This window comes from Callorhinchus milii, unplaced genomic scaffold (assembly GCF_018977255.1).
Source record: "Callorhinchus milii isolate IMCB2004 unplaced genomic scaffold, IMCB_Cmil_1.0 Scaffold20, whole genome shotgun sequence".
Classification (NCBI taxonomy): Eukaryota; Metazoa; Chordata; class Chondrichthyes; order Chimaeriformes; family Callorhinchidae; genus Callorhinchus; species Callorhinchus milii.
In genome coordinates, this window is record NW_024704761.1 from 5,826,958 (window position 1) to 5,967,586 (window position 140,629).

Sequence of the window (140,629 nt, forward strand, 5' to 3'; positions counted from 1 at the left end):
ACGGTTTCTGTACTGAGTGTTGTACATTGCTCGATAGCAAATATCTGTGAAGCACCTTGCGATGTTTTAACATTGTTGGCGCTATATCAAATGCAAGTTTTTTTTATTATTGATTTAAATCAGTTTTCAAAACAAAATATTTTTAACAAGCCTCATTGAACATCATCTGAGATAGCAATGTCCTTCCATAGTTCAAATTTCTAACTGAATTGATGCAGTAGTTACCCAAAATTCAGTCATAATATTTAAAGAGAATAATAGTTCCTCTGCTTGCCACCTTCTGTTAAATCTCAATTTTGTAGCAGTACATTCAGAGGCAGGATTTCTAACTAGCCTCGCTACATCAACTAACTAGACATTGCCATATTCTCCTGCTGGTCTGAAGAGATAGGTATGAAATACCTGGGATTACTCATGAGTAAAAGCATGTCATCAGCATATAAGCAAACATTGTTTTCCCTCTAACCACCAGCCTTAAATGCTCTCATCTGTGCTAATGGTCATCTCCAGAGAATACTCCAGGGAACAGTGCAAATAGCAATGGAGACAGCAGACATTGCTGTCTAGTCCTCCTCCTTAATGTACATACAGCGCACAGAGTCCTGATTCATTTAATTAAATTAGGTCTGAAACCAAGCTTATGTAAAGTCAGAAACAGGAAATCCCATGCTACCATGTCAAATACCTTTGCTACATCGATAGATAAACCTTTCTGCTTAGATTGCTGTGCAGCATGGAATGGATTTTATGCTCACCCAACTTTATTTGCCATTAACAAAATAGACCTACCTAGCATCCTTTATTAATTCTGCTAATGTGCTTTCTAAATGTGTGGCTGCAAATGCGACTAAATTGTATGATCACTTCAACAAGAGAATTATGTATGTTTGTGTGTCAGGTGGGTGGTAGAGGGGGTATGGGGTTTGTGCTTCCTCATGATTATTAGGGTACAAAAAGTCTTGTTCGATGCACAATTCATTTTGATAAACTGTGGGCTGCGCTTGGTTTATCAGTGGCATGATTACACGCAGCCTTTCTTCACATGCCACATACACATGTGGAGTCTTGTTGGTTAGAGCGCTCACCTCGCAAGCGTGAGAATCCGGATTCGATTCCCAGGCAGGGCGAAGTGTTAGGCAAGTTTCTTTACTCCACACGCCTATACTTACCTCGCAGTAAGTAGGAACCAAGGTGTTAGTTGATTGACAGATTGCTTTTCTGTGGCTAATAATCCCTTCAAAAAAACTACTAATAATTTTTCACTCAATCAATGACTGTTTATGGGACACTGATGTGTGCAATTGGCTGCTGCATTTCACCCACAAAATATCAAATGCAAGGATTATTATTATTATTATTATCCTGTCATCAATTGGGGAAGTGACAAAATGTCCAATTTCAAGGTTTCAGGCCATTTGACTTTAATACAGAAGAAGACCTCAAAGATACAATCAACAACTCAGTGTAAAATATTTTGGTGGCATCTATGCTCTCTATTTTCCACCAGATAAGTACTGCAGGTGATAAGGGCCTAATTGATTATTGACTTTGAGGCATTTAATTAAGTAGACCCTGAACTTGCGGATTTTTAGCTTACTTTTAGTAGGTATTAATTTCCACAAAAATTTTATCAATTAATTTGACAACACTTCGAGGCATTACCCTGCATGAAGGGCACTATATAAATGCAAGTTGTTGTTATTACACAATAATAGTATATTAATAATAAGTTAACTGATGAGATTGTCTTAGTTTTCACGTGACGTCCTCCTGACGTGAAAGGCGCTTTATAAATGGAATCTTGTTGTTGTTGTTGTTGTTGTGAACACCATTTATTTTTTAAAAAATAGATATAATCTTCATTTAAAGGTAACAAATATACTAGAATGTGCATGTCCTCTTGTGTTTATTAGAATGCGATCAAAATGATCAATTAGGTTTTAAAATGGAAATCCAGCTGGTTTAATACGTTCAGCAATATATCGGGTCACCGTGTGCTCTTAGGCACTTCCAGCTTCACAGACAGCTTCATGAAAGTCAGTCCCAATGACCTGTTGAGATTTCAGGAGCAGATTTGTGAAAGAAACGATGCAGCAACACCCTGTAAAGCTGTGCTCAAAATACTCCTCTCCTGAATAAATCTGTGAATATTATTTTAAACTGAATCTGACCTCACCGCGGTATTTCCTATGAAGACGCATTCAATTATAAAACATTGCTGGGTTTTTTTTGGTTTGGGTTGCTTGACAATACAGCAATAATTTGTATCTTCTGTAGGCTAACACTGCTGGTAACACATATTCACTGACTGGCTAGGTCTAGCTCTCTTTCGAGCGTGAGCGAGTGATTTCTCTTTTCTCTGTAGTGTCACATCCTGGAAATACTGCTACCATATCCTGGTGGTCAGTCATATAATAATAATCCTTGAATTTGATATGGCACCTTATCATGTCTTCAAGATGATGTCTTCAAGCGACCGACAGAATATACTGTACAGTGAGTTGGCTGTATATTTTGTGGCAGAAACTTGGCAGCATGCCCCACAAACAGTCATGGATTCAGTGATCAAATTATTATTATTTTGTTTTTTGAAGGGATTATTAACCCCAGAAAAGCAATCCGCCAATCGATGAATAACCGGCTTCCTACTTACTTCTAGATAAACAGAGGTGTGTGCAGTAAGGAAACTAGCCTAACATTTGAATCTGCCCGGGATTCAAACCCAGGTCCTCTCGCTTGCAAGGCAAGTGCTCTAACCAGTACGCGACAGGACTTCACATATCTTCCTGAGTGTAGTGTTCCTTTCTTTCCCCTCTTTCCCCTCCCCTGCCCCCCTCACCCCCAGTCTGTGCTGTGAGCTTGCATTCCTCAGAAATCTCTCCTTGGCTCTGAAAAAGACCTCTTTAAGTTTTGAATCTCTGTTCCATATGAAGACTATTTATTTTGTTTGTAATATCCTGTCAGATCTTGTTTTGGGCCCAGGGCTCAATTTGTTCATATCCTTGCCAAATAGCTCAGACTTATTGGTTTCAACCTTCCTCTGCGGGGAAGACAAAGTTGGGCACGGTATGACTGGACCAGTAGCTATGTGTACATTGTCCTACAGTCAATTCAAAGCTGTTTTCTTTGAAATACAGAATGGCTCCTTTATAAAAATAGTGGTTTCTGCCATCAGAAAACATTTATACACAATTCTAATCAGAAACTTTGCAACTGTTTCCTCAATTTGCTTGAAACTGCCAAATTTGAAGGCAATAGAATAAATAACAAACCTTGTGTTCAATATACAGGGGAACATGCATTCGTACCAGTCGAGACCATAACATTCAATATGACTTAAGCAAGGTATGAGTTATGCATAAGCCTGATTTTATATGACTAACACACAACAAATACAAAAAGTTAAGCTTGGATCAGGAGATTTGCATCCCTGGTCATAACTTCATTACCGCACCGTGGTATTTAAAAAATAGCACTATACATGCAGCACCTCATCGATGCAATTGGTAGATATAGTTGTGGTGATACAAGTTAGGAGGTGATTTCCAATAGGATTATTTCGGATCAAGAAATTGTTACGCCTTAGCCGTTTTTCTGACTTGTAAAATCCAACTCGTGCAAAGAAATCAAAGCAGTTCTTAGCAGGAAAATAATAATAATAATCATAATAATCCTTGTATTTGATATAGGACCTCATCACTTCACTGAGATGTCTCAAAGTGCTTAAGAGGATATATTGTAAAGACTGTGTATTTTGTGAGTGATTGAATGGGACTTGGTTGTGTGTGTGATTTGGACTGTTATATGACTTTTGCAAGTTCACCTGTAGTGCTTCTAACGTTGCAGTGTGTCAAACTGCTTCACAATAATTACTGTTAAGTACAGAGACTGGGAATTTGTAGATGAACATGACAGCCAATTTATGCACAGCAAGGTCCCACAAACAGATAGGAGGTGAATGGCCAATGTTTGATCATCAACATGGTTGAGGAAAATGCAGTCTATTGAAAACCACCCAGTAGCATTTAATCGAGTGACAAAAAAAGACAGATGATGCAGTTTGAAAGACAGATGAACAGGCTTCAACTTGCCCTTCAATTTCCATTTGTTTTCCAAACATGTTACCATACTTGTAAATGTTACTTATTTCACATGCAGCTCACCATAAATTTAACTTTGACTTATATTTGACTTCCCACAAATGCACATCATGTGCAAAATGTGTCTTGGGTCTTTCCAGATATTATAAAAAGCCAGGGCAGTTTCCAAATAGAATTTCTTATTTGAACGTGTTGTAATTGGTTTATCTGGAAAACGAAGCAAAGCATCCCAGCGAATGAATAACATGTAATTATCACTAATAGGTGAAAATTATTTTGGATCTCAGCAGAATTGCCTGTCATTGTCAATCCTGTGGGATTTGAGCTGTAATTTATGTACATTTTAAATGAAAATAAAAAGCAGTGGCTGAAAGGACTATTATACTAATGAAAACCTAGTACTATACTAACCAGTTTATGAATATGAATGTGTGCGTGCCACATCTCAGACAGTCTTCTTGCACATTTGGGGAAAGAGTGCGGGATAAATCAATGCACCCAATAAATGGCAATTCAAAGGAATAAAAAGCTCCTCTTTCAGCAATAAAATATATATATATATAAAAAAATAAACGTTGAATATTCAAATCACACCTAGTTCATACCAAGTAAGTTTGTTGAAATAGCAGTCTTTCCCTTTCTTGGTAATTTACAAACATTTGTCTGGAAAATATTTAAATTAAAATATTTCCTCCTTTTCTTTGAATTTGCATTTGATTTGTGCCCTATCTTTATTAACAAAAAATATTTACTTTCTATTTTGTTAAAAGCATGATGGAGGATTTTGTTCAATTGTTAACAAAACCCTCCAATTATACAGAGGTCAACAGTTGCATCATTTTAAGCTTTCAGCATTAACTGAGAATGTGGGAGGCAATATTGTAACTTTGTTTTTGTTTTTTGCCAATGTTGTAGTTTTGCTATATTGTATACCAGTCACTATTCAAGCAATAACAGATCGCCTATTCCCACATCTCTGGCTCTGGCAATGTCATTAGGAAGTGTAGGAAAGTGGCTTAGCCTGTGGTTTGTGTGCCTTTGTGCACAACTTGGCTGTCGTCTTCACCTACAAAATAGACAGTCACTACACTTTACAGTAAATCCTGTAAAGTACTTGGAGCCATTTATTCATAATAATAGTAACTAATAATCATAATGGTAGCATTTGATATAACTCCTTATTACGTTGTTAAAATGTCTCAAAGCACATTGTACATTGCAAAGTGGATTGACTGTATTTTGTGGGCGTAACACAGATAAGGCATTATTATTATTACTACTATTAATAATAATATTATCCTATTCAATATGATGAGGCACGATATTGAATGTAAAGTTTATCATAAATATTTTTGTGGTAAAGACTTTTCTACAATGGCCCTATGATGACTGAAACAGAAAACATTGACTTTACAGACAGAAGCTTTTGTAATCCAGCTTCAAGTCTTTACATTCATTCATAGAATTCAACGAGTCTCGTTTTTATATTTTTTAAAAAAAGCTCTTAACAGCTAAAAATCTAATTTGTTGTGTTTATTCAGGTGGTTACTTTGTGACCCCATCTTATCGCAGTCACCGAGGAAATCATTTTGATTAATTTCTTTGATTTTCTTGCAGTGTCCTAGGGTCAAACATTTGCACTAATCATGCATTGTTAACATGATTTTATGGGCAAACCTTAGTGTCAATTAGTTTTGCAGATCATAAAATATTGTAATTACTGAAACAATAGAAGCATGACATGGATATTCCCTGTAAGCATTCAGATGTTCATTAAAATAAACCTATTCTGGTCAGTGGTGGTCGAAGTGGGGGAGGGTAACAGATGCTTGTAACAGGATAATTTGAACCAATATCTACATCATGATTAAATCTCACTATTTTATGACTCCCTGGAGCTATCCAAACCATTTGGGTTATGTTAGGTTGATTCAAAATGAATCTAGCCCTGCAGGATCCCTGTTAGATGATACACCCAGGCTGGTTTGTTCTCTACTTTAAAGGTAAATTGTAAAGAATATCTTTTTTGCAAATAAGATTCATTATCTGTTCTTCGACTGGTATCTTCATGCCCCAACCCAACTCTCTGATGGGGATCTAATTATACTATCATTGTGAGCCTCTACAGTTTGCAAATCAATACGCTAACCCCAATGAAATCCATTAGGAACTCAATTTCTAGTTGCTTGGTTCATTTCTGCAGCAAAAGGAAACAAAATCATGAAGCACCTAACCATCATTAAAAGAGCATTTTCACATATTCGACAGTAATTCTGTAACCAACTCTTAACCCATCATCTGCTAGGTTGTGAATTTATTTTAAAAATGCACACGTGAGCCTTTTTTAAAAAAAACCCAAAGGCAGATAATACCTCTTTAAAAATTATCCATTCACCGAGATATAATGTAAGCAGTTTTGTCACATTTCTGGTAGCCTAGACGTGACAACCAACTCTCGTGTTGATTTACCGAGGCAATTTGCTTGGTAAGCCAATTATATCATTATGTATATGTTGCTCAGTTGATGAGATCATCACAGACCATGTTACATGCTGCAGCTCCCTCTCTGGTGCTTTGGAAATGACACTCCTGATAGCACACTGAGAATAAAGACAAAACAATTCAAGTGTGTTCGCCCTCGAAATACACAGACAATCCACTTTACTGTATATTCTGTGAAATGCGTTGAGACATCTCAGCGACATGACAAGGTGCTATATCAAATGCAAGTGCTATTATTATATCATTAACTGCATTATTAATAAGGCAAAACTACCGACTTCAAATTATAATTTATTTAAGACCTTGGTTTAACAGTTCACCAAATATTCTCGTTGATAACTATCAACCTTGTTACACCTTGAGTGATACACAGACAGAATGGGGAGGGAGTGGGACATTTAAGCAGCCAATTTTGCCAGATCTCAGTAAACATCAGTTGGCAAATAAAATATCATTTGTCAATTGGATCATCTAAGAATTGTCTCTCTTTTCCAAAGCATTTTCATTCTCTTTGCAAAAAATCAATCAGCGTTCATCCTTTCCATTACACATAAGAGGCACTTTGTTTTAGAGCACATGTGCCAGTAAAACACATGATGTACAATTTGTCCCAAGATATTTTCTAACACCATACTCGAATGAATTAATTACAAAATACAAAATATACAGTCGATCCACTTTACAATATATTCTATGGAGTGTTTTGAGACATGTTAACGATGTGATAAGGCACTATATCAAATGCAAAGATTATTACTGCTGATTTGTGTGTATGTGTGCTTGTGTGTGCAGGGTATGCCATGTGTGGGCTGATAATAATAATAATCCTTGCATTTGATATAGCACTTTTCACGCCTTCGAGATGTCTCAAAGCGCTTCACTGAATATGCTGCAAAGTGAATTGATTGTATATTGGTGGGCGAAACCCGGCAGCCAATTGCACACAGCAGCGTCCCACAAACAGTCGTGGATTGAAAATGACCAACTTATTATTGTTTTTGTTTTTTGGAGGGATTATTATTAGGCTGTGTGTGGAGTAAGGAAACTTCCCAAAGGTTTACGCTCTGCCTGGAATTGTACCCAGGTGTTCTCGCTTGCAAGGCGAGTGCTCTAACCACTGAGCCACAGGACTCCAAGATACTTGTATATATTCCAATAAACCCAAACTATCTAATTTACAGGCTGACCCTGTCTGGCTATAGGGATACTGTGCTGCATCTTGGAATATTTGGAGTCAAATCATCACCTCTCTTTTCCATTTGAATGAAATGACACGTTGGGCACCCAATAAATCGATGATCCACTGGAGGGACGTGGTAGACGGACTGAATATGTTTATCAAACAAATAAACACGAAATGAAGCGACATTACTACAGCAACAACAGCAACAACACATTGTGATGGCGCCCTTCACGTCGGGCTGACGTCCCAATGCGCTGAGACGATTACACATAACACGCCTAATATCTCCGTGATGGAAAGGAATAAACAAGTTGAGATCAGGGGAATTTTTCGAAGGGTTTACAGTATTTCTCAGTGGTGCCTGTTATGACTGAGCGGTTGCCCACATATCCGCATGGTATGTCAATTTAGGAGTTTCCAAAAGCTTGTCAGTGTGTTGTTTGTCTCTTCCTTATCATATTCGGAGTATCTTTCGCAATATTTTCACGGGGTGACGAGAGAGAGAGGGGGGGAGAGAGAGAAGGGGAGAAGAGGTCAATCATCCAAAAATTCCCACAATAGTTCGCATATCTATCACCGCGATCGCCCGCAACATCTTTTAGCGCATTCTGTAAATCTCACCTCTCCTCCCCTTTGCAACTAACCGACCGGATTTTTCAGGGAAAGTTGACGTGAACTTTTAAGGGGTAAACTTTTTTTTAAAAAAAAATCCCAAAAAAACCCCTAAAACCTGGCTGCAAATCATTGGGAATCGAGTACGCGATCTGGCGTTGTTTGCGCGCAGTTTGCGACTGCTGCGACTTTCGTTAACGATTAAAGGGAATTGGGGGATATTTTTTTTTGAACAAAAAACACACGAACCAGGGATTACCCTCCCAAAGGGAGAATGTTCAGAATGGGTCGATTTGTGGGATTATCCGCGTTGTGTTTGTTTGGTTTAGTTTTGAGGGAAATTGCAACAACAACAACAACAACAAACAAACAAACAAAAAAAAAAACAAACACCTCTTCGCCTCTCTGGGTCGCAAAATAACATTGTCGGGGAATCGGCAAAGGTCGGATGGGATGGGATGGAACCTGTGGAAATTAATTCGCTGGGAATAAAGAGTTAATGCACTGTGTGTATATATGTGTGTGTGTGTGTGAGAGAGAGAGAGAGAGAGAGAGGTTCCCTCGGGGAGGAAGTGTGCAAACATAATGAAGGCGGAATGTTAACGTGGATGCCATAGGACTGAATTATTACAGGAAAGGGTTTGCACACACCACACACACACAGAGAGAGAGAGAGAAAAAAATAGCTGTTGTGGTCGCTGTGCAACTTTTTCTGGTCAAACGTTCCAACATTCCGTTAAACCACTGAGCAAAAGGCTCTCTGATGGTTCAGTCAAAACTGCACTTCGAAAAGAGGGGATTCAGAACTAAAAAGGTTCTTTTTTTTTACAATAGCCCTTTCTAAATAGGTGCGTGTGTGAAATAAGAGCAAATCTATTCTAAATAACAGCACTATCCGAGGTAACCAACAACTGACTGACTGCATAAATTGCTCTATAAATACAGTTTGTTATTGTTGACTGACTGACTGACTGACTGACTGATATTTACTTACTGTAAAATTCTGCTTGCCCCCTCTGCCTCTCAACCCACCAAAGCACCTATCTTACCCTGGCTGACACTTTGTTAATCGACATGACCAGACACTTTTATTTTAAAAGGAAAAGTCTCTCACTCGGGCTGGGGTGGGAGATGAAATAATTCTAATTTTGAATTCTAAAGGCTTTGATTTGATAAGTGTTGGCAAGTGTTGATGACATCAATTGGTGGGGGGGGGGGGGGAATCCGACCGCGGTGAAATGGACAAAAATGCTTCACTGAAGATTTAAAACAAAGCCCCCAAAATGCTGGGAAATCCTGGACTGGTCAACCAACATCCGAAGGAGAAAAAAATAGGTTAACATTTTAAAAAGAAACACTGATGCTGAAATAGCCTCCATACCTACATCTGAACATCTATCGCATAATGGAGGGGTGGGGGAGAGGTCTTCATGAAGGAACATAACCACTAAGCACAGTAGAGAGATTCTTCCATAAATCTCACATCAGGACATGTGTTGATGGACCATAAGAACATAAGAATTTAATAGGCGAAAGAAGACCAAGGTCCACCCAGTTTGCCTTTCACCATCCAGACAGTCGCATGATATGTCGTGTCCCAAACTATATATTCTATCCTGTGATATTGTTTCCTGACAGAAATCTATCTGATCTGTTCTTCCACTGGCTCCCTAGGAAGCCTGTTCCATACGTTTACTGTCATCAACAGATTGTGGATTTTGTTTTCTCTTTGTTGAGATACTAAGGGCAACAGTCAGTCCGCATCACATCACCAAGGCTGAAACGTGTAAGAATAACAATGAGATAATTCAAGGAGAGTGGGTAGATGGCAGCAAGATTGACTTTTAAAATCCTAGTAGTTTGTAGAATTAAGGGCATCTGAACGAGAGGAAGGAAAAGGGATTTTCATTGACGTCATGTGAAAGAATGAGTTTTTGTAGATGTATTTTGATTTGATACAGGGAGCACAAGAGGTGAAGGGAAAGAATGTGCTTTGATCTTGAGAGGAACAAGAGGGGGGATGTTGAGAGGAGCAAATACAACTAAGGAGGAGAAAGGCTGTAATGGAGACAAAAGGAAGGTCAAAACGAGAACGATATATGGAATAGAAAGAAAAAGCTTGGCTCATATATTGCTTTCCACGTTCACGTAAGTTGCCTGATTTGTTTTTATTTAGATTTTCTCATCTTTACAGCTCAACCTTTGCATGAGAACAAGGTGGGTCCAAGCTGCTGAACTCCATGACTCCCATCCATGCTGAGTCATTATTCTGATGAAAATGAGTCATCTGAAGGCATGATTCAACAGAACATTTTTCTGCTTTTCCCTTCAAAGTGGGCTTTGCCTTTTATTCAACACCTCAAGTCAGATCTGATAGAATTAATTAACAGAAAGCACTAGAGGGAAACCACGTTGGAATGATACACAGCTCTGGAACTCAAAATTCATAACTTGCTGTTTGGGGTTATGCATCTTTTCCATTTCCTCATCATAATTTTCTATAAGTTGGTTTTCCGCTGCTCATCTTGAAATAGTCTCTAGATGATGAAGTGTGTTGATGTGCATGAATTAGCATTGTCCCTCACACCCTCCGCCCCAGCATCGGAGGTCACGCATTCAATCACTTACGGCCTGAAACTCTGGAATAATCTCTCTCAATCCCTGCCTTGCCCCTTCTTTTACTTTTTCAAGTGGTGCCCGAAAACCTTCCTCTTCGACCCTGTTTATGGCCACCTCCCAACCCTCCACCCCAAACCCCCCTCCCCGGCTCGGAGTCAGGCTCCACCACTGTTAAGCACCCTGAGGCGCTACCCTTCATTGGAAGACATTATACGTGTGCAAGTTGTCGTCGTCATTCAAATTTCAATCTTGAAATGTTCCAGATGTTACTTATGTTACCTCGTAAGTGAAATAAAAGGATGATGCCTTCAATGAACAAACAAAAGATACCGAATATTTAATTCTCGATATTAACTCCTCTCGGGTGAATTTATACAGCATAAACTATCCACCATGATTAGAACAGTGACCTCCTTACTTGGAGTTTGGCTTGGATGTATTCTAAATTGAGTGGCTAGAACATAAATTGCAAGAGGTGATGCTTGACTTCTATAAATAGTTAAGAGTATTGTGTCCAAATTTGGTGTGTGTTGCCCCCGCCACCCCCAGCCTTTTAGGATGGATATCAGTCCATGAAGAGAATCCAAAGAAAATTTACAAGGATGATACCAGTGATGAGAGATCTAAGACCAGAGGCTGGGGGAACTGGGCCTATTTTCATTGGAAAGGAGAGTTGAGAGGAGATCTGATGTAGCTCTTTAAAATTGTGAGGGGTATTGATAGGCTTTGGATAAAAAGAAAATCCGACAACAGCAACTTGCATTCATATAAGTGCCTTTGTAGTGGATAGCATCTCGGAGAGTTGTAAGTGTATTGAGATTGATACCGTATTATATTGAAACTGAATTGAGATTGTCCCAATTCACTTTATTTGAGAATCACAGTTGGCCAAAGAGATTTGCCTTTCATCCATAGAACCATAGAAGACCATCATGTATGTGTTGGCTCTTTCAAAGTACAATCCATTCAGTCTCGTTTACCTGCTATTTCCCCTATAGGCCACGAGTTCCCTCTTTTAATTTCCGATCAGAGTGAGGCTTGATCTTTACTGTGTCAATTGATGGTTGTATAATGGTGCAATGTGATATCAGACGTAAAGAGGAAGATAAAAAAAATAAAAGTAAAAAGGAAACGTATGTGAAATCATATGTGTAACTTAATATGTGCTATATGTAAAATGTTTCAGCATAGGAATGAATACATGACCCACAAATAGTCTGTGAAAAAGCATATAAATTGTAATGTTAAGAGCAAGAGTTCAATGCATACACAATGGTACCCTCTGTGTTCTTTTGAGTTTGTACAGGTCAAACTTGCAAATTAACAAAATCCATTATCAAGCACGAGAATCAAGATAAAATAAGAAATCCTCTTGTTGGACCCAATACCATCAAAGAATTTGATGACAGGTGCCCAACCCAGTTATGTATAGTGTGCTATATATAGTTTAGAATCACTATTTCTCTCTTGTGTGTCTGTAAATATATGTATATTTGTCATACAATAATAATAATCTTTGCATTTGATATAACGCCTTATCATGTCTTTGAGACATCGCAAAGCTTTTCAGAGATTATACTGTAAAGTGAATTGACTGTATATTTTGTGGGTGAATTTGACTGTATATCAATGGTCAGAGGGAGACTTTAAGACCAGAAGTTGCTGATATGATGAATCAGAACTATATTTACTCTCAGAAATTAACCCTCTGGCTGACCTTAACGTAGCTGCTCCACAAGGCTTTCACCACCGCATGACCAAGTCACACAGTAAAATTATTCACTAACAAAACAATTACAACTGAAATTACTTCTGCCCTTGATCAATAGTTCTTTTGCATGGCACGAACGAGAAGCAGACTGCGTCAGCCAGAAATTGTCACTTTTTTGTGCAAATATTATAATAAACTGCTATCAGGATAAACTGCAACCTGTTATTTACCCTCTGCAAAGCAAAATATAGTAATAATAATCCTTGCATTTGATTTAGTGCCTCATCACACCTTTGAGACATCTCAAAGCACTTCACAGAATTTACTGTATACTGAATTGACTGTATATTTTGTGGGCGAGAAAATAAAATGTTTCAGCAGCTTCGGTATTTAAAACTTGCCGAAAAGTGTTGAACGTTTTAAAAGTAGACATACTAATAATAGATTAGGATAGGGAAATGACTAGAATACAGCAGCAACAACTTGCATGTATACAGTGCTCTTCATACAGGATAGCATTTCAAATTGCTGGAATATGGATATGGAAACCAGAATATTACAATTTGGAATAATTAGAGTTTGGAATCATCACTGGATGTAAAACTGCATGACTTGCTTACTCATAAAATACATTCTCGTTCTGCAATTGCATGTGATAATCCCTCCACCACTCTACAGTGTATTAAACCGAGAATAAAATATGCATTTCTGAATGGTTCAGTCAACGCCTAATAATAATCCCTCCAAAACCAAAAACAATAAATAAATTGGTCATTTTCAATCTACGACTGTTTGTGGGACATTGCTGTACGCAATTGGCTGCCGCGTTCGCCCACAAATATACAGTCAATTCACTTTACAGTGTGTTCTGTGAAGCGCTTTGGGACGTCCTCTCGACGTGAAAAGCGCTATATCAAATGCAAGGATTATTATTATTATTATTAACTCTTTCCAGGGTTCGATGAGGCTGTGCACGAGCATTGAGGTAGAAGTGACATTTGATCTGTTTGAATGCGAGACAGCAACATACATAGCTTACATGAAAAAAACTTTTATTTTTTCAATTCAGCTCCCCCCCCCCCTCCCCATAAAACATATACATATGTTAAATGTCCATTTAACATAAGTCTAACTTATGCAAGTAAAATATTTCAAAGGAATTGCACCAATTACCTGGATATACCTTCCCCCCCATCTCCTTCCTCCTACTTTACAACAAAGTAAGTGTCCAGCAATATTTATGAGCCTACATTCCAAAGACGTTTTTTTTTTCCTTGAATTTTCCAACCTGTTACCCATCTCGTATCCAATATGTCTTTTATGTACTGCCACCCACACGGGTCCAGAGCCTATCATAAATCTTCGGTTCTGTTAGTATTGCAGAGCAGTTCACTTCTGCTGTTCTGGATCCATCAATACACTCTGATCAATTGGTGGACACAGTACTGGACTCGGGTGGTGACTGACTCGACCAGAGCTGCAGTCAGTGCTCTTTATCAACAGGACAGCTTGTCAAGTGAGATATATTCAACCTCACTCCCCCACACACTACCCTCCCCCAATCACTTCCTGTGGAGCATTCAAGGTAGACTAACTACTGTACCACGAAACACAATTTTTTTTTACTTTATGTACTCTTGAGTTCCTTTCCAAACTGAACACTTTCCATAGGAATAACTATTTATTTGTAAATAGGAGACAGACTAAAACTTTAACCCACGTGCTACATGGGTTTTCTATATAACTATATATTATATATATATTTCTATATATTGGCAATGTAGTATATTCCTAAACTGTGTAAATGAACCAGATGAGGATCAGGTTTGAAACTTAAAGGTACTTGGTTGACAAATTACAACAGCAAACAAATTTACATTTATACAGTGTATAGTGCTTCTTTACTGTGCATGGTTTAAGACTATTAGATATACCAACAGGGGGAACGGCGATACTGTATATGTATGGTAACATTTCATGGGTAAATCAAATGATGTTACTTTATTGAACGTGTGCCCACAAAATGCAACAGCCAATGCACCTCCGAATATTTAGTTCGTTTCCTCAATATAAATTCTAATTTAGGTGGAAAACGCTTGGTTTGTGAGAGACGTGGAACACTGAGTGGCCAAAGGTGTGCGATGGGACTCTGTTTCTTCTATATGCCGAACAACAGATGCCATTGGATCGTAGCTGAAAACGCACAGTTGTTATGATCAGTGTTATTTTGCGTTTGATCACGAGATAAACAGCCACATTTTGTTCCCATTTATCCCTTGGAGATACAATGACCTTCAAGGGGCGCTGACCATGCGTGGAGTAGGCACTTTAACACTGCGAACCGGGCCAAATTATCTGTATCGAAAGAGAGAGAGAAAATATCACGAACCAGTAGTTCAATGTCATCCTTTGAAACAGTTAGTCAGTCAACTCTTCGAAATCGCATCAGGGGAGAATATTGCACATGAATTGAGCTGACGCACAGATCCAAACCTATATTTTTCTGCAACAAAAAAAACCCCCTATAATAATCGCAATGCAGAAGAAAGGTTATTATGCATTGCGTATTACTGAAAGTATGTACTCAAATTGGGTTTATCCGTCTCCCTTGTGCTATCTATAACATTTGCTATAAGCTCCAGATTCCCTAACAGAGGCCCAGATGGGTACTAAAGCAATCCTCTTCCCTTTACACTTCTCCAGAGCGCCTTTTTCCTCCAACATTTGCGACGCTTATTTGTGAGGATATTGGTGTGGTGTCGCGTTATCCGCACAGAGGTTCCTGGTGTAAACCATTCTGATTCAACGGTATGATCTCAGTGTTGGATGGCTCTTGGAATCAGGTCCCAAACGTTCCCACGATCGGAGGGTTTCCGATACGGGATACAGAAGAGATTAGTCGCACCAATTATTAATGCTTTCCCGATATTTGGTGGGTCATCTTTCATTGCCTAATTTCACCCACAGGCGTTAAGACGTGTTAACTAACTTAACACGTGTTAAGTTCTGGACATTTTCATTTCACGCCTCGCACTTTGATGCATCAGAGAGTTTGGAAAGCTATGTCGAGAAAGTTAAAGCGTTCTCGTGTTTTTTTTCCATTGGGTTGGGTTACAGAGTGGGCTATGAAACCGCTCAGGCAAAAAATAATGCCACGAGTTATTTCTTAAACAGTTCAGATAATTTCTGAATACACGCGTACTGGACGAGCTGAAGCGCGTGGAGTATTTAGTTGTATTTTCTCTTCAAACAGAACCCAAAACTGCTGTTATTTGTGTATGTATCGGTTTATTTAGGACTGATATGCCCTGTTAGACACTTTTCATATTATTGCTGATGCGACACTGACCTTTCTGGTTTCTAGTGCAGTAGATAGAGCTGTTCCCCCCCCCCCCAATGTCCATAGATACAATTACTAAACTGTTGGAATAAACCACACTGGGGCATTATAACTAACACATACTCTGCTCGCACTTTAACTGGTTATTGGTGTATTTGTCGATATTGTAAATAACCATATAGTAATAACCTTCCATTTGATATACCGCCTCATCACGTCGTTGAGACTCAAACAGCTTCACAGAATATGTTGTCAAGTGAATTGACTCTGTATCGTGTGGGCGAAATGGCCACAAGTAAACAGCAATTGATCAGTTGCACATAGCACATTGACTTCGGAACTAAGTAATATATATATATGTATATTGTTTTACATAACGAACAGAGACAAAAAGGCCACTGATTGTCACGTGTAATGAAATCCGGAACATTATATTATTGCCAATTCATCTTCAGAGGTAAACAACCAACAGCTTTGTGTGAAACAACCCCGAGAACAACATTTTAACCATTGGGTCGTTCAATTAAATGCATCGTTGCATATAATGAAGCGACGGATTAATTTAGGGCGACTACTTTCCAATTACACATCCCCCTGATCTCTGTCGCTCGCAACATTATTCGCTAACATGCGCCTGCTTTAAACTGCAACGAGAATCTCTCTTTTTTTCATTGTATTTTTTCCTGGGTGGGGGGGGGGGCACACTTTTATTTAAACGTTGTGCAAAATATTGCCATAACGACAACAAGTCGTTCTGTGCACATTCAGGATTCGGAGCGGATGGTATTGCACTGTTGTGTCGAGTGCGTATTAAACGATGGGGAACTGGTGTGTGTATGTGTGTGTGAGTGAGTGTGTGTGTGGGGGGGGGAGGGGGGAGGGGGTCGGGGTTTCTTTCCAACGTGAAGTCGGTGGCGATTGTCGCGATGGACATTAATAAGTTCAAAGGTTGCAAAATCCTTTTGGGTGTGTGTGTGTGTGTGTGGGGGGGGTCCATCTGCTGGATGATTAATTGCCATTTATTCACCAACTTTCCAGGACAAGTGCAAACTGCTACAAAATGGATCCTGGTGACTATTTATCTGCCTGGTTGCATCACTTCCTAGTGTGCAGTTTCCCCCCTCCCCTCTCGGTCTCTCGCCTCTGCCTTGCCTGCCAATAGGCAAGACTGCCTGTCACCATCCCTCCCTCCCTCCCTCCATCCCTCCCTCCCTGGGTCTCAGCAAGTCGGAGCTGTAGCGAGCAGCAGAGGGAGGAGGAGGGGAGTGAGTGAGAGAGAGAGAGGGGGGGAGAGAGAGAGAGAGGGTAAGGCTGACAAGTCGCAGTAAAGCGAAACGTCAGGGGCGGATTATTATGGGCTGGCGCCGGGGCATCAGCTGAAAGGCAACTGGGAGCTCGGGCAGCCACACCGCGGGGGAGACATGGAGCTCTCCGCCGTGGGGGAGAGGGTTTTCGCTGCTGAATCGCTGCTCAAGCGACGCATCAGGAAAGTAAGCGGCCGTCTCTCTCTCTCTCTCTCTCCCTCCCTCTCCCTCCCTCCCTCTTCCCCCTTCCTCCCCTCCTCCCTTCCTCCCCTCTTCCCCCATCGAGTCCAAAACTCAACTGGACCCGCACTCGGCCATTTCCAATGCAGATCGCTTGTAAATGCTACTCACACTCACTCACTCACTCACTCTCACTCTCACTCTCTCTCTCTTTCTCTCGCCCTCTCTCACACACTCTCTCTCTCTCTCTCTCTCCCTTTTCACTAGGGTCGAGTCGAATACCTGGTGAAATGGAAGGGCTGGTCTCCTAAGTAAGTGTCAGTCAGCGTCGCATCGACTCGCATTGACTCTTGCCTAGTAATCAATCGCACGTTTGCACCGACCGAGTTTCTGGTTCGTTTGTTTATTGACCGATTTGACTGATGGATGGATGGATTTTTGCCCCCCACCCCCCCCCCCCCCCCCCAAAAAAAAAACAACAAATAAAAAATAAATAAATATATATATATATATATATAACCTCTTTCCTTTTCTTTTTTTAAAAAAAAAACACAAAAAAAAGGTTCAGTACGTGGGAACCAGAAGAAAATATCTTGGATTCGCGACTGATATCAGCCTTTGACGAGAGGTGAAGGAGTCCTTTTTTTAAAGCCACGTTTTTTTTTGTAAACCAATATAGCTCTATATATCTATATATATTAGTTGTGCAAATTCGTATTTTTAGCGTTGATTTTTTTTATTTAATATATATATAAAAAAAATTAAAAAAAAAATTGTTTGGCAAAGTAAATTTTATTTCGATCCGTAACGACCACATTCCCCCCCCCACCCTCCTTTCCCCTCCCTCCCTCCCTCCCTTCCTCCCTTCCTCTCCACTCTTCTGACACACAGGGAACGAGAGAGAGAGATATATGGGCCAAAAAAGCGTGGACCCAAACCGAAAACGTTCCTATTGAGGGTAAATAAACTCCTCTCGTTGGAAATAACTTATTGGGGGGTGAGAGTGAGTGTGTGTTGAGTGAGTGAGTGAGAGTGAGTGAGTGTTTCAGTGAGTCTGAGTGTGTGAGTGTGTTTTGAGAGTGAGTGAGTGAGTCTGAGTGTGTGTGTGTGTGAGTGAGTGTGTGAGAGTGAGTCAGTGTGAGAGTGAGTGAGTGTGTGAGAGTGAGTGAGTGTGTGAGTCTGAGTGTATGTGTGAGTCTGAGTGTATGTGTGAGTCTGAGTGTGTGTGAGTGAGTGTGAGTGGATTGGGGAAGAAAATAAACAGAGTAAGGAAATGAGTGTGTGTTGTTTTTTTCCCCCTCTCTCTATCTCTCTCTATCACTCACTCTCTCTCTCTCTCTCTCTCACTCACTCACTCTCACTCTCTCTATCACTCTTATCACTCACTCACTCTCTCTCTCTATCTCAAGGCTAAAGCCAAAACCTACACCTTCCGCAGTGACCTGGTCCGGGGGCTGAGGGTCACGTACCCTCCGGGGCGGTCCCGGGAGGCCGCCTTCTCCTCCACCCGGTCCCGGGAAGGTCCGCGGAGGGACCCGGCGGGGGACCTGCCGCACGGGGGGGAGCCTTCGAGGGAGCGGGCGGACGGGACGATGGACGAGCCCCGCAGAGGGCAGCCCAAGCCCGGGCCCCCGGGCCGGCCGGTCAGGGCGGAGGGGGGGCCCGGGAGAAAGGGGGCCAAAGCCGGCCAAGCGGACGGCAAGTCCGGCCCCGGCCCGGCCCCCTCCCCGAAGAGGAGCGGCCAAGCCGAGCCGCGCCCGGCGGACCGGACCGGGACCGGGACCGGGACCGGGACTTACCCCCACTTCAAGCGGAGGAAGTCGGAGGAGTTGGACTCCGGGAGCGACGACGACTTGGACGGGAAGGCGGCGGCGGCGGCGGCGGCGGATGGACTGAGCCGCTCTGGTGGGAGGCGGGAGGCGAAGCTCAGCCACAGCGGTGGTGGAGGAGGAGGAGGAGGGGGTGGAGGGGCGATGGGTCACACCCCGTCCAGGACACCAGCAAACCGGGCCGGGCCGCTCAGCCCGGGGGAGCGGCTGAGCCCGGGCGCCGCGTACGGGGCGGCGGCGGCGGCGGCGGCGGACGCTTCGAGGCTCAAACGCGGGTCGGATCCCATCCGGAGCCAATCCCGGACTAAGCCCGGCTTCCAGAGCGCCGTGTCCAGGGGTAAGGCTGGAGGGGCGCGAGCGCCCGAACTCACGGCCAAACTGGGCTCCGGGACCGGGACCACCGCCGCCGCCGCCGTCAGCAACAACAACAACAACAACAGCAGCAGCAGCAGCACCACCAGGGGTCAGCCGCCCGGGCCGAGGGTCCCCGGGGTGGGGGTCAAGCTCCCGGGGCCCGGGTTCCTGGCCGAGCCGGAGGAGTCCTGGAGCCCCTCCTTGAACAATCTGGAGAAGGTGGTGGTCACCGATGTGACTTCCAACTTCCTGACCGTCACCATCAAAGAGAGCAGCACAGACGAAGGCTTTTTCAAAGAGAAAAGTTGAGCCCCAAACCCCCCCCCCCTCAACCCCCCCCCCCCCAAACCCCCACACACACACTTTGAGCCCAACCCCCACACATTTTAAAACAAAAAAGAGAGAAAAAAAAAGAGAAATTAAATACCTTTTTTTTCCCCCTCTCCTCCTCCTCCTCCCCTTTTTTTTCCCCCCTTCCTCCTCTCCTCCTCCTCCTCCCCTTTTTTTCCCCCCTCTCCTCCTCCTCCTCCCCTTTTTTTCCCCCCTCTCCTCCTCTCCTCCTCCCCTTTTTTTCCCCCTCCTCCTCCTCCTCCTCCCCGGTGTGGCGATGGGTGACAGGTGACAGAGGCTGTGCGGGTGGTTTCGGCCACACACACCTCTCTCTGGTGATGTGATGTGACGGACGGTAACTGACTGACCCACCGGGGACCGCGGAAGGTCTTTTCTCTCTCTTCGGGGCCTCCGCACTCGGGGGTTTGGATCGATCTCACGTTGTCCCGCGTTACAGCCGTCGCGTAAATCCGATTGATAACCCCCCGATTGGTTTTAAGTAGCCAAACGTTTTGACACTGGCTTTTTTTTTAGTCGAAGGGCGTGTGTGTTTGTGTGTGTGTGAGTCTTGTCTGTGTGTGTGTCTTGTGTGTATGTGTGTTGTCTGTGTGTGTCTTGTCTGTGTGTGTGTGTCTTGTCTGTGTATGTGTGTGTGTGTCTTGTCTGTGTATGTGTGTGCGTGTCTTGTCTGTGTGTGTGTCTTGTCTGTGTGTGTGTCTTGTCTGTGTGTGTCTTGTATGTGTGTGTGTGTGTCTTGTCTGTGTGTGTGTGTCTTGTGTGTGTGTGTGTCCTGTCTGTGTGTGTCCTGTCTGTGTGTGTGTGTCTTGTCTGTCTGTGTGTATGTGTGTGTGTCCTGTCTGTATGTGTGTCTTGTCTGTGTGTGTCTTGTCTGTGTGTATGTGTGTGTGTCCTGTCTGTCTGTGTGTGTCTTGTCTGTCTGTGTGTGTGTGTGTGTGTGTGTGTGTGGAGGGGAGAGGAGAGATAAATGTGGCTCGATGGCTCTTTTTAGCTAAACTGTCAAGTTATCTAACCCGCCAGGCATTGTGGATTGTGACCCTGAATCAGCAATGCTAACCGGTTTCATTTCATCTGCAGAGATCTTGATCACTGTAACTCGCATTAAGTTTAACTTATAAAGTCCTACTAATATTACCAGTAAAGCGTTTTTAAGAATGCTCCATGCAAGAACTGGATTGGCCTTTTAGTTCTTCTCCAGTGCCTGGGACATCTACCCTGTTAGTACTGTACTTTAAAGCTGACATAACAAACTGTTCTTTCTCTCCCTCTCTCCCCTCTCTTTCTCTCTCTCAATCTCTCTCTCTTGGCATCTATGTGGAATGTTTTTGTGTATTCAGTACAGTACTGCCGTTTGCACTTTTATTTACGCGCGTCAAAGTATTAATGGAGGCCAGCGCTCATTTCACTGCGATTGAGGTGCTGTGGTGTGTCCTCTGTTCGGAATATTAACCTACAAAAGGTGTAATATTTATCAGTACCCATACGAACTTGTGCAATGAAACTTCGTATGGGGCACGCCCATGTGTTTATATGACTATAAACATAGACACATGGGGTGGGGATATCACTGTGTTGGCCATTTGTCAAAAGGTTATACACCCACCCATCCTGGTAGTGCAAATAACGCTTGATTTGGTGATCTTTTGCATCCAGACCGTTCCACTCCCCTCTTGTGGAGACACGGTGTACACAGTGGGATAGTTTTATTATGGGGGGGCTCTTCTTGTTGCTTTAGACCCCTGAAAACTAAGAGGCTTTGGTCCATGTGTTACCTGATCTGTTAAACTGCGATTGAAAATATACCATTGCAAACAATTAGTTAACTATTAAGTATTTTGTTCAGAGATGGAATTTCCCCCCCCCACCATAATAAAGGGAAAATTGCACTCAATTGAAATTTGGGAGGTGGGGGGGGAACTATTGGCTATTGGCTTTATGTTGTTTTCAGGATCCTACTAACAAGTTCCTCACTGAATTATTGATGTAGGTTTACAGAGGTTAAGCTCTGATGACTGATGGCTGTAATAGTGTAGCATGTTCTTTAACATTCTTTTCAAACAGTCTCTGCCTTCTGTCAGACCTGCCCATTCACATTATTTTTTGTTTTCGTTTGATATTTCCTTCACCTGTTGGTTTCCATGTATTTTTAATCTCTTGGATTCCAACAATTTCTGTAGAAATGACAACAGAATGAAAGTATGTCAACAGTAGCCTCCTCCAGCCTTCCCCTCGCAAGTTAGTTAGGAATTTGATTCCCCCCCCCCCACCACTACACACACACACACACAAGTTTCCCAAATAAATAGTGTTTTTTATAAAACAAAAGGTCCAAGGAATCTCCCGCACAATGGTTGGAAAGAGAAGGTTGCACTCTGTTGCACAGAGTTCCTGTGTTCCAGAATTTATTTACCAATTGAAGAAAGATTGTGAAATCAGATGAGAATTGAAAGCAATGGGGAATTCACATCACTGCTCCTTGTGAAGCACTGTTCAGCCCTTTTCGCCAATTAATAAGACTTATTGCATGGGGCCTACAGTAGAGCTTAACCAATGAGTTATTTCAATGGGGAGAAGGAGGGGGTTGTTGGAAGCAGAAACCCTATTGGCAGAATGACATTTCATCTTTCAACTCTTGATAGTTCCTGTTGCAGACCACCAGAATTAACAACCCAATGATTGCCAAGGCCCAACTTTATGGTATCAGTATTGTTCTAAACCTTCACCAACCCTGTCAAGCATATATTCACCCCAACCCTTACAAATACTTAAATTGTTTTGAATCTGCACATGATCCTTCAAATCTTATGGCTTCAGAAGGATGGGGAGGATCGGAATATGTCTTCAGATGCCTTGGTTGTTTAAATATTGAAATACAGTCTTATGTATCTGAAAGAAATGTATATATTTGCTTTAGGCTAGTTTTGATCAGATATTGAGCTTGTCTTTGAAAATCAGTTTGGAATATTTTTTTACACAGGTGTGCATGCATTTGATAGTCATCCCTGGCATAGGCACAAGACTGTGCTATAGAGTAATGAAAGGAATACAGAAAATATGTTTGATAAGATACATACACTTTGCCAAAATAATTTACCAAAGGAAACAATTTCAATATTGTGAATAGACCTACAATTGGGATGGACCTAATGAAACAAAACCTATTCAGAACAGTCTGTTTATAGATCAGAGAATTGTTATGTACTTCATTTTTCTGTAACATTAGAAGTGTTTTTTAAAAAAAAGATAAACGTGCAGTTGTATAACACATAATGCCGTGGTGCACTTACTGAAGTAACTCAAAGGATGCTTTAACCTATTGTACTTTGAATGTTTTGGAGTATTAGCATTTGAAGATGCAGTACCTGATGGTGAATGTAATGTAATTTAGGGTGTTATGAAGCCCTATCATTGGGTTTCTGGGGACTATCAGATGTTTTGGTGCTTGTGGAAAAGGTTCCACAATATATCTTAAGTTCTCAAAGGAACTTTACCGCAAAGTTTACCACAAGAGGTTTGACTATGAAATGAAGCCAGGACTAAATGCAATTTATAGATGGTTGTTTACAGTCCTTTCTTTGAAAGAGGCTGAAAAATGTTTTTTTTTTTGAAAAGGACTGTTTTAAAACAAATCCACCTTTTCCTAAAGTTGGAATGCCCAGAATTAAATTTATCTCTCAAGAGTAAGATTTCCTTAAGTTGTGGATTTATGAAGAGTGTTTATGAAAGTTATTTTGTACAGATCAAAAAATCTAACAATTTTTTGTCAAGATTTTAAAACAAAAAAAGAATGTATATCTGGACATAACTATTTTATGTAATTTTTCTGTATAATGGCAACGTTTAAGACATTGCACTTAATAAACTATATTGTTTCAATATTACTTTGACCATAAGTTAATATACTTTGCAAATAATGGCCATTAAAATCAAATAATTACTGTTTTTAAAACATTCATAACACTCAGTTTTGTCATGCGCTGTGCAGAGATGAATATTAATACAATTGAATAAACCTGTATGCAAATCCACCTCTATACTCCATGGCTAGTTTTATATTGGTTGTTTTCTATTTCTAAAAAAGTATAAGTATATGCGCAACATTCAGAGATGTGCGTGTGCAGTGGTAGCTTTATTATTAAGTAATATTTATTGGGACAATAATAATAATTTGCATGTTGGATTTTAATAGAAACAGCAAGGTTTTTTTCCCCCTTAGCTGACGATTCTTGTTCATAAACGGCACCACCCAAAACATGGGAACTGTGTTCCCAAGACATTCAGAATCGATATGTTTGACTCAGTGCCCTGTACTAGAACATTTCCCGAAATCCAGTTTGATTTTGCTAATGTGCCCTAACTGCTAAAATCACGAAATAAATAATTGTTCATTGACCGCCTTAAGTACTTTGTTCGGGCTAACTAGGTCAATGGGTTATAGACGTTTTACTGTTGCTGAGAATTGTGTAGCCATTGCTGGTTTGGGACATTAGACATTAGGTTCTCCTTCCAATCGACCTTGTTCGGGATCTTAAGAAGTGACAAGGAGCTTTCTCTTTCCGGGTAATAACCAACGCTGTCTCCCGATGGAGCAAATTAATTTCAGTGCTTCCAACCATTAGAGGGAAGGAAATGTATGTTCGAGATGGAAAACATTCCCAACACTTTTCAAAGCCGGCTCCAGTGTACAGCTTGGAAATGCGGCATCCGCCTTTACCCATCGCAGTGCGAATGGACCCAACTTCTATGCTTATCCGTGTGTTTACCGTTAGCACGGGCTAACCATCTTTTGTTTGTCAGTTTTACGTTCTTTGAAAGTATGGTGGCCTAATTTTGGATAACACTTTGTCTAATTAGCTGGATATTTAAATTCCCACAATGTGTGCTTGGGGCATAAATGAGTAAGAGGAAGATAGTGTATGGAGATGTTTTGTACTATTTATCCAGGGATCAGCACAATATGATCTCAAAAAGGGTAAGGACATACAATACATTGATTTCGTTTTTTTCTGCTGATCGTGTCTTCCATCTGTAACAGAAGCCTACGCCCGCCTTCTACATTCTGTTTTTCTCCAGATCTGATGTCTGAAAGTTAACTCATTTGTAGATGATTACAACAGTCGATTTGCTCTGCTAAGTAACCCATTTGCATAGAGATGAGGTTTCATTCCATAATCTAAACTAGCCCGAAGGCTGGAGTAATCCCCGGGTAGAGGAGTCTCATAGGGTATAGGTTGTTCTTTAAATAGCCAATGGAGTAAATGGTAGGACAACAGAGGAAATGTGAGAGGAGGACAAAGACTTGGAAAAAATGTGGACATGATTTCCTATAGATTTAACAGGTAGTTTGATTTCACTTATGTTTGCGTTTCCTTTCACAACACTTCAATTGCCACAGAACTGCAATATTCGTGAATAGAATTCATGCGCCTTTTAATGATATATTTCTGGTTAACCTGTAAGCCTACAGAGGCGATTAATTTCTGATTAGGAAGCTGAACACTGTCTTTGGGAAACTGGTGTCAATAATGAAGTACTTCCAGGTCAAGGCAATGGCATCGGTTGGATACAAAATGAAGCCCCCTCCAAATGTGTCTTATGGTATCCGTATCTCAGACCTTCACTGACGTCTTTGCTGGACTGGCGAGATTTGTGAACCTTCCCACGCCAGCCGTTGTTATAAAAGGTTTGTGAATTCTTCAGGTTATGTTGGAGGAAGCGATGTGACATCACTTCCATTCGTAGAGCGATGGCGAATGAATAGACTTGAATTATTGGTCGTGGCCCGCAATAATAGTAATCCTTACATTCGCAAGCATTCATATCACTTATGTTTGCATAAGTATTGGTCGCGCCACTCAATGGGGGAATTGAGCCATTGAGCCTGTGCAGACCCTGACGTTGGTGTGATAATGCAAAATGCATTAAAACTCATGCATAGCTTTGTCACGCTTTCTCACATCGTTTTGATAATGCCTGACAACAGTGGAGAAGAGGACTGGGATGAGGGAGGAGAGAGAGAGATAGGAGCCCCATCGATGGTAGCAGTGATTATAGTAATACATCACCCAATGTGTGTTGATTAGATCTTGAAATCACCTCCTGCTTGTTTTCGTTAGAAACTGGGTTAAGACCGCCTGAATTTGTTGTACAAAAGAGCCTTACAACGAGAATAGGACAGATATTATGTACAATATAGAGATTGTTGGAATCTGGATTCTAATCCAAGTGTCAGAGGTGAAAGCAAACTGACTTTAATCCGCTGGCAAACTCAATCCTCTTACATTGTCTTTTTAAAAAAAACTCTCTGGATCAAATTTCAAAACAAACACATTCAGTTTATACATTTACAATCAGACAGTTCATTTTTCCAAGTCCCAAATCCACCTGCGCTGTTAATAGATTGCAATAGCTGAGGTGTTTACCAGAAGAATTGTACTTCAATCCTGTAAAATATGAACTCAACAAGAGAAGCAGCATCTTGGTAAATTAGCCCAATAATGTCACATGGATGGAGTCAGCAAGGGTTTGCAATGAGTTCAGACCATCAGAGATCACTTGGAAAACAACACATTAACGGGGCAACATAATGTCCAGGCCATTCATTCAGGAACATTCTCCAGTGTGTTTGGTTTGGTGTAAATTTCCGTTCAGGCCTCTTAAAGATTCTGTGGGATTGTTTTCATCGCTTGCAGGGCGGCTGGTACTGTGCTTTTGAATACTTTACAATCATTTTGGAGTTCTTTCCAAACATGTAAATTTCTCTCTTGAGTCGAACATAAAAACGTAAACGCACGCATTCATCCATCCATTTCCAACCTCCATGTGTGTTGATTGTATTCTGATCACGGTTTAATGGAATCCGGGTAAGATTGATATGCTGTAATGTACATCACCACTGCAGCAAAATAGGAGAAATGTTCTAATTTTATAGCTTTTTAGGTCAAATTATCTGATATTGGTCCAAAAAATAGTATTTTCTTTGGAGAACAAACCGTAGGCAGGTTAATTGGCACATAGAGTATACTGGCATGTATCTGTACAAATGTATTTGCTTGATATAGTTGCAGCCAGAATGGAAAAAATTAAACTCTGTTTGAATTTAGAAGCGTGATGCAACTTCGAATGAGCGCGCATTCTGAATCCATATGTACGTGTGAAAAATAAAATCAAAAGTCGCTTTGTTTTTTTTTAAGTGCACAAGTGAAACCAAAAGTTTCCGATTGTCATTGGCGTAGTCATACTTCAAGGCGTGTATTTTCTGGTGCAAAATAAAACGACCATTTAAGAATGACATGAGGAACAGGAAATGAATCAAAGATCTGAAAATTCTAAGAATTCTTAAACAGAATAACTTTTTTGTATTGCTTTACGTATTTCGCAGGAGACCTTAAATTTGGTTAACATCGAGCAACATCAAAAGGAAAGTTATGAACGTTTTGACTAAGATAAACTTCTACTCAGGGCGCTATATAAATGCAAGTTGTTGTTGTATGCATCATCTGGTAACATAGCTGAATGGTTCAAAATGGAATATGAGAGGTCTCTACAGTTTCAGTGTGAATATATATTATGTCTATATATATATTGTATATATACTTGAAAAACCTGAAAACTGATCATAAGCACACTCACATGTATATATAATGTGCGTCCCGTGCATGTATCGATTGTTTTTGTGATGTGACAAATTAATCTACATCAAACTTTCACTGGCACATTGGATGGGCTTGGTTTCTCGTACTGCTGCTGAAATTCTTGTCTGGAGCGATGCATGTTGCTGTGTTGAAAAATATAAGGAAGGAGGCTTGCATCAGAAATGCAACCAAATGTTCAATGTAGGTCACCAGAGTGCAAGTACGTGGGCAATGTAACCTAGCAGCAATGGAAAACCATTTAACCAGCAGCGTGCTTGATTCAAAACACGGTTCAACGGTGTAACCGGTTTAAATGCTAAATGTATGCTTTAAAAAGGCGTTTATTTTGGAAGTGTGGAGTTGTTTAAGAAGGACAATAGGTAGTGTTCAAGCTTATTCAGTGAAAGCATTTACATTCGAGCTCTTTCCTGTAGTAACTCTTCTATCACAGACAGTCTCTAACACAATGACACTGAGAAACAATAATCCTCGGGCAATTTTGATGACGTTCATATTTCAATGTATACAGCATTTGACCACCATGGAAACTGCGGCCAACTCCTTTCTTGATGCAAACTCCGGGTAAGAAGTCTTTTGCAAAGCCCTTTCTGTCATTCAGAAGTCTAAAACATAAGACGCGTTATTTGCCCAAATGACCTGATTTCTCATATATAACTAATTAGGTTCACCCTACATTCCATTATGCACGTTTGAACTTTACCACAGTAACACTCTGAGTTACAGCTAAGTTCATTTATATATACATAAGCAGGGTGAGGCAGATACTAAAATATCATCAATTGATCAGTTTCCCATTATTCTCATTTACTTTGAGCATTGCTGAAACCCCACACTGGAAAGAGGAAAAGGGCCACTTTACACATCCAACTGAGTCCTTTGTAATCCAAACCTCTCGCTCAGATGTAGGATCTAGTCTGGCACAATGTATGGTTTGAACTGGACAGTCATTCATGTTATTTGAAGGTCTGGTTATACATAATGCGTTAATTCTCTCACACCTGCTGCTTAACCCACATAATTAGAATGTATTTCAGCACAAACTTGTCTTCGATTGACCAGGTTATCAATGATTTTTGTATTAAGTAATAATAATAATAATAATCCTTGCATTTGATATAGCTCTTTTCACGTCGGGAGGACGTCCCAAAGCGCTTCACAGAATACACTGTGAAGTGAATTGACTATATTTGTGGGCGAACGCGGCAGCCAATTGCGCACAGCAATGTCCCACAAACAGTCGTAGATTGAAAATGACCAATTTTCTTATTGTTTTTTTGTTTTTTTTGGAGGGATTATTATTAGGCTGTGTGTGGAGTAAGGAAACTTGCCCAAGGTTTGGCCCTCTGCCTGGAATTGAACTCAGGTCTCTCACTTGCAAAGCGAGCGCTCTAACCACTGAGCTACAGGACTCCACCCACTGAGCTACAGGACTCCACAATACTATACTATACTGATCGCAGTTTAGATGTGTTCAAGTCATCTTTAAGCTCCAAGGACAGTTACCGTTGGCAGCTGTTACAGCTAAAACGTTGCATCTTGACTGCAGTTAAACGCGACATTGCCCAATCTTGTGGTTGGAGCACCGCAAGATTAACAGCTATTGTGAAGTATTTTGAGACGTCTCGACAACTTGATAAGGCGCTATATCAAATGCAAGGATTTTTTATGATTATTATTTTGACTAGCCATTTCTTTTTGAAAACCGCAATCCTGCCGTAATTCTGATTCTTTACGCATTCCTGGGATTGGCTGTGATTGAATGGAAACACTTCAAGACACAAGGACATCATTTGGCTGAGTACAGATGGAGTAACAGCAAAATATGAATGTGACAGAAAATGAACTCATTTGGTGTTACAAACCAAAAAGAATCTATGTTTGGTGCATATTGTGCATGTTCTTAAATAGTTAAAAGTTTTGTGGAAAAAAAAAGAAACTGCGTTTAAAAAAAAACCCACACAAAACCATTGCAATTGATTCAAGGTGCCCAAACCGGCTGGAATCTAGTTCAACCCATCGGATGTTAGGTTAATGCGCACATTTCGAAGTTGATATCGCAAAATAAGTGCAATTATCCGTTCCTTCAAACTTCTTAACCCAACAATATTTGACGGAAAAAAACGAAAGTTAGGCACCTTGACACGAACTGAACCCAAAATGTACCTCAAAATTGGTCGCTATTGGAATCGATGAACAATAATTGAAGTCGGTGATTTATTCCCCTATTCAGGGTATTGCATTCCAGCTGAGAACCCAGGATGCATAATTTAATTGTGAAACACACAAGTGCTTAGAGCTAACGATAGACCCTTAAGCATCAACTTAGTGAAATGAAAATAATTACACTACAAATCAAACGTGGAATATGTTTTTATTAGTTGATGTGGTTTCCACGTACCACATGGAAAATTGTTGATAACAACGTTAAATGGAGCTGAGATTGATTTCTCTAACAGCGAGGCTCTTGAATTGTGGAATCTTGTTTGTTAGGACAAGAGATGGTGACTGATGATAACTGCTGTGCACCGGGTCAAACCATTAAGTCACAGAGAGAGAACAGCAAAGATATGGGTACAGCTATTGGTAATAATCAGAAACCTTATGTTTTAGAAAGACCAAAGGTTGACACACCAGAAATTTGATGCAACAAAATAGAGAGACAGGAGAAAACTTATGAAAATATCCGAGAAAAGGGAACAAAAGAATCTTCTGACCAGCATTGCAAAAACAGGAAGTTAATCAAAGGAATGCATTCTGTTCTGTTCACCTGAACTCAGGCAGTTGCCTTTCAAAAATAAACACCTGCTTTTGTTTGGACTGATTATAGTCAATTCACTTTACAGTATATTCTGTGAAGCACTTTGAGAGATCTCAAAGACATGATAAGCCACTATATCAAATGCAAACTTTTACTATATTGTTATAATGAGATCAGACATTTTCGTTCAGTAATTGAAAAAAAAGATCAGTTGATTTGCATGGGGTGGGTCCCCCGAAAGTGCAGCTTTGGGGACTGAAGTGGACAAAGTAATAATAATAATCCTTGCATTTGATATAGCGCTTTTCACATCTTCTAGACGTCCCAAAGCGCTTCACAGAATATACTGTAAAGTGAATTGACTGTATATTTGTGGGCGAACGCGGCAGCCAATTGCGCACAGCAATGTCCCACAAACAGTTGTGGATCGAAAATGACCAATTTATTATTGTTTTGTTTTTTGGAGGGATTATTATTAAACGTGTGGAGTAAGGAAACTTGCCCAAGGTTTCGCCCTGACTGGAATTGAACTCGGGTCTCTCACTTGCAAAGCGAGTGCTCTAACCACTGAGCTACAGGACTCCACAAGTATTTTAGGCCTAGTGGGCAAGTTATATAAGTAACTTGGTAACATCGACATATTAGCTTGATCATTGGGATTGATAAAGTACTACTGATGGAGCCATCCACCTTCTGAGTAACCCGCAATTAACCTGGTAAGCATTCAAACTTTTTTTGGAGAACTGTGCTGATAATTGTAGAATGCTTGCACTGAGAAGAATATAGCATTAAAATTGTATTATGCTCTTTCTAGGGCAGACACAGCTACAGTATATTAAATATGAGCTATAGAATTGTAAAATGTGTTGTCTGTGCCAGTACTATAATATACAATCAATTCACTTTATAGTCTATTCTGTAAAGCGCTTTGAGACGTCTAGAAGATGTGAAAAGCGCTATATCAAATGCAAGATTATTACTATTATTATTACTAACCCCACCACCTCTAGTTATGGTTTCCAATTCCTATCTCTAAACCCTTTAAGGTTATTTATCTGTATGTATTTCTCCAGTTCCCTTTTAAATATTGTTATGGATTTGGCTTATACAATCATATTCTAACAACTTCATAAAAAGTAAAATAAGCTTCTAATTGTCTCCCCCTTTTTATCTTAGCAAAGTCTTCAAGTTATGCCCTTTTATTACCAACTTGCCTATCAGTGGACAAAGTTTTCCTCCTTTATATATTCTATGAAAATAATATTATGTGAATATGTCCAAGTATATACCAAAGAAAAAGTTTGCTGTTTGCTCTAACCTCAGAAGATCCACTTTAGCTCAGTCTTCTATCTCATCGACTGATGGTTGTGGAGTGAAACTGATCAAAATTACCATGAAATTACCAGGATTCTTGCTAGCATTTCTGAACTGATCTTGCAAGAAAGCTGTATAACTTAATACATTGGTAGTGTAACATTTGGACATGCTCAAACAAGACAGACAGATGTTTTATTTGAGTCATGGGCTCATCTACAAGACAGTAATGATCCTTATCAGTTTGTCTCTCGTTAAATAGCTCTCTATTGCTATTCAATCTCTTTGGGATGTGTCAGTATTTTTATAGTAATATAATAATCCTTGGATTTGATGTAACGGCTTATCATGACGTTTTAACGTCTCAAGCACAGATTATATTGTAAAGTGGATTGACTGTGTATTTTGTGGGCAGAACGCTGTATATGTGGGACATCACCAACCTTTATCTTAAGTGAAGACATGAAGTCATCACTTCTAGGCACTTTTGAATGTTAGATAATTGAGCTATAAACAAAGGATGGGTCAGGCATCTCTATTGCCACTCAAAATATAGTGCAGTGCTGATTGATGGATGTTGTGGAACATTTGATATCTCTGTTGTATCTTTCGTTCCTTCCTCACCAAAGCAGGCTGTGCTAGGTTTCATCTAGCCGTCTGATGGAGAATCAATGAAACCTGTAAAGGATTTAACTTTCACTTTGAAGATGGGATTTAAACTATAGTACAAAGTAACTGGAGAGGAAAGAAAGACAACTTACCCTTTAAAAACTACCAGCCTCTCATGTACTGCAAATTAGGTTCTTTCCACAAGGCTTTTCTTGCAGCATAATCATTAGTGAATTAAATCCTCTGCAATGCACAGAAGTCAGCCACTACAATGAAATGGAAGTGAAGCAGGTTCGCCCTATGCCCCAGAGGGTAATTAACAATTGGAATGGATTACCAGAAAGGGTGGTTGATGGCAAAATGCTGAACTCATTTAAGAAATGGCTTGATGCTGAAATAGATGGGTGGTACAGCGGGTAATTTGGAAGTATTAGATCAAATGGGCTAAAAGGGCTTTCTTCATCCAAACCTCTCTTGTGACACAAATTTCTACACTAGTCACCAATTGCCATGTAGTTGACCTACACTGAGAAACTAGCAGGCTGTCTGGTTTATAGAAACATGTCTCTTGAACTCTGTGGAGGAACCCTTCAATTGAGGATTAGTACAAAAAAAGGTCATTAAAAGCCATGATGTGGAATACATTAACGGAGGAGGGAGTGGAAGCTCTTTATATTGAAAGAATGTCTATATATGTAACTAGCTTTTCCCTCATACAGGAGTCTAATAAGATCCAGTAAATGCTGAATCTTCAGCATACAAACTATTAGAAGAAACATTAAACCCAGATTAGGAACAGGATCCAATCAGAAATGATTTGGAGTGTTGGAAGTTTACCCATAGATTCCTCTGCAGTAAAATAAAGAAGAGGACAGATGTCTAGGTTATTTCTATGCACCCGGTACAACAAAAGTGAAAGGAATTGTGATTGGGATATGCTGTTCAAATGGAGGAGTCAAACCTATATGCTTCATGAGCCAAATGGCCTAGTTACGTGCTGTAATGTCTTGTTTTATTCTGATGCGAGTGTGCAGTCAGTACCACACAAGCAGGTGTTTGTAATGCAGCATAACTCTGCAGTATCTTGTTAAATTCAATACACCAATTTACTGTGCTCTCACTCCTGCGCAAATGTACACATTGCATGTATTTTCCTCATTCAAAATCACTGAATGTCCGGCACCTTTCACCATTTCCTCCATCTCCTTGTGCAACTCCAATCTTTCCCTTCACATTCGGACACCTGATGCACCTTTCTTCCTGGAAAGCTGAATATAGATGTCAATATTCACCCTTTATTTCACATTTAATTGAGATTTGGGTGTGGCTTGTTGAAATGCTGCTTCTTTTAAATGCACACTACTCTTGATATCAGAACCAAGTGCACATGATCTGAAGTGTGTGTTTTGAAGATTAATCAAGAGGTTACACTAATAATATAAATAATCAATGTGAAAAATAGATTTACACATAATTGCATTGATCTGGAGATTGCACTAAAATTTGGACCCAGCCTTTCATATGTTTATATGTTCAGATTATGTTTTGAGATGGTAACTTGTATAAGGTTTCAACGTTCAGCACTTGAAAATTAAATTTGTAAACTTGGTAGAGTAGCAAAATAAATACATGCATGTTTTTCATTTACAAATCTATCTATTATTGAGACACCCACTCAACAATGAAAGGTGCTATATCAATATAAAATTGGTATTGTTGCACTTATATTGGTTGGGAGAGTATAACACCACACACTATATTGATCATTTGACAGTACTGAAGTATCAGGGTGTGCAATCTTATAGAAGTTTCAAGAAATATCAACCAAACTCATAGGTTTATTGAAGTACATTTTCACAGGGTTACAGTTAATTATTGGAAAGGTTTGCTTAAATCCTGCATTCACATTTATTATTTTAATCATCTTCCCAAGGCTGGATGGTCTGGTAGTTATAAAACGCAAAGCACTGGACTTTCACAAGACACCGGATTGAAAAATTTGTGAGCTGAATTGATATTTCGGCTCTGGCTTCCTCAAACACACAGGGCGAAGAAGGAAGAGAAGCCCAGCTCTATCCGTGTGTGGCAGATCCCTCTTCTCAAGTGTATGTTCTGAAGGTTAATCAACAGGTTAACACTGATGATATAAATAATCAATGTGAAAAATAGATTGGCAATACAATACTTTACAATTGATCTGAACTTAAGACAAGATATAAAAACTAAAATCACCCGATGGAAGTCACTGAGCCTTGTAAACTTGAGAGATTCTCAATGTCTTCCTGTATGTCAAAGGTTCAGGATGCTGGTTTAACCCAGGATGTCAGTCAAACAGATGCAATAGTTCTAACAGAACACGCTAGTTAGTTGCAAACAATGTTTATTTTGGATACTCTCTTCGTGTAAACAAGAAATGCTACAAAATGTCTAAATAAAGTACTATGTTTACCATCTAAAGAACTAAGAATAGAAACATAATTTGGAGTTGAGTTATAATGATACTTCAAAAAATAAAATCTTCAAGCTGATATGTTTTGTGGGGTGGGGAAACAACACAGGAGGTGAAAGTTTTCCACTTGTAAAAAGGCCTTTAAATATTGAAGCTAAATTTCAAGTCAATTAACATCTTGAAACACTGCCTTATTTATGTTTAACTTTGCTTTGGGGTTACAGCAGTCAAGATTATGTATATTCACTTTTTTGAAAGTTCTGTATTCTGTCTTTAATGGAAAACGTGCAGGAGGCAGTGTTGATTGTGGTTGACTATGAATGCACAAGAAGAATCTCTAATGTCACTTGAAAACCTAAACATCCAAGAATTCACTAAAGTGATGTTTTGGCACCTAAGGGATTAAAAAGCTGGGACTTTGGTACAGCAAGTATTTCATTTTTAAATCTGGACGGAGGTCTCTACGTGAATCCCTCTGTGTGAGGGACACAAAGATTTGAGAACTAGAAAAGACTGAATTTGCCAGGTAGACAGAAACGTTGTTTGCCAATCGACTCAAGAGTCTTAAAACTAAATCAGGCGTTAACCAAACTAAAGGGAAATACCTCATGGTGGACTTCTCCATTGTGTACGATACGTTTCCAATATCTGCTGAGTGAGTGGAATATTGCTATTTGATTGTACATGTCACTTCAGTCTGTAAAGCCCTGATGAGTGCTGTAATATCGAGCATTGTCAAAGAGAATTTGGAAGTGAGGTGGGAGAGGATATGAAGCCCAGTGACCAGATTATTTCATGTCAGGTACTTGCCAGCCATCAGGTACACAACTGTGCGAGGGCAGTGTGTGGAAAGTACAGACAGAAAATTCTGCTTACAGACCTCCCTGTAGGATGGGTGGGGTGGAACCTTTAACAAATTGCTTGTTGGATTAACAATACCTTACATTGCAAAGACTTCAAACAATGAGCCTTCTGCAGTTAGGTACCAGAAGCAGTTGTGTGCTAGCCTGCCTCTCTCTCGCTGGTTCAATTCCTCTATACCCATTTCTGCTTCGTGTCCTCGAAATCAAGTGTTGACTATTTTTTTTTGTTTGTTTTTTTTTTAGAAAAAAAAGTGGCCTGATGGGTGGAGGATCCTGAGTGATAACTGTACCTCCTGTTGGCCAAACAAGCAGCAGCATTGGTGACTGTTGTGAAGTTGCAACCATAGTTCCTGCCCTCTCAGTGGTAGGTGTGTGTGATGACATATCACTCCTGTGAGGAAACAGAAGGTAGGAAACGTTGAAGATTTTAAAGGAAAAAAAAGTAAATAAATTTAAAAATGACGCCAATGTATGTTGAATTGACATTTTTATTGACCTACTTTTGAGTACAAAAACAATTTCACAGTAGCACTGTTACATTTTTTTTTAGTTTAACAATAATTAAGTTAACGCTGAACCTACAGTCACATGAGTGAGAGTTAGTCTAAGTATTACGTTTAATAGGTGTCCAAGACCCAATAAAAAAAATTAAAAAAACAAAAATATTCATTACTTTTTTTTACACAATCTGAACAAATAGCTATCGCGAGCAGTGCTGGAAAGAATCTCTTCCCGCTCAGTAAAATGCTATTCAAATTTTACTTCAAATGTCACCATTGTTTTCGTTACTGCCAAGTTTGCTAGTAAAGGTTTCTTTTTTTTTGGATATTATTAAGCCTTTTTTTTTAAAATAAAACGCTCCTACATTTTTAATAGGAAGAAAGAAAAATAATGATCCCACGCACATACAACCCATGATGCGCGCTCAAGCCCAGGTGGCCAATTCATCAGCCTCGTAGCTGTTACGTCTCAGCTCATTAAAGTCTTGCCAAACTGTGCACCTGCGTCTTGCTTGATATGTATAGGGTAGTGCAGGTTTGGCAACTGCTTTGAAAAAGAACAGGCAGAGAAGAACTTCTCAGGATTGGGTTGCGACCCGTTAACTATTCTTCTCTCTCAACGTTTATTTCTGGGCTTTCTTGGCTGTTCATATGTATAGGTTCTTTCAGGCCTGTCTCAACATCATGCAATGTGGGATTTATGATACCGTAACAGCAGGGATATTTACAAAGTGGACGGATTTGAGTATTTGTGAAGCTAGGAGATTGCACGACAAGTTCAAAGGAGAAACATTTTATGTCTCAAGTGCTCAGCCGTGAAGACTGGGAATCAAAACGTATGCACAATGGTCGTCTCCTCATTCCTTCCCATTCCCGAGCAGTGAAATGCTCCACTATTTAACTCCCCACCAAGCAACTAACCACATTTGATTGTCAGCTTGGCGCAATGTTACCCTCGCCTCCGAGTCACATAGTCTAAGCTGACACTCCAGTGCAGTGCTGGAAGTTGTTGCATTGTCAGAGGTGCCGTCCTTTGGATGAGACTTTAAACCGAGGTCCTGTCTGCCTGTTCAGCTGGATGTTAAAGATCCCATGGCAGTAATTGAAAATAGAAGGGAGTTTCTCCCGGTGTCGTGGCTAACACATCGCCCAAATAAAATTGGCCACTCATTCCATGGCTGTTTGTGGAACATTCCTTCATTTTTCCCACAAAATATACAGTCAAATCCACTTTACAGTATATCCTGTGAAGCGCTTCAAGAAGTCTTGATGATTCGATAAAGCGCTAGATCGAATGGAAGTATTATTATTACCTAAATGCTGTCAGGTGCAGGTAATGCTCATTGAGTAAATCACCAACTCAAGTGCTAAGTTTCCAAATATTTCAGGAAATTTCCATTATAAGCACTCACTGTCGCCTTTACTGACAATTTGGAGTTTTCTCACTCCTAGTTCCTAAAGAACTGTGCTTTGCAAAGAAATCAGGCTAAATATATAGCTTGTCACTACAGTAATGCTGGTAATAGACACCCTCTAAACAGCAACATTCATTCATAGGCACCATTTGCTGAGGCACTGCTTGTTTTTTTTAAAATACATTCTACACTGTTTATATGATAGCACTGTTGAATATTGAAAATAAAATATCCATTAAATGGGTGTTCCATTAAGAAGCTTTTACTGTTTAAGGACCAGCAAAAACATTTCCCAACTGATTATCAGAGAGCATTAATTTGTGTGTTTCCCATCTCATGTCCCTGCAGAGAATTGACCTAATTCGCTCAAGTGAACCATACGTGTGATGAGTGATGGGAAGCCTGAGAATCCTGCCTTTCTGTCTGGAAGTCATGTACTCAATTGCTTGAGGCTCCAGGCTGCCCTGATTTTTCACAACTCAATCGATACAGCTCCATGTTGTGCCGATATGCCATTTGCCATTGGGCAGTGCGTTCTTTACATATCCTGACTTGAACAATAAAAGTAATTATAATTTGTTCCAGCAACAGGCTACACTACTACTTGCTTCAGTTTTTATTGGTTTTCCAAAGTTATAAAGCTTCATGCACTGACTATGGTATAAGCCTAGATAGCGTCACTAAACTCTAGCCCTCCTTTGCGGCTCACTTCCCTTCCAAAAACCCCAAATAAATTCTCAGAATGTTTGTCACTGTGTTTCAACCTTGAATTTTCTTTTTTAAAAAACGGAGCCTCACATATAGATACTATTTTAAAAGCTCTCGTGCTCTCTATTGAATTTACAGAAGACATTCAAGGTTTTGATATTTACAAGCCTCTGCTTTTGTAGATTCAACAGTCGATACATTTTACAAAAACGATCTGGCGCACAAAGGACTTATTTTCTCTTCAGCAAAGCACTATTGTATTTTTGGTAGGGGTGGAGAGGGGTAAAAACCTACAAGTTGTGCACCATTCTACAGAGTCACTTAGTGGTGATATAGAAGACAAAACGTCAACTAAAAGCCCAAGACCAAACTGTTCTCTAGTGGAAGATTTAAAGTTCAGGATGACTAGTTTACTTGTCTTCAGCTAGTGTTCTAATAATGTCGCATGTTGAAAAAGCCCACGCTGGTCGGACTCTCCTTCACAGTCACTGTGACCAGGTTAGCTGTCACATCAGTGACAAATACATGTTCGATCAAGCTGCGGGTGGGCTTCCAGTCTTGGTTTGTCTGGACTGAAATGGACGGGTTTGCAACCGTGCTTGAAAATGAAGAGTCATGATCAGAATCTGAACTCATGGTCTCCTCGCCTGTGCTCAGTTCTGTTGGCACGTTGCTGCTCTGTTTGGGCGTTTCAGACGAGACCTCCTTTTTGTCGCTGTCCCTGATTTGGTTGTCAGCGTGATGGACTGCAGTGTTTATAGTCTCCCTATCTACTTTCATCCGATTCTCCTTCTCAACACCATGTTTCCCACTGCTCTCGCATAGTGCATGGCTACTGAGAGTTTGTGAATTTAACACGGCATTAGCAACGGTACGGGAATTCAATTCAGTTGAATTCAGTCCTGGAGTCCCAATGCTCCTTGAATTCACAATTGGCGAATTGTTGCTGTTGCTCTTTGAACCCAAATCAGGTAAATTTACTCCTGGGCCACTTAGACCCTTTGAATTCAGTCCTGCCTTGTTGGTACTCTGAAGCTTTAAGGCATGTAAATTTAATCCTGAATGAGCAGCGTTTGAAGCTTGCAAATTCCGACCGAGGCTGCTTGCACTCGGACTGTTCAGAATCGGGGAATTGGATCCTGGTTTAGCTGAAGTACAAAGGTTAGAATTGGTCTTCATCGGTGCCGCACTACTCAAGCTCTTGGAGTTGTGTAAATTGGATTCAGACTCAACAGAGCTCTTAGTATTTCCAGTGTTCTTATTTAACGCATGGTTAGTTTTCTCATTCGCTCCTTGTGAGGTCAGCACTCGAGCGCCTGCAGATTGCATTGCTGAGACAGGTTTATTCGGTACCAATGGACTGGCAGCACGAACTTTGGAAGAGTGCTGACCTATTCCTGTACGATTTGTGGTCTGCAAGGCTGACCTGGCTGAATTATTTATGGGTTTACCGAGTTTGGGTGAACTGAAGAGGCTTGATTTTAACACTCCAGTAGTTATACTTGGAGATTCCAAACTGCTCTTTTCTGATCCCACCTTATTCGCACTCCCAGATCCCTCTGGTTTTCTCACCTTTTCTTTTGACGATTCATCAGTTCCAGAGTCGCCGCTTGTGCCATTTCCGGACGTTTTTAAAGCTTTTCCTGGTTTGGTCTTTGTGTTCTTCCGATGGTCGGTGCGAATAATTTTGCTGGCCCGCTTCTTTTTGCCGGTGTCCTTTGCGTCCGCTTTCGTTTGGGAGACTTCGGTCTGAGTCCGTTTCTGCGCGATACGGTCTGGCTCTTCCCGGCGGTCGTTGCTCCTGGACACAGACTGGGTCTGATCATCACTTTCATCATCATCATCATCATCGTCATCCTCGTCATCCTCTTCCTCAGAAGAACTGCTGGATTTTGATGAAAGAGGGGCTTCTTGTTCCTACGGTCAGGATGGAGTAAAATGAAGAAAAATACTTGTTATTCATGGTTTGCCCCATAGAGTGAAACACACAGATCTTACTCAAGACACTTTTTGTTCCATTGTTGTTGACTGCACTAGGTTACCGCTTGCAAAATTCATTTTAAAAGTGGAAGATTACCGCCTTCTCAGTTTGCAGCTGGTGCAAAGTAGAAGACAGAATCTTTTCCAATAGGCAAATCTATTTTCAAAAGAAAGGCAGCAAGCAGTCAGCACAGTGGACACCTGCTTGCTTCATCACACTGTACATTTTTCTTATTTTGCTTTACAAAAAAGTGAGCGCACTTCAGAAGCTTGAGTTGGTACAGTCCCTTTAAAATCAAGGAAAATTTCACTCTTAATAAATAGGCCAGTGATATTTTATTTACGACCCTTAATAGAAGGCATGGCTGACTTTTAACTGAACTGAAATGTGACCAACAACAGGAGGCTCCAGTTATAATTCCTCGAATGAAACTCTGGGGGAAACGGTCGTTAAATATTTATGATAATGCTCTTTGCAGTCATGGCTGGGGTAAATCCTTATTCATTCCAAATTGGTATTAGTCTCCATTAGTTCTTTTCTACATAAAAAGTGACCAAGTATAAAATTCCTTTCATAAAAATTAAGGTGGAGCATTTACACTGGTAATCATACAAAATAAACTTGTGCAAACAAGATCTTGATTTAATGAAGAATGGAACCGCTCTATTGATCCAACTTAAATGTAACATTACTTTGTCTTGGGTGAATCCAAGGATCGTTTTGTTTGTATAGAGGAACATAAAAATGTACAGGACAAGACCACACAGTTGTGCATCCCAAAGCTCAAAAAATTAACATTAAGAATCTCTATTCTTTATACCCATGATTGGTACAAACCAAATATTCGCTGCTAGTTTGCCACAGAAGACAAAGGAAAATTGGAAACGTACCACATGCTTCCTTGGTCTGCCCCTAGGTCTCTTGCCTCGCTTGCGATTCTGCAGTTCTTTCTCCTGTTGGCTGTGATAAAGAAACTTATTTTTTTAAAACTTTTTACGTTTTACTTGTATCGTCCACAAAATATAGTCAATTCACTTCACAGTATATTCTGTGAATTGCTTTGAGATGTCTGGAAGATGCAATAAAGCGGTATATCAAACGCAAGGGTTATTATTATTATGTTCTAAAGGACTGGGTAGCCTTGTGGCTACTAGAAACTCCAGTCTTCTCATCAAGAGCACAGAGAAATCAAGGAAAAGGTGCAAGCAAATTATCAATATCAATTTGCAATCAGGGATAGTCTTTGGAAGATCCTAGTGCTTTGCAATCCGGCAGTATTGCAGACACCAATCCATCCTCTTGTTTGGAAACAAGGTGTCACACAGAAGACCAGAGGAGACAAGAGGGAACAGAGGGAAAGGAGGATAAAATATAGTAAAATGGAGTTCTCACCTCCTTTGAAAAGCGAGCAGGAGTCGTGGATCAAGAATATTTTCCTCTGGCTCCCAACTATTATGCCTAAAGGATAAAAAATGTATACAACACATTGTTAAAGTACGGAACAATGTAAGCTATTTTATTTTGTTAAGCACTTAACTTAATGCTTACTACTAATCCCATAAATGCAACTGTTAAATTACTAAAGTGATTTTTTGTTAATGAGTGCTTATAACAAGAAATTACAACGTGCAACCAAACCACCAAACTATATATAATCTGGCCAAAGATAAAGGCATGCATATGTGTTTGTGATAGGATTAAGAATTTCATACCTTAACAGAAAAACAGGATTCGAAATTAAGTCTGTTTTTATGAATATGTCAGAGTCTGGACTCTCTCAAGTGTTAAGTAAATAGAATAAATGTAGACCTGGATCAACTTTCTCTTCTCCTGCCCACATTTGTGTGCACTTCCAATTTCTGCTCATGCAAACACTAATCATGACAAACGAGTGTTAAAATGGTACCAACGAGAGGAAATCTAAAAGATTATAGAGTTCAAGTAGTAAGTCAGGAACATGAACAAGAGTTAAGAATTTACTGGATATTCATTTTAACTTGCTTTTTTTAAAAAAATACAGGAAAGCAGAGATTTTAGGTAAACTGACGTCAAAACTATCCCGAGGCTGTTTAACTTTTTATTTCTCAGGACGTTAATTCCCGAATCATAATTGCGGGTTTAACCCACGACAGATTATCTTAAAAATAGGATGTTAGCACCAGTTTTGTGGACAAATCCTTCAAACTCTTCAGGCACTAGGACCCTGGGGGTCACCCCCCCCCTTCTCCCAACCCCATCCCCATCCAGTTGTGTATCCCTTACAATTCCCCAACTGAAGCTTTAGATCTTTCCTGCAGAGCGATAGACGTGGTAATCAGAACTGGTTAACGTGTGGGTTAAATATTCCTTTTTAATTTTTCTGCTTTTACTGGAATGGATGATGGGCGAAGGAAAAGGCTGAAGGAGTATGCAGCAAAGTAACCTTCAGCACTGCACCAGTCTGGGTAAGCAAAAAAAACACACACATACACACACACACAGAGCTGAAATGAAGTGTGAATGAATGTTAAGAAAATAACCAGAGTTAGCAAGCAGAATGAGGCATCTTAGAGATAGGGGGGACGGGGGACGGGGGGACACAAACAAGGAAATCAGAGGAGAAATCAGAGGCAAAACTGAGCAAAGCGTAACCCGCAAAAAGGAAAGAAACCAGAACAGGGATGGATAGGAAAGAACTTTCCAATGAAAGATGAAGGAAATGGAAAGGTCTTTTCTAAAAACAATAAAGTCTAAGGAGGGAGGGAGGAACGGCAGCAGAAAGAAACTAAGGAATAAGGAAGAAATGGGGGGGGGGAATACACGGTTAACTTTTTTTTAAAATAGTGAAATACTCTGAAAACTGAATTATTCTTCCACCCTTGATTCCTTTCCTCCCTACCGCACACCCCATTGTACTCCACTACATGCCGGTCACTGGGAGATAGAGGAGTGGTGTGGATGGAGGGGAAAGTGTCCTGCCCTCTGTGGGACACTGGCCTGGGATCTGCCTGAGAGCACATAGGATGCATCAGCAAGTTGTCATGGTCAAACTTAGGTGTGGGCCTATGCCAATGCATTGTATTGCAGTGCAAAGATGTAGACAAGCCCAATAATAATAATAATCCTTGCATTTGATATAGCGCCTTATCACGTCTTTGAGACGTCTCAAAGTGCTTCACGGAATATATTGTAAAGTGAATTGACTGTATATTTTGTGGGCAGAGCGTGACACTCAATTGTGCACAGCGGTTTTCCCACAAACAGTCGTGGATTGAGGGACAACAACTGGGTTCCTGCATACTACTAGGTAAACAAGAGGCATGTAGAGTAACGAAACTTGCCCAACGTTTCATCCTGCCGGGAATCGAACCCAGGTCCTCTCGCTTGCGAGTGCTCTAACCACTAAGCTACTCCAATGTGTTAGCCTGCCTTCTGGTTGCTCAGCCTTGCCATTCAGGCTACTTGAGAGGAGATAAATTGTGCTGGTGGTTTTATGGCACTCACTCTATACATCTCCACAGTGGTCTCTGATTAACTGGCTTCAAAAAATCTCTACTCCCACTACAAACTTTCTTTGCTGTTTCTTGAGCAAAGTTGAGAACACAGTGTATGATAAGACTAAGATGTATTTTACAGTCAATTTATTTTACAGTATATTCCATGAAGCGCTTTGAGACACCTTGAAGACGTGATTAAAGCACTATAAAGGCAAGGATTATTATTTTGATTAAATTGAGTCTGTGTAGCTCTGCTTAGGGCAATTCAGGTTGGAGTTGCTTAATTTCATGCACTCGTGGATAGTGGAAAAAGGCCGGTCCCAATTGGCTAACCAGCTGCTTGGGTGGTGGGGAAGGGGAGGGCATGACCTGGACCTGGACCTCAAAGAGAAACTGATGACATCCTTCTTGTTCCAAATTCTGAATCTACTGGTGTAAGGTGATCCATACAGGAATCCATCAAGTCATGAAGACCATTGTGGGTCTCAAATCCACGCTTGATTGCACTGATCACTGGGGAGCAATCTGCTCTAACACTCCCCGTAGCACACCTGTTATTGTAATTCTCTCTGCTAGCTGAGAAAATGTCCATGCACTTCTACAGGAACAACCACTCGTCCCCATTTGTCAGTTGTCTGTCATTCAGAGTAAAATGAAGTAAAACCTACTGGGAGCAGTAGCAGATAAGTTTTTTCTGAAGAGCCACAAAATGTTAGCAATGTGTAATAATAATCTTTGCATTTGAAATAGCACCTTATCAAATCTTTGAGAGGTCTCAAAGCACTTTTCCAGAGTATACTGTAAAGTGAATTGACTGTATATTTGTGGAAGATACATCCTACCAGTTATGAATGGGAAGTTGGGGGGAAGTGTAGGAGGGAGTAGAAATAACGGAGTGGTGGTGGCAGACTGGTTCAAGAGGGATGATAAATAAGCAACAGCTCCATACCTAAAGCTTGGTACAGGGCTGTAAATCATTGCAGCTCCACCCTAACATAACAGAGAAGCGATTTAGGAATGTGGGAGGTGGGGGTTGGTTGAGGGTGCTTTTCTTAGATGCAACCAGGCTAAACTATGTGCAGCATTCAAAAGATATAGAACACAAATGCCTCTGGTTATATCTCATTATTCAGAATTTGCCTGATTGGGGGAAGGGGAAGGGTTTTAGTATATGCTGCCGTGTTTATATAATGCTAAACATATGGTATTAATAGCAACTAGTCTAGGAACAGCATTTTGTCTGAATTTACAAAAAATGGGATTGTAAACCTCAAAATTTTCACTATTTTTAAATTTGCCTGGTGTGGAATCCACACACACACACACACACACACAAATCATCCAAGTGAGTGTTTCTTTGTTAAATATTCACTGTAGGCAACTAATCTTGAAGAGGAAGGAAAAAAAATCAAACGAGTTCCCTGTGGGTAGGGAAGATTTGCAACAGCGTGAACGAAAAGGAGTGAAATAAACCGAAGAATTCGGAGAAGAGAGATAATGTTACATTGCAGGCTGCTTGGTAAATGACTGGTTATCAACTCATCAAAACTAGAGAGTAGCCCCAGGTTAGTTGGTAAGTGGAATTTTCCAGCTTGGACTCCATTTCTGCAGTTGCTTAGGACGGAATATAGGATTCTGGTGGCACCAGTGTATACAGAGAGAGAGAGAGAGAGAGTACAATGGTCTTAGGGATCTAGGAGTGGAACTAACCTTTCCTTGTTCCGCTTGGATAGAAAACTAAAATTTTCTGTCTAGGGAGCTTAGTCTCAGCACAACCCCCTCTCCCTTCTCCTCTCTCTCTCTCTGCCTTACCCCTTACCCCCCAATCCCCCCACCATCCCACACCATGCTCCTCCCAGCTCCACTCTCATCTCCTGTTGCATCCAATGTCGCTGCTTCCAGGGAGAGGGGGAAGAGAGAGAGAGAGAGAGAGAGAGAGGGGGGGGGAGAGAAAGAGGAGGGAGAGAGAACCATTCTCAACACCAAACCAACTGGCCACCATATGTTGCAACAGAAAAAAATTGGGTGGACTGCAGCTTAACACAATACAATGTCAGCAACATACATCTTGTGCCTCTCGACTCCCCCACCCACTGACCACAGCAGGATCAACCCGAATTGTCTTAAGGATCGTTATCTGTGCTTTTTTTCCCCCTACACACACACACACACACAAAAAAAAAATCAATACATTGTTTGAAAGGAGTTGCTCGCTGGAGTGAGGTGGAGGGGAAAAAAAAGAGTAGGTGGGTGGCACAGCCCCTATTGTGAAGCCACCTGATTCGCAGCAACAACAAAAAAACTCCCCACACAAAAATAATCCCTTAATTGCACATACACTGTCTTGCAAAAAAAAAGGATCTACCCATTTTTTTTTCGACAAGAACCCCCCCCCCCAAAAAAAAAGCAGCTTTGCAACGCCAGGGAAAATAAAACGTAACGCGTGAGAAATCAACCGCTTTTTTACACACACACACACATATATATATATATAAATACATATAAAGATATATGTTTATATATATATATGTGTATATAAAGAAGACTTTAAAATAAACGAATCGTGCGCGTTTGCAAAGAGAAGAGAACGAGGGTTGTTTTTCTTTTTTAAAAAAAAAGAAATTTGGACCCTGCAAATTGTTTCCATGAAAGTCGGAATGAATGGGACTCGAGGCAGGAAAAGTCGCAAAAGAAAGTCCATCCGAAAACGGTAAGAAAACAAAAGATTCTCATGATTTGAGCAGCCCGCGTGCGTGCAATGTATATATATATATATGTATATATTAAAAAAGCGAGAGGTTTGGGGTCGAAAAAGTAGTTGCCATTCGAAACACAGATCTGCAGCAATAAATTTAGAGGCATCAAAAAAAAAAGCGAGACGTTTGGGGGTCGAAAAAGTAGTTGCCATTCGAAACACAGATCTGCAGCAATCATGTTTTTTTAAAAAAAACTCCCCCCCCACCACCCAAAAAAAAAAAACCAGTAGAAAAAGATTCACAACCAAAAGTCATTCACAGGATGTCAGTGCAGATCTGCACAGATCTTCGTTCACAGGAGCTCTGCAGTAACGTGGAAAGTGAGCACTCAAAATGATGGGTTTTGAAAAGAAAGTTCGCTTCACTCGGAACATCAGTGAGACACACAGCACATAAAAGTTGAAGGCACATTCCGCTCACATGGTCCTATGTTTTTTTTTACACACACACACACACACACCCGCAGCAAATTATTTCTTTTTTAAAAAAAGTGTCCTTTCAGCTGCAGACACACGACCTGAGAGGCACGTTTACATCTTTTGATAGGTGATGAGGAGGGTGTGTGTGTGTGGGGAAGGGGGGAGTGGGGAAGGGGGGAGATGAAAGAGTTACTGCACTCAACTGGGGGGGGGGGGGGGGGGGGAGAGAGGGGAACCGAAAATGGGAACATAAATTAGTATTTCCAAAGCACTGTGTACCTTTGTTTTTAAAAAAAATTAAGACGAGCTGCACAGAAGTCGTGGTTGACTAAGCCAGAGTTTCCATGTAAAATTGTACAAAGAAAGTTATTACAATAGGCAAGAAACTGAATGGGGGAGATGGGGGGGGGGGGGGGGGAGGGGGTGTAGAGAAATAGCATTGATAGAAATTAGCTCCAATTAAGTAAATGGGGAGGGGGTTGGTGGGTGGGTGGGTGGGGAATGCCCCCTCCCCTCCCCAAAAAAATTTGTGCATTAAAAATGTGGACAAACACCGACAAATCGAGATCAAAAAGGGGGTGCATTTGGAAACTATAACAGTCAAAGGGGATTTGTGTGTGGTGTGTGTGTGTTTTTTTATTCTTTTTCTTTTTTTAAAAAAAACCCATCCACCCACCGCAAAAAGTGGCAGTGGAACAAAACAAAGAAGTGGAAGATTTTTGAATATATACATATATATAGATAGATAGATATCTACACGATTTTAAAAAAAAAAGAGGTGTGGGGGGGGGGGTGGTTGGTGGGGGTGGGGGGGGGAGAGGGAGAAATATGAAGGAGGGGTGGGTTGAAAAAGATAGATAGATAGATAGATAGATAGATAGATAGATAGATAGATAGATAGATAGATAGATAGATAGATAGATAGATAGAACAGAGACATGTGTGTGTGTGTGTGTGTGTGCAATAAAAATAAAATGCAACAAAATGCACTAAAGAGTAAAAGAAAAACGTGAGAGAGATGGGGAGGGAGGGAGGGAGGGAGGAAGGAAAAGAAGGGAAAGAAAGAAAGAAACAAAGGAGGGAAGCTCTGAAGCCGGAGCCGGCTGGAGTTGGGGAGCACGCTGCTCCTGTTGTTGTATTGTTCAAACCTGATGCCACTCACTTGGAAGACCACCCTCGCCACTTCACCAAGTACTCCAGCTTCCCCTGCAACCGCACACACAGGACACACAGGCATGAAAACCAAACCCCCTGCCCAACACCCCCCCCAAACACCCCCCAAACACCAACCCCAACCACCCCCCAAACACCAACACCCCCCAAACACCAACACCCCCCCAAACACCCAACACCCCCCAACACCCCCCCAACACCAACACCCCCCCCCCAACCATCCCCCAAACACCAACACCCCCCCAACACCCAACACCCCCCAAATACCAACACCCAACACCCCCCCCCCCAACCACCCCCAAACACCAACACCCCCCCCCCAACACCCCCCAACACCCCCCAACCACCCCCAAACACCAACACCCCCAAACACCCAACACCCCCCAACACCCAACACCCCCCAACACCCAACACCCCCCAACACCCCCAACCACCCCCAAACACCAACACCCCCAAACACCAACACCCCCAAACACCACCCCCCCCCAACACCACCACTCGCCAAACACAACCCCCCCCAACCAACGCCCACCCCCCCAACAACACCATCCCCAAACACCCCCAATCCAACCAACCCCCCAAAAAAACTCTTCTCTTTTTTCTAACCCCCCCCCACTCCCCACACACACACAAAAAGAAACAATGAACCTTCACAGGTTTGCCTCCCCCCCCCCCCACCACACTCCCCCCACCCACACACTCCCCCCCCCCCACCACACTCCCCCCCACCACACACACCCCCCCCCCCACACTCTCCCCACACACACTCCCCCCCCACACACTCCCCCCCCCCCATCCATCCTTTTTTTTCCCGCAAATGCGAAAGACTCCCCGATTTCTCCGTTCTCTCACCTTCCTCAGTCTTTTCCTGAGGATACATTCCGCGGCGAAAACTTGCTCACCCACAGCGCTCAGCTCCTCCATCCTCCTCCCTTCCTCCCTCTTCCCTCCTCCTCCTCTTCTCTCTCTCTCCCCGTGTGTGTGTGTGCGAGCGAGTGACTGAGTGTACGCGCGCGTGCGAGTGGCTCTCCAGCTCGAGCGCGCAGCGGTTCCTCGCGCTCTTGTTCGTCCGCTCTCGGCCACCACCCTCCTTCCACGCCGGCCCCCGAGCGTGCCCGACGTCACCCGGCCCCTCCCCCCCCGACCCAGGGGAGTCGACCAATGGCGTGGCGAGCGGGGTGACCGTTGCCAGGCACGGGGTCAGCGGTTGCCAGGGGGATGGGGCAGATGAAAGGAGCGGAGCCGACGGCGGGCGGGTTAACCCCTGGCGCGCCGCCCGCACGGCCCCCTCACCCCGTCCTCCCTCCCGCCCGCCCGCCCGCCCTCTGCCGTCAAATCATTCAGCAGTCGGAATGGGGGGAAGACAAAGGATAAACAGGTTAAAAAAAAACACGGTGGTGGGGGGGAGAGGAGGGGGAGTGAGTGAGTGAGAGTGCGCGTGGTGCTGGTGGGGGGGGGGGGGGGGTGGAAGAGGTCCAAAAAAAAATAAGATTTATTAGATGTAAAACGTGCTCACAAGCGCGGATACCTTTATTTATCTCCTCCCCCCCCCCCACCACACACACACACAGCCCCCACCCACTCCCTCCCTCCCTCCACATCCCCCCCACTCACCCAACCCCCCTCCCTCCATACCCTCCCCCCACTCGCCCACCACCACCCCACCCCCTCCTACACACACACCACACCACCCCCCCCCCCCCCACTCCACTCTCCACACACACACACACACACACGCCACAAAGATTCATTCAAGTTGCTCTCAACTTGTTGGAAAGGACAATAAACCTCCTACACCCCCCCCTCCCCACACACACCACCTCCCCCCCCCCCCCACCCCCCCACACCACACCACCCCCCCACACACACACCACCCCCACCACCCCCCCCACACACACACCACCCCCCCCCCCACACACCACCCCCCCCCCACCCCCCCACACACACCCACCCCCCCCACACACACACCACCCCCCCACACACACACCACCCCCCCACACACCACCCCCCCCCCCCACACACACCACCCCACCACACACACACACACTCCCCCCCCCCCCCCCCTCCACAAATGCTAAGACTTGTTTCATTGGCAAAACGTACGGATTTTCGTTTCGTGTTATTTTTTTGGAGGCAAAAATAATATATATATATATATATACACCAGCACATATATATATTTATATAATTATATATATGCGTTTATATACGATTTATATTTATACACAATTCGCCGCTTTTTATGTTATTTTGTTTTTACATCCTCTCTTTGATCAAAAGTTTGCTCACAAATCTCTCTCCCAACCCCCCCCCCCACCCTGTGCATTTTTTTTTCAAAAAAAGAAACAAAAGCAGAAAGAAACCCCACCCCCACACACACAAAAAAAACACAATAAATAGTACTTATTTTATTATGCTTTTATTGACTTCTTACTCGTGGAGTTTTGTAGCATTTCGGGAAAGTTACACACAGAACTGTTGCCTTGTTGATTAAACACTCCTGTCCTTGCCTGAAATGCAAGAATAAAGCGGCGTCCAACTAAGTTAAAATAAAGCATTCCCAGGTAACGCAACATTTGCTTAACCGGAAGAGGTCCCCCTGCAAATCCGGCGTAAAACATGATAAAATATTCATTCTTGTCACCATTAGTGAGCTTTGAGGGTTTCGGAAATGAGGACAGCACGTATAAATCATTCAATCCCATTGTTTCGCGAGGTTATTATAATCCGAATAGATCGAATGTACACAAATCTTTTTTTTTCCATCAAATTCAATCTGAATACTCACGGTCTAGCTTACTGGGTTGGTGGTATCCACAATATTCTTTTTTTTCTTGAAAACCTCAATTTTACTGATCTGCAGGATCCTGTAGGAGTCCTGTAGCTCAGTGGTTAGAGCACTCGCTTTGCAAGCGAGAGACCCGAGTTCAATTCCAGGCAGGTCAAGGCGAAACGTTGGGCAAGTTTCCTTACTCCACACACAGCCCAATAATAATCCCTCCAAAACAATAATAAATTGGTCATTTTCAATCTACGACTGTTTGTGGGACATTGCTGAGCACAATTGGCTGCCGCGTTCGCCCACAAATATTCAGTCAATTCACTTTACAGTGTGTTCTGTGAAGCGCTTTGGGACGTCCTCCCGACGTGAAAAGCGCTATATCAAATGCAAGGATTATTATTATCTAGATTAGTGTATTAGATTAGTTAATGGTTATCTTCAATTCACATGGCAATACTACAATTTGTTTTCGTCCGTGCAAAGGAGTAGACGGAAACAAATGTTAGTTATTGCCATGCACTTGAAGATAACGATTAACTAATCTAATATCTTTTTTTTAATTTCCGGGGCAGGGCACAAATTTGTTTTTAACTTCTGGGGCAGGCGACATGCCCTCCATCCGACTTGATGTAAGGTTTTGTCGCCTGGAAGTCTTTAATGGTCTTCAAAATATTGGGGAAGGGTGAATAGACTGGGTCTTCAAAATATTCAAAATATTGGGGAAGGGTGAATAGACTGGGTGAATAGCGTAAAGAATTAAAGTCAACCGCATAGAATAAAATACCTTCCCCCCTCCTTTATTCCACCAGTCCATCCCTCCCATGGATTTGTAGGTTTATTCTCTTAGTCTCATTTTACCCAAGTGGCTAGTCTTCACTTTGTATATGGCGAGGGGGTGACATTGGGTAACAATTGGGAACCTGAACCCTTGGTTGATTTTTCCTCTCCTGAGCCCTGGGGCACCAAGGCCAGTTATAGCTTCTAACTGCTGGCTGCTCTTTTGATGAGATAACAAAGCACAAAGCGGGATCTAAACGCGAAATCTACTGTTCTGTATGCCTAGAGGGTTTTATTTAACAACTGAGTCATCAAGGAAAGCTGAGACTGGTTATTGTTACGTGTTATTATTTACAAATTTTGTTATCCAAATGACAATTGTTTCGGTATTTGTTTCGTTATTTACGCTAGCCATTGATTCAAAATTGTTGATGTGATAATAGTTTGAAACATTTGAAAAGAAAAAAAATATATAAAATGATATGGGGAAAGTCCAGGGGAATGTAACTAAATTACACCCAAATTCAAATAAATGGCTGCTCATCTCAATGATGTTTATCAGATGATGCTGTTGCAGATTGCCTATAAAACAACCTTCACTTCATTTTTAATCAACTTTATTTGTAAAGCTCTTTAAGATGTTTGTTATGTGAAAAATGCTATATAAATCAAGTTATTGTGATTCAACAGATAGTTTTTTGCAGAAAGCTTTCTTCTGCAATGAAACATTCTATGAATCATAAACAGCTATATGATGGCACATATGACTTTGTCTGTTCACTTTTGAGACAAAGGTCAAATTCAGCCCCAAATGATTGATAATATTAAAAGTTATTCTTTGCACATCATATACTGCAGTGCCTTAAATTAAAAACACCTCACACAGATTACTGCCACAAACTAGTTGGGCCCAATTGCATGTTTCTGTGCTGTTTTACTCTATGTATATATCTCTACATAACTTCATACAAGTAAGTTACTTACTGTATTTGTAATATAGTGGCTGCTAATCTCCCATCAACAAAATCCCAAGAACAGCAATGAGATGAATGACCAGTAAATCTATGAGCTAGTGAATTTGGATTGAATAAAGTCCTCTTTCTCTGTTTCTTGTTAAAGTTCAAAGAGTCTTACTTGTGTGTGGGAAGTTCTTTGAAGTGCTTTGAGATGTCCTCCTTATGTGAAAGGCGTAATATAAATATAAATTGTTGTTGAGAGGGAGGAAAAAGAAAGAGTACCCATAAAGGATTGAAATAATGAAAATTTAGCGACAGAAGAATATTGTACTGTTTTGGGTTGATTGACTTTGAAATTCATACAGAGCTTCTATGAAGAGGTTTCTTCTAGGAAACAGAGTGGGTAAGGTGAAAACTCCACCGTAGGGTAAGTTCTGTCAGGGTTTGATGATTGAAAATCATTTTCTCATTCCATACTTTCTTGTGTTATAATACTTGGGGCATTAAGTCATGTAAGTAGTGCAAAACAGTGATAGCTACAGTTCAGCACTCCAGGAAGCAAGAAACAACCCTCTTGACTGCAGATAATAAATTGGCTCTTTGCTAGCCCAGACATTTTGCTTGGAATGTCAAAAACTATGGCTCATAAACTGTCAATGAAGTCCTGTTTCACAGTCATTAAAGCATTCCTTCATTGTCAAAGAGCTTTCATCATTTGCAGCACAGGGATACACACACACAAAAAACAAGTCTGAGAAGAGGTAACCAGTTAGGTGAATGCCATGTCCATTACCCACAGAATCCGTGAGGAGATGAGGAATCAGTTCCACAATGTCAAGGAGTCCAGCAAACATAAATTTGTCTTCAACTTTCGGGCAACAAAGAAGATGAAAAAAAAGTCTTGCTGAATGTGAACAAGCTTTGGCGGAACATTTTCATTCTGAGCGTATGCATATCACAAGGGATAAATCTGGTAAGTGACTTCCCTCTACATCATGTTGAGCACCTCACCTTAATTGATAATGAAATGTATCCTACAGCAGTGGTTTGAAACCATGATTACTTGTTTTATGGACAAATGGTTCTTCTTTACAGTAGCTACATAGACACAATACTATGTGAGTGTATATACCTCTCCTCTCCACAGAAGAACCTGGACTGTGGAAAACAGAGTACCATTGCACGACACATCACTCGAGGAGCCGAATATCAATGCATTACTACAGCACCAGCAAATATGCAGTAACTAATAACTCCACAAATGAGTGAATCACCACCATGGGAGCACTGAAAAAAGCCCAGAAATAACATCTCTATTAGGTGACCGTGTATTGAGGAGGGCAAGGCGATGTTGAAGGAGGAATGCTTGACAATTGTCAGTAGGCTGGATTCAATATGTTGGAGAACCAATAAGGTATCACCAATGTTGTATCCATTGTCTACAATATGATGGACAAACATATTGGAAGGATGGAGAAATGTCAACTGATGGAAACCTCATTGTTCCAAAAGATGAACAACATGGAAGAGAGGAATTGGTTCAATTTGCTTTATCTCACGTTGGGAAGTCGAAGCTCAAATAAACCCTGTAATTCACAATTGGACAATTTTGAAGAGAGATCGCAATCAACTATGTGGAAAAGCATTTTTGACCTTATGGATCTACAGTGGTTATTTTAATTAATGGACAATTATGGAATTTCAGGGACACTCTTAAAAAAATTAATGGCTAGGACCAAAATATCAGATAAAAAAATAACACTTCAGAGCTGTTTACCTATCTTGTGTTATGAACAGGGAAATCAGATTCTTGTTGGAATGTGCCATTAACATATACATTTCTCAGTTGCCATGTTATATTTTCTATATTGTACCCTCTTCCCATTTGTGTGTACTGAACCTTCACTTTAGTAAATAAACAAGTGTAACAGCAATATTATTTAACCTTTGTGGTTGAGTAAACTCTTACTCTACTTAATAAAATAAGATGTTTGTTCTTTTGTTTTAAAAATAAAGAAAAATAGACTCTCACACTTTATTAATCAAGTGACCTTGCTTTATTATTTTCTTCAAACTGTATTTTTCACAATTTCTGAGATGCATGTCTGTTGTGCTTCTCATTTGATGTGTTTTTGAACCTCAGATGTTTGTTCTTCCCTTCAGTTCAGTGTTATAATAAAGTAAATACATTATGAGAAATGAATGTTTTTACATATACATATGGCCTCACCTCCTCCGTATGTATATTGCACTGTGTTATACAGTATGTATATTGTCCCACTGTGTATTGTCTTGTTTATATTGCATTTGTAGATGCATTGTGTGACGTATCTGTGTGTATTGCACTGAGTACATCCAGTGCTTGATTCCACTGTGTACATGCGGCGTGTGGATTCCACTGTTTACAAGCAGTGTGTGGCCTGGCTGTGTATGACTGTGTACATGCAGTATGTGTTTTGCACTGAGTACATGCAGAGAGTATCTTGTAAAGTGTACATACAGTGCATTGATTGCAGTGTGTACAAGCAGTGCATGACCTCCCAGTGTATCTTACACTGTAGTTACAGCGTGTGGATTGTGGTGTGTACATAATAATAATAATAATCCTTGCATTTGATATAGCACCTTCTGACGTTTTTGAGATGTCTCAAAGCGCTTTGCAGAATATACTGTAAAGTGAATTGACTATATTTTATGGGCGATACATGGGGTGCGTGGATTACAATGGACAAGCAATGTGTGGATTGCACGGCGTACATGCAGTGTATGACCTTCCTGTGTATCTCGCACAGTGTACCTGCAATGAATGGATTCCACTCCACATATTCTTTTTTTATGTTACCACTCCATTCCACCGTGTACATACAAGGCATGGGTGGATTGCCTTTGTGGATTGCACTGTCCAGTGAGTGAGTGAGTGGATTGCACTGTCTGCATGCAGAGAGTGAGTGAGTGGATTGCACTGTCTGCATGCAGAGAGTGAGTGGATTGCACTATGTACATGCAGTGAGTGAGTGGATTGCATTGTGTACATGCAGAGAGTGAGTGGAATGCATTGTGTACATGCAGAGAGTGAGTGAGTGATTGCACTGTGTACATGCAGTGAGTGAGTGAGTGGATTGCACTGTGTATATATGAGGTGAGTGAATGAATGGATTGCATTGTGTACATGCAGTGAGTGGATTGCACGGTGTACATGCAGTGAGTGAGTGGATTGCACTATGTACATGCAGTGAGTGAGTGGATTGCATTGTGTACATGCAGAGAGTGAGTGGAATGCATTGTGTACGTGCAGTGAGTGAGTGGATTGCACTGTGTACATGCAGTGAGTGAGTGGATTGCACTGTGTATATGAGGTGAGTGAATGAATGGATTGCATTGTGTACATGCAGTGAGTGAGTGGATTGCATTGTGTACATGCAGAGAGTGAGTGGAATGCATTGTGTACAGAGAGTGAGTGATTGCACTGTGTACATGCAGTGAGTGAGTGGATTGCACTATGTACATGCAGTGAGTGAGTGGATTGCATTGTGTACATGCAGTGAGTGAGTGGATTGCATTGTGTACACGCAGTGAGTGAGTGGATTGCACGATGTACATGCAGTGGGTGAGGAGATTGCAATTGTGTACACGCAGTGAGTGAGTGGATTGCACTGTGTACATCGAGTGAGTGGATTGCACTGTGCACGGTCGCCCCTCCCCCTCTGTTGCTGCTGCTGCTGCTGCTGGGGGCGGGCCAGAGCGAGGCGGATTGACGTCACGCGGCGGCGGCTTCCGGTGCGGGGTGACGGTGACTCGGAGCCGTTGAGCTCGAGCGCAGCCGCCTGAGAAGACGAGGAGCTTTCCCCCCCCCCTTCCCCCGCCCCCCCCCCACCACCACCACCCCACACACAACCTGAGGCCATAACAAGTGTCGCCGTGTTTCCCTTCACCCCTTCTCTCTCTCTCTCTCGGGTGTTTATCGCGGCGGCGGCGTAGTGTGTGTGTGTGTGTTGTTTTTTTTTCGGTAGGGAGGGGGGCGGGTGGGGTTGGGCGAAGAGGGGAAGAGAGAGAGGAGAGAGAGAGCGAACTGGTGAGCGGTGGTTCGGGATTCTTGTTAAGATGGCGGCCGCGGGGAGCAGCAGCGGCGGCGGCGGGGGGGAAGAAGAGCGCAGCCTGAGAGAGTGCGAGCAGTATGTCCACAAGCACAACATCCAGCAGATCCTCAAGGACTGCATCGTGCAGCTGTGCATCGGCAGGCCCGACAAGCCCATCACCTACCTCAGGGAGTACTTCGAGAAACTCGAGAAAGTGAGTGAAGGTGATCCCGAGTGATTATGGTGGTGGTGGTGGTGGTGGGGGGTTGGGTTTTAAATGGGGCCGTCCTTGTTTATGTCGAGTTTATTGAGGAGGAGTGGGGGAGAGTGAGAGCAATACACAGCTCACCCGAGACGTCTCGAAAGACGTGATGAGGCGCTGTATCGAATGCGGGGATTATTATTATTATTATTATTGTTTGTTTATTATTATAATAAGCCGCAGACATTGAACGCTCGGTCGTTTTTTTTTGTATGTTGTTGGGGGGGGGGCAAAGGGGGTGTTTGTGGTTGGTTTGGTGACTTAACATCGTGTGTGTTTGGGGTTTCAACAAGCGGTGGTGGGGGGCGAGAAAAGAAAAAAAAGGGGGGTTTGGAAATGAAAGGTTCTGGTCTTGTTTGTGCCCGTTTTGAACTCGGTGCCTCCGCTTTCGAGCTGCGACACCGTTTCTCGATCACCGAGGGGAGGGGGAAATGCAACGATAACAGACTAGCGTCAAAAAAAGAAGAAGAACAGAGCGCGAGAGAGAACCCAACCACTTGTTAAATGAGCCCCCACACCCCCCCCACACCCCCCTCCAAAAAAAACACACACAAACCAAAATGGTCTGTCTTTCTCTTCTGGTGGTGATCGTTCGCGAAAACTGCTAGGCCTGGCCTCTTGTGAAAGGAAACTCGAGCAAGCGAGAGCCTGACAACCTCTCTCTCTCTCTCCCCCCCTCCCCACCACCAAAGGTTAACATAGCTGCAACGTTATAAAACTTAAAAGATCGGTGCACAATTAAACAGCGATCGCACCGAGCGCTGACACTCGGGAGAAATCCCCACTGCCCTTGTGGAAAGAGCCGAATGGTCACGGCGTGTCACATCGGCCACTGGTTGGCTTCTGAAATCAATATACAGTCAGTTCACTTTGCAGTGTGTTCTGCGAAGCGCTTTGGGACGTCCTCCCGGCGTAAAAAGCGCTATATCAAATGCGAGGATTATTATTAATTGGAACATTGTCCTGGGTGCGAAGAACCAGTCTTTGAACGTCAGGACTAATTTTTTTTTAGATTCCCAAGTACAGTACTATTACAGCGCCTCTTGTCGTTTGTGATTTGAGTTCAATTAAAGTACTGTAGTACAGATATTGTGCAAATCATCTTCCTCTTTCTGTCGCCCTCTTTCTCTTTTCCGCACTCGGTTGTTTATTTTGGTCATGGCAAAGAGGCCGTGAATAATCCTTCTGTTGATCTCATACATTTAAACTGATTATTGTGGTTTATGATTACATTTGAATAGTGAGCTTAGTTTCCCATTTAGATAGTTTAAACACTTCAGGTTTTGGCTTCCTTCTTGGATTAAAGAAAATTGGAAAGTAGAATCATTGTTAAAACTGGTCATTTTAGAAGCCTACACATCCCAACTAAAGCAGTGAATCAGTCTTGTAGTCACAGCCTAAACTTTGTGGAAATACTGTACAGTTTCTCTAATCTCTTTTACTTAAATTGGAAGCTTCACATGAAAGTGTGATATTCACATCTCTCGGCAAAGAGTAATAATATGAACATTCCAGTTCACTGATGATAATTGTTTTAAAATATTAGTGGGGATTGAGTGACCAAAATCCATATAGCCCTGAATATCGTGTTTGTTATACTAAGTAATATGTTTTATTGTGGGGCAAAGTAATGAGAATTTGATTTTTTGTGCAACTTTCTCCATGGATTTTTATAATCCACTTTGTGGGTGATTTGTTAAATCCACTATCAAGGAAATTAATCATTGGTAATCATTCTCTTCGACCGTGCCTTTAGCTCCCCTCTCGACTGCCTACCCCTTCCTCGCTCCTTCCCTTCCCTCCCCTCACCCTGACCATTTCCCCCCTACTCGCTCCCTCCCTTCCCTCCCCTCACCCTGACCATTTCCCCCCTCCTCGCTCCCTCCCTTCCCTCCCCTCACCCTGACCATTTCCCCCCCAATGCTCGGGTCCCGACCCAACTTGGGACGTCCTCCCGACGTGAAAGGCGCTCTATAAATGAAATCTTGTTGTGTTGTTGTTGGTACAGTATTATCCACAGCAATAAAATATAAAATGGCCCAACATTTCATATGAACGTTTTACTTTTTGAATATCTGTCCATCTAATCTTAAATATTCAGTGAGCTCACCAGATATACTATGAAACTAGTTTTTCTACAGGTGAAGACACTACATGGTTCACCATTATAATCCAATGTTATTTTTGAATGATTCAGTTTGAATCCAGTATTTCAGATAGTATTGTTTTGTTCAAACTCCTTTTTTTTATTTTATGCTATCACAGTCCCTGGACAGAAGGATAGAGGTAGAGTTGTAAATAAACATGTGAGATGTCACAAGTTATTGTGATTTTTCTTTTCTTCTTCCTCTCACGTGAATGTATTGTAAGAAAAAAATCATCTGCAAAAAAAGTTACAATAACAAATCCTTTAAAAAACTGCAGCGAAGTAATCTTTTTACCCTTTTCTGATAAAGACACTTACGACATGTTCAAGAGCTGCATGTGTTACTGATGTTATAGTAAAGTAGTAAAGAAATTGACCTAGCCAGAAATATAAAATGGGTAATTTAACTCTAATTCTGTAGTTGCTGATGTACATTTCTCCTATTAAGCAACACAATCACTGAATCTTTCGTTACCTCCTGAATGCATACATCTTGCCTGGAGAATGGTGCAGTGTAATCTCTATGTACAACCAGTATGGTTGTGTGATTGGTTTCCAAAACAAAATGTTGCCTAACTGTTTATCAAGAAAGCAGTTCTACGAGGTTGATCACTACCTAAAAAAATTTTCAGCCTATCTCTGCTGAATATATCAATGAAAATGTGGGAGTGTAGTTGATCATGTCTTAATGATGGTAATTGCTAGCAACAAAAAAACGTACTTTTAGAACCGTGAAACCTTACGCACAGGCCATTCAGCTGAACATGTAGGCTGTTTTTTTTGAGATAACAATCCATTTAATCCCACCTATTTGCCGGTTAAATTCTAGAATTAATACATATGGATGTGTAAAATAGTCATTGTGATAACAGACTATCATCCCAACGAAAGTTAAGAGTAAAATAAGATGGTATAATCATTGAATTATTGAACCCCCCCTCCCCCCCAATCACCAAAAGTAAATTCTGGGGATGTATAACTAACATAATTGAATACAAATCCAGTGAACTGGTACTGGTAAGCATTAGCAAAGCACTTTTGAGTTTTGGTGATCATATCTTCAAAAAGACATGGATCTTTTGAAAACTATATTCTTGCACACAATTTAATTCAAAGACTTGAGGCGAGGAGCTGCAGGATATCTTTTCTTAACTGAACTGGAAGACAATTTAAATGTCTGAAAAGCAGTACTGGGGAAGATTTTTTGAGGAGAGAAGAAAAACCAAAGTAGCTAAACAAATAGTCACCTAAAGCAGATTTGTTTACACTGAGATCTAACATTGTAGTGAATGCTGAATTACTTGCACAAGGAGGGTTATACTGACTTGTGGTTGGTGGTTCTCTTGTTCCTTTGTACCATGTCAATCGTGACACTTTATAGATGTTGGATAGGAGTGGAATGCTCAATGTGCATGGTCCACTTCAGCCACCCGCAGCTCTTTAAATCTACTTGGCAGCTTGAGGAGAGAACGGAGTCCCACTGGCAAATGGACTACTTTCAATGTGTGTTGTGGCCCACATTCATTTTAGGGGCCTTCTACAGCTCCAGCTGTTAAATCCGAGCAACTGCACAACTAATACGGTCTCAGAATCCCTTCTTTGTGTACCTGAAATAGCTGAAATGTTGTTCATTTTGACTGCTCCGTCCACTGAATTTTGTACTAAATTCATCTAGTCTGCAAATTGGTATAAACATTCGTGTTATAGAAGGGCATTATGCCAGCTTGATTGGACAGGGAGTGGAAGGATATTAACTAGGTCAGAGTGAAGCTGAGTTAGTAAATGTTTGTCTGGAACTGTAACCCAGCGTATTGACTGTCAAATGGAATGAGAATGGCTGAATTGCCTTTTCTTGTTTTTAGTCATCTTGTGCTCTTATATAGTCTTGAGGATCTGAGGACACACACCTCTTACTATAGAATGGACAAGGACCAATTAAACATTCTAAAATAACTTTGCCTACATGTTTACTGTAGCTTCAAAACATTTTTAACAAAAAGACTAGGTGTGCATATTTTTTATTTTCAAATGTATCTGGTAGGGTAATTTGAGAGATTTTACTGTATCATTCAGTGAGGTCATGATCTAAATTCTTAAGAAAGTCACTGTAAAAGACGAGGAGCTTATCCTGTGAAGTGCCCTATAGTTTGATACAGAAAAGTTGCTTATTGTAGATTAGGCCAAGCGGCTGACTGACAAACAATGACTTTGGAGTTAGCCAATGCAAAAGATTGTGGCAAAGGGTAGTGGCATCTGCAGGATCTGGAGATGGAAAACTTTCAGCTGGGTATGAATGCATTCCAGTGTTCCAAATTCCCTGCAGAGACTTTCCTTTAGCTCAAAAGAACTATGTCAGTTATTTGACCCTTGGAAATGTAAGCAGGAGGACGTGGACTCCAGGGTTGGTATTCTGGAACTTTAAAGAGGAATGGATGGTCTGGCACATCTTGATAAAGATTGATGTCCTAAAGATTGAAATGATGAATTGTAAATACAGTTGTGTGCTTCCTGAACTCAAGAGACTCTCCACAACAGGAGCTTGTGCTTGCCAATGTTTTGCTATCTGATGCCAGTGCACACAATATTGACTTCCTTTTGGCTGTTTTTTTTGTTGTATAATTGTCACATTTCTGAGTGAATACTTTGCGATTTCAGCTCTTGTGAAGTAGAAAGTGGCTTTCTCTCCTCCTTGCTGCTTGTTTTGGTTTAATGATGTAAACTTTCTATTTAAAACAGTTAGTTATGGTGTAACATGAAAAAACATTGAAGCCCTTGGATTGTTAGTTTCTCCCATAATTGATGGAATCCTTAATTTGTGGAGGTTTTGCAGCAAATCTAGAATTCCATCAAAAATATTCTTGGAATGTTCCCCAATTATTGGGAAATAATTTTAAAAAACAATTTGAATCCTGTTTGCAATATTTTGACCGAACAGCATTTAGTTTTTTTATTAAATGTGAGTATGATTTCAGTATTATGGACTAAAGACAACCGTATTTCCCGATCCTGAATTTTGCAAGTAAAATTTTCATTGTTCAACACAATTTTTCCAATTTGTGATGGGAGTGTAGAAGTAGCAGATTGTCAGAAATTGCTTGCTAATTATTGATCATGGTCAAAGCTGTAATACTGCATAATTTCCTGTGATAGACAGGAAGTTCCAACAGAACATTTTTCTGTTTCCCCCTCACCCCCCAAAAAAAGTTACATTTGTATTTTTCTGATTCAGAATGGAAAGGAAATGGTTTTCATAGCTTATGGTGTTTCACTCAAGCAGAGACATAGCTGTCTTGTATTGTGCAGATCTCGAAAAGGAAATGTTGAAAGCTGCATATGTTTAGTTAGTTGCAGGAGGTTTGTCATACTTTTTTGAACTGACGAATAGATTAACACCAAACCACATCACTTCCTGTAGATGTGTGCAATGTGGCTGTATGTTTGCAGTCTTGTAACTTTGTTTATTTGCAAGCAGAGATGGCAAAATGGAGAATTAAGAAACCATTCAGGAGCAGACAAATTTTATAACTGCACACTGGGCCGACCATGAAATGCAATTTGAAATTGTAGATAACGGAATTAACATTCGCACTCATTGAGTTAAGCCACTTAGTGACTTGAGTTCCAGTTCATGCCATGTAATAGAAGAATAATTATATATTTCATTACTTCATACCAGCTTCATTATAGACATGGCATTTTGTGGATCTGGATTCAAACAGGGCTGACTACAAAGTAGGGTACTCTTGTGATAGCTGCTGCCCCCCAAAATATACAGTCCGTTCACTTTACAGTATATTCTATGAAGTGCTTTGAAACGTTTCGAAGACGTGATAAGGCACTATATCAAATGCAAGGATTATGATTATTATAACTGTCTCCCCTCTTGATTATCCAGTTTACCATTATGAAATTTGCTGACATTTTGATGTCATCAGCACCTTATCAAATGCAAGATTTTTTTTTATTGTTATTACAGAACAAGGTATTGATAGCTATCATATTTGTATTTTCATGGTTCAGTATTATTGCTATATCAAATACAAGGACTATTTTATTTTTATTGCAGAACAATGTGCTGATGGCTATCCTATTTGTATTTTAATAACACAGAGTTAGACTTTTCAGCCTTTCATATTGAAAATTGTAGAGTGAACTACCCACTAGCTTTGTTTTATAGACATTTATCTCAATTAGAGCAAAATATGATGGACTGTTATGGAAAGTACAGTAAATAGGAAGAAAGTTAGTGAAAGAGGTTCGAGTCGCGTGACAGTTGATGTGAAATCAGCAGATTTTAATGTGGCTTTTGAAACTGATAATCAACAAAGGCCTTTTTCAAGTAATGAAGTCTAACATCATGCTAACACCGAGCTCAAAAGTGGCTCTTGACGGTTCTCTAGATTGACTTGAAAGGACATGTTGTTATGCTGTTAAATTTTCCCAAGAGTAGGCATAATTCATTTTTAATCCTTGTATTTGATATAGCGTCTTATTGCACTGTTGACACGTCTCAAAGCGCTTCACAGAATATATTGTAAAGTGGATTTTGTGAAATGTTTTCTACCTATTGGTAATGGTAATGCTGGGCTGTTCTGAGTTCAGGACAATTGCACCAGAGCATTTCTGTATGCAGAAGGATTGATTGAACACAAACAATGTGCCTAATGTTTTCACGTCTCCACTGGGTATTCAGTGATGATTAAGCTGGACTGACTATTTTCCTCAAAACAGGAAGAGGCCAAACAGATGCACAGTCAGCAAAAATCAGGTTCACGCTCTGACTCACGGGAGGATGAAATCTCTCCACCTCCTCCCATGAACCCCGTAGTGAAAGGACGGCGACGGCGTGGGGCAATCAGCGCTGAAGTATATACAGAGGAAGATGCAGCATCTTATGTGCGGAAGGTACTAAAGCCCCTCCTTTATACTGTTTTCTTCTCCCTCCCCCCCACCCCATTTCTCATTTATTATAATATCTTTTGAGAACAAATTAGTCAAGGGGGTGCTGCAGCCAAGCATGTCTTGAGGGTATTAGACAGATTTGCTCTGGCCCTTTGCCAGTTGATTTGTGCTCCCGCTGGTCATTATAGTCAAATGATTGAACTCAAAAGTGTCAATGTGCACAATATTTTAATTTAAGATTGTAAAATGGAGCCAAGGGCAAGGCAATACACGTCTAAATAAGTGATCTGGCACAGGAGCTAGCAAAGGACTCTTGAACTCAATACGTTTTGTGACGGTCATAGAAATTAATCAGCCTATCTACGTAATGGTGTATGTTTTGCCACTGCTCCTATCCTCCCAAAAAACCCTGAGGCATATGGGCTTGGAGGAGTTGTTTACTGCTTCTTGTTCGTATATACACTACCTTGCATTTGTCTATATTAAAATCAGCCTTGCACTTTTATGCTATCCATCTGCTAAATCTGTTTACATCTTGTAATTAAGATGCCGACTTTGTTGAAATTGAAATTTGATTTCATTGAAAACTATGGCTTTGTATATAGTTGGGATATATTTCCTTTCACCGGATGACTTGTGCAAACTTTAGAACTGATTTCTGGATAAGTGAAAGTCAAGATACAAATCATTGGCATTAACAGATGTAGTCTTCTATCCACATACTAAACAAGATGTAATGGATCTACCAAAGCATGAAGGTCACTGTTTCCTATGTGCAGAAATGAATGCTAACAGGCAGTTGCTCAAAGTGCAACATCAGCTGAAATGGTTGAGGATTTATTGGATTCAAACCGCTCTCAAGTTAGCTAGTGAAGAAAAGGTGCAACTTTCGAAGAACATTTTGTAAACGTAGATGTGTTCGCCAAATGAATTCCTGTCAAGAGTTTGGCAGCAGGTTTAAATGGCTGCCACGTAAACTCTTAAGTAAATTAGGTGACGAGTCTTGATAAAGAAGCATCTGTAATTGAATCTTAAGGCTGAAATCTCATACTGTCACAGTTCTTCTCTTGACCCCAAATAAGTGCTAAGAAAGTTTTACATTGTTAATGAGAGAAATTGTTTGGCCAAGCTGGTGCATTCCCTGCCTGTTTAAGAAATATTAATTTATTTTTAATTGCATAGGTGATTCCTAAGGATTACAAGACTATGGCTGCCCTGGCTAAAGCTATTGAAAAGAACGTTTTGTTCTCACATTTGGATGACAATGAACGGAGGTGAGCAATTTTGAACTTGAGGAATTTTGACATCTAATCACTGAAAACACACTGTATTGTACCAATATAAAATTATCATTTTCTTAGCTCGGTAAGACTAATTGAGATTGTCAGATTCTCTTTCTTTGAGGTACTTTTTTCTTTGGGGTTTTGATTTGCAAATCTATTCCGGACAAATTTCTGAATTTTAAGAAACTTGATTTTGACTTTTTTCTTGCAGTGATATTTTTGATGCTATGTTCCCTGTCATGTACATTGCCGGAGAAACTGTCATACAGCAAGGTAATTTTGACTTATTTGTGTATCCAGCGTCTTGGGACGTCCTCCTGACGTGGAAGGTGCTATACAAATGTAATTTTGTATTGTATGAGCACCAAAGATAAACTAGTCCTAAATGCTGCTGGAGTTTAACAATGTGGTTCCTTTTTTGGTACTTCTCCTTCATGAGTTTCTAAAACTGGAATAGATATGATAGATAGTCAACATATTGAGAATTGCACAAACTGTAAGGATTTAATCTTTGTATGTAATATTTTGTGTTGAACACTAAGGATTAATATTCTCGGAAAACCTGTGACAATGGATATGCTGGCGGTTTTATGAGTATTGTAAAATCTGGTGTAAATCAACCAAACAAATGTGTCTTTTACATAGCCTCTTGATTCTTCCATAATCCTCAACTAGAATAGAAACTAAAATGAGGCAAACTTTTTTAATGAAAATAATGCAATTCTGTTACCCAGCAAACACGATGCTAATATCACAGCAATGGGGACATAAGGCTCTAGTATTTTAAACTGTTGTATGGAAGAGTGACAATGTGTTGCAGACACTTACGCGTTTTCGTTTTATATTGTTAAGCTTAATAAAATATGAATGAAAGGTGTAGAGTGAGCTAGAACCTTTATGGAATGATTATCATGTAAGAGAAACCGCATCACTGTAATTCCCTCTCTCTGGATGCATTTTGTTTATGGCAGAGAGCTGCAATTGTGACGCATTCTTTTCTGATTTTTATAGGTGACGAGGGAGATAATTTCTATGTTATTGATCAAGGAGAGATGGATGTAAGTAGCCTATTAAATGCAACCAGTGCAATATAATGTGGATAAGGATGTTATTTGTTTAGCAATGCGTGATTTTAAAATGAGGTAGCTTTTTAATATACTTAATTTCTATGTTGTTAAACCATGTAATGGCTCCATTTATGGAATTAGATTTCTTCCCTGCAGATGCAGATTTATAATAACTTTTTTCCCCTCCATTTAACTATAGATGAGAAGGCTAATTCAAAGGAGAAATAAATTCTAAATAGAGTATTTTTTGTTCCCGATACCCCTACTCCATATAGAGAATTATTTTCTATGCATTACAAATCAATCGTTTACTACAGCAAAGAATCCTCAATTCAAAACAAATACATGTGATTTATATCCTACATTCAGTTTTGGACATGAGATGATCCACAACTACTTCACCAGGGGAATATTTACTGGTGTTTGAATATTTACTTGTTGTGACTGTTCTTTCCAGGGGTCAGGCTTTCATTCACCCCCTCTGAACTCCGGTTTCTCCCTGTTTAACATATATTACCAGAGCAGTTAACCCATCCTAATCCCTGGATTGAAAAATGCTGCTATGCAAATATTTATCTCTATCTAATTGGAATACTTTTTGGTCTCACTTTGTACATTTTGTTTTCGCCTATTGCCTTCTTACACTAATCAATTGAGGTTGGGTGTCCTTCATTAATCGATTTGAGTTGCTCTTCTTTGATCCTGTGTATGTTGTCTTGTAATACAGCATTTATATGGCATTGAAATAATGACTGTTTAAAGATATGTCTTTACGTTTTTTTTTACTGAATGCTTTTGTTTTGCTCAGGTGTACGTGAACAATGAGTGGGTGACCAGCATTGGAGAGGGTGGTAGTTTTGGAGAACTTGCTCTCATTTATGGAACCCCGCGAGCAGCAACTGTCAGGGCAAAGACCAATGTAAAGTTGTGGGGTATTGACAGAGACAGTTACAGGAGAATTTTAATGGTAAGATATCTGCTGTAGAAATAGGGTCCATGCAAATTTCTATTTCTTTTATTAAAAAGCTTTTTAAAACCTATTCACTCACTGAAATGTTACTAAAGCGACACAGCACCATGATGGATTTTTTAAAATATAATGTGTTGCTGTAATCAACTTTGATTGAGTAAAATGAGATTGAACTATAGATTTAAAATCAAGCGTTTTGACATGGCTATAAAATAAAATATTTATAGACACAGATCTTATAGAATAGCGAAACAGGCTTGAGGGGCTGAATGGCCTATTCCTATGTTCTCCCTGTCTCTGACCTTGTGCAGGCTACACAGTTGAAAAACTGCATCTCTGATGTAAAGCAATGTGTGGCTAGTAATTGGTTGACAAACCCAATTCAGGTTGAACCATATGAGATTGTAACTTTGCAAGCATCAACACGTCCGTATTTGCGTAGTTTGCCTTGGTTCACACTGTTGACTTGTTTCCATGTGTAAGATGTTGCAAAAAATGCAGATTTTTGTATTGGATTTACAACTCGTGATGTACCAAACCATAATCTTTTGCTATAAATTTGTAACTTTTTACGAAATGCAAAGAATGCATCGTTAAAGGCATTGGCATCATCCAATTAAGAAATACATATTTTATCCCAATTTACAAGATTGGTCCATATATTGTCCGGCACCTACATTAAAATATTTCACCTTCCAGGGAAGTACACTGAGAAAAAGGAAGATGTATGAAGAGTTTCTGAGCAAGGTCTCCATTTTAGGTGAGTAATTTTCCTCCTTTACGCACAGATAACTGATATTAGTCAAGTATACCGTTGCAGGATATTAACTCATTTCATTGAAACCTGTAAAGCTGGTCCATTGTGTATGTGTGTGGTCTATAAAGAAGATATAACTAATACATTTTGGTGAGAATTCTAACAGCTGCTTAAATATTCAAGAGAATTCCAATGGCTGGCCAAATTATAGCTTCACATTTTCTTTTACTGCTATTTCGCTTTCTACATAATTGCTTGTGATATTGTCATTTTAGTGCTCGACAATCTCAAACAATAGCACTCTAATAAACCAACACCTGCTCTTCTGCAGACCAGTCAACTTTTTTTGTGTTGTATTCTATGCTTAACCAAACGTGAGGGCCAATACAGAATCCATAACTATTAACATGCAAAGCTGTAAAAAAAAGTTAAAGCTGTTTTCATGCCACTTCTGCCTTTTGAATAATTTGGGTGAGCCGCTTTTCTTTCAGAGGAACTATTACAAACCAAGTCTTGTTGCAGATTATAAAGCTCTGTTTTGCAGAATCGCTGGATAAATGGGAACGTTTGACTGTGGCTGATGCATTGGAACCAGTGCAGTTTGAAGATGGACAGAAAATTGTTGTGCAGGGAGAGCCCGGAGATGAGTTCTTCATTATTTTAGAGGTATGGGACTGGGGAAGGTGGGGGACTGTTAAAACATGCATAAAAATGAGGATGGAATGGTATTTTTCAGGGCAAACTGAATGCAATAATTTTCAATTCTGTTATTTACTTTGGAAGTATTAAATGGATGTTGTGCTAAGATGCCTTTGATGCCACGTGAAACAGATTGAGCACAACCCTGTGCCAACTGGCCATGTGTCAGTAGAGTCTTATTCATTACTCACAAATTTATTTTGTTGTTTTTCGCTGCATTTCTCCTTCATTGGTCTTAACAACTGTTTCAATGAGCAGATGCTTGTTGTCTGCCATATTGTAACTATCGTTTTTATATAATCTCGTAAAACAGCTTACCTAAAATTTATGCCCCATTTATAATTATTCAATTTATAGTATAGTTTATTTACAGTTTATTATTTATATTTATTTATAGTTCACTGCATTTAGTGCAGTCTCTCACTAAGAGCACATGCTTTTTCAAAATGGTGGTTTACAGCTTAGCAGTTTCCAGATCAAAATAACTATTTATTCATAATCTAATTGCAATATGTACCAGAATGATCAGCAGATTTTAAACAACAACACAAAAGTCCTGGACGTGACAGTCAGGGTAAGAATGGCTTCTATTTTAGCTTGCGCTAAAACTGAAATTGAAAATTCTATTGCTAAGTGTCAAACACAGCTTTTTTTCCAACTGAGTTTGAAGTCATCCTGTGTCTTGGCAGGGGTTGTTAGTTAGTCTAATACAGTGAATAATTGCAGGCTGTTTGAAAGTCCCTTCTTTTAACTCCTTAAATGCCAAAACCATTATCTCCTGGAAAGCTTAGAGGTAAGAGATTTTCGCAAGATATCAAAAGTAATTCATGCATCCTGCTCATAAATTTAAAGGATTGATGAAAATGTGACCCAGCCACCATCAATCAGTATCTTCTCGCATAATTTTCAATGGCAGACAGGACACATAATCTAAAGGACTATGTGTCTTGTCTACTGTGAGACACAAACAGTACATCAGATTGGTGGAAGTGAATGATTCAGAAACTGCACACCCTTCCAAATAAACAAGCCGTCATAGGAACTTGTTGATGCTTCCACCCACATCTAACATTGATTTTAGAACAAAGACTCGTTTCAACATCAAATGTTGGGAATTTCCAGACTATATCACACATGAAACAAATGGAAATAAATATCTGTCAGGGCATTGACACCAGTCAGTGCAGCTACAGAAAGTAGTTATTTAATCGTTGTATTCTGTTCATTTAGTGGATACGATAGGCTGTCAAATTAGAAGAATTAATAGGATGCACAACCTTTTTAATCTATAAAAGAATGCATGTTGTATTCCCATTTATACTTTGTGAAAGTAGTTAGTATTTGCAAAATGAAAGAATCATTGTTTATTTATCTCAGGTATGCATTTGCACAGGCTATATTCCCCTTAAGCTACAGTGCTGTGAAATTGTCAGATGTATCTCCCCTCTGTCAGTTCTCAATCTACCTAAAAACCTTGGGACGTAGATTGCTCTTTAGGATTTTTTTTCCCTTTTCATATTCATCTGTTGTTGCTGTTAGCAGTATGGCATAATTGTGAGGTATGAAGAGGATAAACCAATGAGTAAGAACAATGACCTGTATTTGTTTTGCTCTTGTTTTAAAAAAAACTTCTTCTGCCTCTGTGCTATCTTTCTTTCACTCCTCCCCTCTGGTTTGGAGTACTTGAGTGACATCTAATTGACAGATTCTTTTGCTGGTGTAACCTATAATGCAGGCGACTTCAGGTGCAAGAAACTGAAGACTGGTCAGGGGCAGACCTTTTGTTTAATACGAGAATAGGCCACTACGAGAACAACTTGAACAAGAAGTAAATTCCTGGTGGGATCAGTTATCCTCCTTCTCCGTGCCAAGACCGATACCCCTATCCTAAGAGTCTGTAATATTACTACTTGTAAAGTACTTTATCTTGGCTGCTATGTTTTTGTTGCAGGGCACAGCAGCGGTGTTACAGCGCAGGTCAGAAAATGAAGAGTTTGTGGAAGTTGGAAGATTGGGACCATCAGATTATTTTGGTGAGTGCGGTCTTTTTTTTAAAAAAAAGCAAAGTTGTCCAAATGTTAACTTTTTTGTTTTTCTGTCGTGTTAATTAGATGTTAAATATTACAAAGTTTGCCTTAGATCTGTTTCCATGAAACTGGGAAACAAATCCATAACCCAATGGATCGGGACTTATATTAAGCGTGAGGGGGGATTTCCTCTGTGCCTGAGATCATTCTAGCTCTCCTGTTTTTTATTTAGCTTCATCTCACATGGCTGGCTCCTCAGCCTTTTCAAAAAAAGAGCTCCAGGCCCTTTGGAGGACTCTTTCAACTATTCCGTAGAATCATAGAGATTTACAGCACAGAAGAAAGCTATTCACATCAGTATCTCTGAGTGCATTGCTGAAACGGCAAATTAAAACTTAGAAGTTTACCAAGGACACATCTGGGGGAGGGGAGTAATTATCTGATTACTGGTCCATTTAATGCATGCAGTTCCTTAGTTCAAATTGATCTGCAATCCATCTTGCTCCCTTTTCGATAATGAATCTTTCACTTTTACCTTTGCTGAACCAGTGTTGAATGCTTTGTAGCCATTTCTGCAACCATAGCCAATGCAGAATGGTATCCTTATTGAACCAACTAGCATTTGTCAACTAATTGCTACCAGTTTATTAAGGTCAGATAATTCACAGTTGATGGATGTAACTATTAAATTAGATAGTTTTAATGACTTTGTAAATCATGAGAGTAAAGCTTGTTTGTCAATGCCCAGAGACTAAATAATTGCTGTAAACATACCACCTATCTGCAATGTATAGAATAGTTTTTTTTAAAAATAATCAAATTGCAACTGGCTTGGCCAACTTAGCACTGAGGAATCAAATCTGGACTTTCTGCACTCTGCAGCTCAGAGCCATCGTGAGGCTGCGACTTGGAATTATAAGTAAGCTTTCCATTACTTACTATGTGTTTCATTTCCCCCTCAGGTGAAATTGCTCTTCTGATGAACCGTCCCCGTGCTGCCACAGTGGTAGCACGCGGCCCATTGAAGTGTGTGAAGCTGGACAGACCTCGGTTTGAACGTGTCCTGGGTCCCTGTTCGGACATACTCAAACGAAACATTCAGCAATACAACAGCTTTGTATCGCTGTCTGTCTGAAATCCCTGTTTTCCCCCTATTGCAGCATCCACCAGAGTGAACTGCCTCGTGTCCATTTGAAATGCCGCTTCCTGTGGCAAAACAACAGTTCCCCACAGCTTCCTGTCCATCAGAGAAAGCATTCCCTCTGTAGCATCTAATGCCACATTTGCTTTGCGTTTTTTTTTTGCTCGAAACACTGCACCAGCTTCCTACACAGCCAACCCAGCTTCAGCTAAAGATTATTATAACCTGACATTTTTTTTTGCTTTGAATCATGAACATAGAACTCTTCCTAATTTGAGTTAATTAAACTTAAAACACTGCTGTTTTTACTAAACTCATTGTGACCTGTACCCAGATAAATGAAGCTTTAATTTGGTTATATGTGCAGAGGATTTCAACCCTTTCACTTCCTCTGCTTCAAGGTTCTAGTTTATTGTTCACTTGTTGAATCCCAGGAGCTTGTACTACAATAATGGAAAACCTTGGGTTTTGGGCTGGGGGGAGGGAAATGTCAAATATATATATAATGTTTCGAGTATTGGCAAACACTAAATTACCACAACTTAGTTTTATTTTGAATTGTCAAGATAGAAAATGTTTAAATGTTTTTTTTTAAAAATTGATGTTTCCACTTGGCAACATTTTTTTAAAAAAAAGTCTTAGGTCACAGGTTCATTTTAGTTTTTTTGAGCAGATAGTTGCCTTTTAATTTTCGGAAGCAATTAGAAAATTATTGAAAGATTCTTTCCTACAGCTTAAGGCCTTGTTTTAAGTGAAGGCCCATATTGGTGCTTCTGGTTTTGCCAAATTGGAGTACGCATGATTGAATACTCCCCTTTCACATTAAGGTACCTGTAAGGAAACTAATGCAAGTCCAGAAAATATTGGTAGGTCAATTTTTAACTTTCGCTAATTTGCAATTTGTGTGTATGTGTGTGTATATATATTATATATATATTGGGCTCCCTGAAATTAATAAGTACAACATTGAGCAAAATGTTTGCTTGAGAAACAAGTTTTATTCTTAGTGTGTGCTTCATTCATATGCCAGATTTTCTGCATAGTATACAACTATAAATTGCTTGTTTCAGACAAAGATAGAATGCCATTGGGACTCATCCAGTGATACTTTATTTAATGGAGTTCAGTTTAATGGGCCAGCATGTTATTTCAGTGACCAAAAACACCGTTGGTGGCCAAATCTAGTTCAGTGGGCTCATACTTAAGTAATTGAAGACATTTCATAAGTTGCAATGTTCATTATTGCAACATTTATGAAATATCAAATTCTAAGACTAAAGCAAATGAAGTTTGATTGATCATATGATGTGGTGGTCTGTAGCTTTCTTCTCGCTCCCCTTCACTACAACTGGAAACAGCAGGAGCTGTGTCAATCAGCTTAGCTTTGAGTCATTAGCTCAGAATTAATTTTCTGTCAGCTCTCGAGTCTCTGAGCAGCTTACCACATCAACTTGTTTGCTTCAGATGAGCTTGCAAGTACTGATGGAGGAGAATTGTATATTATATGATCTCCCAAGCAATGGAAAATTACTGTAAGGTGTTGCCATTGTTGAATTGTGCCTCCTGGTGGCCAGCTGGGCAGGATGTGCAATGGTGAGTACTGTTGGAGAGAACAGTTATCTTTACCCTGCGGTACATGTGCAGAGGTTTGAAATGCCACAAATCTTCAGATTGCTTTATTTTAAAAACGTCTGTTCATGTGAAACCATTTAAATTTACTCAACCAAATGGGGGGGGGGAAATGCAAAATAAACGATTCAGCTTCCCTTAGCTATATTGATTATGACCCTTATTGGCTAGAATTGCTGTGCAAAGTGCTCTGTTTCAATTGGACACTGAAATCTGTAAAGGTCAGTTAGTGCTGCTTGCTTGTCAAACATTAGAAGTACCTGTTTAAGTCATTAATGTATGGAAATGCTTATTCCTTCCTTACTGCAGTGGTTCATTGGTTATTCAGTTGAATAAATCGCTTTTCTTTGTAAAGCAATGTGCAGTAAAGCAACCTTCCCAGTGAACATGAGAGCTAGTTAGTACAAGCTAGGCAATGTGTGGATTTTACTGTCTCGTTTCAGGTAGAATTTTTTTTCAACCTGTTATTGTGAGACTGAGCTAGTGAAAGGGTTGCGAAAGGAAACCTTATGTATTAACCAGACGTGGTTTCATTCCCAGGTTTAAAAAAAACAACAACATTCCTTTTAGTAACAGAGCAGTATGAACAGCATTAGTGCAGGTGCAGGTACTCTGAGCACTGGTACTGGATCTATACTGACAGCAGACATTTCGAGGGATGGCGTCACTTGAATTCCATCGCAGTTCCAATCAGAGGTTTATAATTTATCCTATTTCTTGATTCTGTACTTTCTGATGACACTGAACCTGTACCAACAGGTATTACAAGTGTACTGGATTGGACCAGAGTGGTGCAATTTGATATCTACCTAAATGAACATTAAATAGCTGGCATTTAAGTTGGTGCGGCACATGTCATTTTGTTTAATTTTAGTTGCACTTTCTTGTAGCTCACAGTAGCTGGCGCTGTTGTTCCATTATCGCCATACACCATATAGCTCAATTGGTGTTATATTTTATATATATCTAAATATATGTATATATATATCTAAATATATGTATATATATCTATATATATATATGTACGCCCAGTCACTGTCTCGGAGAGAATCCCACCCAATACCAAAAACTGGTTGATGGGTCCCCAACCAGCAGATGCGTTTGCATTCTGACATGTACCACAATGGCTTTTTTTTTTAGTAAGTCATGACATGCAATTTTACTTTGAGGCTTTTCAATAAAGCGGGGGTGGGGGGAACTCATTGCTGAGTCTTAATGTCATTTCAGTATTTCACAGCTTTGTGTTATATGTGCATCCATTACACAAAGAAATTTTACAAATTCCACACTGTAAGTAGATGAAATTATATCCATTATTCTATATAGAATGACTTAGACTAGAATTGTTCTTTGGATTGTACAGCAAGCTGAAACTAAACTGGTTGGAGATTTGGATTTTACTTTTGGATATTGATTGCCTGTAGGTTTTGCTCTGCATCTATTTCATCACCGCAGACATTTTAAATAAGATTTGTTACGGACTAAATTATCAATGATAAGGTGCTGAATTTAAAAACTTGTAAAACGTCAGCCATCTCTGTTCATGTATACATACAGTACAGCAGTTTAGATGCAATATGTGGCATTTCAGGATGTTATTAAGGGCAGAAGATAATGTATGAAAATGCAAGCAAGATTAATAATGTTGAAGGAATGGTGTTCACTCGAGTGGGGGTTGACAGTTGGCCAATGTTTCCTTTCTTAAAAATTGGGAGTCATGACTATTAAGAATTCTCTCTTTTTCTGAGTCAGTCTGCTCTATCTATACCTTCCATTAGCTAATGGTAACCATGGATCTGTTTTTACTTTCTTCCTGGCTTGTGGAGTCTAGCGAAACTTATCAACATCTTTTTATATAAAGTTTCAAAATTCAGTTACTCTTTGATGTAGCTTTTAATGCCTGAAAGTGACAAAGTAATATGTAATTTCTAATGAGATGAAATTCTTGAGATTCGCCAACCTCCTTGGCAAAAAATAGTTGGTATTGCGTTTCGAAATATTGCCTTTGGCCTAATCTCAGTGTTGGGATTTCAGCATGAGGAAAATTAGGTCGGACACCTTATATGGAAGTAATCCACATCTAGATATGCTAGTGTGCTGCCCAGGTAAAATCATGAACATAAGAGTTATCAAGATATGAGGAAAATTGTAATCCCACAATTTGAAAATTTGAACAGAGAATTGGTAAAGGTCACCTTAGGACACAGAATCGTATTATTAGGAAGATTGAAATCGGGTACAATTATGATCGTTCTTGGAAGCCATTATTAAAAAAAAATCCCAATTGCAATTACTGTGTCATCTAGCAGATTGGCTTTTGCTTGCTGCACATTCTTGAGGTTTTTATTTACCTAAATGATTTTATTATAAAGCAGCTGATAATACTGAGTTTATTGAATAATCTGATGCAGTTAAAAGCTTTACCTATTGTGTGCAATCAGAACTGTACGTACAAACGACCACAATCGATGTAGTTTGCCTTAGTATCTTATATGGGGTTTAGAGAAATTCTCAGCTAGCTCACCTATGAAAAAATTGCAAAGCAAGATCACAGCGTGATAATATGTAGGTTATCCAAGGACCATTTTTTGTATTGTTCCCAATGACTGTATGAGATCAGATTTACTGTATGTGCTAAAATAATACTCCTTTTGTTATAGAGTGTCCTAATGACAGGTCAAGCAATAAAAGTTAATTCTTAAAAAGAAAACTGCCTGTGTCATTTTTCCTTGACTGATGAAAGAAAAAATAAAGTACACATGGGCCAATGAATCCTGCTGTAAAATTAACTAGGTGGGGTTTCTGTCACCTCACAGCACCAAATAATATCACCAAGATCAATCATGTATCTGGTTCACCCTCTGCCTTTCTCACGTTCATGAAGCAATTATCTCAATTAAATAATAATAAAATGCAATCTGTAGAATTGTTACTGTTACGGAAGAACATGAATTATGATAAAACTTGAATTGTTACAGAAAACATGTTTAACACAGACATGAATTTGTTACGAGAAGACATCTTCAGCTGCAATAACAAGTCATGTCATTTTCTTAGCTACATCATTTTTAACCATTAATCAAAATGGTGTCTATTCATCACGAGCATTTCTTACCATTGATTAAAATAATTATTTTGACTACATGGGTTAACATATATTTTAACATACAATACAGGGTTAATGTATATTTTCAAAATGGAAATTGTCCCCGTGATTCCCATACCATTGGCAGGTGGACTGCGTGCATCTCAAGTGTGTGAAAAGCGATTGGTTCTCAGCGTCAAATATCACCGCTCTAGACGGTACATGTTTTAACTCTCACTTGGTTTAAACGCAGAAGATGGTCTTGTAAGAAGGTTGTTTCGTGGTAGACATTTCCTGTGCTTTTTCTAACTTGCTGTACTGAGCCTGCAATTGCTCATAGTCTTGCTTCATACTTAATTTATCTTTTGACTCAATTTGGGAAAACTAATATTTGTAAGAGCATTAAGTATTATAATTTTGCCTTGTTCCTGACTTACTCTAGCTTTCCGTCTTCTTCTACTTCCTTCAAAGTCTTCATGTATCACATCTGATAATTCACAAATGGACATATCAGAATGAAATTCCTTTAAAAATTCCTCTAAATCATTCATGGTGACAAACTTATCCAACCAGGTTCCCAACTTCGTTTAGTCAATTAGGTTTCTAACTTAGTTTAAATTTTAACCCCTTGGTGACACACTTGATCAACTGGATTCTTAACTTATTTTCACTTTAGACTTGGTACAACCTTTCCACTCCCACTGCTTACCGACGGAATAAGACAGTTCTTTGGGTCCAATTTTAAAAATATAATACCATAATCATACCCCTTAGAGTAGTCTGTGGACCCAGGACTCTAACTCTATAACTGTGGGTGCGTTAACACATTTAACAATACACCTTTTCGATAACCGTGGCACAAAACACCTCTAAGCAATGCACTTTCCATCTAACACAAGGCGTTTTCTTATTCTTACTTAACTTGTACTTAATAGCTCCCATAGCGCTTTACACTCGCAGTCTCTTAACTCTTAAACATGACTCTTTAAACTTATTTGAGAACTATTTTGTTCAGCCTAGGACATAGCATATCAGGTGCTGTCCACACAAAAGCCATCTTTCATGTGAGAATAGGAAGTGGTGAAGCAAATGTGTTGTCTTCGGGGTTAAAAACTGTCAGACTTGGACTGTTCCATCATTTCATCACCTTTCGTTAACTCCAGCAATTTCAGGAAGAAGTAAACTGCAGAAATTCCAGAATGTCTGAAATTGTCTTGAATAATAATACTAATAATAATCCTTGCATTTGATATAGCGCTTTTCACGTCGGGAGGACGTCCCAAAGCGCTTCACAGAACACACTGCAAAGTGAACTGACTGTATATTTGTGGGCGAACGCGGCAGCCAATTGCGCACTGCAATGTCCCACAAACAGTCGTAGATTGAAAATGACCAATTTATTATTGTTTTTTGGTTTTGGAGGGATTATTATTAGGCTCTGTGTGGAGTAAGGAAACTTGCCCAAGGTTTGGCCCTGACCTGTCTGGAATTGAACTCAGGTCTCTCGCTTGCAAAGCGAGTGCTCTAACCACTGAGCTACAGGGCTCCACAACTGAAGGTAACGGGAGGAGAAGAATTAACAATGTATAACAACTGTCGAATAAAGTGCACAGCTTAGCTGTCCATAGTTTAAAGATTTAACTTGACTTCCTAATCAGAACCCAACAGTTCAGTACTCAAGGTTCTTGCTTTGGGTCCCACCCGGTGTCCCAGTTGTTTCAGGATAACTCATGCAATTGCACTACCGCTAGTTCAGACGATGAGAAGTAAGTCTAGAAAAAAAAACTAAGTGGAGACCGTCTAAAGTCTCACTTTACAATTTAGCACTGGCTTGGAGCAAAATACCACCAACAACTTGCATTTATATAGCGCTTTTCCCCCCCACGGGCAGCACCTCGGAGCGCGTAACAGTGGTGGAGCCTGAGGCCGAGCTGGGGAGGGGGGAGAGAGGAGGTGACCCTAAGCATGGTCGAAGAGCAAGGTCTTTATGTCAAAGGACATTATCCTAAAATTTGTGAATCTGACTGCATGAAACCTGTTTTGTGGTACACTTGGACGCGGTCCATATATAAATAACAATTCTAAACCTACCGAAATGAAGGACTTGAATTTTCCAATTCAGCAGAAAGAAATTAATCTTGTTTTTTTTCCCCCTCCCCAGTCGTTATTTGCTCCTCTGAACAGGTGGGGTGTGTGGTGTGTGTGTGTGTGTACTTGCATACCATCCACGTCTCTCTTATTTCATAGCAATGCTGCATTTTGTTGTGAGAGAAAGCAAACCTGTATACATTTCAGACAACCTCATTTATGCCTCTCTAATCCTGGCTTGTGTATCTTGCCCAGACCTGTGTGTATTAAGTTCATTGCTCTCTCTTTTGACAATAGCAGCTGCTGTTTTCCACTGAAAATTCTGGTATTTCTGGACTTCAACACCTCTTCTTACACTGAACCTTAAGACACGGTGTGAAAGCCCAAAGTAAAGAGCAGCCTTTAATACGACATCAGCCAAATCTTTATTGACCACGATTTTATTTGGCAGCTCTTTCAAAACCACATAGACGGATGGAGTAACTTAAGTCCTTTCTCTCAGGACTTCTTGAAAACAGTTTTTTTTTCATAATCTTTAGCTTTTTGTGGTTCAAAAAAACATGACTTTAAAGGCAATCAATATTTTGGGGGAAAAAAAATTACAGAACGGTGCCCTCAAGGTTTTCTAGTGGAACCGAGTGACTTATCTTTTTCAGTTGAGATCTTTTACAATACCTATTTATTTGATGTACGGTGTAAAAACAGGATCCACGTAAAAAGAGCGCAAGTTTTGCCCAAGCAAATGAATCACTTTCGAAGCGCAGCGATTTTGGCTGCATTTATAATCCCTGAATAAGTTAAGCAATCTAAGAGTTAAAAGGCATAGGATGTTCCCGAATGCCTTCCACTGGGTTTTGTGGGCGTGGATTCACTCTGGGAGAAGTTTGCAAGGATTCCATTTACAAATCCTGTCGAGCTGTTCAGGGGAAAAAGAAAAGCCACTGACTACCTCTGCAATTATCCAGAGTACAATTCAGTTCATCACCACATAGCCACGACAAATGGATCTTTTGCAGACAACCAGTGCGAGCAACATGAGATCTCAGCATCTTGTTCTGGTGTCTCTCTTCTGCTTTTGGACGGTCTTCTCTGAGGTAATTAATAACTGTACCCCTTTACAATAATGTAAAATCAATGCGTGTGTGCGAGCAACAAGTATTGGCTGGATCTACTGCTTGTGCAATCGATAGTATTGTCTATTTGTGCAATGGATATTAATGCAGCATTACCTGCATTGCAATCCATATTTAAATCATTGATGCCAAATGTCCTGATTCGTGCCATTGGTAATCCGTCTCTCTTTGTTGACCCGAATCTCTTGCACACAACGGAACTCGATGCACAGTTTCGGTTGAAATTCTATAACTTCTTTATGAAATGATGACATGGTCAGGGACTGAGAGCTGCAGACACATGTGCTTGTGAAGTTGAGACACCGTGTGTGTGTGTGTGTGTGCAAGTCCTGCAGCCCATGAGCGCACATGCAATTCCCCAAATGTGAATAAGGGTATGAATATGTATATTTAAAAAAAAACCCTGTTGATCCCATTCATAAAACAGTAGCACAGGAAGGCGAGGCTGAACCCATCAGTAAAACCAGGCTTAGCACACCTTGTCACAGGTACATTTGATTTAAAAAAAAAGACGCAAAATGCCATCCATGCATGTGCATTACCATACAAGAAAGTCCAGTTGACACAGACAGTCTCACAAAATTGTACGAAGCGAACCCTGTCTTAAGTTTTTGCAATGTATTACTTTTGGGGCTCAGCAGAAAACTCTCTCTGCTCTTACAATGGCCAAACTTTAAACACCCACTTTCCAGAAACTCCTCACCAGAGGTTGTGAAAATCCAATTTATTTTTGCAAATAGTAGCAATACGAAATGTGAGCCTACGGTACTGCCGATTTTTAAAGAGATTTTCTCTTTTTTTGTTGTTTTTTTTTATTAAAAAAAAAAGGTCTTCAAAAACCACCAGTGCCATCGAGAATTTCTGGCTTATAAGCCAAGAATTCCAATGTTCAAAGCAGAGCTGTGGAGTGTCAAACATGGCAATAGAAATCTCTCTTCTGTTGCGATCGCCACATGTTTTGTTGACTAAAAAAAAAAAGTTGTTTGGACAGTTTTAAGAGCTGCCAGAAAGCTCCTTATTGCAAAACTTTTGGAAGACGGTCAGTTTCCACCAAGCTGTTTATTTTGCTTTGATTGACTGGGTCCGAGTTAGACAGTTTGGATGATAAGCTTTGAAGGAGAAATTGCTTTCAGACACTCTCTTCTATATATTACATAAAACCTATTCGGGCATAGACTTCAACCTCACCCATGCTATCTCCTGGGGAGTGCTCCATGTAGATACTCACTGAATTCCCCCTCCCCACCCCACTGCCATTTGCAACCACCATTATAAATTATGTTTGAGGAATTCCAAACCAAATGCAATCGTTCACACGTTTTAATCACTGAATTACTAACATTTACAGCAATCTACCGTCCCAGGGAGCTCTGTGCCTGAGTGCATCAAGCACACGTTGAATTGTTGTTTTCACCACAAAACTGTGCTGTATTTATTCAAAAGGAATGATATGAAAAATCATTGCTTGACAACTTCACCTGAGCTGTCAAATCACCCACTCGATTGTGAAATGGGAAATAACCTGCAGTTTCTATGCGACTACACATTGCACACAAACCATCTCTATTTTCAGAGAATGCCACACATGGAGACACCCAAGTATATATTTAAACAGGAAATATACAGGTTATACAGTATGTGCTGAGGTATGAGTTGCCATAATCAGCATTACAGCATAGCCTACAGGCCACATATAGCATTCACAACTAGGAGATTATGATAGGTGTGATAGGCACATTCATGTGTCCTGTTTTTGGAGCCTTGTGTCATTCTGTTCTGTACTGGTTCGCCTTATATTTTATTTTATATTATGTATTCAAATGAATCACTTTCCCATTTAAGATGAATGATTTGAGTGCATCCGTCAAACCCTATAAAGGTACCTAATTTCATACCAAATGTTAACAGCTTGATTAGGCAGGGAAATTCTATTAGCTCATTGTTTCCAATGGCTATTTTCCTCCTCCCTATCCTGAAATATTTTTTTGATCAGTCATTGCCCTTACATGGGTAACTTGTGCAAGTTATTCAGAAGTCAGCCTGAACCACAAGTATTGACAGGCTTTTCAGCTGCAGGGCGCAACACAGCTGAATCGGTTCCTGTCCTCACTGATAGAAACATAAACACAAAACCATCCATATCTCTGGAGACCAGATGAGAGTAGGAATCCTCACTCGTTTTCCTGGAAGTCAACTGCAGCACGCACCCTAGCCCCTGGCAATCGAAGTATAATTCTTTGTAACTGAACTACAATTCCTTAACACCATTGAGTTCATTTGAAAGTGACCTGTTTCTGCAGAGAAAAGCAACAAAACATAGCTTCAGAAAGGCTCACCCCAGCCAAGCTTCAATTTTCAATTTATAAAACTTTCTGGGTCATCCAAGGTCACTCACTTCATCCAAAACCAAAGCAATTGTCAAGAAGAGTCCAAATTGGATGTAGTGCAATTAAGATTTTTTAAAATTGTATTTTACTATTTAAAACATTCAAACGTTTACATTTAGCTATCGTTGTGATTATTCCATCTCGTTCTATTCTGCCTTATTATTGCACTAACAATATTCCGTCCCAGATCCGTAACTTTGATATATAAGGTATATAAGGTTTTATGGAGAGAATAAATCTTAAATAGTATTTTAGATACCCTGTGACAATAGGACAAAGAGGGGAGATGTTCAGAATTTTATAGGACAGGTTTAGAACAACCTAAAAGTATTTTTTGAAATGAAAGATGGTAGGGTTAGCATTACTGGATGTTTTCATGAAGATAAGAGCTGAAATTATTTGCAGAATGGACTGTGCATGTCAATAATAATAATCATTGCATTTGGTATAGCGCCTTTCACATTGGGAGGAAGTTCCAAAGTGCTTTATTGGATATGTGATGTGGCTGTATTTGTGGGCAAACATGGCAGCCAATTTGCACACAGCAATGTCCTGCAACCGATTTTATTGTTGGCCAGAAAAATAAAAACTCCCTTCTTTTTTTGAATAGTTTTTTAACATCCACCTCACCTGAACATGCAGATGGTACCATGGTTTAACATCTCATTCAAAGTATGGCACCTTTGCCAATGCAGCAGCATCCAGGTGCTGGATTGCAGTGTTAACTTAAACTATGTAGAGATTTGTAAATGAGTGTGAGGATCGTGAAATCCATTCATTCTGTAAAACAACAACAACAACAAGATTCCATTTATAAAGCGCCTTTCACGTCAGGAGGACGTCCCAAGGCGCTGGAAGGGAGCCAATGGAGCCTGGCAAGCACTGGGGTGATTAGGGTACGCAATTTGGTGCAGGTGAATTTTGAATTAATTGGAATTTGTGAATGGTGCAATTGGGGAGACCAGTAAGGAGGGCACTGGAATAATCAAGGTGGGAAGCAATGAATATGTGGATAAGGCTGTATTGGGTGTGAGGTACGGTCAGAGGTAGGCAATGTAATGGAGGTGGAGGGAAGCAGTCAACAAGCCCCCAGTTTGTCAGTTTGCTTTGAATGATGAGCTTCTGTCATGTGATGAATATCAGAATCCTTCCCTCCACGGCCCAGTCCTTCAGAGTGACATTTCCAAAATATTTCCTTTATTAAATACTGCTTAGACTTAAGAACTTTATACTATTAAGTTCAAGCCCACATGTTACTTTAAGGAAGAACATGTATCCACAAAGGCCTACAGCACCTGTTCTGTTAAGTTCGGTCTCTCTTATAGACTTGATCAAGTTTTGCAGTTTGATGTAACTCCAGCAATAGAATGAGTGTTAGTACACTCCGTGTAACATGTGCTCAGTTGTACAAGTGAATTACTGCAGCCCAAGCGGAAGTGGTATGTGGTTCCTGTTCTATTGTTGTGTAGCTCTGCTTTGTGACTCTTTAATAGCTTTCAAAGATCAGACCTCCATTTGCTCAGTCTGGGCTGGAAACTAGAAAAAGAACCAGAATAAATACTACAAGGTCAGATCTCTTTCATACACCAATAGCTGGAATGTTGTCCTTCTCAGGCCTTACTTGTTCCAAAGCCCTTAGTACAAGACTTCACTCTAATTGTGACATTTCTCCGAACACTTTTAGTGCCTATTTTGGGAACTCTTTAGAGCAAACTGCGTTGGTTTCATATAAAGTTGATTCAGTTATGTGCAAACTATTCTTTGACAGTGCAAATGTAAAAAGACAGCTGTTGTTGACCCAAATAGGGCTTTAAGACACCCACAAAGCATTTGGAAGACACCAGTAAAGCGCTTGGCCTAAATATAGGGTTGTGCCCGTTAAATGCATAACCACAATCTTTTCATTTCATGGCTATTCACAGAAATGCAAGGCAACTGTGAGCTCGATCAGTGCTAGACAAAGACCAGTTTCCCTCTGTAAACAAGTTAAAAAAAACATATACAGCTAAAGCGATTTATTATCCATCACTTCTTGGTAAATGTACCCATGACGGATGGAGCTGATGAACAGATCTGACGTTTGAAAATGAGACATTTTCTGTAATGCTATACAATTTGATACATTTCCACTGATAATCATTCAAGAGATTTTGAATAGCGTGTGTTTTTCGATAACAATCTGTCATCTGCCGATGTTTATTTCATCTGTCAAAGGGGATTCACGCAGCATCACTTTTGCAGTATTCCATATTATTGGTTTACTGTACGGTTTCAGCTTATTCATTGCCCAGTGAATGATGCATTTACATTCAGTGATCATTCACAATGAGCTACCACTCGACGATTTCCCCCCAGATGTCTGTGAAAACATATCAAAATGTACCTGATTTGAGTAAAGAAATCTTGTACCAATCATTATTGCTGCATTGACCCGCTTTCACTCTTTTATTTGCATTTCTCTCTGGGGATACCTGATTTTTTGAAACGCAACAAATATTCAATATTCTAGTTCAGAAAATTTTAAATATGTTACACTTCTGCATCGTTGGAGTCGGGGAGTGAACCTATAGGATTCATACACCCTGAGAGAATGAATAGTTAATTTGTCTCAGTTATAATGGATGTATTGTGTCTCTCCACCAGAAAGTGTCAGAAAACCTGGGTGCAGAACAAGGTATCCCAGAGGATATCCTGAGCAGAATCGCTCAAGCAGATATCAGAAGTGTCTATGATCTTGAGGATCTCCTAGGCATTCAAGCCTCAGGTCAGTGACGCACAGAAATGTTCCCACAATAAGTTGAGAAACCTAGTGTTAAAGTTGATATCCCCAAATAGATGGCCCACTCGGTGGTGCAGTGGAGCAGAACACTTCTTGAATCTCATCTCGAAACCAGACAAACATTTTGGCTGAATCTTTCTTCTCTCCAGTAAATCCTAAGCACAAATGAAAGAGTACTTTCATTCTGTTTTACAATGCTGTCATTGTAAGTCCACAGCATAACACAGTAATAATTTCTGGCATCAGAAACCTATCCTCACATTCCAATTTCCCACAAAATTGTCCTTTGATGTATCTTATTTCTAAACGCTGACTGTGAATTCCTTTACTTGATGGGAACTTGTTATAACGCTGTTTCTTACCCTGGTGCAAAGATTCAGATAGATTAGCTGAGATAGCAGGCAATCTGTTTTACATAACTGGTGTTTAACGCCTGCCGAAATTCAAGATTCCAGATCAAGCCATTTTTTTCTTGCCATAAATCATCAGTAGTATTTATGTGAGTAGTTTCGACATGACAACAGAATATGACTCCTAAATGTGCGAGGCAGAATCACTGGAAGCTTAATACAAGCAAATATAGAAGCCAAAACATCTGCATTTATTAATCACGATTCCATCACCGTGTTAAGTACTGTGGTTAATCTTGTAACGAGGCAGAAGCACTAAAACAACCTAAAAATGGCTCTGCTTCTAACGCAAGCTATAGTTAGCAGACCTGGGAGTGCTCAGGGCTGACACTGAATGCAAAAAATAGAAATGTGTTCCATTCCCCACTGATGATATTCCCCATCTCAATAAACCAGCCATAAATATAAGATTTATTATTATTATTACAACAAGACAGTCTAATGCAGAGTCTCACCATATGAACTGTCAAGAATGTTGCCTCGGTGTTAATTGTTTACACAACTTACAGACTGATGCAATTTTTTTAAACTGAGGATTTTACAGTAACTGGTTCTTTCTCCTTAAACATCAGGCACAGACAACCGCCCCGATAATTTCAAGCACTTTGGGGGGGGGGAGAATAGTGAGCAGATTCAGCTTTTAACCTACGTTTGCTCAAGTTCTCTGTTGAAAAGTTTCTCCATTTCTAGACTGTGAGGATAAGGCCCAATGGGTCTCAGAAAATTGCTCAAAAAATTGTTTCTTTTTAATATGTTTAAATCCGTGTTGGACACGGGACAATTTAACTGAAATAAAACCATGTACTTAAAAAGCTCAATGACTACGACTATAGTGATTTAGGGCAGAATTCCCAATTTTGGGGTTCAATCAGCCTGTATGGTAGGGAGGAGATGAATAAATAGATGTGTTATTGCAACCACTAGCTATATATAATGCCCTTTACAACGTAGCTCAGAAGAAACTGTTTACCATGTATTTTTTGTTTTAAAACAGTTATTCATCTCTACAGGCTTAAATATACGTTTGCTTAATTGTTCCATTCTAGTCATACAAGTCAAATAGAAGCTTGATAATGCCAACACCAGAAAGGCAGTGAAGGGCTGCAGTCTCTTTTAATGTACAAACCCATAAACAATACCCTATGTGGTGGCGATCAAGCTTAATGTCTTGAAGGAAGCAGGAGGATTCCTTCAAACAACTCAAACACTTTAATTTGGCAAATTGAGAAGCATTGATTTTTTGATGTGTTTAAAGTTTCGCTGTGAGTCGAAACAACTAAGCATCCCATTAATAGTTAGGGCATTGGTTAGATTCACAATCTCTGCTTCTCAGGCCAGAGGTGGTATCACCAGAAACTACCTGCAACAGTTCAGGTAAAGCTTTACCAGTTTGTGATCTTGGCTCAAGTACGTCTTCCCCACATATTCCATCTCAAACAAACGGCAAATTAGTTTTGCTGTGTCTGTCCTGTTGTCACCGCCGAGTAGCAGTCCTAGCAATCTTGATGATTCCCCTAACAACTAAACTGTTCTCTTTCTGACACTTTTTACTTCTGTACAAGGATGATTCCTGCAGGTCCCGTGGCAGCTCCTTCACAGCTTCCAGCCATGTGCCAGACATTTTAATTCATTCTTATCTTCTAGTCTGTTCTGTTGCTCAACCTCACTGTACTCCTTTGAACCCTTCAACCCTTTCCCCAGGACTGTTTACTACATCTGTGCTTTTTCTCTGCGTGAGTCACTCGATATTGATCTCTGAATGGATGTGGTTTAGCAGCACTTTTCTATTTTGATGAACCGACGGCTTGGGTTAGGCCAGTTTGCTTTGTGTTGTATTGACAATTGCTGTCACAGCAAAAAATAATGTCACATCACAAAGAATGTAGTCAGTCACATTTGTCCTGTTGTCTGTTGTGACTTGCAGTTATAATTTGTGCTTGGGCTATCTTTCAGTAAATCAACATTTGTATCTGAAGTGGTCACAATTGTTATTTAGAGGGATTTGTACGGTATTGATGGCAAGAGAGATGGTGACAGGAAAAAATATTCCGAATGCATCTTTTTCATCCAAGTCAGAGAGAAATGCTTACGTTTTGAAGTGGATCAATATCCCTCCAGCGGGACCTGCACAAGGGAAAGAGCTGCTAAATCCTCTTGCAAAGGGCTTTTGAAAACCAGTGACGTGGAGATTTCACAGGTCAAAGAGCATTTCTCAATAGGAATGAGAGGTTGCACTCTGCCAAACGTAAACCACAAAATCACTATTGTCAGTTCGAGGTCACTGGAAAATGGCTGAATTTCAGTTTTCACTTTTTGCTACTGAAAAAAAACAAAGAATAATCCAGATGCCAAAGCTTCAAGCCTGGATTTCTGTCCATCGATTGTCAAATTTGGATTCGATCAGTTACCGCATCCTGTTTTTATGATTGTTGTAACCGTTTGTAAGCCACTATAGAAAATGTTTGTCAATGTGATGAAGGGAGTTATTCTGAATATTGCCTAAAATTATAATATTATAGGCTTAAACTAAAAGTGATTGATTTATCAGCGACCAGTGGGGCCTTGGGAAGAGAATAGCAGCCCAATCTAGCAATAGAAAGAAAAAAAGTATACCTCTTTGAAAGTTACAAGGTATTCGACTCCAATTATTTGTTCCAATCTTCCAGAACTCATGATTGCTGCAGAAAACGTGCCCATTTTTACCTGAACCTCAGTTTGATCTAAAGAAGTTTGGTGTCTGTGTAATAATTGTGTGCTCAGATTATCTTTCAATAAATCAACAGTCAATACTCATACAAAGAATTACATTAACATGTATTTTACTTACTGTGTCTAAATAATACTGGGTTTGGCTTACGGTTATAATTTGTTTTCTTTCAGAAATGCGACCCCAACCCAAAATATTAGGTACGTTTGCTGCATGTCTTCTTGTGAGTTTTATTTGTTGGTTTCGCGGGAGGGGGAGAGGAGAGAATGAGGGAGAGGGCAGGAGGATTATAAATTCCCTTGTTCACTTCATGAGGTACAGTAAACCTTGCGTAGTCGTACCAGTTGGGACCATACATAATACGACTGATGCACCAAATTGTTGTTGCAGTTGTTCATACAATTGGGTAACCTGAACTTTGACTTTAAACTCTTATTTCTGATTGGCAAATTACTGTAATGATTGGAATCACTGTCACAAAAGTGGTCGATAATTACTACCCCTTTAAGACAGTCAGCCCAATGAAGACATGTCAAAATAATTGGGGTAAAAGTGGGCAAAGAGCAAGGTGGCAGAAAGCGTCTTAGGCAGAGCAACAGGAGAGGTTAAGAGCCATAGCTGATCTGGACAACTTGCACTTATATACTACCTTTCACATTGGACAAATCTCTAAAAACACTAGCAAATGGTTTGCTATCAAAGGTAAGATTGCTGGTTAGCTTGTGATATTGTACTATTGGCCAGTGAGTTACTAAAGTGGGTACAATTATGCATGAGGCTTAGCAAAGAATTTCCTTGTTTACACTGCAAACCGATGTGGAAGAACAATGAGAGAAAGTGTTTTGAGCGTATCTGCTGTCACACAGCCCAGGAGCAGGCTGGACTATTCTGTGCCAGTGCCTGTTCTTCCAGTAAAATCAAAGAATGTTGTTTTGCAAAGTAATTCTTCAGAGAGCAACCTCTGGGAGCAACTTGTACCAACTTAAACCTGGCAGCAACTCACTGAAAGATCTGACCTTTGTAAGAACCTGCAAGATTCCAGCAGATGCACATCAAAACTATCCAGTGGTTTTAACACTTTGAAAAACTTGCTCCTACAGGCAATTGGAAGTGGTTTCCCTTGACAGATATTTTTTTACAACCCGATAGAAACTGATGCCACTTTAGTATGAATAACGTTGGTATGTGTGTTAATATAATATTGAGTTAAATTTGTTAAACCAAGAGTATCATTTCCCAACTTGCTTCCGAAGTTCGGTTGAAAATCTTACAACTAATTTTAACAACGAGCCCTTGCCAATTAGGATTAAGTCCTGTGCATACATCAGTGATCCACCGAGGAGTAAAATACATGCTACCTGATTTGAGATGTTGAGCAGAAGGGATTTTCGGTTCTGTATTAATGTTCAGTAAAGCCCCCCCTCACATTATAGCTTCACTGGGGACAGAGGCAGAAACTTGTTGGGCCGAATGGATCTGCTTCCTTACTGTAATGTTCTGTTATTCTATGGAAGCTGGTGATATTGCACTCGGGAGGTTATGACTAATTTTTATAACGTATAGGCATAAGACAATAATAACAGCAACTTGCATTTATATAGCGCCCTTCATGCAGGGTAGTGTCTTAGAGCACTTAACAGTGGCGGGGGGCAGTTGGAGGTGACCCTAAGCACGGTCGAAGAGGAAGGTCATCAGTTGTGACCTGAATGAGAGGAGGGAGGGATAATAATAACATTTGTATTTGATCTAGCACCTTTTACTTTGGGAGGATGTCTGAAAAGTTGTCCGACAAACAGCCATGAAGTGAATGATCAATTTCATATTGCATAACTGAAAGAGATATTAATAAATGCGTTTCACCGACTCTGGTATGAAAAAAAATGGCGACGACCCCTTGGGTGACCGTAGCAATGAATCACAAACTTAGTGTGCCCATTCTGAAACTGCCTGATCTTTCTTGCAAACCACATTGATTCGAATTATGGGCAAATGCGGTTGCAGCTAACATGTGACAGCAGATTAACGAACAAGAGGAAAATGTGATTACACCGAAAAATAAACTGATCTCATGCTTGCAAATAAGATGTTGCAATATTATACATGCTGAATATGTAGGACGATCAAGAGGACAGACTGAGCAAAGCCTGAGTTAAACACAGTGTATTAATTATATGTACAATAATGAATAGTACAGAGGCACTTAACAAGACTGTAATTCAGTTGAGGGGCTGTGCTGCCCGCAAAAGGACACGGCTCAAATGGTTTATAAACGTTAGCAGAATCTTGCGATTGAATTACAACTTTTAACTCTTTTCTTAACCTACAACTCAGATGGTGCGAGTTGCATTTTTAGAAGCAAAAAACTTAATTAGTAACATGCACCAATACTGGTGTGCGAGATCAAATGCTTCGCAAAACTTAACAATCTCTAAAAGCAGTGTTTCTTCAGTATTGTTAACAGCTGGGACAAGCAAATATCCCCAAATAAATCCAAAAAGACATCCAAAATGGATTGCCAATATCCCTAGAACGTTGAATACATTTACTGAAAAGATGCAGGGATTGGAGGGCAGAGGAGGAGAACTTAAAGGGAAAAAAATGGCTTCTGTTAATCTCTCTGACTCTATCTGATTGCCACATCCACAAAGCAGAGGAACTGGGTGGTACGTAGATACAAAATAGATACGTTGCAGGTACTGTGTTTTTCTCTTTCTCGCATCCGTTGTCAAAATTTAGAGGAAATTAATTAAACACAGTTTCCTACAGAATTGAATTGTGAGACTGTGTTATGCTTAGCCTTTTATTGGGTGATGCGGAAATGCATGTAACAACCCAGAATGCTCAGAAGTAGTTATCGTTGCGCTGATAACTTGCAATGCGTGAGGTCAATGTGTGAGAGGAACAGTTTTAAGTCTCGACCCTGGCTTTAATGATCGTTGGGGGATGAGTGACAGCAGTGTTGGGTACAGAATAATTTTCCACTATCACTATCAAGTACTCCTAGGTCTGGTGTATCGCAGATAGAAATTTCAGTTGACTCTGTCCTGAGAGAATGCAAAGCTATGATATTGCTAAATTGCTAACTTATGCCGAATTGTGACCGATATATGGGGAAAGTGTGTTTTGAGGATTTGCGATCCTTACAGCTAGTGAAGAGAAAAGGCTTTTGTACGCTGAATCTTGTATGGATTTGGTGCCTGGTGGCAGAGTGAATAATAATCCAAATACTAATCCTTGCATTTGACGTGACGCCTTATCACATCGTTGAGGCGTCTCAAAGTGGTTCACAAAATATACTGTAAAGTGAATTTACCGTATATTTTGGGGGGCAAAATGTGGCAGCCAATTGCGCACAGCGGTGTCTTCAGTGTGAATTTGATATCAATGTGATATCTAGGCTTGTGACTGTGGACTAATTTTATAGCTGCAGTGTGATAGCCATTGCAGCGTGAGTGCTCCAGAATACTGAAGGGACATCCCACTGAGAGAGAGTCATGGTAATAGCCGGTGAACTCAAGCTGTTGTAGCTGACAGGATTGTACAGTAGTTCTGGTTGAATGATTACCTCACATGAAGTGAAGCAAGCACTTAGTTCTACGGTTTGACGTAAGGAACCTTTTCTCACAAACTGAGCTCTGTCAAATTTTATAATTAAATCTCTTTCCTTCTAAACTTGTTGTGTGCAGGGCATGAGATTTAACATACTCCAGAGATGCATCAGTGCATTAAAAACATTTGTATCCGAACACATCCATCCAAGGGCAATTCCTTGGATGGATGAGAATAATACATCACAAGGTTTTGAACCTTTTGTACCAGTGCTACCCGCTGTGTATCCTGTCTATAAACTGAACATATAAATGCACAGATGGCACAAACATCAACCCCAGGCAAACTTAATTTATTCCCCCCGCCGAAAAAAAACCCTCCCAAATGTGCGATTATTTTAAATAATAAATGTATAAATTGAGAAAAAAAATCACGATCTAAAGCACGAAAATAACTTTCGTTTTCTTTCAATGTTATCCAAGGATATTCGAGCACAAAGCCAGCCAGCTGCAAACCAAGACCGATTTCCGTAGAGATTCCACGTTACAAGGTGGATCCCAGCTCAGCAGGCTTCTTCCTGTGGCCATCGTGTGTTGAAGTGGATCGTTGCTCTGGGTGTTGTAACACCAAGACCTATAAGTGCATTCCATCCCTTACCCAATTCAAGTCCTTTCAGGTATGTGGCTGCACATAATCTGTGGGTGACTGGGACACAGGGCAACTTTGCATGTCCTGGATCTTGGATTTGGGGCGAATGGGAGCTTCATTGCTACACTGGGTGTAATATTGGTTATCTGACATTGAGAGAGAGAGAGAGAGAGAGAGAGAGAGACATACACACACTTACCAGCAATAGGAGTTACTGATCTGGAAGTATGATCAAATAATATTGTAGTTGAACCACACTAATGCATTGTTTGACCACAGTTTAAGGTTTTCATTATCCGAGGAAGGTAAAACATTTTTGCTTTAAGAAATCCTCACTTATTAAGTATAAGTGACTTTTAGATATAAGTTTGTGTTCACTTTCTTCCCTCACAGTCACGCTTTCATTTTTAGTTGCTTGAACCTGGATGAATGAATTGTTCCTGGCAATGACCAGTGACAAGATGGGTTAGAGTGCTCATTGTCGTTTTGGGCCCTGGTTCTGAATGGTTGGCCAGTTGGTTGCATTTATTTTCCCTCCAATGGTTCGTCCACGTTCTACGTGAAGTGAGGTTAGCCTTAACTGGGCCTTAGTGGTTGGGACGAATTCAGCGCCAATTGGCATTGGGATTGGCAAATTCACTCAAAGACCAAGGTGATCGCTCATGTCAAAATCTGAAATTTTGCAATGGTGCTGCAGGGGGAGATCTTCCGAGGTTGCTAGTAGACCGGACTGTTTCAATCTGTCAGTGGAAGGGGAAGCGATGAAGATAGTGGGAGAATAGCGCTGGATATTTACACCACAACTAGAAATGTTGCAGGCTAAAGAAGCCAACTTCGTAACAGTGAATGGCCGACCTTGTTTTGTTCTCTACCAGAATGCAAGATGTTGTTTTCACTCTTGTTTTCACTCGCTATTTCATGGGTTGGGTAGCTACACAGGGTATGGAAAAGAAAACAATAAATGTTGCCCATAGACCAGTCTTGTACATAACCACCACCCCAATACTGACTAAGCTCCACTATTGACTAAGGCCCAGTCATCTGGCACTTGCTGAAAACTTCCTTATAGAGGCAATTTGTTTGTGTTGGATTATAAATAGGCGTGAATCTGATTTTGTTATAAATGTTAAAATTGCATAACTTCATGACTGTGGCTCAGAAAATAGAAACAAAACAAATATCAGTGTTATTGAAAGAATAAGATGCCGGTAAGATATTTATGTTTCTCATGAAAGCTACCCTCATTGAAATAAACATAGAATCTGAAGTGTTTATCAATGTTTCTTTCGTTCTTTGGGAAATACAAACATTTTCTTTACGTTCTGTCTTGGTGTCAGCTGCACTTTCTCATTGTTTTTTCATCTCTGTGTTTTGTGCTGTGTTTCAGAGCATTTTTCTTCAATTCAGCATTTCTTTCCTTTTTTCATTAGCCAGATTGTTTTCCTTTGTTGTTTCAATCCCCTATATTGTGCATGTTCTTTTTTATCGCAAGTCTTCCTCAGTCATGTGCTGCTTGCTCACTCCATCTCTATATCTGCACATCCAAGCTGCTTCCATGATACCACAATATGAACTATCCTAAAGCCAGTGAATGGATGTGTCCAACACAGATTGTAGAAAGGAATATGCTGAATCATAATAAAATTGGGGTCCAAGAAAAGCTAATTGACAGATAAGCCATCATAAAAACTCATAAATTATCCACTGCCTGTTGCGGCATTGATATATCTTTTCTTCAATGGTGGAATATCTTTTGTTTCTTACCTTGAAATGCTTCCTTAGAGTGTTGAAATAGACCTCTTGGGATCAATGAATAGTTCTTGTTCCATGTTTTGTCCTGCGCAGATAGCAAAGCTGACCTACCGATATGGCAGGAAAGAACTCAGTGTTCACACAGTCACCGTCCAAGAACATATAAGCTGCAACTGCACAGAGCTCCCAAGAAGACACATAATGAGGTAAGAAGTCAGTTGAGAGACGTTACAATACACATTTTATTCTCCCTATATTTTTGCCCTTCTGGATCCCAGGAGTGACTTATTTTTTCATTGCACATGTATTTCATCGCACATGCACATTGTGATGTGCCCCATTATAAAGAAAAATCAAAGTACAGAACACACCCGTGAAATTATATGAAAGAGAGGTTGGAGTAAAGTATTAAAGTGTACAAGGTCTGTTATTGGTTTTCAGTCTGGATATGCAGTTGCAATCGAGTGCAATGTGTTAGGGCAATGTATTGATTTTTCTTGACGTTATTGCTTTGAAAATATATATTTGGTGATTTCCTTTTAGTGCAAGCTTTGTTGGAATTTGCCTTGCCTTGCAGTACATTGAAGCTTACTGCCTCCAAGATGACAGCCTGTGTCCATGTACAGATTTGTGCTTAAATAAATCCCATGCATGCAGTTTGTTTCAGTTTTACTAAAGGAAATTTTAAATGTTGTGTTATCACTCCTCCACCTCTGTCCTGTCCTCTCATAGAGAGACGGAGAGATTTTTTCCCAAAGGTATTGAGTAGTTTTTTGTGCGAACTGCTGTGTGAGCAAATTGTGAACAAATTAGTCAACTTCACCTGAGGATATCCATCATACCATCAGATTTACATATTTAACAAGACTCTTTTGAGATTGCTATACTTAGATCTTACTGTATTGTATTAAAGGTTGCAAGTAATTTGACCGAGCTAGGAATGCAATGATTGTGGGTGTCCACTGTTGCAACTCAAAAGAAAACTAGTCATGCTCGCTACAATAGACCCCCAACTCCTCAATAGGTAATCTTAGTTATAGTAATAATGAGTAAGGATAGTGTTATTTAGTTTAAAGTTTTATGGATAAATGATCAGCTTCGTAGGGTTTTGTACCAACATCAAGGATTTTTTGAATGTACATTATTTTATCGCGTGAGATAAAGTATTTCAACCGAAATTGTGCTTCGAAACCATTTGAAAAATCAGTCGAAAATATTAGGTAAAAAAGAACTTGGAAATGTGGCATCTCAGATCAGATAGTTTTCCTCCTCCCCATGTCACCTTGACTGAAATACCCTTGGTGAGTTGTTCACAGCCCTCTACTGCTAGGGCCAATACTGCTCTGTAGCTGGACATTGGGCGCATTTAGTTCAATCAGCTGACCCTTTGGATGCTCCCACTAATACACCAATAACAACCTACCCTTTGAGCTGACCAATATTTAGGTGACCCAAATGGATTGGTGAACCAAGATAACACCAGAGTAAGGGGAACAAAAGTTTAATACCACTGTCTTCCCGACTCAGTTGTGCTGAAAAGCCTCACGAAAGGTCTGAGATGTTTCATAACTCGTTCCTTGTATTAATTAACACAGTGAACACGTAATTAGATGCAGCAAATTGTTATTGCATTGTCTCAGGCCTGCACGTTACTCCCAGCAGAGATCAGAAACAGGTCCACTCAAATCACTGGCACAAAATGTAGGTTGACCACCCCCCCTCCCCCCACCACAGCTTTTCAGATCATTTCTGGCAGAGATAGACAATTCGGCCTTGTTTACAAAAACACTGTTGTTGTTTTTGGCAGCCTTCCTTTCCATGGCTTTGCGATTCAGTGAGTGAGCAAGGATCAGCCTTGTAAAACTGTAAACCAACTCCAGATGAGATTTATCTGCCTTCAGCAAAAAGAGCAAACTCTATTAAAACCATAGTGAGTTCCCTTAGTTAGAACTTCTCTTAGGCCCACTGTTGCTTACAACTGTACTTCACACAGAGGGTTGTGAAAATGTGGAATACACAGAAGGGCACACAGATAGAATCTATTGGGATGTTTAAAAGGGAAATAAAGAGATTCTTGGGAAGGAATAATATTAAAGGGCTCGGAGTAAAGACAGGGAAATAGTTTTGAACGATCTGCCATGATGTAATAAACAATAGCAAATTGCATTTATGTTCACACAGAGGACTGTTTCAGAGTTTTACAGAGATAGTACTAGACTGGCACTGTCTTTGTAAAGATGGTTTGTTGCACTGGGCCAATGGACTCGATGGATTGAATGGCCTCTTTCCATTCCTAAGAGTCAATGAGAGTTTAATGTCTTGATTATAAACAACATCTCTCTGTCTAAAATCCTGAATCAATTAAACCAAACATTCAGAATCATTTAGTACAGTGATGGACACAGAAGTTGTTGAGTTGTCAGGGTATTTTCCACAGGAGGGAGCTTCCAGCTAAGCTTCACTTCTCTTTCAAAACATTTCTTTCTTTCCCTCAGTCTTCTCCTCTTCTGAAGGAGGCCACCCATTACAGAGTTTTGGTTCCAAGGTCTGTGGTAGCTTATCCCCAGTGAAAATGGATGTTTGATCGCTGGTAATGATGATGCTATTTACAGGTTGCTGTGCAAATATGTTGACAATCTTGTACTATTCATTGTATATCACCTAATTGTGCGGAGCCAGGCTGTTTAGTTAGTTAGGTTATCAGTAAAGCTGTATGCACTGCATGAAAAAATGCGGATCTCAGAACTTTTATGTACTGGAACCAAGAGAGAAGATTTGCTCTACCTACTGGGAATAATGACTGCAACAACAAAGTGCCTTTCAATGAATAGACTTCTGAGTATGAAGTATTTTAGCCTTGATTACTATTTCAAACATATGATTTAATAAGTACGGCTGAGGAACATATCTGTAGGTCTTACAGAGGAAATAATAGCTTGAAAGTTAATAGAGGTTAAGTGTGGGGGTGGGGCAGCGAGGGGGTGAGGGCTGTTGATGTAGTCATTGAGGAAAGCAGAGAAATGTAATAGAGTCACTGAGCAAAGCACATACAATAGGGTTTCTGGTGTAGATATGTGCCGAGGCACTGAAGGAAGCAGAAACCCAAGCAAGGCAGGTAAATGTGGATTCCCTCACCACAAATGGTTGTTGACGCTGAGGTCTGAATAGCATTGAAAAATGAACTGGTAATATTCAAGGGGAAGGAGCAGGGGATAAATTGTTGTAGGAATGGAGCACTGATACAGACACGAGCTGAACAATCTCCTTCCGTGCCATAAAAACGCTCTAAGGTCTTATGAAATAATCACCGAGAGACACAGGTGAAAGTTTCCCAAGGCAGGAAAATGATCTCCTGATGTGAAGCACCCTGAAAAAGTAGCTCTGGTTGAAATAATTATTGTGCTCAATGTCGTCTCTAGATTGGGATGTATGTTCATTTATTTCACTGCCTAGACTTGTGGCACAAGGAAGAAGTACCATTGCGTAATTGTTGTTTTGAAATCCTATTAAAATTCCAATATACCATTTTGAAAGAATGCAACTTGCTTCTGTGTTTGATTTTCATTATTTCCTAATCAACCCCCTACTTTGGACCTCTGACCAGAAACATAGCCTTTGAAGCGTGACACTAAAGTTAAGATCTCTGATTTATTTCAATGTTTCTGTCTTCGCTTTGTTCCAAATTTTAAGAATGTTTTAACGCTTACGTTGCTGCCAGGGAACTTCCTGTCTGTGAGCTCCCAGACACTGATGCTGAAATACCAATACTGCGGCAATAAAACCTCTCAAATGTCGTGAATAGCTTTATTATTGTAACATTAACCTATGACTAAGAAAATAAATGGAAATCTTTGTGATACAGAATTTTTTTCAAAAAGCCCTTTTTTTCTGCCTTGTTTTCAAAATATTTTTCTTTTTAAAAAAAACCAAGTTTAAAACATTTTACACTCCAGTTTTTGTGTTCCTCCTGATTGCCATAGAATAATAATAATAGTAATAATCCTTGCATTTGATATAGCGCTTTTCACACCTTCTAGACGTCTCAAAGCGCTTCACAGAATATGCTGTAAAGTGAATTGACTGTATATTTGTGGGCGAAACGTGGCAGCCAATTGCACGCAGCAGTGTCCCATTCCTGCCTGGAATTGAACCCAGGTGTCTCGCTTGCAAGACGAGTGCTCTAACCACTGAGCTACTGAACTCAAATGCAGCTTTAAAGGCTATTTTTTCAGGCAGTGTAAAGTCTGGAATATGAAGATTAACCTGGGCAGCCCACGGATTCATCCATAATAATAATAATAAATAAAGCTTTAATATAGACATCATTGAGATGTCTCAAAGCACTTCACAGAATATACTGTAAAGTGCATTGATTGTGGGTGAAACGCGGCAGCCAATTGCGCCCAGCAGTTCCCACAAACAGTCGCGGAGGGATTATTACCTGGAAAGCAATCCATAGCACTCTAAGGGTTAACTCCATACTTTTGTTGCTGGCCAGAGCACCATTTCTCACACCGATCATCCCTTAGCCGCTGAGTGTTATTACATCGCCAATTGTTTTGGTCAAATTAATAAGCAGGTTGTGTTGCTAACATAACAACTGCCAGTCTGGGATGGATTCCACCGAGAGAAAGTGTAAGGATACTGATGACAGCCCCTGTGTCACTCAGTCCCACAAATCAAACTGTGAAACCATGAATATTCAAACTGTTGGCTCTGTGTAATTGATGTTCTCGTATTTTTCCAGGTACAACATAAGATACTACAGGCAATCAACTAACAACTGAAAAAAAATCTCACCGTCAGCAATAACAGCAAGGAGATTATACATGATATATTGCATGCATGAGAAGCTTTTTCTTCCTCTTTTTTGGACTGCACAGTCATCAAGTGGCTCATATAAAGACTTCTCAAAACTGGGACTTGGAAACACCAGATTTGGTACTGTGTACTACTACTTTGTAGTACTTTGTACTGTGGATGCAATGGGGGAAAAGGCCTGGTTTACCAACACTTGTGATGTGCAAGAAATGTGTACTTGCTCCCTATTTACACAATTCTATAGCTACAGTGCATTGCTAGTGAAAATTTATATTAGCTCCATCGTGTAAAGGTTATCAAAGCTCAATCTGGGCCTTTTGGATCAATGAGACGTTTTATTTTCTAAACTGTCTTTTGTGCTGTTTAAAGGGCTTATGCTGCACATTGAAGATTTATGGCAAGTTTTCTACGACAATCTAATAAAACAGGAAAAGGCTTTTTTGTGGTATCTTTATTTCTGCGAATTGGATCTGTTTGCAGTCAAATAAATCTTAAGCGGTTTGGATGAAGAAAGCCCTTACACTCATTTGATCTTATTCTTCCAGTATACCCACCCTACTCTACTTTCTTCCCATCAGGACATCAAGATTTTTTTTTGATAAGTCCAGAGTCTGCTAAGGAATGTCACTGCAGTAGATATTTGGCCACACTGGTATATTAAGTCATTTGGAAAAGAAAGCTTACAGTACAATATTAGGATTGAACTAACATAAGTGTCAGTGAACCTGCGGAGCCTTAGAACAATTCCCTGGATGTTATAGAATGGGGTTACTTTGTGATAATCTAAAATTCACTAAAATGTCCTTATTCTTCAAGGTGTTTGTCCTTGGTACTAGTTAAGCCTGAAGGAAGAGCCCACTTACCTTCCTGAAATGTTGAAAGATCCCTCCAGGCAGTAGATCCAGAACAAGTGGACAACGTCTGGTGTCAACTAACTGTTAAGCAATGGATTCCAATATCCTGCACCTAGACTTCATAGCTGATATGAATCTTATGAATGGAGAAATTGGAGTAATAATATATGCTGCCCTTTTATGTCTGTATGTATGTATGTGTGTGTGTGTGTGTGTGTGTGTGTATGTATGTAGTGTGTATGGGAGGCCTCAATAGATCACTTTTACAGCACTTTTTACCATGCATCGAGAAGGAAGAACAACACAATTCCTGCTTTCAGCCAACTCATTTATTTTCACTGAGAACTTCTGGAATGTTACTACGCGTACATTTCACAACCCTTTCCAGCCCTGGCTGATGATTGGTGACAGCGTGAGTGAAATGACTGCTTTGTGACCGCACTTATAATTAAATTAAGCCCTCTTTTTCCCTACCCAACTACTTTAAACCAAGCTGAAGCAATACCACATAAATTAGAACTCTTTGGAAAAATATTGCACAGGCAAGAAACGGATATTGCTCCAACGACAAAGGTGATTTTCTTCATTTCTGGAATTTCTTTGCAGCTAATAACTCTCAGAGTTAGCACCAGATGTTTATAATTATGATCTTTTTGGATAATGTTTGGTTTTTTTTAAAAAGAAAAGGCATTTTTGTGCTTCATCTTTAGATCTTAAGATGATGCCACATTATAAGCTCTGTATCAAATGGAAGCATTATGAGCAACGATTAGACAAGCTTGGGCTCTTAGCCATGAGAGAAGATGACACAGGACCTCATAGAGGTGTACAAATTTTTAAATGGGATTGAAAAAGTAAACCCAGATCAATACTTTGGGATGTATCAAGCACATAGGTTTAGAGTCGTAAAGGGCAATTTCAGAACAGACACCAGGAAGTTTTGAGGCAGAGAGTAATCTGACTGGAACAGGTTCCCAGGAAAGGTGGTACAAGCCTGGACTCGAGATTCATTTAAAAGCAGCTTGATGCAGTGATGGGGGCTGGGGGGACGGTAGGGTGGGTGTTCTTAAGGGATGAGATCAAATGGTGATGGGCATTCTCCATCCAGAGCAATCTTGCCATCTTGTGATCATTATTAATTCCCTTCACCAATAAACCTTCTGTTTGCTTACGCATTGAAGGTTGCACTGCCTGTACGGTAAGAAGAACAAGGCTATTGCAAAGATTCCGAAAGAACTCGTAACGTATAAGGAATTCTTGTCAAAACGTTGAGCAGCATTAATTGTTTGATTTGGTAACAAATGTCCTATGAAGTTAGCATGATGCTAGGAGGTACACTGCCCACTGCTGGAGACAGACTAGCCCTGTAAGAGGAGTCTGATGTTCAGATGATGTTTGCTTCTCCCATGATCCACCAGATTAGGTCTCAGCCAAAATCACGGCACAAATAAGGAGAGCTGGCACAGACATGCAGCATACCAGAGTAAAATTTCAACACACTGTCACTGTGCCAGTCCTTTCGCTGCAGTCATTACTGAATAACAAGGAATACTGAATTACATTTAGTAGAACAATTTTTAAAATTTCTGACTCCGATTTCCTATTTCTCTGATGAAATGTGAAAGCTATTACCGGTTGTTTTCATCACTGAACTATTATTATTAACCTTAGTTTAATATTAGATAAGTTTTGGTAGAGATGAGTTCTAAATTTTGAAGTATTCTCCCAAATAGTTCATTTGATCATTGACTCTTGATCATTTTCAGTCTTCAAAAGTTAACTTTTTTTAAAATGTTTTAATCACTGACAATGATAATAATAATTTTTGCATTTGATACTGAAAAATTCCGTAATGCAATCTTGGAGCATTGTTTTTTATTCTTGTTGGACAAGTTAAAATGTGTTCAACATGAATAAAAAGCAACACTCTAAGACTGGAAGAGTAGAGGTTGGGCCAGAATTTGCATCAATACTGTACTGCACTATTAATACTCTACCATTAATACTGTATTGCCATAATGATACTATAGAGCATTAATAATACTGCGCTGCACTAATACTGTACTGCACTAACGATACTGAACTGTATTAATAATCCTGGGCTGTATTAAGAATACTTTACAGGCACCAACCCAGATAAAAGCTGACACCTCATTTGTATCTGCTGCTTTATGGTTTGCCCACAATACATACAGTCAATTCACTTTACAGTATATTCTTTGAAGCACTTTGAGATGTCTGGAAGACGTGAAAAGGTGCTATATCAAATGCAAGGATTATAAGGATTATTATTATTATTGTTATTGTTGTACATGTCTCAGTGACAACTGCTTGATGCGTTCACCAAATGTGCACCCATCACCTGCCTGCCCTTGAACGGGAAGCAGGCATCAGAAAATTCAAACTGAATCAGAGATCAGACGTCTGAGTAACCGTCATCCAACTGCTGTATAATACATAGTACTGAACATCTGTACCAGACTGCAACTGTCAATCTCCATCCAAGGGTTTGAAGCTTTTTTTCATAATGTGTATTGATTAAAATTTGCAGTGTGTAAATAAGTGCTATATTTAACTGGTCTGATTGTAGTTTGTAGCAAATATTCCCTTCTTTTGAGCTCATGGTTGGTGTGACTGTGAACCTGATTTCCAGTCACTTACTGTGGCCTGACTTGCCTACAGGGAAAGGAAACAAAGTGCCTTCATGCCTCATACCATTCGAGTGTTGACAGTTTTTTATGTATACAACACGGGACGTTGTCTTCAGTTTCAAGCAGGATAAGACAACTGTGATCTCGATTTCCTAGGGAATATAGTGAATTTCTGATCATATGTGAAAGGTCAGCCAGGATCAGCAAAATGACACTGATAAATATATTAACAATGCATATTTTTAAATAAAGAAAGAAAGTTCTTCTCACAGAGAGGATGAGAAATAAAATCACTTATTTAGTTAGCTTTAAAAATAAAAATCTTCAATCAAAACATCACCCTCTTCAATTCGCAGCTGCTTGTGGGATGCTGCAGTGTCCAAACTGGTTACTGTATTTGCCTACTAAATGAACAGTCACTACTCCTAACAGTAAACTCTGTGAAGTGCTTTGAGACGTTGCGCCAACCACCCCGATATAAAGTGTTCCATGCCAAAATGCAAGTTTTTCTTTAACATTATGTGGGCAAGAAGAACAAGCTAGATGAGAGATGGTTAGAGTGACCAGTGAAGTGACCATCTGTAGGAGAGCGGGAGATGGACAAAATCAGTTCTCCCTAATCATCTCCCATCTTTCTCGAATGCACTGCCAAACAGGAGCTGCTCCCCTTGTAGACTCAGGCCAATACCACGCTACAGACCAGGGAGGCCAGTGCAGGCATGTAACATAGCAGAATCTGATTCAGAAACGATGAAACATTTTGGAAGTCGTGCGACTGAACGTTTTGTGATGTGGGGGCAGGTATAAACCTGGTGAAAGTGGCCTCTCGAGGCGGGATAACTGCATTTATTTCTGGAGGTTAACCGTGTCATCAGAAAAAAATGGTACTGGCACAAAGCTGCTTGAACCGAGGTTTCCTTTTAAATATGGAGGATTCAGCTCTTCTCCTCAAGGCTTGGTTTATGATCCACGCTGCTTACGACGATGGCAGGGAAGGTGTCCATCAGCTACCTAGACGTCGATGTGCTGTTCAAGTTCACGCCGTCAAACACATGTCCCATGTCGTTCTCGATTACGTCCTCCTGCCCGTGCTTGCGCACGCACTTCTGGACTGTGTCCAATATCACACGCAGACGCCTGTCGAGGGCAAGCAGATGAGGCTCCGTCACCACGGGAGCCAGACGGTCACCAAGGAGGGACTCCCGCATCATGTCGCTCAGTCTGTATTCTTCTTGTGTCAAGAGCTGCAAGCGAAACAGTGTTGACTTCTTTACCCTGCAAAATGGACAACACAGCAATGAGAGAGCGTTTGTACCACAATATTGCCCTGAGCCTACAACCTAGCGGTGAGTTGGTCAACTGGCGGTGTGGTTGGTCAACTGGCGGATCACTTTTCTGAGGGTAATATCCCTTAAAAAAAGAATAATAATTTGGTCACTTAATCCACGACTGCTTGTGGGGCACTACTGTGTGCAATTGGCTACCGCGTTTCGCCCATGGGATATAATTGATTCACTTTACAGTGTGAATTCTATAAAGCACTTTGAGACGTCTCGAAAACTTGATAAGGCGCTAGTTCAAGTGCAAGGATTATCATTATTATAAGTGGCGTGCTCCGAGACACCACTCCATGTGACGGACGCTATAGAAATGGAAACTGTTATTGTTGTTGAGGGGCTGCAGAAAGAGCAACGTTGAGTGATTTCCTTTGCTGCAGATTATTTTTTAACAGAGAAGCCTCAGGCTCAGTCAAGAACAAAATCGCACATCTCCGCTCCTGTAACAGTGTGCTGTTTACCTGCAGCATTGAGCCAGGGGAGCCAGGATGGAGAGTTCATCGTGTGAATGTTTCCCAAACCTAGAAAAGATGGAATTATAACTTAGTTCATCAGAGTTAAAAACACTTTAGCGCTCAACTACAATACAATGCAAATTTACATTTATATAGGACCTTTCACATTCGGAGGACATCCCAAGGGAGCTTGACAATTCTTGCTTGGCACCCGGAGCTGACAGTGAGGGTTTTCGGGGATTGGGGAGGGGAAAGATGACCTAATGTGCAGTCAAAAAGGTAGGTCTTGAGATTGATCTCAATTAGATTGGTCAGGATGATCTAACAAACAAGTGGATTTGGTGCCAATTCATGACTTAGACAAATTGTTGCAATACATCCCTTACCGACTATATAAAATACATACATAAAGTACTGTTGAATCTTTTTGTTGCTGCCACAAATAGTGGGATCATGTCACAGTTACATAACTAAGCTAATGAAACATGTAGGTTTGTGACACAAAAATATACAGTCAATCCACTTTACCATAGATCCTGTGAAGCACTTTGAGACGTCTCAACGATGTGATAAGGCGCTATATCAAATGTAAGGATTATTACTGTCATAGTATGTACGCGGCACAACAGAGCAATACTTACGAACATAAGCAAGTACTGGTTTGCTTGGGTTTTATAAGTTTGTGGATCAATTAACTTAAAGTGCTGAGTTGCCAGGGGGGTTTCAAATTACTTATCAGAGGTTCAAAGAGCACATTTTCTTTCCACAACCAATTAATGAGCTGGCTGATAAAACAAAGGCAGATTTTAGTGGCGTCATAGGGAGTTTGACGCAGGAAGCTGTGCAGTGTGTTGGGTATCTACAACACAAACCAGCAAGTTAGAACAATGCAACTCGTGTTCTGCTGCCTGTGCACCATGAACCCTGCATCTTATCAGTAACATGGGAGCAGACAAATTGCACCCCATTGCTTTATTTTTGGTTGCTGTGTATCGCCCGCAAAGTACAGTCAATCCACTTTACAATATGTTCTGTGAAGCGCTTTGAGATGCCTCAACAACATGATAGGGCGCTATGTCAAATGCAAGGATTATTATTATTATTATCAATAATCTCAAATATGTTCTGACACTTTCTGCTGTTGGATTTTGGTAAGACGCGTGGAAAACTAATACAATTGTTAAATCAACCACTCGGCATAATGGGGGGAAGGCACACGAGTCATCTGCTCATAACGCCGCGCTGTAAAATAACATTCAGCGAACCCAGGAGGCTATTGCTCCTTTCAGCAGCATGTTTAATCACAGGAGAGCTTCAAATGCCTTTCATCTGGATGCTTGTACTTGCAAGCAGTGTTGCTCAAGTGTAATGGAATTTCACCCACAAAACCCACTCCACGCAGTGTTGCTTGTTTAAGGGTTTGGCTAATTGCACAGCTAGCCCGGGCTAGTTGTAATAAATACTGATTGGCTGCCTTCACATTTGTTGGCACACAAATAGTGACCATTTACTGGTGATTTTCCATGCGCCTAACTTGCCTGGTGACTTGTTCCCCTCCCCCCCACTAACATTGAGCCCCTGTGAGTCTTCAGTGCACATCTCACTGCAATTGCCTGGTCTCAGATTCTGAAACACGTCAATACAATCCTTTTCTGCTTGCTATTTACAATCTCAGCCATCAATAAATTGGCATTTTGCATTAATCAGGAGCCAGGGGCTGTCTCCGTTGACTGACATCTGTTTAACATTTTCTTCTTTAAAACAACTGTGAGAGGAGGAGAAGAATTAAAGGAAAGTAGCCTTCAGACAGGGCTAGCCAATGAAGTATAGTAATTTAGACAACTGATTGAGTATCCTCAGTGGATAGACCATCAGTTAAATGTTTGCTCAGCATTGTTTGCCCTTGAAGTGGGGCATTTTGAAGCACTCAACTGTTCACCAGTAAAAATGTATAGGAAACTATACATCTGTAGAATTATTGTTAGTTTGATTTGGAGACTTGCGTGTGAGGTACCTGGCTGACCTAAAAAAAAGTAAGAGCGTGTGTGGATATGTAACTGGAAGATATGTAACTGTTGTGTGTGTGTGGGGGTTTGTGTAGGTGTGAGAGAGAGAGAGAGCTGAATGAGTTTGTCTGTTGTATTTTTGAACTTTTGTATTTTAGATCAATGATTCCATATGCTCTTTCCACAGTGTTCATTCATATTCCTCATGATAGACATGCATTTCAGCTGGTCCTCAGAGGACATAGTCAATGACCTAGCCCGAAGCAACAGCAACAGTCAGTCGTGTGGCTAATCCCATGATATGAGAATTATTTGCTCCTCCTTAAATCTATAAACAGCGCCAGTGTGTATTCCACAATGGACAAATCATTCATTCATTAAACACAAAGGACAGGATCAAACTTGCAGAAGAGACGACCTAATATGAATCTCTCGCAACCTGCTTCTGTCTTGTGTGAATTTGTGCTGTTCAGGAGTTGTAAGTTACAGTAAAATGACTGCGTTGGTTTGCTTGGGCTGTGCTATGGCTGACATTAATAACACTACGGATTTTAAATACAGGAAGCTTTTACCCCCTGGCGTTGTCAAAGTGGATGATGTGACCATCTTTTGCAAATCTTGCAAAGACCTCGTAGTGATGTCGATCCATATTTCCTGAAAAAACATTGATAAAAAAGCACAGGGTTAGCGAATAGGAAAAGCCTAGGTTGGGATCACTGGTTTGACACGAATTAAACCATTTGCACGTTTACTTTCGCTGTGGCTGAGTTGACATAGTTCTGAATGAGTCAGTTTTATTCATACTGCAAGAGAGATATAATTCACTTGAAACATTAAGCCTTGAACATGCAATTAATATCCTTGAAAGTGCCCTTGGAGTGACTTGCCTGGCTATGTGATGCATGTTAGTTTAAATCCTTCAGTTTCCGAGGCAGAAGGAAGTTATAAAATAATCGGGACAGTTTAACTCTCCAAAGACTTCGAAGCTGCAACATCATTGACAGTAAAGTGAAAACAAATTTATACTCGTGCTTTTTATCTCGACATTGTTATGAATCAAACAGCCTTTATTACTGTACTCGTCTCTGGCATTGATTTTATTCAACAAATAGCCATACTTGGAAAGAAAAAATGTTCAGAAACTCAGTGATATTGTCGCTGTGGATCAATGTTCTTCAGCCTTCGACTGATAGTCATAGGTTGAAGGCAGATTCTCAGCTTTAAGTGAAGATCTTCTGGGTACCCGAAACTGCAGTAGCATCCAAATGAATTGGAATTGAAACCATATGACGGTCATCACATCTCAAATTCCAATACAGTCAAGATCAGTTTAGGGAGTAGAGGGTGAATAAACTGGATCAAGGCATCAATTTGATTCTTACTAGCAATTGGCATGTTCCAGCTGGAGGATGGATTGAGATGGTGAAGGTGACTGAATCGAATGCAGTCCCTTTTATAATGAAGAAATAATAATCCTTGCATTTGATATAGCGACTTATCACGTCGCTGAGATGTCTCAAAGAGCTTTACAGGATTTCACTGTAAAGTGAATTGACTGTGTATTTTGTGGGCACAGCAGTATCACACAACAGTCGTGGATTTTATAAGGTGGGCTCCCTCTGGTGGATTTCAATGCATCATCCCTATATTGTTGAAAATGTTGTGCTTTCAATTTCTGAGGTGCTTTGGATAGGAGGTTCACTTCAGTAAATCTACACACAGCAAAGTGTCCAACGTAAGCCAAGGCAACAAATGCAGTTTTTTTACAAACACCAACAGAAAGAGCACAAGGGAAAATATTTTCTTTGGAACAATGTACCTGTTAAAAAATCAAATATGGCCATATCGATGATATCCAGTAACCTGGTGCCTCTGTCGTACGGAGGTGTGTGTTTAATTTTCTCGCAATATCTTGGGTTGGTTTCCCACCTGGATGAAAACAACAAAGTCAGGAATTGTAGAAACATCTTGACATTCAACCACTTTCAAACAGCGGGTCATAACCTGAACACAAACAAGGTTTAGACTGGAATTTGTCACATCTGTCAATGATGCGTATCAACCACTGTTTGCCGACTCCCAGCAAATAGATGGCACTTCGTGGCAATTCAACTCTATTCCCAGTGAGTGGGGTCCAATTGTATTTGCAAATTTCAGTTTTACGGATTGCTGACTTGTCTTCGCTAAGTCTTTGTAAAGTGTTTTGAGGCAATGTCCCAAAATAAACGTCGGGAGACTATAACTTATATAGTTACTCTTCGTAGGAGTATATTGTTGCTGTTGTGCTTCCCCTTATCAACATGACTAATATTGTTGATCGGTAGGACAGATCAATTACTTTAATTGTCTTGTCCTGTATTTTTCTACATATTGTACATAACAAAAGAATGGAAAAGATTGATATATTCAACAATCTAAATCCTTTCTGGGAGGTTGTGAACTCTTGAAAGTCCCGCACAAGTAAAGTTCCATTTGATTTAATTCACATTTGACTTCAAGGAAAGATAATTGCCTAAGTGTAACCGGTGTGTAACAGCAAATGAGGCCTCTTACTCTTCTCTCTCAGCAAAAGTGTAGGATCTTTTCCATGGGTGTGGAATAAATTCTCGCGGGGCAAGGTAGAGATCTGGGAGGAAGGCAGATATCGACCCTTCCAACAAGTCTGGGTTCCCACACACTGCATACTCCGTCTTACACATATATGGACACCGTGCAAAGAAACAAACGTTATTGGCTGCGAAAGAATGGAGATAGGAACATTATTAATCTTAAAACTAATTTCTTGGTCTGCACTTTATCTTCCGATAACCACCACTAAAATCAGGGTACTCAAAGTGGGCTCAATTCAATTCACATGTTAAGGGGTTGGGCAGCTATCTCTTTGCAATCCTCCCTGTGATTATCAATATTACCGCAAGTGTGAGGACCTGGGTTCAATTCCAGGGCAGGGTGAAACCTTAGACAAGTTTCCTTACTCCACACTCCTCTGTTTACCTAGCAGTAAGTAGGAACCCGGTTGTTAGTCGATTGGCAGATCACTTTCCGGGGGTAATAATCCCTTTAAAAAAAGAAGAATTTGGTCACTCAATCCACAACTGTTTTGGGGGACACTGCTGTGCGTAATTGACTGTCGCATTTCGCCCACAGCATACACAGTCAATTCATTTATTATTCATTGCATTATATTCTGTGAAGCGCTTTGAGACATCTCAACGAGTGGGGTGGGCCGGGTGGAGAGAGCGAACAGGTAGATAAGGCATTATATCATATGCAAGGATTATTATTATTATTATCTTGTGTCAGCAGGTAGAAACCTAATGAAATTTGTTGCATATTTGCCGATTGGGGAGAAAATCAAACAACAGTTCAACAGATATTCAAAACATCAAAATGTAATGAAGGATGCCACATTAATACAGTGCAGGAGCTGATCGTGAATCTAGGCTTAATCCTATTGAGATAGTAAGGCTTCCATTGCCTGAAGTCCAGCAAATATTGCCAGGTTACCATGACTACAACCAAAGAAACTGTACTCCTAACCTCGCTGAAACATTTTCTTTTCATTTCGAAAAATGGCCTTTAAATTCTATAAATGATTCTTTTGTCAAAGTTCTCTCTCACATGGGACAGATCCCCAACAAAAGCAAGCTCGTAAACTGCTTTGGTTGGAGGAGTCTGCCGTGCCATCAACTGAATGGATATTTAAGCGCTCTGAGACACTACCCTGCGTGGAGGGTGCTATATAAGTGCAAGTTGTTGTTGTTGCATTTACTTTGCGAATAGGTTTCAAGGAGAACGTCTGAGATGCTGTATGAGATGAAGAGACAGCTTATGCTGAGGGTTTTGGTGGGAGGTGAGCAGGCAAATATCTAAAGAGAAAGAGATCAGGTTCGAATAGCAAAGATGAAAGAATATTCTGCAGATTTTGCTTGCTCCAGAAACTTTGGAGGAAGGCAATATTCGGTTGGAACAGTTTATGAACAGACCTGGGTGGATTGTCCTTTTCTCGTTTAATGTTTTTATCCTCTTTATCCCTCAAATCCCACTTCAGACTTCACAAGAAGTGCCAATAGGATGCTCACGATAGATCTACTGTCTGGAACAATGTTGGCCAACAATCCCCGAAATAAAATTAGTCGCTGACTCCATGGCTGCTTGTGGGCATCGCTGTGCGCAAATTGGCTGCCGTGTTCGCCCACAGCAACAACAATAACAACAAAATACATTTGCAGAGTGCCTTTCACGTCAGGAGGACATCCCAAGGTGCTGGAAATACCCAGTCATTGCACTTCACAGCAAATCATGTGAAATGCCTTGAGATCTCCTTCCAACATGAAATGCGCTATACCAAATTCAAGGATTATTATCATTATTAAATAATTATTTCAAAGCGCTCCGGGACTCTCCCCTGCAAGTAGGGCGCTATATAAATGCAAGTTGTTGTTATAGAAACAAAGTTGATTAGGGAGGGAAAGTAAGAAATTATTATTGATGTGGAATTTAATAAATTTTTTTTTGCTGCAAATCAATGGCTGAATATTTCAACAATTCTACCCGCCGATGGAAAAGAACAATCAAATAAAACCTAACATATTTTCTGAAGACCTAAGGTTGAGACGGACTCCTGTTTTCCTTCATAAAAGTTCGGTACTAAGAGATAGGACAGGACACTGTAATGTAGGGAACAAACAAACTTGCAATCTGCTTCTGACGAAGGGTCATGGACCCGAAACATTGACTCACTTTCCTTTCTCCATAGATGCTGCCTGACCTGCTGAATGTTCCCAGCTCTCTCTGTTTTTGTTTCAGATTCCAGCGTCTGCAGTATTTTGTGGTTTGCAATCTGCTTATCCACTTTGTTCTTCCTTTGTATTGATTTGTGGTTTCAAAATATGGTTTATATTGTCTATTAAAAGTATCCAATATGTTGAATTTTGTTCCCTGGGTGATGTGGCTTAACCTTGAGTTATTTAGAAGAAAAGTCCTTCTTTCACCATTTCAACTGGAAATCTTGACTGCCTTTTTTATGTGACGGCTCTCACTGTCAGACTGATCCCTTGTAGTTCTGAACACCCAGGGAGAGCGTATGGAGGCTAAACTTTTACATTAATTTCACTCAATTCTCAATGTTAAACAAAGAGAGGGTAAAAAATCCAAGGACTAAGGAATCTATTGATACATCACTCGCACTAATGTAACAGGATGTGCTCATTATATCTATCTGTACAAAGAAAAGCTGAGATCATCAGGTAAAATAGTAACGTAAAGGTCTCATGTGACAGCTGACCTTTGATCACAACAGAAATGGAAAAAAAGCTGCATTTGGAGCTTATCCGCCAAAAAATGTCACTGTTCTGTTTTTCATTGGCTTCTTTTGGTATCTTTTGGTCACTCAATCCATGACTGTTTGGGGGACATTGCAATTGGCTGCTGGGTTTCTCCCACAAAAAAAACACAGCTGATTCACTTGCCGTCTATTCTGTGAAGTACTTTGAGACGGCTCGAAGACTTGATAAGGCTCTATATCGATTGCAAGAATTATTACTATTATTATCGTTGATGGAAAATGCATTGTTTAATGGTGGTTGGATTGAACCTAGCTTCATATCTATAGTGAGGTCAATCCTAAGGTAGACTTTTCTAGCAATGAGCCCATCAAACAAACCTTCCAAAATTCTATCAGTTATGCCTTGTGCAGTCATTCAGCACGTCCTGTTTCGGACTAGCTAGATTGAGTCATGTCATGTCGCTTGTTTATTACCTGGTGAGACGAAAAATGTGGATTTCAAGTCTTCGTTCCTTGTCAGGTCTCGAATTTCTTTGCTTACATTAAGTCTCCTTCCAGCAACCGGAGGAACGCGACGAAAATCGAGAATTCTTTAACAGAAAGTACAGGTTAACTGTAAGATACGTTGCAATGACCAAAGTATGTATGTGTGTATGTGGGAACAAAGGTTTTTTCTGCCTTTGCCCTGCCTTACAAAGGTCTCAAAGTCCCGAGCAGTCAGAGCACATCAGATAACAATATCCAAACAAGCTGTGTGTTGCTCATGTTCTGAGCGTATCTGACCAGGTTTCCTCAATGAGCCCAATGAGCTTCGTCACTTGAGAGGTTAAAGAACATCAGTGGAGAAAGGTCACATTTTTTCTGGAGTGTGATGAATCTGATCCCAGCTTCCAATGGTGTAACGGCAGTGTTATCGCTAGTATTGGAGTCCCATACTGTAGTGGTTAGCACCTTTGTCTCGCAAGCAAGAGGACCCGAGTTCGATTCTCGGGTGGGGTGAAACCTTAGGTAAGTTTCCTTGCTCTGCCCACCTCTGTTTACCTAGCAGGAAGTTGGAACCCAGATATTAGTCGATTGGCCGATAGCTTTGCCAGAGATAATAATCTCTTCCAAAATAAATAGTAATAAAAATTTGGTCACTCAATCCATGACTGTTTGTGGGACACTGCTGTGTGCAATTGGCTGCTGTGTTTCATCCACACTCCACTTTACAATATATTCTATGAATTGCTTTGCGACATCTCAATGATGTGATAAGGTGCTATATCAAATACAAGGATTACTATTATTATTATTATCATCAGCTAACCATTTTGGATTGGAAACAGGTTACCTTTCTTTGAAGTAGACGGACGTCCATTTAACTTGTAAATGTGATCCAGCACTTCTTAATTGGAGTGCTGTACGTAGCAACTCGCAACGGTGGGCTTTAAATCTTTGAGAGGCAGAGAATTTTCCCACCCTTGCCTCAAGGCAAGCACACTTGTCTCAGTTACAAAGCACTGTGTCCAGTGCTCTTTAAAGAGTGTTCTGCACTAACTCGCCATCTAAAAGATGCTTATAAGTCGCACCTTATAGAGATCCAAACTGCTTACTATTTCCTGTATACTCCTCTGGAGTCTAGAAATGAAACATAAACTGAGGGAAAATAATGCTCACCCTCCCCCCAAATGTTTTTTGTATTTTTATTGAACTTAAAAGACCGTGTGATCCTACAGGGTGGGGAAGCTTGTATGATTGCGGGGCCTGAGCTGCTTTAAGTGGTGCTCCTAATAATAGCAGCGGTTGGAGCTTTAGCTGGAATGTGAGCAGTCTGCAGTCTGTACAATAACAATGTTTATGAAAGGTCTTGAAAAGTACAACCTTCAGAAAGAAACTCATCCAAATAAATTATGCCTCACATACTCTGCCAGAATCGTCATTACAATAAGTGCATTGAACTCGATTTCACTGACCTGTTGGACACTGAGATTTTGACAGCTTGTTGGCAAGCAGGCATTTCTGTCCGAAACAGTTACTTATTCCTGATGAATTTGTCGCTTTGCATTAACAGGATCCAGGCTATGATGTCTTGCCTGCAAATTGAGCAATGGCACTGCCATTAGCAGATACCAGGAGTCTGTGTCATTCGAGGCTTCTTCCTCCCCAGTTAAAGGAGGGCAAGTGAAGGTGATGAGTTCAGGAAAGGAATAAGGAAATCATTTCAAAAAGTTGGGTATAATAACATAACATGTAGGAGCAGGAGTAGGCCATTCAGCCCTTTCTAGCCTGCCCCGCCATTCAATCATGGCTGATCTTCTAATCTAACTCCAGCTAATAACTTGACCCTGCCTTATCCCCATATCCCTTAATCCCTTTTGCAATAAGAAATCTATCTATCTCAGTCTTGAATATATTCAAGTACTGAGCGTCAACTGCCTGTTGGCGTAGCAAGTTCCAACATTCACCACCCTTTGAGTGAAGAAGTTCTTCCTCAACTCAGTGCAAAAGGGCTGGCCTCTGATTTTAAGGTTGTGACCCCTGGTTTTAGTTTCTCCATTAATAATGGAAGAAGGAATAATGGAAAAATAAATCACGTGATGGCTCAAATATTAAGCACTGAAGCACCCTACTTAGTGGTTCCTTGTGATTATCTGTCAAGGGCACTGGTAATCTGAGCCATTTCCCCCTTTCCCACTCATTCTGTGGGTTAGAACTTGTTTGTCTGGCACTTTAAAAACATATCGCTTTGAATGATCAACAGACTAGTCAGACAGGAAGCATTCACCAGCGATATTTGCATATTTAGAACATTCTGAGTGCAGTCATACACTGATACCAAGAAGATAAGATGGTTTCATACCTGTCCAAGTGAAAAGCAGCTATTTCTGCATTGTGCCGTTGAATGTCGACAAAATAGAAAACGTCTTCTGGAGTCTCTTCTTCTCGTTTCTGCCTATAAAGATGACGGGAGTATATGTAACTTAGTGCCATACCAGTCATTCTTCTTCAACATATAGGACCCAGCATACAAATGTGGAGTCCTGTAGGTCAGTGGTTAGAGCATTCGCCTTGCAAGCTAGAGACCTGGGTTCAATTCCCGGCAGGACGATACCTTGGGCAATTTTCCTTACTCCACACGCCTGATAGTAATGTTAGTCGATTGGCAGATCACTTTGCCGGGGGTAATAATCTCTTCCAAAATAAATAATAATAATAATTTGGTCACTCAATCCATCACAGTTTGTGGGACACTGCTGTGCGCAATTGGCTGCCGCGTTTCGCCCACAAGTATGCAGTCAATTCACTTTACAGTATATTCTGTGAAGTGCTTGAGACGTCTAGAAGATGTGAAAAGCGCTATATCAAGTACAAGGATTATTATTATTATTATGCAACAAAATAGCAGTTGCATCCACATTGCATATGTATACAGTATACTATATTTTACACGCCTCTTCGACCGTACTTCGGTCACCCTCCTACCCCTATCCTCCTCGCTCTCCAACCCTCCTGATCCCAACCACCAACTCAGGTGCAGTCCCTGATTGTCCTCCTGACGTGAAAGGCACTATACAAATGTAATTTGTTGTTGTAGTTGGAACCCTCTTCCAATTTCTTCCTTCCTCATTTGTTCCAGTCCCTATATTTGAATTATTAATGGTCCGACTAACACTGGAGCGAGCCGGACACTCTTGTGGCAGTTTTTGGACCAGTGGATGTGCTTAACACTTAAAATTCTTTTGCAGGTGCTCCAGATGTAAGTTTCCAGTCCACTCAGACTGTTTAAAAGTCTGAAAGAGCTTGGTTCGATCTGCGCTGGGGGCACACACCTCTGCCTGGGCTCTGTGCAGTGACAAGGGTTGGGGTACACCAAGCTTGAAACTGATCTTGTGATAATGCAAGTCAGAATTGGGCTGAGGATTCCAAAGAACTGAGATCAAGAATTAACACGGGATTTAACCAAGTTTACCCAGTACCCCCACAAACAGATTGAGCAAATTAAACCACATTAAAAACACATTTCTGGTGCTCAATACTCTGAGATGCAATGTGTCAGAAATGCACATGGACTGAAGGTTGACCTGAATTGGGCTAAAAGAGAGTGAGTTAAATCGAAGGGATATAATTTGTGGTAAATCATCCGAATCGCCTAATGGTGTTAGTGTGTGCAGATTGCTGCAGACGGCTATTAGCTTCTGTCGTCTATAGAAGTTGTGGTTATTTTTATATTTGTCAGTGGCTGTGGTGTGCTGTCAGGTCTGCTGTAGCTCCGGAGTCACATGACAGGAAAAGGCAACGTGGCAGTTTTTGACAAAATGTGACGCAAAGGGCAAAGTTACCATTTCTCCCGCTATGTTCTCTCCTCCCCTCCCCTCCACTGATATCACTGGAGTCCTCTTGTCCTTCCATGGGGTGCAGTGCTAGTTGTCTCTTGCACTTTACCAAAGTGGTCCTTGTTCTCATGTGACCCTTGTCAGGGACGATTGTGGAAATGTAATAACCCAATTCTGCCCCTGTTTGCTGTTCACACATGTGCACCTCTAAAGAGGAGTCATTCAATAATAATAAAAATAATCTTTGCACTTGATATAGCGCCTTCTCACATCTTCGCGATGTCTCAAAGCGCTTCACAGAATATTCTGTGAAGTGAATTGACTGCATATTGTGTGGGCGAAATTTTTGAGGATACCAATTAGGAGCTGGAACCCTGACTGGCTTTCCCCTCCTGAACAAGGCGACTTGTTCCATCCCCTATTTGCTGCTCTGGCTGAGATCAGCAAACTCAACGCGCGCCAGGGAATAAACCTGGGAACCTTTCCAGTTTGAACAGCTCTGCTTTCCATTAGGCGAGTCTTGGATCCAGCCAGAAATTGGCAGCGTGTTGATGGAAAATAACAGTTATAGTCTGACAATTGGAGATCGAGTGACATCGCTGTATTAAAGAAAGGCAAAACCTTTGTTAACCTTATTGTACAGTATTACTGCCATCATGTGGGTGGTGTCCTGGAATTCCAGGCGTTTATTTCAAGTGATAATGGATGACTGCAACTGTAGGGATTTGAGGGTAGGTACCTTAACCTGAAGGACAAACCTATGGTCATATCCTTCTGTTTCCCCTCAATGCTCTACCACGGTAAGGTAACATCCATTACTTCTGCTCAGCCACATGCTCTGCTGCTGTTTCAGTCACTGTCTCATTTCCCCCACTCTCTTGTAGCGTCCAGAAACAGCTGCTCAAACAGCATTGCTTGATGCATTGAAGAGAGCGATTGACAGCTGCCACATTGAGGTATCCTCAGATGGACATTGCTCTCTGCAGCTTGAAGAGACAATATTTAACTGATCAGAATGTTGCATCTTCAGGACACGTATTGGGCATGGATTCTTGCATGAGGGTTCTTTGAACAAACTGACAAGAGTTGCCCAATTCTGATGTTGCAGGTTTTGGTTCACCACAGACAAAGCTGTAACATCTGTGTAGGAATTTTATTGTCACTTTAAGTGTGGCCCCACTCAAATGGAGGAAAATGTTACTCAATCTGAATGATTCTCCCCAAAGTCTCGAGATTCTGGAGACATGTTCTAGCAAAATATTAACTCACTTCATAGGCTTGAACGTTGCTTTTCCAAAGTTCTGAAATTTCAGGAGTATTTTCAGTTGGATCCCACTCGGCTTCACAACTTCGGAGGAAAAACACGGAAGTGAATGATCATAATAGATAAATAATCCTGATGATAATCCTTGTATTTGATGCATTTGTACAGTGGAAACAATTAAACACGTTATCCTAAACCAATTGGATCGCACAGGAACAGCAGTGAATACTAACCTGGTTTATTTCTCTGAAATAGAACTGGATACGTTAGCTTCGGAATTGTATTGAAGATGATATTAATAATCATCACCTTTGGTATAGGGCCTTTCAAGCAATGAGGACATCCCAATGCGCTTCACAGGATATACTGCCAGTGACTGCGTGTTTTGTTGGCTAATACCACAGCCAATTTTGTGCATAGTAACAGCTGTGAACTTCTCTTTTTGAATAGTGCCGTGGGAACATTAATGTCCTCCTGAACAGTCTTACGTCTCACCCAAGGGAAGGTAACAGGTTCTCTTGATTGAATACGTGACCCTTATATTCTTCCAAGCCTAAAGTTAATTGACTAAAATTGACTGTGAGTTGGATTATTGCACTTTCAATACAGTACTAACTTTGTGCGAAATAAAATCAAGCTGTTATTTTTCATTTTTGCTGGCGCACACATCCCATTTCAGAAAAGGTTGGGTGTAGAGTTTACTCTCAACCAGTGCAAACACAACACAAATAAAATGCTGTCTGTAAAAACTCGCCCACTCAAAGTGACCAAAAACATACAAGGCACAATTCCAGAAACACCCATCACCAGTTTTCATCTGGTGGCTTTACTTATTTTCTAGTTCATATGAAGAGTTGCAAATTCCTTTCATTTAGTCTATCACTGTACAAAAGAGCATTACTGGTTGGCTTTGATCACAACTGAAGACTTTCCTCTTCGATCCCGTACCTACAGTCACCTTCTCTTTCTCCCCAGCACTGAGTCACATTCTGTCATTGTTAAACACTCCAAAATGCCACTCCGCGTGAAGGGTGCTTTTTAAGTTGTTGTTGACTTATGATGGGATATTTTAAGTGTTCTGTAATTTACTTAACAGCAGTGCTGGCTCTACACTTGGCTCAGTAATCCAAATAAAGGAATTCACATTGAACCCAAGGAACATAGAGAAAGAAACTCAGGTAAGCAGGAACAGGAGAGGTCATTCAGCCCATCAACTTGTTCCACCAGTTTATTAAATCCTGTCAGATGTTTCAATCTCAATGCTTCGCACTCTCCCCATACTCCTTTATACTTCTACTACCCGAGTATTTGGCCTCTTTAACTTGAAGTGAGTTTAACATCTTTTTACTGTACCTTTCTTGCAGTCACATTTTCCATTTAAAGCCTTTTCATCAGCAGTGTGATCTGCAAATGTAAGCATAAAAATCGCCGATTATAAAACCTGAACTATTTTATTTTTTACAAAAGATATTTTCATATCAAACGATATTTTCATATGAAATTTATCAAATCTCCCCAAAGTATAGAAAGTTGTCACATCTTCCAAACAAATACACAATAAAATATATGACCAGTTAAAGCTTTTGATAGAATGTCAACAAAGATTCATGCCCAGCTCCCAGGAGTGAAACAAAATGTCTTCTGATAATGAAGACATCAACGTGATTATGATTGCAATTTGCGTTAAATATTATTTTAAAAGATTAAGAAATTGTTTCCGCAAACCTATGTTGCTCCTAGCTGACTGGAAACCATATAAAGTTTATATACTTTATTACAAAGAAATGTTGTGATCCCTTACCAGCTTCAGTAATGCCAAGACCTGCTAGATCTTCAACGAGACGATCAATAAGAGGGTCTGATCGAGGATAGAGTGCATCGCGATCAATTGCTAATTGGAACTTCAGCCAGTTAGAATTCAGATAAACTCGAGAACTGTAATATGGAGCTGTTATGTTCTCCTCTTGTGCTTTTTTCCTTTGTCTGGAGTTAAAAAGAGAATAAATTAGCGAACAACTTGGTTGCATAGCCTTTTGTGCCAGGGTGTAATACATTATTCTATTCAATTCACTTTACCGTATATTCTGTGAAATGCTTTGAAACGTTTCGAAGATGTGATAAGGTGCTATATCAAATGCAAGGATTAATTTTATTATTTTTATGTCTAGCTGTAAATGACTGTACCGCTATTACTGCTCTAAACATGACATGTTTACCACACAGGAGGGGGACTTTCATCATATTGTTCTTGACAGCACTGTCTCTTCCACTGCAGCTAACTAGTTTAACCACAACCCCCTACTCTTTCCCCCTTCTCCTTGTCCATTAATATTATTCTTCCTTCATGCAATTATCTAATTCCCTTTCATAGTCTGTTATGGCTTTGACAGCCATCTGTAGTGAAACATCCCACATATCCTGCCAATGCTCTGCATAAAGATACATCCACTAGATTGAATGTAAATATAGCTTATACTGATAATAATACTTGCATTGATATAGCACCTTTCAAATCAGGCGATGTTTCAAAGTGCTTCACAGGATTTATGGCAAAGTCTAGTTTGTACGTGAACAGGGCAACCAATTTGCGCATAACAATACCACACAAACAAATGAAAAAGGGAAATCTTGGTGGGTTTCTTTAAAGAAGCAAAAAATCACAACAGAATTCTATGAGTTTAGTCCCAAGTTTCCTATGAGTATTTGGTCACCACCACCACCACCACAACAACAAAATTACATTTGTATAGTGCCTTTCACGTCGGGAGGACTTTCCAAGGCGCTGGACAGTCAGTGTTTCGGACCCAAGCTGGGGGTTGCGATTGGGGAGGGTGGAGGGCAGGAGGAAAAGGAGAGTGATCGAAAGCACGGTCGAAGAGGAGGGTCTTGAGTTGGGTCTTGAAGGAGGCGAGGGAGGGGGTGGGGTGGAGGGACTGCAAAATTGAGTTCCAGAGGGTGGGGGCAGAGTGGCTGAAGGTCCACCCACAATGGTGGGATGGGAAAGGTGGGGGACATGAAGCAGGTCGGAGCCCACTGAATGGAGGGAGCGGGCAGGTTGTGGGGGGTTAGGAGGTCACATAAATGGGGGGAACAAGGCCATGGAGGGCTTTGAAGGTGAGAACCAGGATCTTGAACTGCATCCTCTGTGTGATGGGAAGTCAGTGGAGTCGGGTGAGGATGGGGGTGATAGGGTCACCGGAGCCTGGTGCGGGAGAGGACATGGGCTGCAGAATTCTGGATGATCTGCCACCTCTGGAGGGAGAAGTTGGGTCGGCTGACAAGCACAAATACGAGAGCTAAATTTGATGACAGGAGTTTGTACCCATGAAGTGAGTGTCATGGCTATACAGAATAGGTTTACTGGGAAACATAGCAGTCATCTGCCCCATCAATCAATCTGCCTGGCAGGATATTATTCACAATTTGCAGCCGCTGGATTTTTATTGAGAATAATAAATACCTGGGAGTGAGTCCAATGCAGTAATCTCACACACGGCTTCAGAAAATCTCATAAACTATCACCTGAATCCAGGAATGAAATTGCAGTCTCGATATCAGTCCCACACATCTGTTAATTTCTTATTCAATGATGCAGATAAGATAAACAGATAGGTGCACAGGGAGCAAATTACATTAAATCAGGTTATTGTTGTCGCTTTGTGAAGACCTCCCATTTCTATCCGCAGTCCTGTTGCCAGCCTTGCGCTTTTCAGTTTTAAAATGGATATCGACATTTATCGATACCTCCCCATTCACTGCTTCCAACACCCCATGAGAGTGCACTGAATACTAATTTGATTCGATCTTTCTCTGTGCACCAACTAAAAAGTGCAAGTGTGCTTGATTTTGTGTCCATTTCTATCCCAATGCTTATTGATTGAGTCTTTGTGCAATGCTTGACTGCAGGTTCCATCAGGAAAGCTTTCAAGTTTATTCTTCATGGCATAACACTGACCATCTCATTTAATATTGCACAGCATACATTCCCAAAGAATATAACACACACACTTTTGCTGGTATGCACAGAATCACAGGGCGTATGCAGTGTAGAAGGAGGCCATTCAGCCCATCATGTCTGTCACTAAGCTTTCCCACCATGTTTTATTAAAGAGCTGTTCATCTGTCTATTTTAGTTAAATCAGCCTCCAGTCAGACGCAGAAAATAAAATGACTAAATATATTATCGGAAAATAATATGATAGTATAACAATAAAATAACCTTGGCATTACATACAGCACATGATCATGTTGTCACATTGTCTCAAAACACTTTGCAATATTTATTGTATTTGTAGATGAACTGAAGAATGAAAAGGACATTGTGAAGTTCAAACTTAAGCACACTCATGAGTCAGTCTCACAGTTTACGCTGTTAACTGAACAGGATGGCAGCTTCGAATTCCTAGCTGTAGTTATTGTGACATGGCTGGAACGAAACAACGACAAAACTGGTTGTCTGAAGAACAAAGAGTTGCGAGTTGCTATCAGTCATCAATCTCTGGTGGTGAATGTGAGTGATGTTAGCAGGGGACCAGACACTGAAGTTGCTGTTGATATCACAAAGTACAGGCCTGTGAGGGATGGTTGAGAACATTTCCTGTGTTTTTATTTAAAATAACTTAGCTCAAAGGTATAATAAGCATATAATATATTTTGACTGCATTTTTCGAGCTATACTTGTTTACCAAATGATACTGTGTGCACTCCAAATCCCTCAACCTTCATTTCTGTGATCCTCAAGGCAATAATTAACTACAAGAGTCTAAAGTTTGCAGTGACAGGCAACTATCTCCTTTACTGACAACTGGATAAAATAGTGGGAACGTTGACTCGAGTTGGACAGCAGATGAGAGAGGGAGAGTCTTTTTAGTTCCTACATCATATTGTGAATATAGGGAGAGAGTTTAAGTCTGGAGACTGAGTTAACTGAAGTCAACAACAAACTTATATGGCGCCTTTCACATGGGAGTGTCCAAGTGACTCTTTGCGAGTTAATAATCTAGGCACAACACCGTGCCCTAAGAGTAGACGGACAGATTAACAAATCTATGTTGAAACATTCTTTGCTTGGGCGAGGGTATTAGTGCTATTTTCCCGAAAGGAGGCAGGTTACTGATTCCAACTATTTGGTTTTTGGGAGAGTCATAAATTCATAACCACTCACAGCCCATACCAAGTTAATGTTTTTAGATAATATATATCTTAAAAGTTATTGCATCGTTATAAGGCATCGTCAACTTCACCTTGTGCTGGAGTGCAAGATACAAGATTTAAACATACCTCACGCTTGGCCATATAATAGATTTATACCACATGCTTAAAATAAAATAAAGCTTAAATAATTCATGTTGTTAAAACATCAGAGATGCAGGAGATATTAAAGTGTCTTCACAGTTTGCAGAACACGCGTGTCGCATAATTATAGGATAACAGACAGCTGGCAGTCAGCTTCAGGCCCAGGAATTCAATTGAACAGTCCTGATGTTAGGAACGTGACAGTGAAGCTTTGCACAGTCCATGAATAACGAAACAAATGCAGTGCCAGACATCTGCTGTCTTTATAATATATACTGTATAAGCGCATTCTGTGTTGAGAAAGCACAGAAATCCATTGCGTATCACATACTGTTGGTATTTGTTCATCAGCAGCTATCCCTAGATCCTCAAATACCATTCTCAGGCACATACTTACACAGTTCTTTTTTTAAGGTTGTGAATCAAAGCAACATCCACTGCTATTAATAAAGGTCTGCACCACACTCCGTAGATAATTCTTCTAATCTCCAGCCCTGTTTGAGGCTTTTAATTTTATACTCATGTTCCACAGCTCTGATCTGAGCTTGTCTCTGCCTCTCAACATTTTCGAGACCCAGAATCATCTTTGTTATTCCCTGTATTCCCTCTTCCCCTGCCAAGGAGAGTTTACATAAAGCTTCAACATCCTTTTATTCCAAACATGGCTTTTGGCAATGATTTATGAATGTCGTATCTTGCCTCGTAATTAAATACCCAACAGATTCCAACCAATACGTGATGAACTCTGCTGACAGTACCTTTACATTGACCTGAAGTCTTCAGTCAGTGATCGCTAATCAAACCTTAATCCTTTTTGCTTCTTTCTCCATGTCTGCTAATGGACACCTCCTTTGTTTCCTGAACAATGCACATCTACGTTTCTTATTCCAATACCCATTACCTGGCATTATTTGCATTAAAATACACCCACGTTGGCGCAGGTTTTTCCGAATACTAATTTGTCTTCAAATCTATCTTTATGTTATTCATCTGTCAACACCGGTTGGCAATGTCAGCATGTTTTATATTATCCCAGGAGGTGCAAGCTTCGAAGATTACTTATCTATTGCCAAATACATTAATATTAAGAGCAAGGGACCCACAATTTCATGTGAAAACAAATCACCGCCTTGACCCTGGAAAACAAGCTAAGCTCTTTTTCCGAACCGTTATAAATGCAAAATTTTGGAGGTGGAGATCCAATAGACCTGTTAATGCAGTCCCCGATCAGGAGAAAGTTGATGACTGGCAGGTTAAGATCAATTCCCATTGATCCAGGACGTGCAATGACTCAGTAAGCGCCTCATCAGCAACTTCTTGTGCCGAAATCTTTACTTCTCTGCTGGGGAGTCGGGCGGCACAGGTTAAAGAGCAATATTTTCACAAGGAAAGAAAGTTGTTTGACGGGTTGGGGTGGGGGTGGTGGGTGGGGAGCGTTGATTTATTGTGTTTCTCCATTGATGATGCGGTGATGGGTCGGTGTGCATCACAGGATGTGAGATTAGATTGCAGCAGTGCTATTTGTTTAAAAAACTAAGCCATGAATTTGAAATGCAGGTGAGAATGTAAGACTCATGAACAATATCCCTCCACCCAATGAAATCAGTCAAAATAACAACAACAACAACAACAACAAGATTCCATTTATAGAGCGCCTTTCACGTCAGGAGGACGTCCCAAGGCGCTGCACAGTTGGGTCATGACCCGAGCAGGGGGGAAATGGTCAGGGTGAGGGGAGGGAAGGGAGGGAGAGAGGAGGGGGAAATGGTCAGGGTGAGGGGAGGGAAGGGAGGGAGGGAGCGAGGAGGAGGAAGAGAGTCGAGAGGGGAGCTGAAGGCTCGGTCAAAGAGAAAGGTTTTGAGACCGGCCTTGAAGGAGGAAAGGGAGGAAGCAAGGCGAAGGCACTGGGGGATGGAGTTCCAGAGCCTCGGGGCTGAGAGGCTGAAGGCCCGACCACCGATAGTAGGGCGGTTGGGGCGGGGGACGTGGAGCAGACCGGAGCCAGAGGAACGGAGGGTACGGGCAGGTAGGTAGGGGGATAGTAGGTTGGAGAGGTAGGAGGGAGCAAGGCCGTGAATGGCCTTGTAGGTGAGGATGAGGATCTTGAAATCAATCCTCTGGGGGATGGGGAGCCAGTGGAGGCGAGCGAGGGTAGGAGTGATGTGGTCCCGAAGCCTGGTGCGGGACAGTACACGAGCTGCAGAGTTCTGAATGACCTGCAGCTTGTGGAGGGAGGTGGCGGGAAGGCCGGCGAGGAGAGAGTTCCCATAGTCCAGCCTTGAGGTGACAAAGGCGTGAACCAGGGTTTCAGCAGCGTGAGGGGTGAGGTAGTGCCGTAATCTGGCGATATTCCGGAGGTGATGGAAGGCGGTGCCAGTTGTGGTGCGGATGTGAGGGAGAAAGGACAGCTCAGGGTCGAACAAAACGCCGAGGTTCCTGACTGGCTTTGAGAGGTGGAGAGTGCAGCCTTGGATGCTGATGGTGTCAGCGCCTGAGGTGCGGAGGCGCTGACGTGAGCCAATCAGGAGGGCCTCGGTTTTTCGCACGTTGAGCTGAAGAAAGTTGTCTCTCGTCCAGGACTCGATGTCGGACAGGCAGGCTGTCAGGACATCGGTGGTCGTGGAGTTGAGAGTAGAGGAGGAAAGGTAGAGTTGGGTGTCATCCGCATACATGTGGAAGTTAACCCCATGTTTGCGGATGATGTCACCGAGGGGGAGCATATAGAGGGTGAAGAGGAGGGGACCGAGGACAGAGCCCTGAGGGACACCACATGAGACAGTACGGGGGGTGGAGGAGAAGCCATTCGTTGAGACGAAGTGAAGACGGTGGGAAAGGTAAGAGCTAAACCATTCAAGGACAGTGCCTTGAAGGTTGAGGTGGGAGGACAAGCGGTGGAGTAGGATAGCGTGGTCGACCGTATCGAATGCTGCCGATAGGTCAAGGAGGACGAGGAGACAGAGGGAGCCCTGGTCACAGATAGTCAGGATATCATTGGTGACCTTGACCAGGGCAGTTTCTGTGCTATGAGCAGCACGGAAACCTGACTGAAGGGGTTCAAAAAGAGAATGGGTGGAGAGGAAAGAGCGCAGTTGGGACCAACATAAGGTTATCCCCCACCACATACCCCAACCTCTCTCCTCCCCACCCCCCACCCCCTCCCCCCCCCACCCCACAAGCTGCATATTGTTATTAATCCCCTGTTTGAGGTTAAAAGCTCAAAAGCTAATTTGAATTTCCCCAGATCACTGTGAAAGGCATTTGATATTTTACATATTCTCCTGCGTGGAGGCAGAGATAACGAGGGAGACTGAAAACAGAGAGATAATCTGCAGCAAAATACTTTCAACTCGAAATGCTTTTGAACGACAGGAATGTTAATGCCTATGTCCCATGGGCTGAACTTTTACGTTTCAGTCTCTGGTCGAGTCTGAAAACCGATCAGCAAAACAATAAGGATGACAATAACAATAACAATAACGATGATACCCACGATTTTTTAAATAATAATAATAATAATAATACTTTTTAAAAAAAAAATTAAAAAAAAATCACAATGAAGTCCACCAACCACTGAAGTTTCCAAACTTACCTGTTATTCCTTTTGGCTTTGTAGCTGTAATATTTCACAGCATCTTTTCGTCTCAGGAGCTGATCGGAGGGCGTCCTCTGAGTCTGATAGAAAGGATGGGAGAAAAGTTTGCGGAGTTTAAAGGGACCTGAGTCCTGGGACAAGATCTGGGTCTGTGCTGCACCACTCCTGCCTCCTGCCTGGTGGCTGGACCCCCAGCTCCTGGGGCTGCAGATTGCCTTGAGGGCTCATCGCAGGTACACTGACTCCTGATTGATCTCTGGTACAACTGGGGTAGGATGTGAAAGAGCAAATCGACTGTAAAAGCAACCGAGAGAGCCAGGATAATAAAAAACCTGCTCCTCTTACTCCACATACTCTCTCTCTCCTTCTCTCTCTCTCTCTCTCTCTCTCTCCCAGTCCTTGCTCTTGGCCAAAGAGTCTGTCACAACACAGCCCACGCTTTATCAGATGAACCGCAGCTGTCTCTTAAAGTAACATTCCCTTCAGATCCACTGCAACGTTGGTGGGAGTCCAAGTGCAAATGCAAAAAAAAAAAAAGGGGGTTTGGTGGGGTGGGGTGGGGGTGGGGGTGGGGTGGGGGTGTGGGGGAGACTCGCACTGGCACGAGTTCTTTTCTTTTCAGTTCAAATGAAATTGGTCACTCAATCCACCACTGTTGGTGGGGTTCACTGCTGTGCACCCTTTCAACCCACAAAAATCCACAGTCGATTCACTTTGACGGTGTGTTCCGTGAAGACGTCTCGAAGACGTGGTAAGGCGCCGTATCAAAGGCAAGGATTATTATTGTTGTTATTGTTCGCCTTGGATTCTCTTAACCGCGTTTCAAATGTTAAAAAAAAATACTGGTTACGTTTGCCAAAAGGCTATTGATCCTTTCGTCGCAGAAACAGGGGCACATTTAGTCTTCTATGTAAACCAAGTTAAATATTGATAGCCTCAGCACTTTTAAATATCTAATGCTGTTATTCAGCACGACACGCACAGATAACTGGTTCTCTCTCCGAAGAAATTATTATTTTTTTTTGCAAGCAAGACATTTTGGGGTAAAGAAAACAGGGTAAGCTTGTGGCAAACTTGTCAATTCAATTTTTTGGGGGGGAAGAATTTCAGTGTCATTTTCAATGCGAAATCTGCACAAGAAGATCACACCACTTAAATTGTTCAAAGGAACTAAATACCCCATGGGTGCATTCATTTTAATAATAATTAGAATAATTAAAATAATCTTTGCATTTTGATCTAGCAACTTATCACTTCATTCAGACGTCTCAAAGCGCTTTACAGAATTTACTGTAGAGAGTAGCGACTGTGCATATTGTAGGCGTACAATTATTTACCTCCTCACGCATCTGGAGTTGTGGACAAATTTGTGGTATTTCTCAACTGGATTGCTTAATAAAGAAACAGTCAACCAAACGGAAACTCCTTTAGGTGACCACAGTTTATGTCACAAGGTTCGCCTAACAATCTATTTCCGGAGCAGAGCACCAGTGGGCTGATGAGTTGTTGATGGGATTTCTTACGAAAGAATAATAAATTCCCGTTAATAAATACTACAATTGGATCCCAATCGAAGCCACTTCCAGAGCTGGTGCTGGCGTTCTCTGGTATTAATAACCCGTCTTAATCATTACAAAAATCAATTCAATGCACTAAATAAACTGCTCTAAAATATGTTCCTTTTCCAAGAACATTTTGTTTACCATCCACTCCAGTTTATCTTGTTTTTGTGAATGACTGCACACACTGAAAAATGCAATCTCATGGAACACCACTGAAGGATGATGTAAAATTCTCAGTCGGGAGTTTGTTTTTAGATAATGTGATATTGGCAAAGAGTATAAAATGATTTTATCATAAATATAGATCGAGTTTTTATCTCAATCAATTCCAAGGAAAAATGCATCTGTAGATAATAAGAATAATCCTTGCATTTGATATAGCACCTTATCACGTCTTCCAGATGTCTCAAAGCGCTTTCAAGGTGAGTTACCTAATTTTTGCAACGTGCAAAGTGTGCAGTTCACCATGGTTTCAAATGTGCAATCATATGTGAATTCATGCCAAGTGTGACTAATATGTTGTGAATATCCAATGTGAAATACCAATCCTGTGGTCAATGAAATTATCCATCACACCCACAGCGAGCACAATGCATTGCTTCAGAATGGGGTCAGTGGTTTACAGAATGTGTCACTGGTTGCAAACTATGTAAGAAAAGCTTATCTCAAAGGTCAATGAGTGTACACACCGCATAATGCGTCAATGAGGCTTACAGAATAGGAAGGTCACTGGATAGTAGTGTGAGACATGGTCATTTGGAGTCTAGGGATCCTTGGAAAGCTGGAAAGGAAAAGGAAACAATGTGACCACGCTAGATATCTATCCATCAATGACTGGAGGATACTGGGTGAGTACTTTATTGTCATGTTTATTAGCTATTATAATAATCCCTCAAAAAAAAGGTCATACAATACATTATTGTGGGACACTACTGTGCACCATTGGCTGCCACATTTTCACCCACAAAATGCACACTTTACAATATATTATGTGAAGAGTTTTGAGACGTCTTAATGATGTGATCAGGCACTATATCAAATGCAATGATTATTATTAATATTACTATTATTATTGTACAGTCTTCAGAATTGGCTGTGTTAGTCCCTCGGTCAAATAACCTACTGGGAATTACTGGCCAGTATGAATGTTCACTTGGATAATGTAAAACCAGCACCAGTGGTTTCTGTTACTTGAAAGAGGAAGGATAACATGGAACTATTGGAAGAGTCAAAATAAAGTTATAAAAAATACTGTACATTGATTCAAGAACATCCCTGTCAGAACAATTTAGAAGAGAACAAGGATTGCAATAACACTGGCACCAGCGATGGCTCAATGGTTTCCCAAACCCATTCCATCTTCTCATCCTTTAGATTGTTTTCATGTTGGTCATAATGTTCCCCTTCAAACACTTATCAAGATTCCTTTTTTAATATTCGGCTACCAACACTTTGGGACGTCCTCCTGACGTAAAAGGTGCTATACAAATGTAATTTGTTGTTGTTGCTCATCCAGCAATGTTTCATTCTCTATGATGCTGCATTGCCTTTTGAAGATGTGGTCTTTGAAAGGATCCAATCTCTCTACACACATACACACACACATTCACACACAATGTCATCTGTGATCTTGACAGGGAGATGCTCCACTCAGCATCTTCTTCTGGTCATAGTCCAAGTCTCTATAACTGGAAAAGACAGCACCAAGACTGCAAATGCACTTTGCGGGCGCTGTTAAACTATGTTCACTACAAAGCAAATCATCATGTAACATCTTGAACCACTGTAAAAGATGATAAATATGTAACAAGGCTATGAAACATGAAAAACTCATTACCCTCACTAAGAACTTCCAACTAGCTATGCAAACGTATGCTGTGATTGTTGTCTCTTTACTTATTTAATTAATCTCCTGAAAGAGAAAAATTCCTCTCTGTTCAAATTGATCCTATGTGATGTTCAATTTGTAATCTTCATTACAGCAGATTGTGTATTATTCACACTCTGGATATTCCTAGGGTTCCAATATAAATGGAGACATGTTTGAGTTATAACTGCAGGTTATTTGCATGTACATCTGGATTTATCCTATGAATCATCAATCTTTTTCATTACCAAATTGTAGTGTGAAAAATATTTCCTTGAAGGGGAGTTAATCAATAAAACATTTCAATCTTCTGTGAGCTGGATTTACATTTGGGATTTAAAGCAAAGATTAACACAGAATTCAACTGTGGTACCTAGTCCTTCATCACAGAAATGGCAAAACGATCAAATTTATGGTGGCATTAGACCTTAAATCTGGCAACGTGTGATCTCAGATTATTGGTATAAACTCGATTAAGTCCACAGTCCTAAATTGTCCATGCTTCCAAATACAGCAGCCATCAGGGAGAGCTACATTAACCTCAATTCACTATACATGTTTAACTAATATAGGACATCATTCTTTATTAAGATTCTTATTATTATCTTCCTTTCCCCTTTGCCATCTCTCTAAACCATACTGCATCCTCTGAGAGAGTGTTCAGCCAATCTTCTCATAAGCTTTATAATGATTTATGAAGAGACTCAAATTGGACAGCCCTCTGCAAAGTTATAATCCTTTCACATTTCTGGTTTAGCTCACATTTTGGATGAATCTGTGGTTCGCTGTAAAGTGCATCTCATTAAATGATTCATCCAAATCAATCTTCACTCAAACATGTCTAGGGTTGTTTCGAAATTATTGTTAAGATAATTATTTTGAAAATAAATGTGACAGACGACTGAATTTTTTAACTTTTGCAGTGTTGAAAATAATGCATGATTTTATCTTAAAAAGAGGGCTTAGAAAGTAAGCTGTAGAATGAAAAAGATTTGGGAGAATTGATTTGGGAAAATTTCCATTGGTAGAGTAGTGTACGACTGCCAAAGAGATCAGGGTATGAGACTTAACACTGGCTGGATCCCAATAGACAGAGGAATGTCCAAGATCTGCATCTAACATAATGGGAATTGATGCTAGTCCGCAAAACAAAATGCGTCAAAGAAAATAATCCTTATTATTACATAATAAAAAGAAACACCTTCTTTTGAACCGACCATATATTTTTTGGTGGGGAGGCGGGGGTTCAGATTGCGAACTGATCTCAGTCTCTTCTATCATGGCACAGAGACACAGGGTGAAACATACTTTGAACTATAAAACAATCACACATCAAGCCCGTCTCGAGACTTAGATTTTCGATCATCATTCCCCTCCCCACCCTCTCTAAACTCCCACCCCAGGCTAGGGTGCCCATCCAGTGGCGTGACATGCTTTGAAACAGTGCAATATAACTGCAGATTGTATTGTATTGTACTTCTCCACAGGCTCAAATTTGACATAGACTTCACATGTAAGACCATTTGATCTTACGTTGCTATTACACCAAATTGTTCACTCAGTTCTATTCCTCTTATTGAGTAATTCCTTGTATTCCAGGGATTATTCCCTTTACTATAGGGTGTTAGATATCTGCGCAGATACTCTGGCAAAATTTCCCTTTAAATATTTGATTTTTACATTACCACTTGCTTGCTCCTCTGCTGCTATTAGGTTCCTCTGCCAATATTAACCCAACCATGTTTGATTTTAGCTCATAAATGTTTGCATAACTTTCGGAGGAGTTTGCCTGGGAATCTCTGCTGTCCACAATGCTGTCTTTTAGTAATTATCGGTTTTAATATAACCATTACAATTCAGGATTTTTATCTGCACCAGCCAAGTCCCCGTCTCTTTACGATTATAACAGGCACAGTGAGGATTGAGCAATCTGAGATACTTTCTCAAGCTCATGGGTCTGAATATAAATGAGTGATTACAACAAAGACTGTTTATCTGGATGGCAGATGGGTACAATGACATTGGGAACAGGGCGTGTTAGTAAGACTATTGAATTACTGTGGAACTGAGGGCTATTAATATGAAATTATGGTTAATCTATCATCAGGAACTGCAAAGACTGCACTAAAAATGGCAAATATATCTGCTTAACCAAAACGAAAAGCTTCATGCAATAAATATTTGCTCAGTTGGTTGGCTGTGTATTTATGCTATTCGGTGACCTTGACTTTATGTCAGCACACTCTGACCAGTTGCGCTCCGGTAGTGAATCCTTGGTCCTGTCAGAAGAAGTAAGAGTACGGCCCATTCAGCAAGAATGTTCTGTCTGATAAGATTTTGCTCTTTTGCCAGTGACAATGTCAATGTGGTCCGCTGATGTGATTCAATTTCTTGGGTGCTTTTTCGGGGGCTTGTTGTCAAGAAAACACCCAGTTGGACATTGCTGTGTGCAATTGGCTGCTGCGTTTCGCCCAGAAAATACACACTTTATTTGGTGATTTGGTAATGATGGATGTCTTATTGGAAGGCAGAGAATGGATAAAGATATCTGTGTTTTTCCCTTTAACTAATGCCTAAACTGATTTTCCCAGCACTGAGATCTCTGAACGCGTGTTTTGATTGCATCTGAACTGCCATTTTTCTCATCAGATCTTGCCCCATCTGCTGTCCCAACAGGCTCTGTGCATTGCTTCAAAGGATTTTAAGTGCAGCTTTACACATCATTGCACATTAATTTAGATTATGTGCTTTCACTTATGTGAATAAAAGTTGAAAACTCCTCTGTAATACGAAAATAATGGACATTAACTTGTGTGAGGCCAGGTGCTTCAACTTTTTTTTAATTAAGTGAATGCGTAGAATTGAATCTACAGTGGAGTCCTGTACCTCAGTGGTTAGAGCACTCGCTTTGCAAGCGAGAGACCTGAGTTCAATTCCAGTCAGGGCGAAACCTTGGGCAAGTTTCCTTACTCCACACGCTGAATAATAATCCCTCCAAAACCAAAAACAATAATAAAAATTGGTCATTTTCAATCTACGACTGTTTGTGGGACATTGCTGTGCGCAATTGGCTGCCGCGTTCGCCCACAAATGTACAGTCAATTCACCTTACAGTGTGTTCTGTGAAGCGCTTTGGGACGTCCTCCCGACGTGAAAAGTGCTATATTAAATGCAAGGATTATTATTATTATATTATTAATCACGTTTTTCTGTTAAGCCTCAGGAGAGAATAGAGATCGACAGTTCAGATCTGTAGGATGAGACATAGAGATAAGAATGACAGACTATTTGCCTCAAGTTAAATAGAGATCAAAAGATATCCCTGGCTACAGTGGAATGAGTAAGTCGAACTGAATTCCAACAAACACAGTTCATAGAGTGTAGAGTGCCATGACTGGCATTTTACTGTCGTTTGAAATTGACGTAAATAAAGACATTCCATGGCCTTGAGATACAGCTTTAAAAGTTCTTCTAAAAGGACATTTTTAAATGTCTATATATTACTCCACCGAAGAAAAATTGTGTTTATTTAATACCATTTATAATAATAACAATGATGTATTATTAATGATTATTAATAATACCAAATACAGTGCTTATCAATAATAACAATTATTATTAATAATAACATGAATCATAATTAGTATTAATTATAATTATTATAAGTCGTATTAACATTAATTAATCATAACAATAATCGCAAGCATTAATAATAATAGCAAGCATTAATAATAATAGCAATCATTAATAATAATTATTATATTCAATATAGCTCATTTTACACTGGGTGCAAAGCTCTTCACGGGTATACATTCTGAAGTGGAGTGACTGTATTTTGTAGGCAAATGCAACAGACAACTTGCGTGCAGCAATGTCCCACACACAGCAATGTCACACAAAGAGCCATGAATAGAATGACCAACTTTATTTGGGGGGGTAATCGATGGCCAGGAGAAACTCCGTGCTCTTTTCAAATAGTGCCATGGGCCCTGAACATGCAGACTTGTCTTAAAAGTCTCATCCAAAGGATAGCAGTCTCCAACGAATGCAGCAATGCATTGGAGCATACACATGAACTGTATAAGTTCCATGTCCCAATGTGAGGCTTGAACCCACATCCTTCTGACTCAGAGGCCAGTGCCAGGCTGACACACAATTTACCGCATTAGCAGAGTAGACTGCTCAGATATCAGGGCCATCTCTTTGTGCCATCAGGACTAACGAATAATCCTGCTCGCTTTTTATCCTCATTTAAAAAAAAATGAAGATGAGTGCCATCAACAAACTGACGCATCCTGAAATTGTAAATGGAATTACTGGGCAGGATTAGTTCCAGCATGAGTCTACACTTGTGTTCTTCTGAAAATCTATGGAAGCGTTAATAGTATTTTTTTCATATCTTAAAAAAACACCTTCCCATCACTTTTTCCTATTTAATAATGTTCCTTTCCTTCTCAGATGTTGTGCTGACTGCTCATTGTGTGTACAGCTGCTGCATGGACCTAATTATTGTCTGCCCCCTCTCTCGGTATTGACTACTAACTGGAACCTTCCCCCTGCCTGCCACCCACTCCCCTCCACCCACATGAACACAAAGACTCTTCCAAAGTCCTATCACAGCGAGATCAGTTTTCACAGCCCAGCAAACCTTAAGAAATCATTCATGAAAACGTTACCACAGGAGTTAGAAGAAGTCCGCTCACTAATGATAAACCCCTCAACTCTCTTATGGCTCACAAACTCTAACGTTTTAATATGGAGAGATTGACACCCCAGAAGGTTGTGTCTTACAAGATGTTTGGAGAGATGGAACAGGATCCAGAATTCCAGATGCAGAGATATCTCCACGTGCAGGTGGCATGCATATCTGGGACACTTGATCTGGTTTGGATAATCTTAAGCATGGTGCTGGGTTTCCGCATGTGTCAGCAACTTGAAAGATGTGTCAGACACTCAGAAAAAAGGCTTCCAAAGCTACAAAGAGCAAAGGTCAAATCCTTTTGTTTTCAGCCAATTTCTTTTGGATGTTGTGGCGGCAACGACAGATGTCATGACTGGAACCTATGACTGGAACACCAGCAATTTGAAGCATTAAGTGGGAGGGAGGGAGGGGGATATTGGGCTCCCACTGTCTTAGAATGGGACAAAATATGCCATAAACTTACACAAACGTCATTCAACTCCAACTATCGTTGGTTCCTTAGTCTTAAAATGAGAGCAGGTCACCCAGTCTCCAAAAAGTCTATCCCATTTACAAAAGAACATAGGTGCTCAAATAGGTTTCCCTGAAGTAAACAATTTATGCTCTTCATCAATTATTGTCTCTTAAAGGGCAAGGAAAATAAAGGCATCATTATGTATCAGAGCCTTAGGCTAAAGTTACACCTGCAACGAGACTAGTCATTTGGGTAACTTCCAAAGCTAAGAGGACTTCTGCCTGGCAATGCATCAGTCTGATGTAGAATACAATAATCAACTTACACTGTAATAAAAAAGATTACAAGTATTTGCTACACCAAAAGTATATATTTTTGGTATAAAGTATTTATCAAAAGTGCTAATGTACAACACACATGTGAATGGGGCAGTTCATAGGAAACATACAGTTGTGCAGTTCCATTTAATTGACCATTAAAACTGTAATGGTTGCCAGCTGTCAATTAGTTAACAGACCTGTAATTTGTTTTGACCCCTCCTCCCCTCCCCAAGCGCAGGCAATACTTGTGTGAACGTAAAACTAATTAGATCACATCGCTTGCAGTTTGCACAAATGGACATCTGCTAGAAATTTTGATTAATTATTTATTAAGCCTTGGAGAACTAGGCTGGCCAGTCGTATGGCTGTTGTTTAAACAAAAAAGTTACAAGGTTTGGGTTTTGATTTTATTTGAAGAATACCGTGAAGAAGCAGTAAAAATGTTATGATCCCATATGGTTCCTTAAACCTAGTTTACAACAGTTGACATTCAGCACTCGGTGTTCGTGGTGCTTTAGTTTATTGATGTTATATGATTTAAATTAGGAAAAAAAACTCTTAATTGAGGAATCCCACAAAATTGTACATCTTAGCAATCAACAATGAAGTTTAGCTCATTCATATTGTATGCCCTGATCAGAGGATTTGTGATTCAGTTGAAGTTGGATAGTGAACCAATGCACAGTTTATTTTATAATATGTTTCCCATGAGTGAAATTATTGTGGTGGTGAGTTTTGCATGGGTTACGGAGAGGATGTGATATCCCAGAACACTCTGCATTTCAAGGTCAGCTGGTGAAGGTGGCTTCAGGAGTGAAGCAATTTACTTTGCTATAAACGTGCCAAATGTAGGTTTAGCACCGGACTTGATGACTGGCAAGCAATCTGGTTAAACATTGAACCAGCCAACAACTTTCAAGTCACCTGCGGCCGAAAATTACACCTATTCTTAACTTGTAAAAGCATTTTATCTTAAAATTTAAGAGCCCACAGAATTTAAAGGAGGCTGCGATGAGGTGCAATTTGAGGCCACATATGTTTCTTTTTCTCCGAGGAAAACAAGCTCAGTCCTTCTAGTTAGGACCACCCTACCCATCAAGGATAACAGGAGCTCAGTGGGATGATTCCCTGCCCCAAGTGATGGGTCTACCCTTCTAAATCCTGCTGATGAGCCAGGCTGGGCTGTTCTGTCATCAGCAGTGCCCTGGAATACTGCGGACCCTTCTGGCTCAGAAAACGCCTGGCTGGTTCGATTCTTTTGCCAAACATTCCTTTGCCAAAGATTGTCACACTGGAACGAGTTCAGCTCCAACGACTTTTAATATTATTAAAGAGTCGATGGGGTGACTGGCTTTTTTTATAAAAAAAACTCACTCAATTGCAAAGTTTTACGACCGTACAGAACTTTTGAAATCAAACACGGCTGTTGTTTTTTTTTAAAGTCTTTATTGCAATAAGATGTAGAGTAGGAAGTACAAATCAAGCATCCTGTTCCATAGTGGTTTACCTCCATAAAAGTTAATCTTCAACCATTTTTTCTTTAACACTAAACTAAAGATATTAACAATACACACATTCATTAAGATGGTTTAAATTGGGTGCTAAAGGCACCAGGAAGGAATCCACCACAAAGAAAAACCTTAATAAATCCTTCAAATAGTGTGAAAGCAGAATTTCCCTGATGTTCTCCAGAGTACAAACCTGGTTTTCATCTACTGCAGTGAAATTTTTATAGAATTCAGAGGTCAGGCATCAAATGTCAGGGGAGTGCTGATGTGTTTCCTGATGCTGTTTTGAATATCCAGCCGCCAATACCTCAGGATGGGTACAATCTCCCCTATCATTGACCAGGACAGCGTCATTAACCAATTTAAACAAATCAGGCGCAAAACTTTCGAACACAACACTGGAAAAAAAGGAATGTGTGGAATGCTACCGAGTGCCATAAATTATTCTATTTTTTTCTCAAAAAGAAGAAATTTGCTTGAGGTGCTGGTCACCATCCCCCATGCAATTGTTTCCCAGTTCATGTCTCTGCCATTCCAGTAAGTTTTATTTATTTTGCAATGCTGTTGATTGTAAGTGAAAGTTATCATTTCCTATTGTCTGCTACATAAACTGACCTTTATTTCTCTGCAGGTGAAATCCAGTGATGTTTTTAACATTCTCTTATCAGGGATAAAATATCAAATCACTGAACCATTACATCCCCCTTCTTCTACAACTTCTCTCACAAGCGAGTCACTGAGTCATAAAATTAACATTTAACTTGATGGCTGCACACGAAAACCAAATAACTCACAGTCTGTTCTGATCTTATGCTTGGTCCAATTCAGATATGAGGTCAAATCAGCCAGAAGCTGCTGTACATTAGGAAAAACTAATATATAAAACATAACAGGAGTTGCAACAGCGGTAGTGGAGTATCTGCAGTTTGAGAATATCTTTAAGCCTGGTAAGGTGTCTGACAACAACAACAACAAAATTCCATTTATAGAGCGCCTTTCACGTCGGGAGGATGTCCCAAGGCGCTGGACAATTGGAACAGGACCCGAGCAGGCGGGAAATGATCAGGGTGATGGGGGGGAAGGGAGGGAGCGAGGACAGGTAGAGAGTCGAGAGGGGAGCTGAAGGCACGGTCAAAGAGAAAGGTCTTGAGACCGGCCTTGAAGGAGGAAAGGGAGGAGGCGGCGAAGGCACTGGGGGATGGAGTTCCAGAGCCTCGGGGTTGAGAGGCTAAAGGCCCGACCACCGATGGTAGGGCGGTTGGGGTGGGGGATGTGGATCAGACCGGAGCCAGAGGAACGGAGGGTTACGGGCAGGTAAGTAGGGGGATAGTAGGTCAGAGAGGTAGGAGGGAGCAAGGCCGTGAATGGCCTTGTAGGTGAGGATGAGGATCTTGAATTTGATCCTCTGGGGGATGGGGAGCCAGTGGAGGCGAGCGAGGGTGGGACTGATGTAGTCGCGAAGCCTGGTGCGGGACAGTACACGAGCTGCAGAGTTCTGAATGACCTGCAGCTTGTGGAGGGAGGTGGCGGGAAGGCCGGCGAGGAGAGAATTCCCATAGTCCAGCCTTGAGGTGATAAAGGCGTGGACCAGTTTCAGCAGCGTGAGGGGTGAGGTAGTGCCGTAGTCTGGCGATGTTTCGGAGGTGATGGAAGGTGATGACAAGCTCAGTTGGTAGCACCTCTGACTCTGTGAGAAGGTTGTGGGTTCAAGCCTCACTTCAGGACTTTGTGCCCATCATTCAGGCTGATCCTACATTGCTGGGGTAGTTGGGGGTGCAATCCTTGGAATGAGATTAAACAGATCCTGTCAGCTTGTTCGTGAGAATGTTGAAGATCCTATGGAACTATATGAAAAGCGAAGGGAGTTTCATGGTCAACAATCCTCCAGGTAAAATTGGCATTCACCTCAGATCCCAGTCTATCATTCACCTTAAATTCGTCTGAGGGATTTGTGTAATGTGTATGAGAGAAATGGCAAGAGGCACACTCATAGATGAGATTACATCACTGAGGAATAAGAAAGAACTTTATGGAAATAAAATAAAGACCTTTTAAATGAAGTTACTAGTATTAACCAATGTAACCTTAGAATGTTGCCAATGTATTTGGGACCCAAGCAGTGGATTTAACATTAGTCATGAGGGCAGCTAATTAAATCGTTAAGGTTTATTAAATGGAAGAAAGTGCTCCTGGCACATTGTTTTAAAGGGCAGGAGCTCAAGCCCTCACTAGTCTTTTACAGTTACTATAACCTACACTAATTCCTTTCATTTATAAGAATTGTGTTGGTGCCTTTAATTCGTTAACATGTTGTTACTGAAGCTCCTGATATTTTACCGCAATATCCAATGTATGCCTGTTCAGTCAGTGTATTGTAGGCTAAACGTCAACGCCGCCACAGAAATCCAGTCTTTAGGCTATGGCCTTTTGGATTCAGAGGCATAAGAGAAAGCCATACTCGTGGTCTTATCTTTTGAAACATGGTATTGGAGACTATGGAGACTATGTTAGAGTTAGATGGCGATGGTTTTTGTCTCAACTCTAACCAGAGCATAAGCAAACGCTCACCAGAAATGAATAACTGGCATCCACTCTATAATTACCATACAGTGTGCAGCGGGGCATACAAATGTTAGCCATTGTTGTCATGTGTGTGAATCAGTCTTGAACTGCGAGTCTTGTGGTCAATAGACTGGGTAACATGACATACTTGGCAGCATTGACACTCAAAACATTGTTTTCCTCCATAAATATTCAGGGTTGTCAGCTCACTCAGGCGTATAATTATTTGCACACAGCACAGTTTTCCTCAACAGAATTGCACTCATTTATTTATTATTATTATGATTATTATTGTTTTTATTATTATTATTATCATCATCATCATTACTCAGCTAAATCCTGCCACACAGGCAAATGGTTGCAAAAGCCCTATCCATGAATTATTTCCACCACTTGTGTTAATCAAACTGTGCTGATGATTGAAGAGGAAATTGAACTTAATTAACATTAAGGAATGTCTGGAATCCAATAATTTCAGGATCAGTCAACAGTACATCTTATAATGGATAAGTTACAAAGAAAACCAACAAAGACATTCTGTATAACATTTGTCGCCCTGCACTCAGTGTCTTGACCATTATCCTCTCCTCCAAAATTTTCTGCGCGATTCTCTACTAAAAATGGTAACTTTGTGTAGAGGTATTATTCCATGAGTGGTAGAATTTAGTTCAGAAAACATTAGATTGCCTCCCATTAAGTTTCCTTTGATCCCATTTTTTTCTCACAAAAGATGAGACTTTAAACCGAGGTCCTGTTTTCACTGAGCTGAATAATAATAATCCTTGCATTTGATATAGCGCTTTTCACGTCGGGAGGACGTCCCAAAGCGCTTCACAGAACACACTGTAAAGTGAATTGACTGTATATTTGTGGGCGAACGCGGCAGCCAATTGCGCACAGCAATGTCCCACAAACAGTCGTGGGTTGAAAATGACCAATTTATTATTGTTTTGGGTTTTGGAGAGATTAGTAGTAGCCACAGAACAGGCAAATGACAAGCCGAGGAATATTGGGTGCAAGCTGCAACTTAATCATGCTGGAAATATGTTGCTGGTTTTCTCGTCTGGCAACAACATTTTAGTGACTTGAGTACATACAGAAGATACAGTTGACTAATCTGGTAGCGCATAGTAAGCGTTCAGTTCTGGAGCAGGCAGTGCTTCCCACAGATTGGTTTGCTCCCATTTTGTGTTCAGTAAACAGCAATAGTTGCTTGTTTGTGGAAACATCACAGGTTCATTCCCCCCTTATTTCATCTCACGCACAAGCACAAAGGCCAAGGAATGGCAGTGACATTGAACGAATTGATCAGTCTGATATTTCCGGTGTTGTGTCTGAATCTTAGCCTCGAGAAACTCAGATCTCTTGTTGGCCATGATGGCTGAGCTGTGTTTAAAATACCTTGAAACTTTCCTTCTGATTTCAGTGCCTTGGAACGCCCTCCCGACGTGAAAATGCAATTTGTTGCAACTTTCAAAAGCACTTTTGATACCTCAGCCTTTATACCATCAGAGCAAGATAGGAGCACGTCAAAATGGAGGAAACCACTACCAAGAGTCATTTATAAATAAAACTGTGCTGTGCTACATATATTGAATTTGAATAT

The 140,629-nt window shown here is 40.5% G+C and overlaps 5 protein-coding genes and 1 long non-coding RNA gene across 6 annotated transcripts; 4 read left to right on the plus strand and 2 right to left on the minus strand.

Annotated features, from left to right (window-relative positions):
• Positions 1–17,287: 17,287 nt before the first annotated feature.
• Positions 17,288–20,043, plus strand: cbx8a (chromobox homolog 8a (Pc class homolog, Drosophila)). Its single transcript, XM_042342403.1, has 5 exons — positions 17,288–17,557; positions 17,819–17,862; positions 18,114–18,179; positions 18,443–18,509; positions 18,961–20,043. Exons 1-5 carry the CDS (start codon positions 17,489–17,491, stop codon positions 20,041–20,043), a joined length of 1,329 nt encoding a protein of 442 aa, XP_042198337.1. The 5' UTR covers positions 17,288–17,488.
• Positions 20,044–37,447: 17,404 nt separating this feature from the next.
• cbx2 (chromobox homolog 2 (Drosophila Pc class)) lies at positions 37,448–49,126 on the minus strand. Its single transcript, XM_042342444.1, has 5 exons — positions 49,011–49,126; positions 48,148–48,191; positions 41,727–41,792; positions 41,225–41,294; positions 37,448–40,270 (listed from the first exon to the last, which is right to left on the minus strand). Exons 1-5 carry the CDS (start codon positions 49,080–49,082, stop codon positions 38,786–38,788), a joined length of 1,737 nt encoding a protein of 578 aa, XP_042198378.1. The 5' UTR covers positions 49,083–49,126; the 3' UTR covers positions 37,448–38,785.
• A 348-nt stretch (positions 49,127–49,474) lies between these two features.
• On the plus strand, positions 49,475–54,689 carry LOC103175505. The gene is made up of 3 exons (XR_006085620.1): positions 49,475–49,536; positions 53,473–53,646; positions 53,821–54,689. It is a non-coding gene; the product is annotated as an uncharacterized LOC103175505 (long non-coding RNA).
• Positions 54,690–56,690: 2,001 nt separating this feature from the next.
• LOC103175504 (cAMP-dependent protein kinase type I-alpha regulatory subunit) lies at positions 56,691–76,342 on the plus strand. The gene is made up of 10 exons (XM_042342356.1): positions 56,691–56,963; positions 63,889–64,062; positions 65,242–65,333; positions 65,554–65,615; positions 66,354–66,400; positions 67,218–67,376; positions 68,079–68,139; positions 68,681–68,802; positions 70,787–70,868; positions 71,825–76,342. Exons 1-10 carry the CDS (start codon positions 56,775–56,777, stop codon positions 71,995–71,997), a joined length of 1,161 nt encoding a protein of 386 aa, XP_042198290.1. The 5' UTR covers positions 56,691–56,774; the 3' UTR covers positions 71,998–76,342.
• A 3,342-nt stretch (positions 76,343–79,684) lies between these two features.
• On the plus strand, positions 79,685–99,422 carry LOC103175503 (platelet-derived growth factor subunit A). The gene is made up of 6 exons (XM_007888584.2): positions 79,685–79,899; positions 84,969–85,089; positions 88,395–88,421; positions 92,253–92,446; positions 94,264–94,376; positions 98,918–99,422. The coding sequence occupies exons 1-6, from the start codon at positions 79,807–79,809 to the stop codon at positions 98,955–98,957; spliced, it is 588 nt and encodes a 195-aa protein (XP_007886775.1). The 5' UTR covers positions 79,685–79,806; the 3' UTR covers positions 98,958–99,422.
• A 1,355-nt stretch (positions 99,423–100,777) lies between these two features.
• LOC103175502 (FAM20A golgi associated secretory pathway pseudokinase) lies at positions 100,778–119,272 on the minus strand. Its single transcript, XM_042342479.1, has 10 exons — positions 118,963–119,272; positions 118,515–118,565; positions 117,167–117,245; positions 114,424–114,516; positions 112,056–112,171; positions 108,848–109,028; positions 108,114–108,223; positions 106,867–106,948; positions 104,295–104,354; positions 100,778–103,771 (listed from the first exon to the last, which is right to left on the minus strand). The coding sequence occupies exons 1-10, from the start codon at positions 119,213–119,215 to the stop codon at positions 103,504–103,506; spliced, it is 1,293 nt and encodes a 430-aa protein (XP_042198413.1). The 5' UTR covers positions 119,216–119,272; the 3' UTR covers positions 100,778–103,503.
• Positions 119,273–140,629: the final 21,357 nt, after the last annotated feature.

Excerpts from the sequence above, each read along its gene's own strand:
- cbx8a (XM_042342403.1), top strand. The coding sequence starts at position 17,489 with ATGGAGCTCTCCGCCGTGGGGGAGAGGGTTTTCGCTGCTGAATCGCTG. Across the intron at positions 17,863-18,113 it reads TGGAAGGGCTGGTCTCCTAA|GTTCAGTACGTGGGAACCAG; the intron begins GTAAGTGTCAGT and ends CACAAAAAAAAG. Across the intron at positions 18,180-18,442 it reads ATATCAGCCTTTGACGAGAG|GGAACGAGAGAGAGAGATAT; the intron begins GTGAAGGAGTCC and ends TCTGACACACAG.
- LOC103175502 (XM_042342479.1), bottom strand. The coding sequence starts at position 119,215 with ATGTATTACACCCTGGCACAAAAGGCTATGCAACCAAGTTGTTCGCTA. Across the intron at positions 117,246-118,514 it reads AAAATGTGACTGCAAGAAAG|TTGTGAAGCCGAGTGGGATC; the intron begins GTACAGTAAAAA and ends TTTCCTCCGAAG. Across the intron at positions 108,224-108,847 it reads ACTTTTGCTGAGAGAGAAGA|GTGGGAAACCAACCCAAGAT; the intron begins GTAAGAGGCCTC and ends GTTTTCATCCAG.
- LOC103175503 (XM_007888584.2), top strand. The coding sequence starts at position 79,807 with ATGGATCTTTTGCAGACAACCAGTGCGAGCAACATGAGATCTCAGCAT. Across the intron at positions 79,900-84,968 it reads TTTGGACGGTCTTCTCTGAG|AAAGTGTCAGAAAACCTGGG; the intron begins GTAATTAATAAC and ends TCTCTCCACCAG. Across the intron at positions 94,377-98,917 it reads CCAAGAAGACACATAATGAG|GTACAACATAAGATACTACA; the intron begins GTAAGAAGTCAG and ends GTATTTTTCCAG.
- LOC103175504 (XM_042342356.1), top strand. The coding sequence starts at position 56,775 with ATGGCGGCCGCGGGGAGCAGCAGCGGCGGCGGCGGGGGGGAAGAAGAG. Across the intron at positions 65,334-65,553 it reads TTGGATGACAATGAACGGAG|TGATATTTTTGATGCTATGT; the intron begins GTGAGCAATTTT and ends TTTTTCTTGCAG. Across the intron at positions 67,377-68,078 it reads GTTACAGGAGAATTTTAATG|GGAAGTACACTGAGAAAAAG; the intron begins GTAAGATATCTG and ends TTCACCTTCCAG.
- cbx2 (XM_042342444.1), bottom strand. The coding sequence starts at position 49,082 with ATGGAGGAGCTGAGCGCTGTGGGTGAGCAAGTTTTCGCCGCGGAATGT. Across the intron at positions 41,793-48,147 it reads TGGCGAGGGTGGTCTTCCAA|GCATAATAGTTGGGAGCCAG; the intron begins GTGAGTGGCATC and ends TTTATCCTTTAG. Across the intron at positions 41,295-41,726 it reads CTGCTCGCTTTTCAAAGGAG|CCAACAGGAGAAAGAACTGC; the intron begins GTGAGAACTCCA and ends TCTTTATCACAG.